Here is a 144,179-nt window from a genome sequence, read left to right on the forward strand (position 1 = left end):
CCTGTCTAATCTAAGGAGAAGTTTGCCAGTTTTATTAATCTTTACAAGACAGAGCCTCTAACTGTACTGACTTGGCAAAGATTATGTGATATCAAAAGCATAATCCATGCATTTTTCAAAGGTTCGGATGGACTTTATAAAAATTAAACGACTTTGACTGAAGAGATGGCTCCATACTTAAGAGCACTGGCTGCTCTTCCAGAGGACCACTGTGAGCATTTAGTCATCTGTGCTGGCCTGCCTTTAGGGTTCTGACAGTATATGTCTTCAGCTCCAGTCACTAAGAGCACCTCCCTGTGTGCATTTGCTACTTTCCCTTATAAAAAGCGGGCCTGTCCCATCTCCAATCTCTTTCTCTTCCTTTCATCTTATCCCCCGAGACCAGACTCTGCTCCCTTCTCTTCCCTTCCCCCAATAAACCTCCGACTTGAGCCCTCTTGTGTGGCGGGACTGCTTCGTGTCGTTTTTTAAATCACAACATTTGGTGCCGTGAAATTCGGCAGGCTCCCCTGGCACTTCCTCCTGCCCCCTGGCAGTCTGAGGTATGGTAGGACCCTGGGACCAGTTTACCTCTCGCAGGCTCACATTCCATCTACCCGACCACTGGGCCGTCCATCCAACGCTGGCACAGTCGGTGAGTCTCCCTTCTCCACTTCTATTTACCACGATCTCTCGACTGTGGTTTCTCGCCTCTTGGCCTCAACGAGCCCTGGCACTAGGCAAACCATGTGTCTCTCGGGCTCAGAGCCCCTCAATCCCCTGTCCCGCATGACAATGTAGGGGACAGCTTGTGCCTACTCAGAGCCCCTTGGTCCCTGTCCTTTGAGTGAGGAAGCACAGAGCAGCCTGAGTCTGCTTAATCTGATCCTCCCTGTATTCCTGGGCTGCCAGGACATTCCCGCCCTTGCATCTTGTTTCTCTACCTCACCCTTGGGGACTGCACCTAGCAGCGTAAGCCCAACTCCTCTGGGATGTCTTTTAGAAAACCTCAAACTTCTAGACTCCAATTTTTTATGGGACCTTTGCAACTTCTGCCAGGGATCGGATAATTGGAAGGAAGTGCCCTATTTTCAAGCTTATTTATTTAATTATTTTTTATTTTATTTTATTTTATCTTCGCTCCAAGCCCTCCCCCTGTTCTTCCTTCCTGTCCCCCCCCCCACTCATCTCCTGCTAGGTATGAAGTCTGCTAAGATGCATTTCCTCTTTCATTAAGTGAACTCTCTCAGATAGACTAAAAAAGAAAAACAGAGGTCTTATACATCTAACTCTGCTTAAAGATTACCAATGCTGGTTTCTGTAGCCGTAGGGGCAGCAGTCTGCCTCTGCCCCAAAGCAGTTACATCATGACCGGTTGCCAGGTCCCTTTCTATGGCAAGTGCACCTTTGAAAGTGCCCACCAGGCAGAGCTTGCTCCCTTGGTCTTTTCTCTTATCGCTTGCTCTTCTCTTTGTCTCTGATTTCCTCTCTCGCCTCTTCTTTTCTCTCTTGCCTCTCTCAAGTCCTCTCCCCTTCTCAATAAACCTCTTGAACTAACTCAGCTGCATGTGGTGTGTTTGCTTAGTGGCATACCTTGGCAGGGTCTGCCAAAGGTACCCATTTCACGCTAGGACCCTACCCGCCTGCCTCATCTGCAACAGATCTGCTTTCTCGTTCACCAACAGCTTTGCCTGCCATTCAATACTAACAATTGGGTCTCTGGTGGGGCCACCCTTCTCTGACTATTCCCCTAGATGTTAGGCTTCATTTGTCCAGCACAGTCCTCTCCTGGCCTTCTGGCTTTTCTCGAAGTCGTGGTACCAGGCGACTGTGTAGCTCCGGGCTCTTAGCCCTCAGCCCCTATTCTTTCCTGATGGTGCACTGAACAGCTTGTGCCCACCTAATCTGATCCTCCCTGGATCCTTGGGGTGCCAGAACATTCAGGCCTTTGGATCTTCTCTCTGCTTCACCCTTAGGAACTGTGTCATACACCTCCTTGCTCCCATTGGGATGCCTCTTGGAGACCCACTGACCATTCTTTGGACTAGGTAGTTGAGGAACAGAGAAAGAATTCTCCACTTTCTTTTTCTTTGCTCCAAGACCTGCTTGTATCTGTCTGTTCTCCCTCTCTAAATGTTCTGTCTGTTTGCTGCAACCTGTGAATTAGAGATGGAGAAGCCAGCTTCATCTTGCTCAGCCCACACCGGTTTTCCCTTTCTATTTACTCAACTCCTGTCTAATTCTGTGTGTATGTGCATGTAACTATCAACAGCAACCACTTGGCTCTCCTCCATCTTGGCTGGTGACCTCATCATGATTTCTTGTGAGCTCCAGGGAGTCGACTTAGATCCACCTCGAACAACATCTTGCCTGGTCCAATTGGTGCTAGACTGTTCCACAGAGCCTGGATACTGAAGTGAAACAGCCAGCTACCCTAGAATGTGGCCAGCACCCCAACTTTCTCAAGTCCCCCAAAGAGGACAGATGCCGCCCAGGTCAGCAGGAAGCAGCCTTGAGAACACAGCGCCCTCGTCCCTGCCTCATCTGCTACTCCTTTCTAACTCCTCACCTTTTTACAATCAACAAAAGGGAGGAATGTTAGCAATCAGGCACTGGCCTGTCCTTAGGGTCCTGACAGGAGATATCCTCAGCTGCAGCCAGTAAGAGCACCCCTGTGCACATTGGCTGTGTTCCCTTATAAAAGACAGGCCTTGACCACTTCCTGTCTCTTTCTCTTCCTTCTCCTCACCAGGGATGGTTTCTGCCCTTCGTCCAATAAATCTCCCATGTGAGCCCCGTTGTTTGGTGGGACTCCTTCCTGCCATTTTTAAAATTACAACACCTGCATTCCATTCTGAACACAAACATGGCAGCTCACAACTGTCTGTAACTCTAGTCCCAGAGAACCTGACTCCCTCTTCTAGTCTTTTTGGACACCAGGCTTGCATGTGGTGTAAGCAGGCAAAACACCCACATACATAAAATAAAAACTGTAAAATTTAAACAACTTCTCTCTGTAAAAGGGCCTCTTTTAAGAGAATGAAAATGCTGGGTGTAATGTGCATCAGTACCTCCAGATGCCTGAATGGCTGAGGCAGGAGAATTGTGACTCTGAGGCCAAGCTGAACAGCACAGGCTACATGGGAAGGATGGGGGCAAGCCATGAACTTGCAGTGGTAGTCGAAACTGCATGCCTAGTAAAGGAATCACACCTAGAATGTCCAAAGACCTCTCAAAGCCCAACAATAAAAATACAAACAAACCCATAAAAATGAACAAAATCTCTCAACTGACATTTTACCAAAGACATTTGTGTCAGATAACATGCATTACAGATGCTTGGCATTTTCAGTCCTTAGGGAAAAGCAGTTAAAGCCACAAGGACAAGCCAGTGTCCACCCAGGGGACCAAAATCAAAATACAGTGTGTGACAAGTGCTGCCAAGGTGGGAACTGTGACCGCCACAAACCCTTGGGAGCATAAATACACAACAGCCATTTTACCAGGCGGTGGTGGCACACACCTTTAATCCCAGCACTGGGGAGGCAGAGGCAGGTGGGTCTCTGTGAGTTCAAGGCCAGCCTGGTCTACAAAGTAAGTTCCAGGACTGTTACACAGAGAAAACCTGTCTGAAAACAAAACATACATACATACATACATACATACATACATACATACATACATACATACATAAATCCAAACAAATAAACAAACTACGGCCATTTGAAAGCATTTCAGTTGTGTGGGTTTTTTGTGTGTTTTATTTTTTTTATTGTTTTGTTTTGTTTTGTTTTGTTTTTACAAAGTTAAGCTTGAATGGATATCTACCTTCTGCTTCAGCAATCCTTCCTGTCCTGAGGCATTTGCTCGAATGAATAGAAAACAAAATTTTTTTTTTAACTGAAAATGTTTTCCAGAAGTTTAATTGATAATGAAACACCTCAGATGCCCCTCATCAAATGAAAGAATGAAGAAATGGACTCTATTTTCACAAAAGAATATTATGGACCAATAAAAAGGAACGAGTATTGACTCCTACAATATTGTCACATGATAATTCACACTGCCAAGCCAATAAATCATAACAGCTATTGCTAGGTGAAGACAGCCACACCCATTTTCCATGGTTCCATTTGTGTGTCTTTCTGGAAAAAGTGAACTACTGAAACTAATTGCCAGCAGCTGATTGCCAGGAATGGGGCATGATAAGGGATGCCTCCCTCCAAGACAGCGCTTTGGTTGCACCCTCTGAGAGACACAGATGCTGCCTTCTCACAGCAGAGAAGCAGGTGGGGAGGGGAGCCCTCCTGTAGGATATAATCAAAAGTTCAAGTGGGTGGAGCCCCAGTTTGGTCACCGCCTAGAAATCCTTCTCTTAATGCTGTTGCACGGAGGATTGTTTCAACATGAAATCTGGGAAGAAACACAAACGTTCAAACCACGGTTGTGACTACAGTGGACAAATTTAGGTCACAGAAGCTTCATCTGGGGACCAAGATTAACACTGAAATCAGTAGGACACTTGCTTATCCTTTGCTTATCACTTATCTGTGGCATTCTTCCCAAATCTATGGCCTCAATTTACCAAGGAGAAATAGCATTTAACTTGAATTAAGGGTCTACTACAAGCTGCCTGCTCAGTGTGTTTTATAAATACTAAGGCTACAAAAGTCCTGGAAGATGCTGCAGACTGGAGACTACAGACTCTGAAGTGCTGTGTGGGAGCTCACTGGTGCAAAGTCCTGTGTGATCCAAAATGGGGTCTGTCTTAGGGTGCCATTAAATCCGGAAGACAGCTTGGAGAGTGCTTGGTATTTACTAATAATGGTGAAGACATGCACGTCTGGTAACTTAGTAATTATACTGGCAGGTATAATTGATACAAATGTATTCACAGGTACAAAAGATACAAACACGGGTTCACAGCAGTGCTATCTGTGATTACCAAAGAGTGAAAATAATCTAAGCATCCATCAGCAGAAACTGACGGTGTACAGTCTTGTGTACTGTGAATTAAAAGAGCCCCCATGCCCCCCCCCACAGATGACAGAGAGAGAGAGAGAGAGAGAGAGAGAGAGAGAGAGAGAGAGAGCAGGAACAATGTACTTTTGAATAAAACACCTCAGACTCAGAAAGATTGCATATTGCTTGATTCCATTCGCACAGTGTTCCCAAACACAGGACAGACCTGTGGGGTTAGAAATCAGGATGATGATGATCTTGGAAAGACCCCAAAGGGATGTTTTCAGATGTTGATAATATTAGATATTTTGCTATTGTGGCAAACATGTAATTTTTATTATAGCTGAATTGTACTCTTATATATACTTTTCTGAATGTTTGCTAGAATCTAATAAATTTTTAAAGAAATAAATATAAAATATATATTATTAAATATAACATAAATATATGACAATATATTCATATATAATGGAGAAGTTAAATGTGTAATACATAAAATATATAGCTGAAATATTTCTAGTTGTCTTTAGTTTTGTTTTGTGTGCACACCTGTGCACACACATGAGAATACACCTGTGCATACACATGAGAGTACACGTGTGTACGTACATGGGAGTACACATGCGCACTTAGAAGTCAAAGGCTGACTTTAAGTGTCTTTCTTCTGCACCCCACTTTCTGAGCATCTCTCACAGAACCTGAAGTTCGTTGATTTCTTGAGGCTGGCCTATCACTGAGCTTCAGTGGTCCTTCTGTCTCCCCCAGCACTGGGTTACAGTTGTGTGGCATTGTGCCCAGCATGTAACATGGGCTCTGGGGGTTAGAATTCGGGCCCTCATCCTTGTGGTTGTCAACCCACTGGCTGAATCCTCTCCTCAGCCCCTCTTTTTTTTTTCACTTTCCCTTTCTTCCTTTTTAGACCCGCTTAACCTGTCGTGGTTGGCAGGGATGAATGTTGGACTGGGAATAGGGTAGCCATTGTGAAGATGGAGGCATTGGGCCCGGAGTCAGATGGATGCATGTTTGGGTAGGTATGGATGAGCAAGGGCAGGCACTGACCATGGCTGAAGATTCTATAGGTCATGTTCTAGCCACAAGGGTCTAATGGCTTTTCCTAGGAAGGAGTGGGGGAAGAGCATGCTGTTTTGAGAAGGGAATGTGTGCCTATCATAACACACACTACCTTCTGTCTTAGTAGTTAGAATTGGTGATAGTCATGTTCCCAGGAGTAAACGACAAGCCTGTTTGACGGCAGTAACGTGAGGTCACATTTCCGTTTGCCTCCACCATTGGCCCTCTACCTCATTACAGTAGGTTATTTATCGCTTAAGAAGACCATGAATACAAGACAATAAATACCAAATGATATGGAAGTAGGTCAGGAGTAAATGAGAAAAATATTCTAGAGAATGTATGAAGAGGATTATACCAACAGCCTGTTATTCATTTTAAAATCTCTTATTAAACCTCCACACAGGGTATTTTATTAGGCTAATGAAAAATATCTATGCCAAAGCAATAGCCAACCTTACAGTCAGTGGTAAAAGATCACACCAATCATGATAAGGGACAAGGGGCAAATGTTGAGTGTCATGAATGTCTACTATGGTTTTTATTAATTTAAGAAGACTTCCTAAAACAGGTACAAGTATTGAGAAGGACCAACGAGCTATTGTTTGTATTGTGGTACAACCATATTTCTTGAGATGCAAGACAACAAAGCAAAATATATCAGAATAAATGATTTAAACAGATTAGTCTTTCCCACCTGTTTATGTCTAAGTTGTCTTTAGAATCCATGGTAGTCCCAGAAGCCAGTGGTGAGGAAGATGTAGTGCAGGCTCAGGAGCCACAGATGTTTGTGTATCTGCCACCATGCCCCTCCCAAGTTCTCCCTCCCAAAGTAACCAGTGTCCAGAGTTTGCTGTTTATGTGTCCACGCCCTTCTCTGCAGCTACAGGAGTGCACTCCAACACTCAGACTCTGGAGCCAAATACTGTGAAGCCAGAAAGCCACAGCCACGCTTGCAATGACGCGCACATCAGGGCTGCTCACCACACCTAGCACCTGTTCCCCTCTCCTTCCATGGTGCCGGGTTTTATCCCTGTACATGGCGACCCACTTAAAAGTTTTATTTCACAATCTTCCTTGCAGTATAGATGTGACCATTCAGCAAAGTTCTAGCATTGGGAATTTAAACCAGCAATCCGCAACTTTTGCTCGTGTTTTTAAAAGAAAAGAACATTAATCCCTCCCCCAGTGTCAGGATTAATCACGCAATGGTAGCCGCAGGCTACTGGATTTTGGTGGTATCGTGGTAGGTTTTGAGATGGAAACTTTACCCTATGGAGTCACCAAAGCAGCATAAATCCCTTGGTTCCTAATACCACTGTACCATCTATTTACTTATAATTTCACGTGAGGGAGAAGTATTTTTTTTAATCCTAATTAAACCACTGTATGTGAACTATACTGTGCTAACTATAAAAACATTGAACAGTTTTGAAACGTTCACAATTCAGCATGGAAGTGAAATCATTACAGCAGTATTTGGCATGAGCCATGAGACCAAGAGCATGAAATTACCGAGGGGCAACAGGGTGAGTGGGCTTCACGGTGAGCGTCACCCGGGGTCTGGAGCAGGCGTGGAGTTTGAAGCACCAGCTCTTAGAGTAACTCCTCTCCGGGCTTCCATGACAATGTCCTCCCAAGTGTCCTCCTACTTCATGGTTGATTGTTTTCGGTTTCTCCTCCTGTGCCAACTGGTGAATGCTGACTTTCCTCAATCTCCCTTAACACACGGTCTCTCTAAATGCTTCTCTTCATAGTTCTGAATGATGCCTCAGCACCCATGACTGCCAAGTCTAGCCCTCTCTTTTGAGCTTTGGACTCATATAGTTCATTCCTATTTCCCTGCTCCACCTGCATCTCAAACAGCTTATGTCAATTGTGAATTCTTTCTTTCTTCTCCCCAACCTGCTCCTCCCACAGTAAAGGTTATCATAATCTACTCAGTTGTTTCAGCCAGAAACCTGAGTCAAACGTAGCACCTCCCACATCCAGTTTGTCACCAAGCCTGTCCATAGACTCCTGAGACACTAGATCTCAGATCCAACCTCTTGTCTCCATCCCTCCGATAGCTCTGTACCAGGAATCTATGAGCCCTCTCCATCCCTCCATTAGCTCTGTATCACCGGTCCATGACCCCCTCTCCTCACCACTGGATATTTGCTAACTGAATCTCAGACAGCAAGCACCCTGCCTGCAGCAACAGCCCTTGTGAGCTCCTCAAAAGCACCATCCTTCTCCTAAGTGTCTTTCACAGTATTGCTCTGAATTTAAAAACTTCCAATGTTTAGCAGGAGGCACTGATGTCTGCCCAACCCACTCTCTGCCTGTACCCCCCCCCCAAACTTATTTCTACAGTCTGTGTCACATGACCCCGGCTCTTTCTCATTTCCAGACTGTTCCTTCTATGAAGAAAGGTCTTTGCAGAGCCCCCCTGATCATCTCCCACTTTGCTTCAGGTCTCATCCTAACATCACTTCCTCATGAAGGCTATCTTTTTCCTCAAATCCAAATTACATTCCTCCCCTTTCTCCTGTGAATCTCCAGTTTGTTCGTTTGTTTTTCCATTGTTGGTGACTGTGGCTGATTCTCAAGGTTCTTCCTCCCTCTCTTCAGTCTCAGTAGCCTTCTCCCAGGCACCCAGCCCCTCTGATAAAGTGGGTTTCCCTCTTTAGCGCCAAGACGTGGCCATGTGTCTTAGTCCCAGCCAATGGGAAATAGATGGACATAATGGATCACATCAGAGGCGTCCCATTAAGGGATGAGAATTACAGTTTTCATTCCCCATATTTTGGGGATGTTATCCCGAAGGGTCAGTCTAGGGCAGAGATGGAAACACCATGTTTGTTATGATGATTAGAGGGTGGGAGTGAGGGCAGCTCCCCTATACGAGAAAACTTCAAATTCGTTTAATGAATAGACGTTTACAGCTCTTTGTTACAGTAAAGAAGGTCACTGATAGGTTTTAAGAGGACCAAAGTCTCATGGTGGCATACGCAATGTAAAGGTGCCCTGCTGGTGTATGCCGCCTCTAGGGACGGCAACCCAGAAGAGAAAATGTTCTTAAGTACCTTTTGGTTGCAAAATAGAATAGTGACTAGCAAGAGAACACAACTAAGACAAGCAAGCCTACAAAATCCAAGGAAATAACACAAATGAAATACGCAAAGGGGTGTGGCCAGAGAGGAAGAGGAAAACCTGAGGCTTATTAGTCATAGGCCTTGGAGGAGGAGAGGGTTAAAGGGAGTGTGTGTGGGCGGGTGGCGGGGAGGAGCTTGCATGTTGCTGATGTAGAGAAAGAAGTGATGCTGTTTTTGCAAGGATAAAATCCTCATCCCCCATGTATACACATGCCTGTGTGTAAGTACCTAAGCAAGACAAAATGATTGATTCAGAGCCAAGGCTGGGAGCCAGTCTATGTAGGCTCAGCGCAGACTCTGTCTTTTACTAATGGTGTGACCTTGGTCAAGTTGCTTCATTTTTATACACACAAGTCTCCTCATTTGTAAAGTGGGATAAATACCACCCTGCCTGAAGATGATTGCTCCAGAGGTTATGTGAAAACTGGAAGCACATTAACCATGGCACATGGTAAGTCCTGAGTGTGAGGGACTTTTTTTTTTTAATTGTTGCTACTTGTTATAATGCATTTATCTTGCTACTTAAGAACAAACAATTCTGCCAAAGGAAATAGCAGATACAAATATTAGGAGACAGACAAATGAAATGAAATAGAAGAAATTAGGTCATGAGATAAAGTAAGTAGTGTGCACATGGGCTGAATATAAAGGAAAAGTCTGAAGAACCAAGTGGGTACAAAACATTTTTGATGACTAAATATTGAGAAGGCAGCCACAGTCAGGAATGACATGTGTGATCACCCACTGGTGATGATCATGACATGGTGACATGCATGGAAGCTGCATCTTTTTTTTTGTCTGAGGAATGTAGATAAAATCCACCGTCACTCATCACACCATCTTGTGAGCTACAATAGTCACCAGGGACTAGCTCCTCTGTGAGCCAGGAGCACGTGCCATATCTGGTTCCCATCTACGTCTGCCGTCTGCCAGTCTCCCTTGTGTGGCCTCTGGTCAGCAGCACTACACTTACCCAGCTAGGGAGAACGGCGCAGCAGAGACTGGGAGACTATGTGTGAAACACTCCACCTGTGTGTGCAATCCTGTTAGCCTCACCCCTTGCTCTGGCTTTTTAAAAAAAAAATGGTTGTTCTGCCAAGTGTTTTTTTTTTTTCCCTTTCTTTCAACATCTTATCTTTTTAAGTCTTTCTGGGGAATGGTCTCTGGGTCAGCCTAACTGGCCATGTATTTGGGAACTAATTTCTCATGCCACACAGACGGGTTACCCCACAGGAGGTAAGAAAGTGTGTGTGTGTGTGTGTGTGTGTGTGTGTGTGTGTGTGTGTGTGTGTGTCAGGGTTTGGAGTAGCAGATCTCTTTTGCTTCATGCATATTTGTGTTCTTTAACTGACTTTTCAAACATTATTTAAAAATTACAAGAAATTTAAATATGACCCAGGAGACACAGTAAAAAACCTGATGAAAGCGCTGTGGCTGCCAGGAAAAACAAAAACAAAACCCTGCTCTTACAGGCTAGGTAACCAGCACTTTCTCCTCTGGTGGCCCTCAAGACTCGTCCTATTGAAACAGAAATGGCAGCTTGGTCTCAGGATGGCTTGGTCTTACCTTTCAGTATGGAGCTGCTTTTGTGGATCAGGCACTAACTAGGTCCTTCTCCCAGGACCTTCCTACTACCTCTCTCTCCTCTCACACAGCCGAAGACCAGACACAGTCAGATCTGTGGCTGGGTTGCTTGCTGGCTTTCTCTGTCTCTTCCTCCTCCTTCCTCTGTCCCTCCCCCTCCCCTTTTCTGTCTCCCAAGTTGCTTCTTTAAAGGTTGGACAGAACAGGATAGGTCTCATGTGACAGACAGCCCAACTGGGTACTGGATGGTATTCACTTCCACATAATGCAGAGGGGCCCAGGCATCAGAGCAGATCTGTCGTACTGAGTCCAGTAATCACCTTATACTTTTTCTCGGAGACCCTAGCAGGCACCATCTTTGTTTAACTTCCGTGTCTCAACATTTCAAGTGGATTTATCATGAGGCCAGTGTACTAACTATAGGAACTGTCCCTGGACACTGGGACCAGGAGTGGGCATCCAGCAACTGTGTATTTACATTCTTTTCCTAAATAGGGGATCCACATTTTGAAGCTCCAGGGCCTATAAAATTCTCTTTAATAATATCTCATGACATGGACAGCAGAGCCTGGATTTTCTTCTACTTGTTAGTAATTTTGAATCTAGTTATGTTAACTTTTAGCCTTATTTTGTTGTTGTGACATCAGACTAACATTGCTTACATCTATAGGATTAGATGGTATGTGAACAATGCTTCACATATAAGAAGCAAATGTTAGCTGCCATCATTAATAAACCCCATCACAGGCAGGCACATACATTTGCCAAATGAAACCTGTACACAATCCAGTCCACTCGCTTTCCGTGTTTAACCAATAAAACAACTTAATTCTTAGCGTGACATCTGAGGTCAGGTCACCTCTTCAGCAAGGTGCCACATTTTCAGCTGCTGGCTAAAGATGCCTAGACTGTGCCCGGGTTCCAGGAGCTCTTCCAGAATCTCCCTTCCCAGCCCTTCTTTGTAGGGTCGTCCAAGGACAGTCCACCAAGTCTGTGCCTAGACCCGGGGACCACGCATCTCATCGGCAGTGTTCGCTTTGAGTTGGGCACCTATTAAGTGCTCACGAACTGACGGTGGTCACCATCCTTAGGTCAGCTGGCCATCTACTTTGGGCCTCCAGTCCCTTCCAACACTCCACGCCTATCCAATGACAGCAATGACTAGGGAGCCGGCACGGCTCAGCAGGAGCGTGTGGGGTGTGGTGGAATGGAGATGGAGAGGGAGGGGACATCGCCCACTTCCCTCTTTCCCCTTTCGAGACCTGCTACTCCTAGCGGGGCTGGATCCTGGGTCCCCCGGGGCGGCCCCAGAGGGCGGGAGGCCGGGAGGAGGCGGCCGACGCATCCGCCGCCGCAGGAGGCGGAGCGCTGCACCTGGCGGCCGGTCCTCCAGCTCAGCCCTGAAACGGGTCCAGCCGGTCGTGAGCGAAGGCAGCCGCGGCGGCAGCGGCGAGGCCCGGCCGGGGACCGGAGCGGGAGGAGGAGCGCACCAGAAGGTCGCGCGGCGGCTGCGCCAGGCCACCGCCGTCGCTCGCCCCACCCGGCTCGCAGCCAGCCGCCGCGCCCGCCGCAGCCCCGGGAGAGGAGCGAGCCACCCGACCGACATGCTGCGCTCTGGCCCGCCCGCCGCCGCCGCCGCCCCGGCGCCCCGAGCCGCCGCCCCGCACCCCGGGGACAGGGTTCCCCGCGCCCCGCGCAGCTGAGCGCCTCCAGGTGAGTGGGCCGGCGCCGTCCGGGCTCCCCAGCCTCCGCCGTGCACCTGCTGCGGGGTGGGAGCCGCCCCAGGTCCCGAGCCTCCGCGCCCGCCCCGCCCGCACGCCGGGGCGCCGCCTGTCATCCTCGGGGTGCAGGGCAGCGGCGTCCCCCGTGCTGGCAGCACTTCCGCAAACGTAATTGGAGTCGGGAAAACAAAAGGCGCTGACCCGGAGCCCTCGCCCGCCGCCCCAGTTGATGCAGAAGGTGGGGGCGCGGGTGGGCCTCTCGGGTCCAGGCTCGTGTCAGCCCGGCCCCACTGTCGCGCTGGAGGTAAACATCCCCGGGAGAGGGGGGAGGCGACAGTGTCCGCACGGCAGGCCGGTGACAGGGACGTGGCCCCGGTGTGGCAGGAGGAAACTGACGTTGTCTGCCTCCCACGGGAGCAAACACGGGGCGCTCACACCTCTTCTTCAGGCTGCTGCCTTCCTAGGAGAAATGCCCCGCGTCGTGCGTGCTGCCTAGCATCGGCTCGGGCATAGATCCCTTCCTAAACCGAGATTACCAGGTACATTTCCGTAGGAGGGTGAAGAATTCAGATGTAGCCCCTCCCCCTCCCCCGTGGGCTTGCCCGTGGGTTATTATCCTTAAGTCCGGCTTGCTGTGCGTTTTGCTTCTCCCACATGCTTTGGAAACCACAAACATTTCCTTTCATCCTAAAACATTTAATAAGCGCCCCTCCATCCACTGAAACATATAATATCTGCCGATCCGTCGTAGAAATAACCTTGCGGAGTTTAAGTTCAACTCCCAACTGGTGTCTAAATAGTTTTGTGTTCCTGGGTTGTTACATCATCCCGGGCTGGCAGTTTTCTCACAGGTAGAAAAAAGATGGATGGATAGTACAGCAGCTAAATTTCCTTCCAGCTTCCTGGAAGTTCATGATATTGTGTGATGTTAGGTGTAGTGGAAAGTAGGCAGCATACAGTGTATGTGTTACTAGCAACACAGTAAAGGGGGTGAATATTTGGTAGGTCCGTGTTCTGCGCAGAGCATCGCTTCCCCGAGATCCGGCACTTGCCAGCTAAAGGTGCCTGCATTATTGATGGTCTTTTGAACAGGGAGGACAGAATCCTCTGTATTGGGAAGCTTGGCTCTGACACTTGTCATTAGGATATATGAAGAAGTTCTTTCAGTTAACTAGTGATGATTAGGGTGGATGGCCTTTTCACAGGTTATAAGTAAAAATTCACATTGCTTAGGAAAAGGTTGAAGCATTGTTAATGGGCTCAGTGCAAGACACAATTGGGGAGTAAAGAGGGTCTTATTTCTATAATGAAGTAAAACTACTAAGTATTTCACAGTAACATTTCCCAGGCTGTCTGTCTATAAGGGTAAATATAAAACAAGAAGGCAGACAAAACAGAGACAGAACAGCACCAAGCAGCCCATGTTTGGTGGTGTGGATATTGGATCACCAATCTTATCAGCCATATAAACACACACACACACACACACACACACACACACACACACACACACATGCCTATATAAAAACACTTCTGCATTATCACTAGTGATATGGCACTTTGGGAATTCTTTTTAAAGGCACCACCCTGAAAGTTAATTTCCAAATCTCTGTACCGATATGCCCTCATCTTATGCACCATGAAAGGGAAGCTCTGAGAAGTTATGCAACCTAGACCAACCACATACTCAATAAGAGGTGGAGTTAGATGTGACCTGTGCCTTTGGCCCCAAAGCATAGGAAATTTCCACATGGTTCCCTCCCCTGCTTGGGATCTAGTAAGTCTCACATCTACATCAATGCTTTTCTTTGCTTCTTGCCTCTGAAAATAAATTTTGTTTCAACACATATGTATTACACATGGTAACATTTACCCATACAGAATAATCTAATTATTGATAATGTATATAAATTAGTAGTTGTATAATATTTGTACCCATTTGTTCTTACCACTTTTGAAATTACAAGGAGTGTCAAACTTACTGCCAAAGATGAATTGAGTATTAGACCAATTGGTTCTTATAGTTTACTTCTGATCTTCAGTAAATCTTTAGAGTTCTCACAGCAGGGAAATAGAGAATGAATGCAACTCTTGTGTCTGGTAGCTGCACTGGTATGTTGACTTAAGAAAAAACTCAAGGTATATTAAGTGAAAAGGCAGGTTCCAGACCAGATTTATATTTATTAACTTAAACATCAGTGTGGGCACCTGTGTAATTCCTTGTCTTCCAGCTGTTCAATGTAGTTACCTTAAAGTGGGAGGGATAGAGATATAGTGGTAATTTTTCTTTTGACCTTAGAACACCAGATATGGGTTAAAAATTGGAAAAGCACATGTTCATTTATTATATAAACAAAAAATAAAAAAGAAGAAAGGAAATAATTCACTTAAGAGAAGACTGGGTGCACTAACCATCACATACAGTGTTTTTAGGAAAGTAAGATGACATCAGAGTCGAGAGTCTCAGGTGGCCACCTGTCCCTTTCCAACAGTAGCTATGGCATAGTCTACAGCTCGCTGGTTTTCCTGCAAGGAGAATGCTTTGGTGCACCACAGGCTGGGATGTCAGAATTCTCTTCTGTCAGGCCTTGCTTGTAACGACAAGCAGGGAGACTTTTTTTTTTTTTTTTTCTCTTGGTAGGGTGAGTAAGTTGATAGGAGGAGTCAGCTCTCCTCCTGCTGTGTCATCTCAGGAAAATATGGCATTCTAGATGCCTTCAGGTTTACTTGATGTCATTTCAGGAGCAGCAAGTTATTGTCAAGTTTAGTCTGGTGCACATATGTATTTGGAAATACTAAACACAGCCCCACACTTCTCCTTACTCCTATGTTAATGTAACCAAAATTAATGTGTAGAATTCTTAAAAGTCAATACAGTTTTCTTGCTTGGAAATCCAAAGCAAAATACATTCAGACTTCAGATACAAGAAAACACGTTACTCATCTTACGTTTTCTGTGTGGAGAAAATCTGAATAATTTTGGTCCACTAGAATGCAATGTTGCTATAATGGAATCCAGGGGAAGAGTAAAGTTACTTTGTAGAGGAGCTACTCTGGCATCGTGTAACATTTCATTTAAGGGTTTTATTAAGTGTCAGGCAGAAAGAAATCTGCCTGATGAGGGTATGACCAAGTGCAAAGAACCACCCTGGTTAAAGCCAGTTTGGGTACAACTTCCTTCCTTAGGTGGAACACCCATGGCATTTCCTGGGGGCACAGTAATTTTGGGTTGCGTTGTGAATTTGGGGCAGTAAACACACTTTAGGGGCTCCACCTGGGACATTCCCTTCGGGTTCACAATGCCTCCATGTTTAGTTACTCATAGTCAGCAGTCTGGGTACTCGCTGCTCTGGCCTTCAGTATGTGAATACGGCTTTTGTACATCTTGCCTATTTTCTTAACTCCTGAATAGCATGTTATCCAGGATTTGGACTCATTGATGCACTACCCTTTCTTTGCAGCTGATTTGGTCTCTGTATTTGAAAGATGTTTATTATTTTGTAAGACAGCATACTTTCAATTCATTGGACAACTTTTGGAAACTACCAGAGTCCTTTGCCAGGACAAATGATGTTTGATTTGTCAGTGCAAAGTCCAAAAAAGAAAACCAAAATATTTAAAATGTAGAACCCAAGCTTTGAGTTTGTGTCTGCTGTAGATGTTATACTCTTATTGCTATACTTTGTATCTCTAAACAGTCTGTCTGTCTGTCTGTCTGTCTGTCTCTCTCTCTCTCTCTTTCTGTCTCTGTGTGTGTGTGCGCGCGCGCGCGCGCGCACATCCCTGTCTTAAAACAACAGGAGCTAATCCTGCAAAGTCTGTTGTGTATTGTCCACATAGCTTTATGCTTTGGTTCAGTACAATGCAGGAGTGGCTGAGCTGTAGGTGTGCTGACGGTGGAGTTGAGGGCATGTCCAAGTTTGGCAGTGTGAATAAGAGTGTGATACTGCTTATGCACACCTGGCGGCTCTGCCTCATTTTAGCATGGGTAGGGGAGAGTGAAATAATGGAGCAAAGATGGAAGATTCAGTCTACTAGGAAAGCCGTATTCAAGAGATGAGAAAAGAAATAAATTAGGTGGCAGGGATATCTTTCTTGCCATTTGTTCTGGATATGTTTGAGAAGGGAGAATAATTCAGGGAGTATCTGTAATTAGAAAACAGCAGAATCCAACTTTGAATGAGTGAAGAAATGCATAGAGGTTTTTTTTTTTTTTTTTTTTTTTGTTTTTTTTGTTTGTTTGTTTTTTGTTTTTTTCTGAGATGCAGAGCAAGACAGGAGAGTGAGAGGGAGGATGGGAATCCCATGAGTCAGCTGTGGCCAGAGGGAGGCCGGCTGTGGCTTTGAGGGAGAGACAAAGGAGAACTAGAAAGAGGAACTGTTGCTGCCTGGATGAGCCTGATTTGCGGGTTAACCATGCCAAGGGAAAGTGAATGACAAGTCTGGGCTGGTGGTTCCCTCCTGTCTGGGGAGCCTCCTCTCTGCAGTTTGGGTTCCTTCAATTCTGCACACGCTCAACTCAGCACCCTCAATTGGGCGCAAGACAGACAAGGTTGATCACACACAGCAAAACACAAATGCCCTACACCGAACACAGAAATCCAGGGAGAGTAATGTGGCAACCCTACCATCCATGACTCTAAAAAAGCTCTCTGCTGCCGGCAAACACGGTTTGATCCGGAGACTCAAGCTCCTTGGACTGCTGTAAGGACCTTCTTAGTTTTTTCTTCACAAAGATGTCTGCCCTGTGTTAGTGGACAGATGTGTCTGAAGGTCACCATCGTTAATGGACTTTAACCACAAGACTTTATTTTCACACTAAAAAATAAAAGACATTTTACTATTTTCCATGTAGTGTTGCTCCCTATTAAAGTTGTAGAATTGTCTCCAAGTGCAAAGCCCTTGGGATGGGCCCTTTGAATATTTTCTTGGGGTGGCATAAGGCATCTCTGAGTAATAGACACCAGTGTGGCAAGTTCCTACGATCATCCGCCATCTCCAGGATCAGGGTGTCCCGGCGTCACGTGATGCCTTGTGTTTAGAGCAGAACAGATGTATTTGAAGAGTGGTAGTCATCGAAGAGAAAAATCTAGCCGCTGTAAGGGGAGACAACCTTTTGAGTCCTAATTTCATTACTCACAGATAGCCCTTATAGCAATTGGGGTTTCTTCTTCAAGTCTTATTCTAAATACATTTCATGTGAAGATCACAAATTTACAGATAAAAACCGACATGATACATAGAGGTTTGTCCTGTTTTTGTTTGTTTGTGTATGTTATACTTTGTTTTCCCATGATATGGGTACATGATTCTAATTTTTCTTTTATAAAGATATAATTTATTCAGCTGCCCAGATTATTCCTCTGATTGGAAGAACTCATTTAGCTAGTTTTCAAAAGCAACCCCTCAGCCACTCAAGTTGGACAGTACTTTGTCTTCTTTTAAAAACTAATTTTCATTTTATATACATTATCTCAGTGGTATAAGATACACTTATTTATTAAAGGACAATCTTCTATAAAACCTTAAATAAATAATTGCTTTCAATGCCAGCTCCTAGAAGTCCTTTGCTTTATTTCTATAAAAAGATTTTAACAATCATTTTTATTGCCAGTTTACTGACAGCCAAATGTATAGTAATAGTGGGAGAGCTGTCAAGTGGCCAGGGACCCTTCCTCTCCCCTCCCCTTCCCCCTTCTCCTCCCCTCCCCTCCTACCAGTTCTGTTGCCTGTGAGGAAATGGGAGGGAGACCAAAGCCATCAAATTCCCAGCCCCCTGCTCCGTGACCACCAGGGTGTAACACGTTTGTTTAAGGCTTTCAGAGACCTGTGGTCATAACAATGTTGCTTGGAGGAGGCAAGTGGTGGAGTTCCCAATTCCCTGCTGAGGGGCTGAGTAGAATCCTGAGTCTTGAGGATGCCTTGTTGAGATGTGTTGCTGGCATCCTGGGTTATAAAGTAGAAAGGATTTTCCTTTAAACATTGAGTGCTCTGTAATCTTGGTCCTTAGTACTGTTGTTAGCCAAGTCACCTGGGCATTCCTATTTGTGATGTTATTTCCTTGAGGAAATGGTTTCTGCGCTTCAGCAATTGCAGTAGGGTGGATATTGCCACCCCTCCCTGTTCACTTAGGTTGTCCTTCACAAACAATGCCATTGCTACCTGGCTAGTGATTGTGGATGAGGGAGAGAGCAAATAATAATATTTGCTTCTACTTTACAAAAGCTCTGGAACCCCCTTAAGTCCTCACATTGTATCTCTTCTTAACAATGAACACAGGCTCAGCGGCAAATGATTTCTCTTGAGCATCTAGTGAATGTTTTCATTGGAGAAATGGAAAATTATAAACGTTTCCTTGTGAAGTCTTTTCATCTCTAGTATGATCATCACTTGTCCTTCCTGCCTGGCTCAGTTTAAGAAGGGACATTTCTTTGAAAGAAGGTGATGAGATTTCAGCTTCAAACTCATATTCTAAATTATTCTAAGATACCTACACGTAGATCCAGCCAGATGCCTAAAACACACAGCCAGGGGTCTGTTTGATGATGGTTGGTACAGTCTAAAAAACCTGAACTGTAATTTCTTTTTAATTGATATTTGTCTCTCTCCATAAAGCAAAGATACTAAACTGCTTGGCTTTTTGTTCAGGCTAGAGCTATTTCTCCATTTTAAAGAAATGAAAATAATCTGATCCTGTTGCTGTCTTAACAGATTAGAGAGACCTGTCTTTCAGATCTGTGCTGTTACAAATAATATGACAGTCACTTTTTAAAAAAATGGGTAGCTATGTTTGACTTGGAGACACATTGTTTCAGTGTGTAATTCAAGGGTGTTCTCTGGGAGCCAGAGACCCATTCCCACCTCCTCCAGGCAGTGGGCTAGGAAGCTGGCACAGCTGTGTAGCATATCATGGGTAAAGTACCAGCCTAGCTCAGGGGAGATGCCAAATAGTTCTGGAACATACACTTGAGAAGAATACTTTTAGAATAATTGCAAAAATTACAATATCTTGGAATAAAGCTGTAGCTGCTACTCTACCACCACTTAATGTTCATATGTTGCTTTTGAATGAAAAAAAAAAAAAAGCGCTGTTTTTCATGCATTGTTTCTGTTCAGTCCTAAAACTCTCTGGGAGTGGTTGGCTTGGGTTGGTATTTTTATCCTCATTTTACCAAGAGGAAAAGGAAGGAGGCATCACTTTGTCAAAGCCAGGAGAATAGCTAGGATTTTCCTGTGCCATTTTCTAAAATTAATCTCTAGTTACAAACCTTCAAGAACATTTAAAACATAGATTGCTATTGGGAATAGCCAAGTGACCGAAGTAAAGGACAGTGTGTGACATGTGAGACCGCTTTCTCACCGGATCTGTAGTCTGTGGAAGGGAGGAGAGGTCTATAGGATTACCTATATGTCATGTGATAGCTCAGGTGTGAGAGCAATGTGTGAAAGTGAAGTGGAGGGAGGTGTCAGACAGTGTCACCAGATGAGTCAGTTTGAGGTGGTAACAACAGGCTGCTGCATCAGATACAGTTTACAGACTGCCCTTTGTCTGGAAACATGGTAGCAAACCTTTATATCACACTCAGTGTAAGACCCACCCGGAAATAAAAGCTCAGATAGTCGGCAAACACGAGGTGGGCATTCCACTGCCTGCCTCGCTCTTCTCTGCTCTCAGCAGCAATAGTGCCCACGTGTTCTTGCACACACCCGGCTCTGTGCTAAGGTCCTGTGCACACTATTTCACTCTGCCAGCTCCCCTTGCTCCCTTGTAGCAGAGAGACGAAGACTTTGAGAAGTTAAAACTCCCAGAGCATTGATAGCTGTGATTCTAGCCCCTGGCAGTCTCAGGCCCCGGATCAGAATCCCTGCCCCTCTCCTGAAGCGCCCCACACCGCTTCCAGCGCCCTCACGGGGCTCCCTCATGGGCTTCCTGTCCAGGCTTGCTCCTGCTTTAATACTGGAAGCAGTGTTGGGACAGGGAGCTCTGTGTCTCTCACCGCTGGACTGGAAATCAGGGGCTGTCGTTCCACAGAGTGCCTGTCTACCTGTCCGTCTGTGGGTTGGTGCTGAGTTTATACCTGATAGATTTAAAAAAAAAAAAAAAAAAAAAAAAAAGAATGTTAGTCTGTTTAGTCTTTAGTGTTGTGTTTTGTGTTGAATTGTCTTCAGTCTGGTGTTCAAGCATTCTGTAATCTGTTCTGGTTCACAAGCAGGTGTATATATGTGTGTGTATATGATGTGTATGTATATGTATGTGTGTGTGTACATGAGTGCGTGAGTGCATATGTATGTATGTGTGGATGTGCATGTGTATGTGTGTGTAGCCATTGAGCACGATACTGTATCACATGGGATATTTTGTATATTGTTCATAATTTATTTTGACCATGTCCCCTCCTACACCCCTATACCTTCCCTTCTCACCCCGTTCCCCTCCCACATGTTACACTGTTCCCCTTGACAGTTTTGTTAATGCTTGTATGTCATATGTGCACATACAATTTTATGTATCTCTATAAAATGTAGGAGCTGCAAACAGAAGACATGGTATTTGTTTCTCAGAGACTGACTTAATTTACTTAATATGACGGTCTCTGCTGAGCCCATTTCCTGTCAATGACGTAATGCCATCCTTCTTTATGGCTGAAAACCTTTTCCTCGTGTATTTATCCCACATGTTCTTCATCCCTTCCTCTGTGATGGACACCTCCGTTGGTTGGTTCCACAGCTTAGCTATTACAGATGACGCCGCAGTAAACATTGACATGCAGGGGTCGCTGTGTCAGTTGACTTGGAGTCCTTTGGGTGGTATAGTTAGATCTATCTTTAGTTTTTGACGAACCTCCACACTGATTTCCACTGTAGCTGGACTACAGTATATACGGGTTCCTCTTTGCCCATATCTTTTCCAGCATTTGCTGTTTGCTTCTTTTTGAGGCACGGAGTCTCTGTGTAGTCATGGCTGTCCTGCAACTTGCTGTGCAGAGCAGGCTGGCCTTGAACTCACAGAAGCCCACCTGCACCTGCCATCTGTGTGTGCTGGGATTAAAGGTGTGTGCCACCACCCCTTGCCTCTCTTCTTTGTTTTCTTAATGACTTCCATGCTGACTAGAGTAAGATGGACTCATGATGTGGTTTTAATTTGCATACTGTATGATCATTAAATATGTTTCATTATTTATTGGTCATTTGTACTTCATCTTTTAACTGTCCACTCTTCATTTGCCTGTTTATCGACTGATGGCTGGATTTCTTGTTGAGGATTTGAGTTGTTTCTATACCCAGGTGTCAGCCTGTCAGGTGTATAATAGAGAGGACTGTCCCACTCTTTGGGCAGCCTTTTTACACCCGTTATTTGTATTGTGCTTCCTAATTGCACAAGACCCCACTGGCTAACTGGTGGGAGCAGCTACAATCCCATCTAGAAAGTTCTCTTCTGAACCTGTGTCTTGGGGTGTGCTCCCTCAACAGTTCAGGGGTTCAGGTTCTGCATGAAGGTCTCTGTTCGACTTGTAGTTGACTTTTGTTTATGGTGAGGGGAGGTTCCAGTCTGATTTTTCTGAGTGTAGACGTTCAGTTTTCTCAGTACTAGGCTAGTGTCCTTATCAACAGTCAGATGGCTGTAGTTGTATGGTTGTGAGTGAGTCCCGCATTCCATTCCATTGGTCTCTTTCTCTCTGTGTGTCTCTCTGTCTATCTGTCTCTTTCTCTGTCTCTCTGTGTTTCTGTCTGTCTCTCCTCTCCTCTCCTCCTCCTCCTTCTTCTCTCTGTCTCTCTATCTCTGTCTCTGTCTCTCTCTCTCTGTGTGTGTGTGTGTGCCAGTACAGTGCTGTTTTTAATATTATAGTTCTACAGCACAACAAAATGAGTTAAGGTGATGTCTCTAGTGTTGTTCTCTTGGTCCAGGATTATTTTGGTTTCTGGGCTCTTTTGTGCTTCCGTATTAGTTTTTAAGAATTTTCCCTATTTCTGTGAAGAACGGCTCTGGGATTTTCATAGGGATTGCACTGAGTGTCTACATTGCTTTTGGTAGCATTGGCGCCTTCACAATGTTCATTCATCCACTCCAGAATCCTGAGAGGTCTTTATCTTACAGAAACTTCAGTTTCTTTCTCCAGTGATTTAAATTTTCATTGTAGAATTCTTGCATTTCTCTGGTTGGGCTTATTCTAAGATTTTAAAAAAGCAGTTGTAAATGGGATTGTTTTCCTGATTTCTTTCTTTTAATTCTTAAAACATTTATTTGTGGGGCTGGAGAGATGGTACAGCAGTTAAGAGCACTGGGTGATCTTCCAGAAGACCCAGGTTCAATTCCCAGCACCCATATAGCTGCCCACAACCATCTGCAACTCCAATCCCAGGGCATCTGGTGCCCTTTCTGGCTTTGATTGCGCAGGTGCATACATCCAGACAGACACTCATATCCATAAAATAAACATAAATGAACCTTAAAAAAAATTGTATGTGTGCTTGATGCAGGATGTGGGGGATGGGTCATGCATGCCACTGGGTACAAATGGAGGTCAGAGGACAACTCTTTGGAGTGGGTTCTTCTATTCTTTTTTGACATGAGTTCAAGGGTCAAACTTAAGCCATCAGGCTTGTAAAGCAAGCACGCCACCCACTGAGCCACCTCACCACTTCCTGATACCTTTCTCCACATACTTGTTATTGGAATGTAGGAAATCTGGTGGTATTTGAATATTGATTTTCATCTCCTGCCACTATTTGTCAGACCTCTGAGTTTTCTGGTGGTGTCTCTAGGGTCCCTGGTACATAGAATCATACAATCTGCAAGTAAGGGTACCTTGCAAATCCTTCATCTTCTTACAAACTCCTGTCTAAAGCATGAACTCTTTACTCAGAACTCCTATTGCCTGTAATTTGTTATTGCTCATTTATTATGCAGGGTGATGTGGCTTCTATTTTATTACTGTTCTCTATTGCCTGTAGCATGAATTCTAGTTGGTCTTAATAATAAAAACCCAGAGTCAGATATCGGGGTGAAAGCTGAAAGACCAGAGAAGCAGAGCAGCCAGCCACTAGAAAGATTTGTTACCTCTAGGAATCCTCAGACTGAAGAGGGCCAACCTCCTGTCTCCACCCCGCCTTATCACTTCCTGTTTCCTCCTCCCAAGTGCTAGGATTAAAGGTGTGTGCCACCACTGCCTGACCTCTAGTGGCTAGGTTCCCCACTCTGATCTCCAGGCAAGCTGTATTTGTTGGAGCACAAACAAAATATGACCACATTTTCCCCTTTTCGTCTAAAATAAAAAAAAGGTTATAACTAATATAAGAAAAACTATATACAATAAGTACAATAATTATATATAATATACACAGGCAATAAATACATCAACAATGTCTAGCTCACTAACAATTGGCAAATTCAGAGAAAATATCTAGTCTATCTTGATGAGTCCAAAATGTTGTACTTAATTCACTTTCTATTCTAACCTGCATTACCAAAATTATCTTTGTGTGTCTCTCAACCTTATACACTTCACGCCTTTTTAGTGAATTTCTTTTTCAGAAGTTTTTAACAAGGAAACCTATAACTATAGTCTTCAACTCCATTAGAGACACAAGAAGGACATAGTATTACCTGAGTAAGCAGGAAGTGCAAGCAAGGGACTTCCAAAAAAATGTAAGAAATGACAGAAATAGCTGGCTCCCTGGACAGTCACCCAGGTTCCTCTGTGACATTGAGGCATCCATCTTTGGCCTATAGGCCTAGAATATTTGACAGACTTTTGTGTGAAGCAGGATATTCTGAAGGGCTGTTCCACCTTGTCTTGGCAAGGTTTGGCAGTCACTTTCTTTTGTGTCCTGCTTTTCCAATTTGACAGCCTACTGTCAGAAGTCCAGGCAAGAGTGTGTTCTTGCCCAGTGGATAACTTTTACCACAAAGAAAGTAAACTTCATATGGAGTTTCTTTGATGTCCATCATCTTCTCTGAAGTAGATTGGTGCTGCCAGGAGCAGGCATGTCTCATTGTCATTAAAAAAAGAGAACCAATGTTATTAAAACATCTTAAATATCATATTCTATAGATCTCTAAAGCATCTATCTGATATATATCTCTGTTTGGCCTTAAAAACGTACCTAACAAGTTTGATTGTAATGACTAACTACTCACTTGCATTTCTTTATATTCTAATTAGTTAGTAATAATAACTTTCAAGGACTAGAAATTTACATTACATTGTTAGATGAGCTGAATAGGTACAATACCTTGAACAATATTAGAAATTTATGTACACACAATACACACAGAGACATACACACAAAAGAAATGTATGTGCAGTATATTCTAAAAAATGATCTCAACTTTGAATCAATATACAAAGATCCATATGAATGTAAAATATTTAAATCAAGTAGTTGCTTTTTAAAAGTCAATTCAATAATCTCCCCTTTTATCCCATTTCTATACCCCTTTCTTCTTTTCAGAGTAGATTCAATAATTTCTATATCCCATTTTTCCTTTTTTTTCTTTAAAACAAGAACCCTGAATCTAATATTCTTTGTTCAGCTTTTTTTTTAACCATTATCAATTATAACTCATAACCAACCACTGTAAATGATGACAAATATCCATAACCCACTGAACGACCTAAAACCACCTACTCAACCTCTTGGGAATGTGGGCATCAGGTTTTTTGAGGCCGTAAAGGTTTCCTAGTGAGATCTGAGCTTGCTTTACCCAGCAGGGCTGCATTAGAGGATGGCTTGACCATGTGTATGGTTGCATTCATTACCAGGTGATTATAAATGGTCTGCACTTGGCTGTGCTGGGGGGAGGTCTTTTGCACCGCCCCTTGGCATTCCTATAAAAGGCCCTTTAGAAGAGACAGAAGGGGCTGGTGGGTAATGATTCAGGCTCTCCTGAGGCTGTCCTGTGTTTCTCTTTACCTCTATCCTTCTATCTAAATATTTCTCACTTCACCCTACTCAAGAGTACCCTGGGGAAAAGGTGAAAAGCGGCCCCCCCACAGGGTTTTTCAATTTACTTCTTGCTGTCTGGGGGCATCAGAAAACTTTAGGGGATCCTGGAAAGAAAAATGTGTGTTAATTGTCAAGTCCTGGGAAAGGTGGCTGTATCATTTGCTGTCCAGTCTCTGCACAATGGGAAAGTGCAGAGCTTGTCTCAAGTCCTGGCTAGAGTAGTCTGTGAGGCTGGCTTATCTCAGCTAGCCCTGTCAAAATTGTCCTGAGCAGTTTGTAGTCTAAAGTCGATCTTTAGGTGGTGTTTGTCAGCTTAGTGGCATTATCATAGTCCATGTGGAGTCATTGTGAGGCCCCATCATCCTTTTGGAGACTTCAAAGGTTGCTGTTAGGTGTAGTCATGGTTCATTGCAGAAAAACATAAACATTTTAAATGTCATATGCAGCAGATCTCAATGAGATTAAAGGATCAGTATTTGTTATGTACATCCAGAGTACAAAAACTTAATTCCAAGTTACCTGATAGAAATCATGTACAGGAAGCTAGATGAAGCCTTTTCTTAGAATTAATTAGTATTCTATATGACCATTAAAATCATGACAAAAAATTTAAATTGAATATTAATCTTATAAATTTTGAGGTATATTTATACTTTAAGAACAACTTGAAAGAGTTAAAACTAAAGGATCATGATATTAGTAGCAATAGAATAGTTCCTTAATTTTTGTTTATCTTCTGTCCCATATAAGGTGGCTCTTCGGACATGAGACAGAGATTTTGGATTCTACTTTAACAAGCATTCTTGGGTTTAGAGAAAGAGAGAGCCACATTCCAACTCTAAAGCCAGCTTTGATTTTTAATTGAACTGGGACTACAAAAAGACCATTTGCATTATATGTCTGTAGAGAAAAAGCAGAAACAAACATTTGGGAAGATTCATGAAATTTTATATGTGGTATATCAATAGGCCAATTTACTCTTTATTAGAACATTTTTTTTTTTTCTGGATGATTTGTCCTTTTACTTCAGATGTCTCATTTGTCCAGTGTTCTTCAGATTCCTGCCTTCATTCTCCTGAAAAGACAAAACCAAAACCATGCCCCAACACTAATTTTGTGGAGGTTTCCTTATAACAAGTTCTATTTGATCAAATGAAAAGCATTTGTTAGTCTTATAAGTTAGTTTAAATTGGATGGTCATGCTGTTTGATGAACTATCACCTCTCCTAATCAAGAGGTCTCTCTTGTTCAAATTGAACCTTTATTAATTTTGATGGTAACCACAGCCTTTCTCCTCCTGTGGAAACAAAAGCAAAACCTCTTCTGCAATGTAACACATATCCTGGTTTCCATTGTGAGGTCAGCACATCTTTAAAGTACACAGGCTGATTTTATTCTGTAGGTTTTTCTATTGTTCAGTGTCTCTCTGCAGCTGTTGTTCCTTTCTCATTAGCATTTAGAAAATTCAAAGTTAAAAAAGCATTATGCAATCTATCTCTGTGGGGCTTGGTTACTCCCTTCTGTTTATTAATCATTTCTTTTAAAGTTGGACTAGACCTTTTTATAACTGCTTGTCCTGTAAGGTTGTGTGGTATACCTGTAATATGCCTTATGTTATAATATGCAAAAAAACCTGTTTCTTTTCATTAGAGACATATGCTGGAGCATTGTCAGTCTTATTTTGTACAGGTATCCCCATATTCAGCCTTTTCAGAACTCAAAGCAGTTGCCCATTGAAATCCTGAATAGGTAACAATGGTGTGTTGTACATATCTTAATTTTCCAAATTCTACAAAATGAAACACATCCATCTGCCAAATTTCAGTCCTTTGAGCACCCTTTGGGTTACTTCCTGCAGGTAGTGGAGTTTGGTTATAGAGGAACAAGTAGGACATTGTCCTATTATTTCCTTGGCCAAGTGATGGAAAAATCCTTTTTCAAACCCTTGCTATTGACATGCTGTTTTTTTTTAAATGAAACTCTGAGGCCTCCAGCACATTTCCTATCAATAGTTGACCAATTTCATCATTACCTTGTGCTTGAGGGCCTGACAAACCCATATGGGATCAGATGTGTGTTATATATAAAGGATGATTCCTATTCCTGATTATTTCTTGTAACTGAATGAATAATGAAGTTAATTCTGACTCATAAGGAATAAATTTAGCAGTTTCAGTGTGTAAAATGACACTTTCTCTATACTGAGAATCAGTAACTATGTTAAGAGGTTTTGTCAAATCCGTTAATACTATCAGAATAGCATATAATTCTGACTTTTGGACAGAATCATAAGGGCTTTGAGACACTTTACTTAAATTTCCTGATTTATAACCTGCTTTTCCTGATTTGTTTGCATCAGTATAAAATGTCAGATTGATGTCCTCAGTACATTGTGAGGAAGAATCCAGTTAATTCTCTTTATAAATTTAATTCTCTCACTTTTGTGAAATTAGTTGTTAATCTCTCCAAAAAAATTACTACAAGCTCTTTGCTAAGGTTTGCTCTCTGCCCATAATTTGTCAATTTCATCATTAGTAAAAGGTACTACAATTTCTGCTGGGTCTATTCCTGCTAATTGATAAAGTCTCAATTTTCCTTTTGGAATCGACTCAGAGAACTTTTCCACATAAGTTTTTAATTTTTTTTTTTACTCTATTTAGTGGTAAAAGGATCCATTCTAAGATAATATCTTCCCTCTGCATTAAAATTCCTGAAGGAGAATGAGCAGAGACTAAAATAACCAGAATTCAGTCAAGCTCTGGATCCAAACAATTCATATGTGCATTCTGTAATTTCTTTCCCATCAAAGCCAATTTTCTCTCAGCTTCAGCTGATAATTCTCTTGAACTATTTAAGTCCTTGTCACCATTTAAGGTTTTAAACAAATTACTCAGTTCATCATCTTTTACCCAAGTAGTGGACCATAGATTGAAAATGTCTCCTAATAATCTTAGAAAGTCATTAAGAGTCAGCAATTGAGATCTCCTAATTTGTTCTTTTTGGGGTCTAATTTTTTGTAGACCCATTTTATATCCTAAATAATTAATAGAATCTCCTTTTTGTATTTTTTAGGAGCAATTTGTAATCCCCAATAAGGCATTATTTTTTAACTTCAAACATTCTTTCTATAGTATTTACATTTGAAACAGCTAATAAAATGTCATTCACATAATAGTAAACTACAGACTGAGGAAATTGCTTATGTATCATTTTCAATGGCTGTTGTACAAAATATTGGCATAGGGTATGGCTATTTAACATTCCCTGTGGGAGAATGTTCTATTGATGTCTCTTAACAGGCTGAGAATTATTATAAGTAGGCACCATGAAGACAAATTTTTCTTGGTCTTTTTCTTGTAAAGGTATAGTGAAGAAACAGTCTTTTAAATCAGTAACTATAAAAGGCCATCCTTTAGGTAACAGAGAAGACAAAGGAATTCCAGACTGTAGAGAGCCCATTGGCTGAATCACCTTATTAACAGCTCTTAGATCTGTTACCATTCTCCATTTTCCAGATTTCTTTTCAATAACAAATACAGGAGAATTCCAAAGGCTGGTCGCTTCTTCAATATGGTTAGCATTTAGCTGCTCCTGTACCAGCTGTTCTAAGGTCTACAGTTTCTCTGTTGTTAAAGGCCATTGCTGAACCCATACAGGCTTGTCTGTTAACCATTTTTAAATGTAGGGCTTTTGTTGCCATTGAAAGATCATCAGTTGTTGTGCCTTGTTCTTATGCAACCTGAATGGTCAGTGACTGTTCTTTATAATACCTTCTAATATTTTGCCCAGAAACATATGTTAATTTATGGTTTGTTTCTGAGATTGGAGGAATGTTAATCTGAATATTCCATTGCTGTAATAAATCACGTCCCCACAAACTCATTGTTATGTTAACCACATATGGCTTTAATTTTCTTCTCTGTCCTTCTGGCCCTATATACTTGACCCATCTCATGCTCTGTTTTACCTGAGATAATGTTCCAATCCCTAAAAGCTGAACATTTACCTCCTGAAGAGGCCAATTTGGATGCCAAGATTCTGGTGCAATTATTGTTACATCCATACGTATGTCTACAAGACCTTCAATGACAAAGTCATTTATTCATATTTTTAATTTTGATCTTTGTTCATTTATAGAAGTTTGCCGAAATATTCACTTTATTGTTTCTCCTGAATTTTTTATTCTCTCTTCTATAGCTGTTTTATTATCAAGCAGTATGGTTTCATACAATAGGCATTAGATTCTTTAATTGATCTAGGAAGGAGTTTCGTCCATGATGACAGGAAAAGACTAAACAGAATTTGACATGGGGGCCTGTGAGAGGCACCTCAAGGCATTTCCTGATGACAAAGGGCTACCTTGACTGTCCCTTGTTGATCTACATTCATTAGTCCAATGCCTGCCTTTGTTACACCTTCTGCATAATCCAGAAGGGAGGGGCATTCTCTTGGGATTATTCTTAGAAAAACATTGTTTCTAGGAATGACCTGTTTACAACCTCTTTTTAGGTGACCTTGTTTACTGAAGTTGAAATACCTGATATTTTGACTTTTCTTCAGACCTCTGGAAATCATCTCTCCTACCCAAGCATCATCATGGTTATAAGATTCAATACTCATTATATCTTGGATCCATTCCTCCAAAGGCGCTGATCTTGCCTTTACCCTTTTGCATTGTGCATTAGCATTTTCAAAAGCCAGAGATTCAATTATTATTTCTCCAGCTTCTGAATTTGGTATCATTCTATTTACTGCTGAAGTCAATCTTTGTAAGAAATTAGTGAAGGGCTTTTTTTAAATATAACTTTATTAAATGACTCAGTTTTCTTTCTACTTCTTCAGTTCTGTCCCAAGCACTCAAGGCTGCTGTGTGGCATAAAGCCAGGGTGTGGTCATCATATTGAGATTACCTTTCTACATTAGCATCATCTCCCTCTCCAAGAAGTTGGTCTTGGGACATTTCCGTACCTCTAGCCATACTTCACTGTTCAATGGTCTTAGCATCATCTTTTCACCAGGTCCTCCATTGTAACTGAGGACCAGATTCTAAGACTGCTGTAACCAATCTCTCCAGTCTTGAATGATAATTCTATTACAAGTTGATCATGAGTTTAACATCTGCTTCACAAAAGCTGAATGCATGCCATATGAGACTATTGCTTCCTTGAATCTCCTCAAATCTAACATTTGCACAGGAGTCCTTTCAGTTCTTGGACAGCCTTAGGGATATCTATCATTTGTCAGTTCCTGTAAGGTTACTGGATAAATTAAGGTTGGCTGTTTGAAAACCTTAGGCTGTTCCTGTCTAACCCTATAATGCAATGCTGAGATTGGGTCTTCTTTAAATTCCTCCATTTGGGTCTGAATATCTCTATATTCTGTTTTAATAAGTTTTTCTAAGGCTTGTATCTTGTCACTCATATCAACCAACTTTTTAAATGATAAACCAAGAATTATTAAGCTGACAATAAAGATTATCAAAATGATAATAACATTATGTCAATCCCAGGTAATTTGATCGTCCCTTCATTTAATTGTTCCATTTTAAACCATTTATCATGTAATCATACAGAGACCTAACTCTAAGTCATAATAGTGTTTCCCATTTTTTAACATGGGGAACAACTCTCTTTTTCAAATAATTCCTCCCTTTAAGATTTCCCAATTGTCTCACCAAATCTGCAGACGATGACAATAAAGAGGCTGACTGCTTCTACATAGAACAGTAGAAGCCCGAGCAGGTCTTCAAGGCAGTTATCTAATGTGGCAGCAGCCCAGAGAGGGGTTCAGGGAAAGCCTACAACCCACCATGAAAAAAAGAAGACAAAGAGCCATCCACCTGCACAGGGAATGTGGGAAAGCAGCTAACTCCTTCAGTGTTTGGGGCCCAAAAGCCTATGGAGTTTGCTGCAGATAGGCTGCCAACAGAAAAAAATCCCAACTTGCTCAGAGACTTGAGGAAAAGAATGAAAAATCTTAGCCAGCGGGGTAGTGACATGCAGCTCCCGGCTTGTGCCAGTGTTTTCAAAGCCACAGAAAAGCGGCTTTTTCATGAAATCATGCCCCAAAAGTTGGATGCCAGATGTAGGGAGAATTCTAATTGGTCTCAATAATAACAACCCGGAGTCAGGTATCAGGGTGGAAGCTGAAAGATCAGAGAAGGGCATCCAGCCACCAGAAAGATTTTTTACCTCTCGGAATCCTCAGTCTGAAAGGGGGCTGAGCTCCTGTCTCCACCCCACCTTATCACTTCCTCTTTCTGCTCAGCCATACCACTTCCTGTTTCCACTTCCCAAGTGCCAGGATTAAAGGTGTGTGCCACCACTGCCTGGCCTCTACAGTTAACTAGTGGCTTAGCTCCACACTCTGATCTCCAGGCAAGCTTTGTTAGAGCACAAAGAAAATATCACCACAATTGCCACTTAACTCTTATACACTATTTAATATTTCCTGAGTTTAAGGCTTATCTTATCTGCTCTAAAACATGAGTGTGAGGCCAGAACATGCATTTGGCATCTTATTTAACAGCCGCACACTATATCTAGAAGTAGTACCTGCTAGGAGCACAGGCTATCTGCAATTGAATGCCATGTCTTCAGTTTACTCTGGGTGTAGGCTGGGGCTAGCTGACTTCTGTGCCTCGGTTTCCCCATCCACAGTAGGGAACTGTTGTGGAGACTGAGTTAATCCTTACGAAGCCATGGCAGGTGTTGTGTTGTAGTTAGTGATGATGGCAGCATAGCCCTGGGCTGCTGATTAATGTATAAATTCGTCACCATGATAAAGCAACCACAGGTCATGGATCTGTTTGTCTTTCCATAGATTTTGTCAGGGGTCTGGGAAGGACTGTCCAGGAATGATGGGGTGGCAGGTTCTGGGAGGAGGCTCAATCCCTGTGTGATGCTATGGGTGTAGTGCTGAGACCTGGAGGGCCCAGCTGGAAACTGGACTAACAGGGTGAGGATGAGCATTGCTTTTTAGCTTGTCTCAGCCCTCAATGTCACAATGCCTCAGAAAGAAGAGGAAGACCCCCAGACAGTTGTTCTCTGTGGTGTGCTTCAATGCCTTTGTACTGTGGGCTGCTTTTTCTTTTGTATTTGTTTTTCATAACATTGTCTGAATGGGTAGCAGATGCTAAAGCAATCTGATCTTAAAAGATCTGTTGGATAGCCATTGCCTACATGCTTGTGAACACAGCTCCTCTGGAAAATGCTAGAGGTTGAAGTGACTGACCAAGGGTGGCATGTATAAACACCAGGACTCCAAGGCTGGTTTACGGTGGTTCCCCTTGCCTTGTGTGGTAGCAGTCAGTGGCCGAGTTCTGCTTTAGGGCTCACGTGGCTTAGGGGTATTTTGCATGGCCAGTGACACTAGGTAGAGCTGGCTCCCAGGGTTAGGAAATAGATGCCCCTGTTTCACAGCTTCAGCTAGGTTCTGGGCGACAGACATTGAGTTATAGTAGTAACCGCACAAAGAACAGCTCTCTCCTGTGTTAACCAGGGACTGTTGACTCTCCTCATTGACAACTATGCTACTGCCACACAAAATACACTTTGTCATTACCTTCATGTGCCTGACCTTGTGATTGTTAGGGCAAATAATGCCTCACATATGAAGCTGATCCCATTCTTCCACCTCCCACCACCAAGTTTCCATTGTTTTCCATTTATTTATGGGCAATATAAGTTTAAGCCGTTTTAATGTAAATACCAAATGAGAAGGGCTATTTTATCAAGAATGATTTCACTGCCTCCCATCAATAATTCAGAAATCCCTGCTGTAGGAATGACTCGGCGTAGGTTCTGGTACGAAGCCTTTTAGGGCTGTGTTAGATTTTTTCAGTGTGTGGTTGATTACTGACATTAGAGTTTACTGGGTGAGAAAACTTTCGGCTTTCTAAAAATAAACAAAAGTCAATCTTACACAGTTTGAATTAGCTGCAGCGCTGTCCTTGGGAAGGTCATACCTTTCTGTGCGTAGTTTCTAGTGAAGCAGAAAGGACAAAAGCCGTCGGACTCACGGATGAGCTGGATGGATCTGTGTTGATGAGCACTGTCTCAGTATTCACAAGCTATTGTAGCAAAACTCCAAACATGGACCGGCAGCAGGTTAATTTCTCATGGTTCTGGGGGCTGGGAACCTGCCAAAGTGCCCAGTGAGAACCACTTAGAGGCTTCAATCTGCCACCTTCTCACTGTATCCTTATGTGGCCTTTTCTCAGCAGGTTGAGTTGGGGAAAAAGAAACCTGTTTTGTTGTTCGTTGTTCGCTAGAGCTGGGATCCCGTCACAAGGGTCCTTCACAGTGGAGGGAAGGACTTCCGCCTGGGGATTTGGGAGGGAGATGCACACAGCTGCCCTCTCAGGCTCTGAGTACACAGTTGCCCCTCACTCTGAAGTGCTCACCCCAGGGTTTCTAGCAGTCTGCATGTTTGTCTCATCCGCACTGCAGCAGCCAGATAGGATCCACTTCAGCAAAGGGACATTGCCTCCAGCAAACCTTAATTTTATTAAAGTGCAGGCCTTGTTTCTGGCTTGTTTCTTTGCCCTTGATCCGAGGTCACAGAGATGAGTTCATTTCCACTGTGTTTGTTGTGTTCACAGCACTGGCTTCTGCTTCCTCAAAACCCAAGTCGGACATGAAAATGTCATCTAAAAACACATGTCCTGGGCTGGGCCGGGCCTAGTCTGCATGGCTTCAACCCCAGCACTTGGAAGAAAGAGTCAGGCGGATCCCTGAGAGTTTGAGGCTGCCGGCTCTACATAGTGAATTCCAGGATTCCCAGGGCTGCACTGTGAGACCCTGTTTCAAAACATAAAACAAAATAAAAACTAATGTCCGGAATTTAAACTAAAATAGTTTATCACCTCTATTTTTAGATTGAAATTCATATATTTCTGAGTGTGCCTTTCATGTAGAAGGTGAATGTTCTGTAACAGGGCATTTCTTAGTTATTTGCATTTGTTGATACTGTCTCTGTTTGCTAGTGCTTAGGAACTAGTTAACACATGGACTTTTCTAGTGGGAGAAACCTTACAGAGCTTATGATAAAAAGTCATTGGCATCGAGGGGAAGAGTGGATGGGAGCAACTCGCCGGGGCTGAGGTGGGCATCCTGACATAAGGATTTGCGTCTGAGCTTTGGCTCCTCATAGCCTCTCTCAGGAGGACGTGGGGCTCTTCTCAGACCTACTCCTAAGGTCACAGCAGTCCCTGTGGAGGGCAGTGAACTAAGGACCACTAACATCTCGCGAGAAGTCAAGCAGTCAAATATTTTATACAAGTTTGGAGAGATATATTTAGGTGGTGACAGAGGCTGTTAGGTGACTTAACGTCTCTTGAAAGTCTAAAGTTACATGATTCCACATTTTTTTAAATTAGTGTTATTTTTAACTTATCCATAGTAGTATAAACATTGTGCCCACCAATGGGGTCATATTTTGACAGATGTGTGTATATTTTTTAATTTCTTTAATAAAAGAAAGCATTTAATTGGGTTTATGGCTCCAGAGGGTCAGAGCCCATGAGAGTGGAGCAAAGGTATGTAGGCAGGAACAGCTGAGCGCTCATGTCTCCAGCCACAAGCAGGAGGTAGAGAGCACAGTGAGAATGATACAAAAGCCTCAAGCCTGCCCCCAGGGACACACCCCCTCCAACAAGGCCACGCCTCCTAATCCTCCCCAAACAGGTCCACCAGCTGGGGACCAGGTATTCAAATACATGAGCCTGTGGGGCCCTTCTCTTTCCAATCCACATTCATTCATTCTGTAGATGACAGAGTGAAGAATAGTGCTCGGCTGGGCAGAACTTCTGGGTAATTCCAGGCATCACTTCCTGCTTTCTCTGCTTCCAAAGTTATAGCTGGTAAGCCTACCTATGCTGATACCCTGAAGTGGTTTCCTACGTCTTAGCTATTTTGTAACGCTTTTTATCTTTTCAAATATTTATCATTTCTTCATGGTGAAAACACTGGATATACTGTCTTTGGATTTTCTGAATGGAAAATCCACTGTTTTTTATTCTTTAAAAGAAAGCTGTGCGTGTACAAAGTTTTAGAGGTGAACATTTGCAAGACGGCTTGTTTTGTGTTTTTAAAGTGGACAGCAACAAAAACCAAAACTGCTCAGACTTTTGTTTCCTTTCTGGTTTCTCCTCTGAGACACAACACTTATTTTTTAGGTGATTCTTTGGATACTCTGATGGCAGGACCTTTAACTATAGGTGTGTCTCCACTGTGGACAGTGTGGAGCTGACTCCTCCCCCGACCCTTGATGTCTGTGGAGCTGACTCCCCCCCCCCCCCGCTCCCCCCCCTTGCTGTCGTCCATGCCTTCCTGCTCTCCAGAGGAGCTAGTCTAGTCATCATGGAGACATGCAGCGACCTATGATTATTCCCCTGTCCTGTGCATCCTTTGTTTCTCTGTACTTATCACCAGCTTAGCCCTGGACTCTTCCCCACTTCTCCACATTTCCTCTTAAGACCTGTTGAGTTGTATTGGTGTTTGACTAATATCCTTTTGGCCGACAAGTTTGCCCACGGAACCTCCCATCCATCCTGCTTGGCCAGCGGTCCAGGGGCGTCTTGTCACCTTCATCCCTGTGTTCTCTTTGCCTGCCTCGCATATGAGATCACTTCTTTCCTGTATCCCATGCCCTACTCTCTCTTGATTAATCTCCTTGGCATGGCAGACCACAGCCCAAGAAGGGGGATGATATGAGATGAATTTTTTGAGATATTACATGTGTCGGTTCACTTTATCATTACCATAATGTGCCCTTTAACTCTCCCTAGCTTAGATTGTGACTGAGTCTACCTGTGCATATTTCTCTGTGTGTGTTTCCTGTCGTTTGAAGGAGGGTTAGGGAAGGAACCAACTACCTATGTTTAATCTGGCCTGTTCACCAGGGTCATATAACTTTATCCATTTTAAGCACAACACACACACTTCTTTCTAATTTGAGCTGAGAAAGAAAAACAGTTCAGGAAAAAAGGGTTACTTGTCTTTTCAAGTGAGAAAGTGTAATTGAAGCTGCTGAGTTGAACAGGAGACGATTTCAATAACCAAGGAAAAATAAAAACAGTGCATCGAAGACAATCTATCATAACTGGCAGTAAGAGGTCTTTGGGAATAAACAAAGCTTTTTCTTTTGCTACTAAGATGAATAAGGTTGAGGGCTGGGAATGTAGCCCAGTGGAAGAGTGCTTGCCAAGCACGCACAAGGCCCCAGATTCTATTCCCAGCACCACAAAAGAGCTCTTGTGAAGCCGGCAGGATTGGCAAGTGTACGGTCTTCATAAGGCCGGGAAGGGCATAGTCACTGATGGGACCAGGCATGTCTTGATAATACCAGAAAGCCCATGGGCACAGCCCTTGAAGGCCAACTATCTTGGAGGTGTTTCTCCTGCAAAGGGAGCTGTGATGGAAAAAGCAGGAAAAAGTTAAATTCTGCTATCAGGAAGTGAGTGTGTCAGGGTCCAGCTGATCAAGAACAGCAAGAAAACCAGAGCTTGGTGCTCAGTGGTAGTCGCTTAGGTTTCATTGAGAAAACAATGGAGTTATAGTTGCTTGGTTTGGTAAAAAAAAAAAAAAAAAAAAAAAAAAGTCATATAGTTGGTGATACTCCTGGAGTCCAATGTGAGGTTATTAAAGTGGCCAGTGCATCTCATTTGGCTCTGAAGAAAAGATCATACATTTTGGTGAGGGAAACACAGTGGAAATACATTTTTGTATTTACAAAAATTGGAAATGAGGCGAGGGGGGAAGCTATCCAATACTGTGAATATTCTAAGTGCCAGTGGGTTATTTATTTTAAAAGGACTCATGTGAATTTTACTTCAATTTGTACACCATTTTAACCTAAATATTCTGAACTTAGAAGTTAGTGGCTGAAAGCTACTTCATTTTGGGGCTAGAAGATAAATCAGCTTACCACAGAGGTCCCAGTACATCCTGATTCTAGCTGCACGTGATAGTGCTGTATATGATGGTGTGTGCCTTTAATCCAGAGTTCCAGCCTGGTCTACAGAGAAAGTTCTACATAGTGAGATGCTGTCTTGGAAAAAAAAATGTTTCTATTGTTTGTCTAGGACAGAGATTACAATGTTTACATTCATGATTCTCGAATTTTTCTGCATATCAATTCATAATGGGGAAAAAAGGAGGTGAGATCATTGCTTGGGGTGTATAGTGGAGCTGATGTTTCTCTCTTCTAGAGATAGAGGATTTGGCATGGATGTAATAAGCATCCCTTCAAGCATCAGACTATGTTCACTGCAACTGGAGGGACAGAGCTGATGTCAGCACAACCTTTTGACTCCTTAATCATGTCTGTAATAAAAGTAAGAGAAAATCATGGAATGTGGCATGGTTCCTATAAATTTATACCATTGTTGTATTGCTAATCTTTCATATGAAAACTACCTTTCTCTAAATTTATTACATAACACACGGTAGTTGACATTTTGGTGGTGGAAGTGTCCAAGCTTTTGCCACTGCAGCATGGCCTTGTTATTTACGAAGGTGCCGGGCCACGTTCACAGGAATGCATGCATAGGCTACAGTTTGTATCAGGTTATGCACACTGACACTATAAAGCAGGCTTCAAATCCAGGCTCTGCCACCTATTAGTCAAGCTTGCCAGGCCTCATTTTTCTTATCTGTAACAAGGACAAAGCAGTGAGCATGTTGTGATGAATGTGAATTAATACATGTGAAAGTCTTTAACCTGGTGTAGTAAGAGCTCAATAAATGTTTTTTTTTTTTCTTTTGTAAACTACTAGAAGATTGAATCCACATCTATTTCTATATGTATGTCTTGCTGGAGACCAAACCCAAGGTCTCACACACAGTAGTCAGATTCTCTACCACAGAGCTGTATGGAAGCCCTCAATAGATATTACCTGTTTTTGGTTCTAACCTCTCTTTTTTTTCTTTTTAAGATTTAATTTATTATGAATACAATGTTCTGCCTGCATGCCAGAAGAGGGTGCCAGATCTCATTACAGATGGTTGTGAGCCACCATGTGGTTGCTGGGAATTGAACTCAGGACCTCTGGAAGAACAGCCAGTGCTCTTAACTGCTGAGTCATCTCCCCAGCCGGGTTCTAATCTCTTAAACTCAATCCTTAAATCGAAAGCACTGTGTGTAATGTAGATGATGGCAAGGCTGCTTCCACACCTGATGCCTTGCCAGCAACCAGCTCCAATCAGTGGCCATAAGACTACTTAATTTTCAAAAGAGACTTATTTTATTTATATGTATGGGTCTCTCCAGTGTTCATACATCTGGGTGTAGATGTAGATATATGTATGTGCCTGTATCTGTGGAGGCCAGAAGAGGGTGTCTGAGTCCTGGAGCTGGAGTTACAGACAGTTGGAAAAGTTGTGAGCCACATGACCTGGATGTGAAAACTGAGCTGTCCCTCTGTAAGAACAGAAAGTGAGCTATTTCTCCATCCTTGTATTTGATTTTTTTAAAAGCTGTTATCCTTGGCCAGGATCCCCAGCTGTGATTTTAGATGCAGCTTGAGATTCCTCATCTCTATGTACCGGGATGCTCTAAGGATTTTCTTCACCAAGTGTCTTACATTTCAACCTCCAGGTCACCAGTCAGGATTCCGAAGGTCTCAGCCCCTGATGGGAGTGGTAAGCCATGGCTGCAGATGATAAAGTCGCAATCCTAACTGATGATGAAGAGGAACAGAAGAGAAAGTACGTGCTTGCCGACCCCTTCAACGGCATCTGCAGGGAACCGGAGCCACCGTCCAACGAAACCCCCTCCTCCACGGAGACCTCCGCCATCCCCGAGGAGGAAATAGACTGGATAGAGAAACATTGCGTGAAAATAAACAATGACCTTCTCATTTCCAAGGTGTTTTATTTTTTCTTTTATTCTGCCTATGGCTCTCTTTACCCACTCCTGCCTGTGTATTACAAACAGCTGGGGATGTCGCCCAGCCAGAGCGGATTGTTGGTAGGCATTCGCTACTTCATTGAATTCTGCAGCGCCCCCTTTTGGGGTGTCGTAGCAGATCGTTTCAAAAAGGGCAAAATTGTCCTCCTCTTCTCACTTTTGTGTTGGGTCTTGTTCAACCTGGGCATTGGATTTGTCAAGCCTGCCACCTTGAGATGTATACCAAAGAGTCCCCCCACAGCGCACCCCACCAACGTCAGTCACCCCGTCACCCCCCTGCCAATGAATGCCTCCACCATGGCTTTCTTTACCATGCCACCAAAGTCCCGTGAGAAAAGGAACGCGCTGTCCTCGCTGTCTGACACAGGGCCCAATAGCTCAGACGCGGCTCTCTTCTCCACAACAGCCTTGACCTTGACCGGTGAACCCACGCTGCAGCCCCAGCCCGAGGAAGCAACCCACCCCCCGGGGATGGACTTGGTGCTGAACACAAGCACGGCGACTCCCACCCACGCCGGGAACGCCACGGAGACAACCACCGCCGCGGGCGCCGCCACCACCACCAAATCTTTACCCTCGGACCAAGTCACCCTCCTCTACGACCAGCAAGAGGTGGAGGCGATATTCCTGGTGATCTTGGTGGTTGTCATCATCGGGGAATTTTTCAGTGCCTCTTCGGTCACGATTGTAGACACAGTGACGCTGCAGTACCTGGGGAAACACCGGGACCGCTACGGGCTGCAGCGCATGTGGGGCTCCCTGGGCTGGGGCCTGGCCATGCTGTCGGTGGGCATCGGCATTGACTACACCCACATAGACGTGCTCATCGACGGGAAGGGGTGTAAGCCCCCCGAGTACCGGAACTACCAGATCGTCTTCATCGTCTTCGGAGTTCTCATGACCCTGGCCCTGGTCGTCGCCACTCAGTTCCGGTTCCGCTACAACCACTTCAAGCACGGCGACGGGAAAGGCAAAGAGGTGGAGATCCCCCAGGTGGAAAGGGACAACTCCACCGAGTCCTCGGAGGAGACGCCGACGGCCGCGGCTCACTCGCAGGCCTTCAACTTCTGGGACCTGATCAAGCTGCTGTGCAGTGTGCAGTACGGCTCGGTGCTGTTCGTGGCCTGGTTCATGGGTTTTGGATACGGCTTTGTGTTCACCTTTCTCTACTGGCACCTGGAAGATCTGAACGGAACTACGACCCTCTTTGGGGTCTGTTCGGTCCTGAGCCACGTGTCCGAGCTCACGGCTTACTTCTTCAGCCACAAGCTTATTGAGCTGATTGGCCACATCAGGTAAGAGAATGCTTCCTATTGGCTGCTCCTCAGCGATCGGCTTTGCCATTGTTTAGCGCCTTAATACTTCCAGGTTTTATATTCTGGGCAGGGCTCTGGTAGGGGTGGAGCTTTCTGCTGCTGCTCCTACTTCAAACAGAAATAAAAGGAAGCAAGGCATGGCTTTAGCTGGGTTATCTAAGAGAAACAAGAAGGGGGCTACACCCGTCCCCCACCCCCATAGACCACTGAGCATCAACTTAGTGAACTCTATTATTCTGTGGACCTCGAGGGCCTATTGTCTGTGGTACTTGCGGATGGTTTTGGTGGGTAAAGTGATTGACTTTCTGCAGTCTTTATATATTCTCAGATACTTACTGGCAAACAGAGGAAGAATATGACGCATAAGACCAGGGGCTGGACATGTAGCTCAGTGATGGAACCTTTGTGAGCGCGAGTTTTGATCCTAAGAACTGCCAGGATAATAAACAGAAAAGAAAGAAAAGGAGAAAAAACAACTGTTATTTTTAATAAAATTGTGATATAACATATCACAGTCCTCTAATACATAATATTGCATGAAAGAAATTTTTTTTATATAACATTTCCCTCTAATTACCTTAAGTTTTGAAGTTTTATGTGCCTCGATGACATGGGTTATTTAAAAATCTCCCTCTTACCTGAAATTTCTTATACTACCCTTTTAGTTAAAATAAAATAGACGACTGCATACTTTTTCTGTAGTGCAGTGTTTCTTACCAGTAACATTTGGGTAAAGCAGATTGAATAGTCCTTCACTCTATAGACTTCCCTATTCGAAAATATAGTGGGAGCTACACGTAACACTTAGCCTGTAGAAAGGTGTGACATGCCTGTCTGTAACCGACTACACGGACCTCACTAACATCACCTGTGGGTTGTGTGTCTGAGATAATTTTCAAATCTGCTGTTGCAATGTGAAATTACAAAATATGAAAATGTTGCAAAATACAATATCAAATATGCTGTTAAAATACGAAATCACGAAGGAGCAGACAGCGGGAAGACTTAGACAGCCATGATGTGTATTCATTTCAAACTGAAGGAAGTGTTTTCTAATTTAAAGTTTCGGGGAGAATCATGCTTTCCCCCAAGTCGGTGTGAATGTTTCCCCTTGCTTGGTTTTCTCTGTGAGGTTGTGTTCTCTCCCCTTTTCTTCTCACGTCTTCCACTGGAAGCCGGGCACTGCGGAGATGGCTTCCAGACCCAGAGTCCCGGGGCTCAAGGAGCAGAACCGTTCAGAAACGGACTTAAACATTGGGGATGAGACCGCCTCTCTACCTGTGCAAGCCGTGCCAAATGCATGGCCCTTGATGAATCTGCTCTCTGCAGCCTTGATGTGGGAGTGGGCATCACTGCTCCAAGCATCTCTTGAATCAGCATTTTATTCCTGAGGCATGTCCAGTTAGGTGTCAACAATGAGTGGAATTCCCAGACGGAAAAATCTAATCCACCAATAACATAGTTGAAAACAGTATAAAGTATATATAGATTTTCAAATAGTAATACTAGACCCTTCTTACCTCTAGAAAAAGACATTTCCTTTCTGCCTATATGAAATATATTTTTTCTTTTTAGATTTGTTTGTTTATTTTCTAGTACTGATGATTGAACCCAGGGCCCCATGCATGCTGGGTAAGCACTCTACCACTGAGCTATGTCCCCAGGCCTTAGATACATACCATCTTTAACAAAATCCTAGTCAGTTCACTATGATTTTTGGTAATTAAGTGAGCTTACACTTGTATTATTCCTTTCTTAGAAATCTAGAGTTCACTTAACCTTAATTTTATGGTTTTATGTACAAAGAACATCTTCCTTTCCTTGATTAATGATGTAATGAAGAAGGTGGCTTCTGTGGTCTCAGTCACTCTCAAGAGCTTTGAGGATTCCATCAATATGAGGTCATTCCCCCATTTTGCTTTTAAATTCTGCCCATTAAGATATTAGTAATTAGACTCTTGAGGGATAGCTCAGTGGGTAAATGATGCATTTATCTAATTATTCTTTATCAATGAAAACTCCGGAGTTAGATATCAGGGTAGGAACCTAAATGATCAGAGAAGCAACCAATGACCTCCTATCTCTGCCCTTCCAAAAGGGCCGAGACCCTCTCCAAGCGCTCTGCCTTATTACTTCCTCTTTATCTGTCCTTAGTCCTCTAAAACCTTTATGGTTAATTTTGGTCAACTAGTAGCTAGCTCCACCCTCTGATTCAAAGCAAACTTTATTGTCAGAATGCAATCAAAAATATCACACGACAGGTAAAAATGCTTTCCTTGCGAGCACCAGGACCTGAGTTTGAATTCCTAGAGTCCACAGATAATCTGGATGTTGTAGTGTGTCTGTAACCTCAGCACTCTACAAAGAGAGGGAGGAGGGGAAGAGAGAAGAATCCTTGGATGCTCACAGGCCAGCTAGCCTGGAGTCCACAGCACAGAAACAACAGAGACCCTGTCCCAGACAAGGTGGATGGTGAGGATGGGTACCTAAGGTTGTCCTTTGACCTTCCCACGTGTGCATAGCATGTGTTCATCTGCACCCCCAAACATAAACACACACGCACACACACACACACACACACACACACACACACACACACTTACACACACCAAGCCCAGGCACCCAAAACATTACTGATTAAAAAATGCACACTGGTCCCCAGAGACGGGGCTGTTTCTGTTGGTAGTGACATTGAGAGTCCAGTCGGGTGGTGGTTGTCAAGATGCAGGAGTTGAAATGTGGAGGATGACCACTTCAACTTCTCATTGAAAGCATCATACATGAAACGGCCTAGGAAATGATCTTTCAAAGAATTTCAGACTTTGTACAGAATCATAAATCTATGTTCCTGGTGTATTTCTGTGCATTTTGTTCTTGTTTGACTCCTAGTGAGAGTTTTTGGAGTTAACACTACTGTAAAAATTTAAAAAATGTCCTAACATAGTTACAACTATGTTTTCATAATTTTATTGTGTATGTGTGGTGTATAATTAGGTGTGTATACACACATGTGGAGACTATATTAGCTGTCATCCACATTGTTTTTCTTATCTCCTCTCTCTCTCTCTCTCTTTGGGGAATGGAGCAAGATCTCACTGTGTAGCTCTGGCTGGCCTGGAACTCTTCATATAGACCAGGCTGGCCTCAAACTCACATAAATCCACCCGCCTCTCCCTCCTGAGTGCTAGGAAATAGGTGTACACCACTATGCCTGGCTCACTTTGTTCTTCTTAAAACAGGATCTGTGGTCTGGCCTGGAATTCACGAATAGGCTGGCAGGCCCCTGGGGTCTAGCTGTCTGTCAACCCATTGCTGGAATTACAATCATGTACTGTTGTGACTGGTTGTTTACAGGGGTTCTGGGGATGGGACACAGGTCCTCATGCTTGCAAGACAAGTATTTCACCATGGCGTCTCACTAGTCCCTGTTTTCACAAATTATTTCTATAGTTTCATAATGAAGGAGACTTCACACAAGAAAATGGTTTTCTAAAAATTATTTGCTTTTGAACCACTTAATAATTAAACAGTTCCACAACTGTGCACAGTGTTTCAAGGAAAAATGGAACAGTCTCACACACACACACACACACACACACACACACACACACACACACGCGCGCACACACACACGAAGGCACAGATTAAATAATTTCTGACTGTGACCTTGAATTTTGTCGTCTTTGGAAGGAAACTTTGTCAGGCAAATAGGATGATGCTTAATATTTGCACTAAAACGTCCATTTGTTTTGTTTTGTTTTTTATTTAAAATCAAGACTTTGGAATTTACTGTGAATATGTTTCTAATCCCACTTATGTAAGGATGGTTTACTGGAGCTAAAAATCCATCTTAAGAGAATGTTTACCTTGATGAATATTTAAAAAGGGATAACCAAAAATAAATCACAGTAAGTCATTGTAAATTTATAAGCCACTGTTACTCAATATCTGGACATCATCTATGTTCTTCTATTTAAATTTATTTCCACTTTAAGAGATATATGAAAATCTACTTTGTCACTTTGTCCCAAAATTCTTACATTTAAGGTCGGTTCTGCCATGCAATATGATCTAGAGGGAAGAAAATACTGCCTGTTTCTTTCTGTGTATTACTACCTAATAACAGCTACAAATCCCAAAGGCTAGCCAGGCAGTGTGGGAAGGATGATGTAGCTAGCAAGAGGAGCCCCAGGCTTCCCAAAGGGAACAGTGCACAAAGACCCAGGACAGGTAGGAAGGTGCGAGGCTGCACCTGGCTGGGGACACTAAAGGACTCACCGTGCTCACTGTAGGAACAATAGTCTAGAAGAGGACGACCTGACCTCTCCGTGAGTGAGTCTAGCTTTGTTTTTTGGCTTCTTATCTCTTTCCTTGTTTTGACCCATCTTTCTGTGCCGTCTCCTGCTCCTGGACCTGCTGCCGATGAAGAATACTGATTCCCAGGTGATGCTTCCTGGGATCCAGCACCCTGTCTTTTGTGGAGTTCAGCTAATGTATTGGTTCTCCACCAGCAGCACCGATATGAGTGACATCAGACTCCAGTGTGTGTACTTTCCAAAGTCCCGAGAGGATTCCCCTGTGTAGCCAAGGTTGAGAAATACTGGGCTAACAGGATGCATGGACGACAGGGGGACATTTTCCTGCCTTCCCAGCCTATGCAGCAGGGCAGTATAACCTTTGGAGACTCTTAATCCTTCCAAGCGGTCTTCTAGAAGGCAGTACTTTTCACACATGCTGTGCTAATTGGTAGTCAGAGAAACTGGCCCCTAGTGAGTCATTCTCCTGTTGTCGCTGAGCTCTAGGGGTCTTTTCGACTCCAGAGATCTCTGTGCTTCTGTGTCTCACCTGGTCATCTACTGCGTGGACCATTTCCTCCTTTACTTCACCTGGCCATATAGAGGCTGCTCACAGCAACCAGGTTTTCAGGCTTCTCCATTTTCTTCCTTTACCTCTCTACCTAAGTACTCAGATTAAGGCAGATTAGACGCTGACTCCTAGGCCAGCCTCACGGCCCAGGAGGAACTGGTGACCAAATAGAATGAAAGTCAACCAGCTTCCTTCTTTTTTGCCCACCCAGACAAGGCCTCACTGTGTAGCTCTGGCTGGCCTGGAACTCTGTCTGTAGACCAGGCTGGCCGCAGACCCACAAAGATCTGCTGCCTCTGCCTCCTAAGTGCTGCTGGGATTAAAGATATGCGCTACCACACCTAACTAACTCCCTTCTTGATTAAAAAGCAAGACAATGGTGGACCTTAAACAACTCCCACTTCCCTTCTCATTTAAAGGAGGAGTTCTTTTTTTAAAAATGTGTGGGTTCTCAAGATGGCTCAGCAGGTAAGTGTCTGCCACCAGGTCAGATAACCCAAGTTCAGGCACCAGAACTCACATTTAAGGAGAGAACCAATTCCTGCAAATTGTCCTCTGCCCTCCACACACACAGATGCATGTGCATGTCATACCCCCCAACACACACACACACACAACTTAATAAATGTAATATATTTATTAAAATTTTTGGTCACAGTAAAATGTTTTAAAAGACATAATTAAGTTTGAAATGATATAGTTTTGCTCTAGAGGATCGAGCATTACTCTGTAGTGTTTAAAATGATCAGTGTAATTGTGCAATTTAGTTGAATAATTAACCTGGCTTTGAGAATCTCAGATTAATTGAATGCCAGGAATGTGTGCTAAATGGCCTAGAAAAGATGGAGGCTATTGAAGGTCAAAACGATGTTGGCATGAGCAATGTGAACTTCTCTGGAGGCAGATGGGAATCACAGGAGGTTCTAGGCGAGCAAGGTCTCAGGTTTCACATGGAATGGCCACTGTTGTGTGGCCTGCAGCTAACTCACGCTGGGAGTCTGCTGAGAACACCCGTAGAGTCCACGCGAGAGGCAGTAACCGAACTGCAGAAGTAGCAGCAGAAATTGCGAGGCGCACTTTGTGACAGTGAAACTGATGGACTGAATCAGTAAGTAGAAGGTTACAGACCTCGATGTGTCCGGTGGGGTGTGGTAGCTCTGTAATGGGAAATTCAGAAAAGAGATAGCTTTGAGGAAAAGGGGATATATAATGGCATGACTTCAGTGTTGGGTTTAATTCGAAATTGGAATATTCTACAGGGGGGTGTCTAGCACAAAGCTGGCTACCGTAATCTTGGGCAAACCATAAGTGTAGATAAGATCACTAAGGAAATCTGGGCTAAAGAAAGCAGTGGGCTATGGAAAATCAATTACAGGTCTTAACATGGCAGCATTGCAAGTTTCTGATGGCATTGACATGTTGGTCTGTCTGTGACTTCAGGCATCGAGTGAGTACCTGTATGCCGCCAGTGTGTAGTCTTTTGGGAATGTGCTGTGTACTTCATGTAGCTTGTTTCCACATCTGGCTTCAGAAGGAGTTGATCTTCAAGCATCCTCCAATACTACTCTGAGAGCCAGTGGCCTGGTTTGTGAAAGGTCACTTCATAGCAGATGCTAGCACAAGCTTATCAGGTGGCCCAGCTCAGCCCAGAGCTGCCACTGGACCCAGAGAGTACTGGCAAGTTAGAGAGCTTTTGTATCTGTTGAGGCTTCTGTTGATGGGCATGGAGTTAGTGCCCATCTAATGAGACTGTTTTATGAAGGCTAGATGAAACATGACAGTTTATTACAATGACTGGTACATTAAAGGAGTTCAGCTAATTTTTCATTTGCCCATCTTTTGTTACATTTCTCATAACTACATGGCCTGTTGACTCTAATAAAAATTCAGATAATAATACAATATCAGTAGTGTGCAGATCAAGGAATTGACCAGGTCAGGGTGTACAGGGTTTCTCGAATGCTTACATCCTCCTCAGATATCTTGGTCAAATCAAGATTTTCTTTTCCTACCTATTTATGGTGACTGTAGATTGCCAGAGGAAATGGAATTATATTGAACTGGTAGAGCAGTGACTGATATAGCCTTTATAGTGTGTGTGTGTGTGTGTGTGTGTGTGTGTGTGTGTGTGTGTGTGTGTGTACATGTGCATGCCTGTGTTTGTTTGATGGTATGTACGCACAGGCATGTTGAGGACAGCTTCAGATCTCCTTCCTCAGATACCACTCACCTTGTGGGGAAGACAGGTTCTCTCACTGACCTGGACCTTGCCAGTAGGCTACCCTTGCTGGCCATGAGCCACAGGAGATGCCTGTCTGTCCCTCTCCAGCACTGGAGTTACAAGTATACGCATTACACCTTACATGGGTTTTGGAGATCAAACTAAGCAAGCACATTACTAACTGAACTACCTCCCCAGCCCAGAATTTATAATTTTTATAAATCATGAGATGGTCTTAGAGATCAGTCTAGACTAGTTAAAGTTAATTACTCTCAAGCGACAAAGTACTTTTGCCTTTGGTGACTTGATGTGTTCTAGTTAGTGAAATAAAGTATACTGACTTGGCAACGGTAAAGTGATGTCCCGCTTCCTCTGCCAGAGCAGGCTGCGTAGTTGACTGTTATCATCACACAGGAGATAAGTTTAGCCTGAGCCTTAGTATCCCTGTGGTGTCAGCATGAGCACTGAGACTGTGAAGTGAATGAGTGTTCTGTTGCAGGGGGTTAGGGGTTTACTCCCATATCTGAGGAAGGTGGACTGTAGTCAAAATGGCCCATTCTTTGCCCTCTGTGTAAAGGAGATTATGGCCTTTTTCCCACAACTTGCTTTTTTTTTTTTTTTTATTGCTTGTCACATTTTTCTCATGTATGCCATGAAAAAGTGCCTGGAGGGAAAAAAAAATATAAAGTCATAATCTAACTCTTTTTTTTTTTCTCTGTGTAGCTTTCCGCCTTTCCTGGATCTCACTCTGTAGACCAGGCTGGCCTCGAACTCACAGAGATCCACCTGCCTCTGCCTCCTGAGTGCTGGAATTAAAGGCGTGCGCCACCACCGCCCGGCTTATAATTTAACTCTTAAAACTGATCCACCAGTCAAAATTTTCTATTAAATGTTTACATCGGTATGCATTTTTAATGGTTATAGTTTTGGAGAATTTGGTTTCATAAGGACTGTGATTTTGTGCTGTTTTAAATTCCTTTTTCAATTATTAAAGTCTAAGCTTTTCTTTTTACTTTCTTTTTTTTTTCTTTTACTTTCACTGCTTCTCATGTCTGTCTGTCTGTCTGTCTGTCTGGCGGCTGCCTGGCTTCTTGCCCCAGGCAGTCCCCCTCTTTCTCCTCTTTCTTCTTCTCCTAGATTTCTCCTCCTACTTATTCTCACTGCCCACCAGCCCTGCCTAGCCTTTCTCTGCCTGGCTATTGGCTGTTCAGCTCTTTTTTTTTTTAGTGCAATCAGTTGTCTTAGGCAGGCAAGGTTAGACAAATGTAACATATCTTTACATAGTTGAAGTAATATTCCACAGCATAACTGGACAGTGCTGAGTGTGCTGTGTGGGCTGAACTGGAGTTTTAGTCAACCATAAGTCTGGATGGTAGCAATTACAGAGGGAGTGGAGGGGATTTCAGGAGCATTTATGTACAGCATTTAGTGTGGAGTCAGGTGGACAGCAGAGACAGGGGTGGTGGAAGGGGTGGTCATTACTAGCTATAATATCTGAGTGTGAAGTCGGGTGGATCACAGGGATGAGGGAGGTGGACGGGCAGCTGTGTGTGTATTCACTTGATGTTTGTGTAGGAACGTGTACTACTGCATGCATGTGTGGAGCACAGACAACTTCCAGGATCGGTTGTCTCCGTCCCCTTTTACTTGGGACTCAGGAATAGAACTCAGGACACTCAGCTCATGCAGCAAGTCCTGCTGGTCCATCTGCCAACCCGAGTGAGTTATTTCCAGTTCATCACAGCACTAAGGAAAATACGGGAATTACACAATTCTCATACTAAAAAGTAGACTAAAATACTGTTAGTTCTAGGCTCCCTGCGTTACTTATATGGTGAGGGGTTGTGCATGACTACCACAGCACATGTGTGATGGGCAGAGCATAACCGCTTAAGGGAGTCAGTTCTTGCCTTCCACCACGTGAACGTTAAGAATCAAACTCGGGCCCATCGGGCTTGGTGGGATGAGCTCTTGCCCACAGAACCATCTGGTTGCCCCTAAGTGCCTTTTTAAAAAGATATTTCTCTTTTCCAGAAGCAATAATACATTGTGCTGAATTTAAAGAGAACTGGGGTGGGAGGCTCTGCTGGCCTTTGTTAGCTGGTGCTCCTGAGAACTGTGGAGACAGTGGCTACAGTGTTTGCTGTGCAAGCCTGCAGGCTTGAGTTCAGATCCCCGGGACTCGTACAAGGCTAGAAATGGTGGCCCACACTTGTAACCCCGGCCCTTGTACAGTTAGATGAAAGGCAGAATAAGAACCCCTGGAAGCCACCCAGCCTGGTGTATGCAGGGGAGGGGAGCACCCAGCCTGGTGTATGCAGGGGAGGGGAGCACCCAGCCTGGTGTATGCAGGGGAGGGGAACACCCAGCCTGATGTATGCACTGGGTAGGCCACTCATCACCAGTGGACCTTATTTCTTAGTTGTGCAAACTGGAGAGTTTGAAAATGGAAATAAGAACAACTCTTGGCTGTTTTTGTCTCTGTAAGCTCAATTAGTACATGGAAGACACATAAATCACATTTTGTAAGTATAGTTCGTATGATAGGCTTCAAAAGGAAAGAAAAGAAAATACAAAGCAATTGTTTACATTCTCTTTAGTGCTCTCTCTCTCTCTCTCTCTGTGTGTGTGTGTGTGTGTGTGTGTGTGCACGCACGCGTGCGCGCACACGCATGTGTATGTGTGTGTGTAAGTCAGAGGAGGACACCCTCTTCTGCTGGGGCTTAGTTGCTGTCCAGTTTTTTTTGAGAAAAACTCTCATGGGACTGGAACATACCAAGTAGGCCAGGCTTGCTGACCAGTGACACATAGAATCTGCCTGCCCCTTCCTCCCTAGTGCTTGGATTACAAGTGGAAGGGTGTTACCACTCCTAATGTTTTGTTTTGAACTCAGGAACTGAACTCCGGCCATGCTTTCAAAGCAAGCTTTTTACCAATGGAGCCATCAACCCAGCTCCCTCAGTACTGTTTCTTAAGGCCTTGTGAATACAAGCATTCATCTCTGCAATGGCTTTCATAAGGCATAGTTGTAACAATAGCTATTATTATTTCTGTGGGGGTTGATTTCTGTTTTTCAATTCCTTTCCAATTATGCCTTCAAAGAAATCAATACCCACACACATGTGGGAAAAGCTTCTTAAGAGTCACTTCAAGTTTAGAATATTATTACTAAACTATAGAGTCTCAAAAATAGAAGAATTTGTGATTAGGACTGAAAGGCAATAACCTGGTTCTTATGTCCTTTGAAAGAGCAAAGAAATATATTGGTATTTATATCCTAGCCACCAGGCTGACTTATTAACAAGCGTGCACGTGAAACTGAGCTATTCATAGCTCAGAACAAAAGGCCACTGTTTCAAGACGGAAAATGAGCCCGAGGTTTGATAGCTTTGCCTTCTCTTCTGTCTTCAGTAGCCGGAGGCTTAAAGAGAGCAGAACTGACTTGTCACACTTCCGCAGTGTTGTGACTGTAGCTCCAGACCCTGTCCACTGCACTGGACAAGAGTGAAGACCGTCCTTACACATTCACTGTTTAGGCAATCATCGTGGAGACCCATCTAGCAGTCTGTGGTAATCTTAAGTGACATTCCCCATGACCTAGAAATTACATTTTAAGGTAAAGGAACATTTATACATATGCAAAAGAAACATGTATGTGGCCCTATACATTTGTTCACTGTCCTTTCCCTACAGTGAAAAACAGAACGGTGACATTCGGTTCAGTGTAGTCACAAGAAGGACGTGTGTGCGGGAGTTAAATAGTCTAACCATGTGAGCAGAGAAGGCTCTCAAAATACAAAATAAAGTGGGTAAATGTCTGGATGACATATGCTTTGATACATTTATGAAGGTTTTAACAACAAATATGAAAAGTAAAACATCTTCTTGAGTATATCAATGTATTTAAAAAATATTGAATTAAGAGAGACAAATGCATTCTTATGAGATTTAGATTTTTTTTTTTTTGACTAGACATAAAGAAAAAGGAGCAGAGAAAACCCATGTTGTATGACGGTGTCCTCTCTAGGGAAAGGGAAACAGATCCTAAGTTTCCATTTCTTGGTCCTTTGTGTTCTCTCCATTTTCTTTTGTTTGTATTTCCTATTTATTTTGAATCCTTTGCCTCCTTATAGTGGATTGATATAACCATCCTACTACTGAAGACCCAATTATATGTATGTGACTAAGTCATAGCTGTGTGTTAAAGAGACATAGCTATCCAAATGTATCGGGTAACCCCTGAGAAGTTTTGATGCTTGCTATTCACTGATGTCCATTGCTCTGTGTTTTCCCTGAATAGCATAAACATACATGGTTTCAAATGTGATTTATATAATTATCATAACCTCTGCCTCTATTTTCTTTTTATTTAACAATAATAACTAGTCATATTTATAATATCTAATTAATAATTCATGTTCTACTGTGTCCAGCAACCCTGATTTGAGTAGTAATTATAGTACTTATTTGTACAAGGGGGCCAGAGCTGTAATGGGGCTGTTTAGAATGTGCAAGGACATGGGTTTGATCTCTAGCACAGGGGTGAGCTAGAGCAGGAAGTGGGGTGTCAAGCTCACAATGAGGATATGAAAAAGCCAACTGATGTCCCTGTACCATACATTATTGCTTCACTAATCCCTGTACAGTGTCTGAACGGCTGCTGGATTATCTTGGTTCATTCAGTGTCAATCTACTGCCTTCTTATTAGGCAAACCAAAAGCCTAAGTCATTTAGCTAATTAAATTCCCACATATCTATGGAAATATTTAGTGAGTTGCAATTATATAATTTAGATGAAAAGAAATTCCCTAGAAGCATATTTTGTAACATCTCTCTCCAAAGCCTTTCTAATCTAAAGAGGAAAAAAAAAATCCACTTTTATTTCTGAGGTATTAAGAGCTATTCTTTGATGTCTTTCTACTGAAAACATGCTTAAAAGAGTCTGTAAAATGTAACAGTGGGTAGATCTTCGTTTTCCTTTGAAAGCAATGTACAGAGTGAAGCTCTGGCATTATCAATGGAAGAGGAACATCTGATTATATCCCCCTGGGTTTCCTGTCTTTGGACGGTACCACTGTGTGTTGTGGTTGCCTGTGGAGGTTGGGAGTGCTCAGTGATAGAGTGTCAGGCCACAGTCCTGAGCTGCCACCATTTCATCCCATTTAGGAGACTGAGAAAGAGTAAAATAGATCAGCTTAGGCTTGGCTCCAGCTGCCAACTTAAGCCCTAGATCGTCGGGCAGCATGGCAGGTATTCCCCTTGCTTTTAGTTTTCTTGGTTTTGTGAAGTTTCAAGTTCTTTGTCAGTGAAACTGAGGCTACAGCTGTACCTAACTGTATTGCATTTTTAAGAGCCAGTGAGATAATGCGTAGCATTTGCTAAGGCTCAGCTAGGAAGTGAAACGGTATCATTACTCTTATAAGTTCACTTCTTGAGCAAATATTTTTTAAACACACAGTCTCAGCAGGCACTTCCTTAGATGTGGGCATATGTGCAGTATACAGTAAGATAAACAAACAGACTTCGTGGGACTAATGTTCTATTGGGGTGGGCAATAAAGAATAAACATATTATTTTAGTCTGATGATGTGTGACATAAAGCAAAGTAAAGCAGCATGAAGCATCCCAAATCAGCGAAGGCAAGGCAATGTTTTTAGAGTGTGTGTGTGTTGGGTGGCTGGGGTGGGGGTGGGGGTGTGGGGGTGTGGGGGTGGGGGGAGGCTTTCTCCAAAGAAATGACAGTTGAGCAGAGTTCTGCACACAAAGATTTGGGGGACAGAAGAAAATCCAGGAGTGTGAATGTCTTAGGAGTGGTAAAGAAACAGGAAGTCAGCAAAGTGGGCAAGAGTCCTGCAAGGCCAGAGTGTCTCAGTAACAATGACAATGCTCTCCTGAGGGGAGTTGACTTTGAGCAGGGGATTACATAAACGGACTGTTCTTTCTTTTAAAAAATGTCTATGCAGGGACAGTGTGTATGTGTACATGTTGGTGTTTATGTCTGTATGTCTGGATATGTGTGTGTGTGTGTGTGTGTGCATTTGGAGACCAGAGGTTGACATCTGGAGCCTTCTACTGTCACTCTCCACTTTATCTTTTGAGTCAGGGTCTCTCACTGAAGATTGGCAAGTGACTGGCCAGTGAGCATCAAGGATTCTTCTGTCTCTGCCCAGGCCAAGCGCTAGGGTCACAGATGCACAAGACATTCTTGGCTTTTCATGGGTGCTAGGGATCTGAACTCATGCTGTGTGGCAGGTACTTCTCTACTGGGCCATCTCTCTAGCCCCTGTTCTTGTTTTTTACAAAACAATTACTCGGTAGTTTTAAATATTTATGTTGTCCTACTTCTAGAAAGGTCCATTTTACTACATTCTTTGGATTTCAGAGAAATTATGAATTCTTTTTTTTTTAAGTGAACTACAAGTTGATACTTCATGTGCTCTTAATTCAGTTGAAAGCTTTTGTTTTGTTTCTAACAGCATCAAGATTTCTGAATTGCCCTATAATCCAGACCATAAGTAAAATATAAACATGTAGTAAGAATCTCCCATCGCAATAAACTGTAACTATAAGGTAGGACTAAAGGCAGAGTGGTGCCTATACTACCATTTGAGTGCTTCCTACGTACAAAGTTCCTGTAGAAACATGTGCTAAATGCTTTACCAGCTCTTACTTAATCCCCAAATCCCTTGAGCTAGGTGTCGCTGTGTCCATTTTAAGATTTGTGGCTGTTAAATGCCCACGGTGGCACAGTTTGTAACCAATGGATAGATGTAGAATATGTGTGTGTGTTCGGCCTTTGACATTGTGATACCTATCACCTTTTCATCTATGTTAAGGAACTTCACAATTAAATTATTTTTAAAAATGTTGTAAAGAAACCTCATAACACTCTCAGTAAGTCTGTGGTTTTATGGCTTCGTGTTGGGGCAGTCTAGTGACCCTGAGTGTGTGTGGCCGGTGGACTGTCGGTTGTACATGCCTGAAAACCGTCAGACTTCAAAGTCCCATTTTCAGCTTTCAATTTATAAGTTAGCATGTAGCAGCAATGTTGTTCCTTTATGCGACCCATCCTTACCTCTTAGTCACCTTCTTTTCTTCTCGGACTGGACAATGTCTGGAACAACTTCAATTCTCAGGTACCTTCCCAATAGAAGGTTGTGTTGCTGTGGGCTAGATTGTGTCCTCCCCTGAACTTACCTGTTGACACTCGATCTGTCAGTGGGGTGGCGTCTGGAGAGGAAGCCTCTGCCAGGCTGCTAGGCTTAGATGAGGTCATGAGCATATGGGGTTAGTGCTGATCCGATGTGGGAGGAGGGAGTTTATGCTCATCTTTCACATTTGCTGTTTCCCTCCCTCCCTCCTTCTTCCCTCCTCCCTCCCTCCCTTGCTCCCTCCACTCTCTCTCTACCTCCCCCATCCTCTTACATGTCCCTCCCTTCCCTTCCCCTCCCTATCTCTTCCTCTTGTCCCCTCCTTGCTCTGTCCCGTTCCCTAGAATGTAAGGAGACTATAATAAGAGAGTTGTCACCAAACACAGCCATGGGGCTTCAGGCCCCAGGACTGAGAAATGAATGCCTGCTCCTTAAGCCACCCAGCTACCTTCTTCTGGCAGCCTGAGCAAACTTATCTATGCCTCTAAATAGAGTCAGGAAGGAAAGCCTGGACTGGGTGTAGAGAGCTGGATTTCCAGATGCTCTCACGGTTAAGGGACACAGTAAAGGAATTCATGGCTCAGCATGGTGAGGTCGCTATGGAACGAGTCTAGCAGTGACAGACCTTTACTCTTCTGCATGTGTGTGCATTTTTGGTGAGAGACAGGTACACTGGTTTGGCAAACCTACTTTGTAAACCTGAAAAAGAAAAAAAACAATCAAAAATCAAACCATATTTGTCCCACATCTCCTTCTTTTGGGAGGAAAGTGAGACCTCAGTCTGGGTCCTCTGGTCATTTATGCACATCAGACATTATTGGCAGTGTAGCCATAATGAATGGCATCATGATTTCATGGTGATTGCTCGAATCACTAATAACTACTTATGGTTATTCTCTTACTGAGTTATTACTATTAATTGTATTATTCTTGAGTTGTGTGAGCTTTTGTTAGAAATCTGTTTCAAATGTAGGTAGAACATGGTAACACATATTTGTAAAATGAGATTTTAGGGTGGAGGGTTGTGTGTGTGTGTGAGAGAGAGAGAGAGAGAGAGAGAGAGAGAGAGAGAGGGAGAGGGAGGGAGGGAGAGGGAGAGAGAGGGAGAGAGAGAGGGAGAGAGAGAGGGAGAGAGAAGAGAGCTTCCCTAAAGGGTTAATGAGGTGGGGATTAGACCTAAGAGCAGTGCTCTGCCTGGCTCTCTGTGGCCTGTCTCTACCTCCCATCTTCTCCACCATGCTGACTGCACTGTGTGGAGCCTCTCCCTGGTTTCTGTTCCTTACACAATTGAACAGTGAACTTCTAAGCACTGTCTCTCAAAGCCAGCTGGAGGCAACCTCCACTTGGCCCTTAGGTAGCAGGGAACCCTTCCTCACCTACTCACCCCCCCATTGTGCCTCAGTTGGATGCCTGTGGTATCTGCAACTTCCTCCTTGGAGATGGACTCTGGGCTCATTTCCTCCCATAACACCATTTGCTTCTGGGTAGGCTTGCATTTGTGATCCAGAGTATTGGACCACCACCGCCGGGTGGCATTTGCTTTTCTGCTTCCCTCCTCCCTGGTCTTCCCAATGATTTGTGAAAGTTTAAAATGTCAACCATTTTCCAAAGCCAAGACAAATACACACCCAGCTTCCTTAATCGAAGTGCACAGCTGTGTCCTATGAAAATACATTAAGATGCTAGTCTAATGTCCCACCTTGCAATAGGAAAACAGCACCTGGCTGTTAAGTCCAGTTGTGACTTTGTGGTAGGGCTCCCCTCAGCCCTCTCTTTGCTCATCTGTGAAATGGGCTGCTGGAATAGACACTGTGCTTCTCTTAGTTCACACTGGGTCTAACTTGATGCTTTGACTTTGGAAGATCACACAAGACCCCCTCCCTAATGGCCCCTATTCTTTATTTTCCATGGTGCTCAGATGTAATTAGTTTTTGCTGGTACATAAGAACTGTGCAGAGAGCCATTTAGACAAATTTATCTGTCAGTCTAGTCAGTGATGGAGATGTGGATATGTGACTTATGGTAGCTGTGCTGGAACCTATTGACTTTCTCCAGAGCCAGATGACTTCAGTGGAATTTGAGACCCAAAGTCATGCGTGTGGCGTGAGGCAGAATTGTCGTGGTGTGGATGTTCTTGCTGAAAGCTGTACATTTTGCTTACTACTAGCTTATACTCTCTCTTTTTCTCTTTTCCACATGTATGTGTGGTGAGGGGTAAGGAGGGTACCTCAGCATATTTGTAGAGGCCAGAGGATACTTTAATAAAGTCAGTTCTCTCTTCCCACCATGTAGGTTCTAGGTGGTCAGGCTTGGTGGCAGGCACCTGTACCCACTGAACCATTCTTCTAGCCCTACACTTATTCTTTACAGACTTATTTGACTTATTAAAGGTGGCCTCGTAGAAAAGACCTCTTCAAATATGCCTGTACCACAAACATATACATGTGCCCCACTGTGCTCCACACTAGCAAAGTGTGTTAATTAGTACTGTTGGTAGAAGCCTTTCATTTCATATCAACCAGTGGAAAAATAAACACCAGTCCCCCTGATAAAGTAAATGAGTAAACATATCTGGATTAAGCTGTACAAAGTGCTAACAGTCCTTCTCACAGACACAGACAGCTTCAGCCCAGCTGCAGAGTCCGGGACACCAGCACTGTCCCATCATCTATGGCTAGTCTGCTTTGATGGATTCTTGAGGAAGACAGGCATTCTCCAAGAACATTCTGAAAGGGCCATTGTCTTTTGTACATGATCACAGCACCACGTGATTCTGCACAACACTTACCTTAGTGACCATATTCTCCAGGGAAGGTGAGGCCTCTGATATGATCACTCAATTTTAACTTTACTGCCTGATCTAATGGGTACTCAATAAATATTTATAAACTGGTGGGAGTTATGAATACTTTAAATCAAGTATCAATTAATAAATATTTAATAAACACATTTTGTGCTACATACTAGGGGCACAATGGCAAATGTGATAGAAATATTCATTATGTGTGTATTGTGTTTATAAGTGTGTGTGCATATTTTCAGATAGCTGGTTATGGTATAGGAATCAGTGAAGTTTGTGAAGAAATAAATTAACTTCATAGAAATAGGAAGGGTAAAAAAGATGTCCATATTTGGCAACATTTTTGACAATGTTCATGACTAAGCTTGAAGATAAACACTGTAATTTTTGTAAACATATAAACAGTTCAATGCATAGTGGCTTGGGGGACATCCTGGAGCACCGTGCAATGAAAGCCAGTACATTTGCTCAACACATGAAGACAGGATTGTTAACATGTAAGCCACAGATTTCAGAAAGCCCAAGGCATTCCCATAACACAGCTGAAGGGATAAGCCAGAATGCCTGGAGGCCATTCTGGGCTACTGACCCACTCTTGGAGGATGGGACATAAGAACCACACTGCAACCAAAGGGAAGATAAAGAGGAGACAATGGTTCGTTAGTTTAGTCGTGTGTGTGTGTGTGTGTGTGTGTGTGTGTGTGTGTGTGTGTGTGTTGTGCAGCTACTGCTAAAGGTGACTGGAAGTCTGATCCTTCTCTTAGACAACAAAGAAGCTAAGAGGACAGTAACAGCCACCAGCAGCAAAGCCACTGTAGTGCCAGTCCCTTGCCATATTTACATCTCCTTACTGTCCTTTTATTTGTTTATATATCTCCAGGAAGAAAATCAAGACTATTCAAAACTAAATAGGGCTGTCTTTAATGGAGTCCATCACTTCTGCTTTGTTGTTATAATTCCAAGTAGGTAAAAGTCAAGTGAATGCACATGCATGAGCACACACACACACACATACACACACACACACACACACACACACACACTGAGCTGAGTGAGATCCGAAGGAGCAACATCAGGACACAGGGACAGGTAAGATGGTGGACCAGTTGTCCCTTTGACGTGCATACGGGCGGGAGGATGTAGTATTGTGCCAGGTGGGCTGTGTGGGAAATGTTTTCTAATAGAACATTGTTTTGATGGGAATGTCCCTACTACATTCCATATGCTTTCTGATGATGTCACTCTTGAAGGAAATAAGCAGTTTCTTTAAGTCTGTCTCTACAAACCATCATTTTTTTTTCCCATGCAGAAAATGATTGTGAACTTTTCAACTGTTTAGCAACTATATGCTTTATTTACTCTCAACATATAGACTCTCAACAGATTAAAAATATAGGAGTAATATCCAATAGTATCTCAGTTAGGACCATGTTATTTTTTAACTTTATTTTTATTATTTTGTTTAGATGTTTAGGTGTACATGTGTGTTTCTGCCATGGGTCTGTGGGTGTTTATGGCATCCAGAAAGGGTGTCAGTTTGGCCATAGCTGGAGTTTCAGGCAGTTTGTGTTGCCTGACGTAGGTGCTATGAGTTGAACTTGAGTCTTCTAGGAGAGCAGCCAATGCTCTTACCCACTGAGCCATCTCTCCATTATTTTAAGCTGAAACAGAAACCCAGATCACATCCTATGAGGTTGGAGAAGTCCAGTACCTTATGTTACTTCTCTAAACATAGGACCTTGAGGTGCAGATTTGCTGTGCAGCCAACCAGATGAGCATCTCAGGACAAGCCCACTTAGACTTCCTGACCACATCCCTGCTCTCTGTAAAATAATTTCTAGAATAGGTCTGGAGTAGAAAATTGTACTTTTCCCCCTCTGCCCTTATTATTTACCCCCCCCCCCCCTTTTGTATCCTTCCAACATGGTCTCTGTGAATCTTTCTGCTTCCTGGTTAATTTCTGTTCAGTCTGCTCCTGCTATATATATAATGCTTTTTCCCACTTTGTCCTTCTGACACAGGTATGTCCGACCCTTTGTGGGTAGCTGGAGTCCCATGGCTCCTTGTGCATATGTCCTTGATGTATTTTATTTAATGTGTGTATTTATGCTGCTTTCTCCCCACTGGGTTGTCAGGTTTTTGAAGGCAAAGAGCATTTTCTGTTCCTTTTTGTTCTTCTTGAACCCAGCACAGTGTGCAGGATACACAGAGGCATCTCACGAGAGTCTCATAATACTTTCTCTGACTTTCATATTTTGCTCCAGTTCAGGCTAGATAATCTGACAAGTTATTTGGCTCCTCATCACGTTTATGCCTCTTAGTGGATAACTTCACATACATCAAACAGCTGCTCTAAAATGGCCTAGTTCTTGTCCGCTTTTATTACTGACTCCTGCTGTGAAATAGGAAAGTGAGGAAAGCTGCTGTGATCATCACACCAATGGTCAAAGGTTTCCACATAAGCTCCCTGAGAAGTGTTTTAGGACACTGGTACCCAGGAGCCTGAGGCCCCGAACACAGCTCTAAGTTCAGTGTTAAACTGGCCTGTTCAGAGAGGGACACCCAATAACCTCCTCTCCATCAACCAACCTGTAATCTCATCTGAGTAAATGCACCGGTGAGAGACACCCTGACGAATACTTCAGACAGGGCAGCTTCGAAAACAATTATTTCTTCAGTTCTCGCAGTTCTTAGTCCAAGACGAAAGTGCCAACAGGGTTAGCTTTTCTGAGGGCCTCCCCTTGGCTTGCCCACCTCCACTGTCTGTCCCTTCATCCTCTCCTCTTCCGAAGATGCCAGACGAGTCACATTGGGTTAGGACCCAGCCATGTGATCTCATTTACGTCGCCAAATAGAGTCTCACTCAAGGAGTACTGGGGCTTAGCACTTAGGCCTTCAATTTTGGGCACAATTCAGTCTATAAAAGGGAACATATCATAGTTTACATCTCCCATTCAGACACTTACGGGACCCTTACGTTGCTGGAATACTTTTCAGTGCCAGGTCAGGTCAGCATGTCTATGCTCATGCCTTTTCACAGACCCAAAACCCACTTGTCTTTCTGCTCCTAATTCAACCTTTGTGAATTTCTTAAAACTATTGTTCCACAGAATGGTTGGTGAGGGAAAAAGTGCTCAGCCTCTGTCGTTTATATCTGAGGCACAGCTGCTGCACCTGATCTTATCACTGCCTCAGCTGCTGACTGAGCCTCGGCAAGCTGCCACAGCCTCCCTGCTGAAGCTACAGCCCAGGGAAGCCTTCGCATCCCACCTGCACCTCAGCAGCCTCCACACAGGGAGGCAAATGTTGCTTTAACTAAGTCTCTACTTTTTTATTTTACCAATAAAGACTCTGGAGCCAGATGCTGGGGTGAAAACCTGCTAGCTCAGTGAGGCAAGGAAAGCCGCCAGCTGACCTTCCTCTGCCACCTTCTCAGAAAGAGGGTTTTCTCCTATGCCATCTGAAATAAAACTCTTCCAACTGATGTCCCTCCATTCTACTTCCTGTGCCCCCCTTTCCAACCTCCCAATTTCCCCTCACTCTCTATGGTTACTTCCAGTCAACTGGTGGCTTGCTCTGCCTGTTGACCATGGTGGATTTTATTTAAATAATGCAATCTCAGGGTTCACAATGTGACCAAATATCCCACAATAAAGTTTGTTATTAGTCAGCTTTCTGTCACTGTTACACTAGAGGCAAAATTTGAAAGGAGGTAAGATGTGTTTGGGTTTTGATCTCACTCCATGTTCACTTGACCTTGTTGCTTTGGGCTTGTGACGAGGGAGGGCATCGTAGTGGAGAATGCAAGGTGGAGGAAACTTCATGGTGGCTGAGAAGCAGAGAAGCAGCAAAGGGTGGGGCCCTAACATCCCCTTCAAGTACATGTCCCCTGTATCATAGCTGTTGCTATGATAAAATAATCACAGTAGCATCTTAAGGGAAGGAGGGGTTTGGTTCTCACAGTTTTGTGGATTTAGTCCATCATGACGGGAAGGGTGGTGGCTGGAGCTTTGTGCTGTGGCTTGTTTGTATCTTGGTGAATTGAGAATCAGAGAATGGGATGGGAAGCAGGGTCAGGTGCAACCTTCAAGGACCTCCACCAGCCAAGCCCCACAACCCCCCCCCTCCAAGGCAGTTCCACCAGCTGTGACCTACACTGACTTTTTAAAGTTCCCACTGCTTCCCAACAGCACCACCCTACAGGAACCAGAACTGCCACAGGTAGACTGTGGGGGACATTTGAAATCTTAAACCTAACAGGCCCCCTTGGGAATTCTGGGATAGTGGGTTTGTTTTGTTTTGTTTTGTTTTGTTTTGTTTTTTTGTCAGAGAATAAAAATTTCTTGGAAACTTAAAAACAAAATGTCAATGCCACCATACATCAAGTGCTTATGTGTTGTGACTTCTTTACAAACTTGTGGAATATAATGCTATTATCACTATTAGACACATGAAAATCCTGCTTTAGAGAGACAGAGTAGCTTGTTCTGGCTAGTCTTAGTTTCTTCTTTTTATGGGGCTCCTTTTTGATCTAACAGACAATCTGTCAAGACTTAAAACCATGGGGATGAAGAAAAGGCTAACTTAAATCCATAGCAACTCAGCTTGTCGGACCGAGGAACTCCACAGCAGCTGCTCTTGACTGAGCCCCACATGTGGAGACCCTGGAGGCCACAGCATCACGTACCCCCTTTAATCTGGGCCGCTTGGCATCGGCAAGAGTTTTGGACTGTGTCTTGGATCAAATGAAAGTTCCATGACTCAAAAACATGGTTGAAGATAGGCAGTATGGGTGTTAGAAAGGTGGATTACCAGTTTGTTTGTGATAGATTTATGGGAGCTATTACTGGAGACAGCTTGTGATGAGCATGCCTGCGGTTCCCCACCCTGACCCAGGATCAGAACAGCCATGGAGGTTTCCAAAACACCGCACCCGGCTTTTAGCCAGAGTGCTCTTTATTGAGATGGATCTTGACATCTGTGTTTTGAAGTTATCAGAGTAAATTTGATATAGCTAAGGTTAGCAATTACTCAGCTAGGCCCGCAGTCAAGGTTGTGGTTTAAGGGCAAACTGGCCTACGTCCCTTTTTTTTTTTTAATAGCCCATGAACTAAGGATAATTTTCTATGTTTTGAAAACGGTTGGAAGAATGTGTAAGAAGAACAACATTATGTGAAATTCAAATTACAGTGCATCTCACTGAAATGTTGCGTATCATTTGTGGCTGCTGCCACACCACCACAGTGGAGAAGAATGGCAGCCGACTGGCTCAGAAAGCCTCAGATAGATACGTCATGGCCCCTATTGCTGATCCTTAGGCCAGTTGGAGGCCATGTGTGAGGCTGCTTTCAGTGAAGTTAAAAGGCCTGTGTAATGTGTTTTGCGTTCTGTTAGTGGGGTTTGCATCTTAACTTTTGTGTCATTTTGTAACAGCGAGAACCTGATAGATTAGTAGCAAGTTCAGTAAAAATAACTTTTATCAAACAAATTTGAAATACATGCTTTTATTCACCAAGCCACGTAAGTATGAAGAATATACTGTCCATAGAACCAGTGACTCAGGCCTCTATATCAAGAGGGCTTCTTTGAGGACCTTCCAAGTTCCTTCCAATGGTGTGTCCCACCCTTCCTACCCCTTCACCTTTTCTTTGGTTTTTCTCTGTCCTTTTGTTCCATATTTAGGGTAATTTCTACCCAGGGACCCAAGAGCAAAGTCGGGGGGAAAAAGAGAGCAGTGTGTAGAAAAATGTGAAAACACAGCTGAGCAAGATGAGGACCGCCGCTCTGGTTGTCGGGTGGGATTTCTTTCACTTTTTGGTTTTCATCCACTTAGATTTAGAAAACATGAAAGGTGAGGCTGGAGAGATGCTCAGTGGTTAAGAGCACTTCCTGTATTTCTAGAGGACCCGAGTTGGGTTTCCAGCATCATATTGGACAGCTTACAACAGCCTGTAGCTCCAGGTCTAGGACGCTCTTCTGGCTTCTAAGGGTAACATGCCCTCTCTCTTTCCCACCCTCCCTCCCTCCCTTTCTCACTTACACACACAGATAAAGGAAAGAAAATAAAAGCCCCGAAGTTAAGAAAATTAGTAGAAAATGGGAGAAGGAGGAGGGAGGTGCTCCTTGTCGTGGTGTGTGCTGAGAAGCAGCCACGTTAGGTCCAGGCTTGCTGCACCGCTTTGGTCTGTGTTTGTTTTGGTTTGTCCTTACATTTTTGGTGGTTGTGGTATTAGAGGGTGCTGTATGTTTATCTGTTTTGGGAGAATGTGATATCACGTGTACTTTTTAAAATAATGAACATGAGTCAGTTGAACTGCGGCGAAAACATTTGGTTTGTTGTTCATCATTGGTGGTTGGCTTTCAGTGATGTGAATCTCGTGAGAAACTCTTTGGTGAGCTGTGTACATAATCAAGGCTGAGGTTCCCATTTTTATACTGCCCGCCCCCATCCACCTTAGCCTCCCCGCCCATCATTGTGGGGAGCTACAGTCCCAGGCACATTTAGGCTACAGCCACCTGGGAGGAAGCCAGCAGCATCATTATAGCTGGCCGTGTGCCCAGACTATCTGAAAAAGCACCAGTTCTGCCACGAATAAAGTTTCAGGAAAGGCGATGTTGGCTTTTACATTAAGCATTTGGGGAAGGCCGTGGGCAGATACAGTAGGGGCGGTCTCCTTCCTACACTGGTGGTTAAGTTTGTCCATGAGTTTTCCTGTTCCTAAGTTTAGAAAATATCTGTTTAATCATGAATGGTTTGGAGAGTGGAAACATAAATAATATTCATGATCTGTATTTCATCCTGGGGCCCAACTTACTTTCCTTCATGTTGTGTTTTTTTTTTTCTTTTCCAGGGTTTTGTACATTGGACTGGCCTGCAATACAGCTCGCTATATTTACATTTCCTACCTGGAAAATGCCTGGACTGTCCTCCCCATGGAGGTCCTGCAAGGTGAGCTGATGGCTGGCTGGCATGAGAACTACCCATGCTGCACCAGCAGTGACTGCCCGGGCCCTGACCTCTTTCCCATCAGGCTCTACCCCGGAAGGGAGGGTCCACAGCTCAGATGGATGGCGGGTGCTGGTTCTTCAGCTGCTCTGGGTGTTGTCTTGTGTTGAGCCAAACCAAGTCGTTCCTCCCCCCGCCCCAACACACACACACACACACACACACACACACACACACACACACACACACACCCTTGTGTTTAAACAAAGAAAGGGGAACTCTAGAATAAACTGTTCTGCTAGACTGCTAGGCACAGGCCACCAAAGGTGGTTTTAAAATATAAAAGGATGTATCTTTCAAAGGCTCAGGTTCTTCTGATTTTTTTTAGATTAACTGTACATATGAGAAAATACGGCTCTATTATTTTCTCTCTTCAGTTATTGTATTGCATCTGGTGGCTTACAGCAAAAGCTTGAGAGTCATGCTACTGTTTTCCACGAACCCTCTAAATCTTTACTCAGATGTGCTGGTCTGGCTGCTGCTGCTGTTTCCTGCCACGACATAAATTTAAGAGATTTCCTGGGAGGCTTTCAGCATGTGGACTAAGGATGCTGAAGGTGGATCTGTGTTCAAAGCTCCTTTCTGGGTTAGTGTACATGATCCCTTCAGACTCTAAAACCTCTGCTAGCCTATTTAGTGACTGGCACTGAGATTACATTCATCAGGACCAGATCACTGGAGTTGAGTGGACTGTGGCAGCCTCGGCTCCTAAACCACTGTGCCAAACGTTGTATAATTTCATTAGCTGTATTAGATGTTACTGTAATTAATTCCTAACCCGAAGGATGCAAGTGTACTTAAGCCAGGATAGTGTCCTGTCTTGATTCAGATTCACGGTTACTCACCTAAGCAGACCGTATAAAACTCATGCTCATTTACCATAGTCCCTCGTCACAATGGAAAAATACATCCTAAACTGAAGGACGTGTATCACTTAAAGCCACGTAATTACATAATTCAAAGGTATACACACTTTAAAAGTGCCCTTCTCAAATCTGATATAATGTGTGATTGTAAGAGAAAATGTGTTTACAAGTATATATACAAAATTGGGTATATAATGGCAAGTCATTGTCAGTCACAAAGTCAGCTATTGTCTGTAATAATTAGAACCCTGGAAGGTTTTGTAAGTGAAGTACATGTCTCAGCATTGTGTCACTTGAGAATCGTAAAGTACTAAACGTGAGTAGAGAGGGAGTTTCACAATGATAAGGATTTCTCACTTCAATGGACTGCTCTCTCCTTGTCTTGTTCAATAAATAGCATTGTCTGTTGATATAGGAGGGTTTTAAGACTCCATAAAAAGATCTGTGTTCCTACTAAAAGTGAATGTTGCTATAAAAATGTAAAAATGTATATTGTATATACACTAATATACTACTATTTTCCTTTAATTGGAGATAGAAAATGACAGTTTGCATAAGAGACTCAAGAAAAACGAGCATTGTGAATTTGGGCATGCTGGCTCATACCTGTAATCCTATAGTACTTGAGAGGTTTGCTTTGAGTTTGAAGCCAACTCAAATACAGTGTGAGATCCTGTCTCTAAAAGCCAAACCAACCAAACAACCACAGCAAAGACATTCCTTCATGAGGTGTTGAAGGGACAGCAGGAGTTTCATCAGGGAGGAAAACAAACATCTTTGTTGTGAATTTAGAAATCCTCCCCTGATATTTTTCAAAGATGTAGAAGGTGAACTGAGAACTAGAGACACCATTTAAAAGTGAACTCAGGTGTGAGGTCTCGCAGCTGTCCTAGAGCATGTAGGACAAGTGTGTAGCATGTCACTACTACAACGTGTGCGATGGACAGAGAAGTGTGCACTTGCAGTGAGCAGCTCAGTGGAAAGACCAGCTCTGTGGAAGCTGGGGATAGAGGCCTGAACATTTTATTGAAAAATGCTTTAAGTTCCGGTCTGAGCTGGAGTCTGAAGGGACGCCATGTGGCCTCTAGGAAGCAGACATTTGCTGCCGAGAAGCACTGTGGACCACAGAGTAGATGGCAAAAGCCACATGGCACCTTCAGGATGGAGTCACCGTCACAAACTGCTGACCTGGGTCATACTTTCACATGGCATTCACCTCCAGGTGTGCCATATGGGGGCCAGGCATGTTCTGAATCTAACAGGGGCTTCTTCTTCCTGTGGCCAGCTATGGCTCACACTTCTGTGTTTCACTCTAGTCTCCTCTGGGCCTGGGGAAGCTTGACCCTGATCTGACATGAGTGAGAAAGGTCTGTAAATGCATGCCTCCTGGCCCAGCAGAGGGTTCTGCAGCTAGCTTCCCCCACGCTCACTGTTTCTGGGCTGGAGAACGTGACTTCAGTCCAGGCAGAGTAACGGCAGCACAGATTCCCTGCCTTTGATATATGCCATCCCCAGAAGGCAGTGGCTTAGCTGGATGAAACCAGTCCACATCACTGAACAGGTTGGTTTGGGCATTCTTGATTCTGCTGCCTGTACAGACTTGTCCAAGTGACCTTATAGTCTCTGACCTTAAAGGAGACTGTGCTTAGGATATAGTCAGGACAGGAAATAGTTGTAAGAAAATACCGATCACAGGACAAAGCCCCGGGCTTGAGTCCCAGCACTGCAGGGAAAAGAAAGATACCCTCACTGGGGCTGGTAGGTACCAAAGTCTTGGGGACTGGGGAGGAGGCTGAGGCTGGCCGATGAGATGGCCGACTCACCACTGACCGTCTGGACACTGCCCAGTCATCACTTCACTTTTTAATTCTTAACTAGCGTCACATGAGAGCCAGAGGGGCTTCTTTAAGAAATAATTACCTTATTTGGGTGTGAGTGTATGTGTGAGAGAGAATGTGTGTCTGAGAGTATGTGAGAGAGAGGGATAGAATGTGTGTGTGTGTGTGTGTGTGTGTGTGTGTGTGTGTGTGTGTGTGACAGAGACAGAGACAGAGAGACAGAGAGAGACAGAGAGAGCAAAGAGAGAGACAGAGAAGAGAGAGGGAGAGAGAGAGGAGAGACAGAGAGACAGAGAGAGGAGAGAGAGACAGAGACAGAGACAGAGAGAGGAGAGAGAGACAGAGACAGAGAGACAGAGACAGAGAGAGAGACAGAGAGGGAGGAGAGAGAGAGAAAGAGAGAAGAGAGAGAGGAGAGAGCAAAGAGAGAGACGGACAAGAGAGAGGGGAGAGAGAGAGAGAGAGAGAGAGAGAGAGAGAGAGAGAGAGAGAGAACACATCTAGGTGCACTAACAGTACATGTTAAGAAGTTGGGAGTGTAACTTCCAGGGGTTGACGCTCTCCTTCCACGGTGGGTTGCGGGAATCACACCCCCCACCCCCACCCCCACCCCCCCCCACCCCCCCACCCCTCCCCACCCCCACCCCCCGCCGCCTCTGTGGCAAGCACTCTTACCTGCTGAGCCACCACTGGCCCAAGAGCTTCTTAAGAAACTTAGTGGAGTCTGTCTCTTCATCATGTTGCCACTCTCCTCATCCCCTAACCACCATGAATGCTAATTCAGCAGGAGGAGGGGACAGAGGTGCTGGGCTGTGTTCTGTGTTTCAGCTCACCATTGCTTCCCCTTTGCAGTCACACATAATGACCGTGAACAGTTCCGCTCCCCCTCTTCCTTCTCAGGCTGGTGTGATAACAGCCTTCCGGCAGATTTCCTCCTTGCTAGGTCTTAACAAGGGACTATTCAGGCATCTATTGGGGGTTAAGATATGGCCAGTGGAGCTGACTGGAACTGTAAGAACTCAGTTCTTTCCCCATGTGGCCGTCAGTGTTCTCTGCAGCCCATCCTTCCAGAAGGTCAGCTACCATTTTCATCAGGCAACTTGCAACAGCACCTAAAGAATCAGGCTCTCCACCTGTGGCGAGTCTGCAGCTAGTTTTAGAAGGGTGGGTCTGAGTGCTGGCAGCTCTGTTGGGTGGTGGGAATCCTGCTGAGATTATATTTCTGTTCTTCACCTTTACTTTTACTCAAGAAGCATTTAGACACTCAGAACTGTGATCCTGAGTATAAACATTTGATGAAAGTCAGGATCAAATTTAATGTGTTCCTTTCCTGTGTTAGCTGTAGTAAATCACAGAAAAACTCAGCAGTGACTGTGATCAAAATTACTCTTGGTATTAACGTGTATTGAGGATGCGAGTTCAATCCCCGGCCACAAGGTGAAAGGAGAGAATTCTTGGGAGTTGTCCTCTGACTTCCAGACTGCCACAACCATGCACCCTGTCTGACACACAAAGTAAACAAATAAATGTGTTTGTTTGTGTGTTTGTTTGTTTTAGTGGAGGCTCAGCAGTTAGGAACACTGTCTGCTTTTCCAGAGCACTCAGATTTGATTTCCAGAACTGAGGAAGGGCACGACCATCTGTAACTCTAATCCTAGGGGACTCAGTGCCTTCTTCTGGCTTCCACGGGCACCAGGCATGGACATGGTGCACAGGTATACATCCAGGAAGAACACCCACATACATAAATAAAGAAAAAGAGAGAATCAGACAGGCTGCTTTGTCTGAAGAGCTTCTTTTGAAGGTTTATTTTTATTTACGTATGTGTATGTGTCTACATGAGTTTGTGTGCACCATGTGGATGTGGGTGCCCACATAGGCTGGAAGAGGGCACCAGATCCCTGGAAGTGTATTTACAGGTGGCTGTCAGCCACCCAGTGGGTGTTGGAAGCCAATCACAGGTCCTATAGAAGAGCAGCCGGGTGTTCCTCACTGCTGAGCCACCTCCCGAGGATGTCCTTTTTAGTTCCATGAGGTTCTGGTTTCAGATTTGGTCAGCTCATCGCTGGATTGCTGTACAAGTAGAGCTCAATTGAGACTGATGAAAAGTGACTTTTCTGTCCCCAGTCACAGGTGACCCTATGGCCTCACCGTCTCATGCAGCATGCTAGTCAAGTGAGTTGGAGCTCTGTTTCCTCTTGTTATGTCCTGGAAGAGCACAGAGGAGCTCTATAAAATGATTAGTATCCAGGCCTTATCTGACAGCAGAAATTCTAGACATGGTTCCATCTGTTATCATCTATATTGGAAATTTTCTGCCTGGCTTAATCCTTGAAGCGCCTGTAGTTTAAACGCCTGCATGTAAAAAACGTATGGATAAAGGGGCTTACCGTGTGACTCACTGTGTCACACTGCGACTTCCGTGATGAGATTTCCCCCTCCTTTTTTTTTTTTTTTTTAATCTCTTAAATTTTATTTTGTTTTATTTTTAGGGGGAACGAGATGGGTGGGGTTGGGAGGCAGGATGTGAAAGACACAAAGAATAAATAAAAAGCAAGTTAAAAAAGAACGTGATAGACAAATTGAGTAATTAAACTACATACTTTACAGTTACTAAAAGTTCTTTTACAGTGTTTCCTTCAGAGTAGAAACTCTTGTCCCTTTGTAGTCACCTGAAATGCCTTCTGGTCTGAGGACCCTCTTCTGGCAGCTGTGCCCCACATTTCGATTGTTCCAAAGTATTTTCAACCACCTGGACTGTTGCATAATACTTTAGGACTTAATTGCTTTCTAATTGGTTTCCAAATACTAGTTTTGTTTCCTTAGTGTAACTCCTTGAACACAAGAATGCATGCCTCTACCAAATTCTCCAAAGACGTGAATATATAGAAAAGTTCTGCATCGGTACTGTAGTCGGTATTTCCTAACTTCAGATATCCTGGTCAATAGCTAAAATAGTTCTAGCTTGAAAATGTGTGACTATCAAAGAAATTCTGAGGCTTCGCTGAATGCGGATGTCACTTCACTTCCTTGGACAGTGCCTTGTTGTCCCTGTCTCCCGTGAGGCACCAGAGTGTTTTACTCATGAACCTTCGTGCTAGGAGTGTTTTACTCATGAACCTTCGTGCTAGCTGAGGAAGTCAGAGTGCTGTTTACTTTGCATTCCAATCCGCTGCCAAGAAGCTCTGTGTCCCTGGGCAAGAGCCTCGCAATCTTGAGCTATAGGAAGATGCCGAGAGTGTAAATAAGCATTAATCAAGCAATCAGTGAAAAATATTACCACGGCGCATGGCCATAGTGATCATCCAGTAGGTGTTAGGGGACACGCTCATACAAAGATAAAGCAATTAATAGATAAAGATCAGTGTCAAGGAGAATATACTTTAAAAGATTTCCCTGCTAGGGGCTGTAGAAATGTCTCAGTGGTGAAGAGTAAGTACCGCTCTTCCAGAGGACCCAGGTGCGATTTTCAGTGCCCTTGTCTAGTGGCACACAATTACCTGTGATTCCAGCTTCAGGGCATCTCATGTCTCTGGCTTCTGGTGGCCTAGCACAACCACACAGAGACCCACATGCATACACATTATTAAAAATAATAAAATAAAATGTTTTTTAAAAAGACGCTCTTCTAAGAGCTTGTGCATGACAATCTGGCCATGAACTGGCTGAGACCTAGTGACCAAAAAGAATGTGGGAATCATGACCGGCCAGTGCATACTGGTCTTTAAATTGCCTTTGAGGATGTGGCATTTTTATGTACATTGATACAAAATTCATTTTAAGGCTGCACGGAAAAACACAGTGTGTGTAGAATATAGTGTTGCCAAGTCTTCACATTAAACACATTCAGTTTAAATTGACACTCCTAAAACCTGCTTTAATGTAGGCAGAAGGCAAAATGTAAGATTCATGAGGCTCTCAATTGTTGCATGAGGTTTTGTGAAACTCACTCTGTTTCCATTTGTGATCCAAAGTATATAAATGAGATGTATCTAGTGGTTGTTGTTTTTTTTTTCCTGTCCACTTTTGTTTATATATGAAATCGGGAAGTTTTCTCCAGCTTTACCCACAAACACTTCCTCCCTCACCCTTCAGTACGAGGCCTACTGCCTGCCTGGTTTCATTTCATTGCCCTTTTGCTAGGTATGAAGCCCCGTGCTGGGTGCTGAGTTCTCAAGGGCGTTAGTGGGCTCTTCTTTCAGATAAACACTGTCCCCTTTCACGTCTTGCTGCTGCATGGGTTACCACAAGCTCTGTGGTGGCTGGGGCCATTTCTTGTCTTTTGTCAGGTGAGACAGACCCTGAGGCGCATAGTAAAGATAACGCCGAATGGATGCACAAAAGAGGTTCTGGAGTGCTACAATTGGCAAATTCAGAGACATGGCCCTTAGCAATAATTGCTGCTTTTTTTTCTATTTAAAAGTTGTTTTTTTTTTTCATTTTACATACCAACCACAGTTCCCCCCCCCCCCCCATTCTTGCTCCTCCCCATCTCCCCCCCCCCCATCCACTCAGGAGACAGAGTGAGGCCTCCCATGGGGTGTCAACAAAGTCTGACATATCAAGTTGAGGCAGGACCAAGCCCCTCCCCTGTGGTGATATATTGTATCCCCCAATATATTGTGCATCCTAATAAAGCCCTCTGAGGATCAGAGGGAAAAGCCAGCCACTATATTAAACAGAGAAGTCAGGCAGTGGTAGCAGATGCCTTTTATCCTAGCATTGGGGAGGCAGAGCTCCATCTGGATCTCTGTGAGTTCAAGGCCACACTGGGAGCAGAGCCAGGCATGGTGGCACAGGCCTTTAATCCCAGCACTAACCACAGAGGTCTGGAGGTCTGTACAGACAGAAAGGAAGTGATGTAGCTGGGTGGAGAGAGGAAGTGAGATGCAGAACAAAAAGGCATGGGCACACAGGAAGTAGGTCTCTTTGGAAGCTGAGGAGCTGGTGAGGTGAGGTTGGCTGTGGCTTGTCCTATTCCTTGATCTCTTGGCTTTCACCCCAATATCTGGCTCCGAATTTTTATTAATAAGACAGTTTAGCAATTCATCTTACACTCCCCCCTGCATCAAGGCTAAGCAAGGTATACCCCCATAAGGAATGGGTTCCAAAAAGCCATTTCATTCACTAGGGATAAATCCTGTTCCCACTGCCAGTGGTCCCATGTAGGTTCCCTAACTGTCAGTCCATAGTCTGTGAGCTCCTGCTAGCTCAGATCAGCTGTCTCTGTAGGTTTCCTCATCATGATCTTGACCCGCCTTGCTCATAGAATGCCTCTTCCCTCTCTTTGACTGGACTCCAGGAGCTCAGCCCAGTGCTCAGCTGTGGATCTCTGCATCTGCTTTTATCAGTAACTGGATGAAGGTTCTATGATGACAGTTAGGGTAGTCACCAGTCTGATTACCAGGATAGGCCAGTTCAGGCACCCTCTCCACTATTGCTTGGAGTCTTAGCTGAGGTCATCCTTGTGGATTCCTGGGAATCTCCTTAGCACCAGGTTATGGGGTTCACAACGGCTCCCTCTATCAAGGTATCTCTTTCCTTGCTCTCTCTCTCTCTGTCTCTCCTCCAACTTGACCATCCAATTCCCTCATGTTCTCTTCCCTGATCCCTTTCCCCCTCCTCACACTCCCAGTTCACCCAGATCTTATCTATTTACCCTTCCTAGGGCAATCCATGCATGTCCTTCAAAGGGTCCTCCTTGTTGCCTAGCTTCTCTGGGGCTGTGGATTGTAGCCTGGTTATCCTTTGCTTTACATTTAATATCCACTTATGAGTGAGTACACACCATGGTTGTCTTTCTAGGTCTGAGTTACCTCACTCAGGATGTTTCTTCTTTTTTTTTTTTTTCTAGTTCCATCCATTTGCCTACAAATTTCATGATGTCATTATTTTTCACCACTGAGTAATACTCCATTGTGTAAATGTACCACATTTTCTTAAGCTGCTACTTGGAAAGCAACATCTTTTTATTTTTGTGTAATCTAACAACATAGCTATATAATCTTTAGGGATTTAAAATTTTGTAACCCTTGTAGAGAGAATGCTTAGTTATTAGGAACTTTTGTTAGTTAATACCACACAGCAAATTATAAAAGTAATTTAAGTATCTGTCTGAAGTTATACTGCTGGAAAATGCTTTAATTCTCTTATAAAACAAAATTTTAGGGGTTGGGGATTAGGCTCAGTGGTAGAGCGCTTGCCTAACAAGTGCAAGGCCCTGGGTTCAGTCCTCAGCTCTGGAAAAAAAACAAACACCAAAAATAATTTTTAGAAAACACAATTTTGAGGGAGGAAGGGGTGGGGGGAGGGGGCAAGAGGAGGAAGAGGGAGAGATGTGAGCAGGAGACCCGAGAGAGAAGTGTATAGGTTATTGTTCAAATATTTTTGTGTGTGACCAAGCCCTTATACATAGAATAGTTCAAGACTTACATTTGATCTAAAATCACAACCAAAAATTGAATGTTGTGTTCCCATACATAGCCAAGCATATCGTCTACCTCTACTTACAAGTCCTGCAGCTGATGGCTTAGACATAGCCATCAATAAAGTTGACCTACAACCATTTGATATAGTTTTGGATCTTTGAAAACGTCTCTTAAAGATGAATCAATTTACATTCTACTATTGAGTTTTGTTTTCAGTACACTCCTGGATTTTATTCCGGTGTTACTCATAAAAATGATACAGGCATCGAGAAAGAAGTCAACACCATCTTTAACAACATAAATGAAAATATTCCCACTGTATACTACTACTGTGTCAACATTTATAGCTGAGACTCTGTCTAGGCATTATTTAATTCTAAAAAGACTGACAGTATCTACAGCAGTTGTTTAATCAGACCAAGCAAATAAGTTTTTAAACATCTGTGGAAATTAAGTGTGCATACTATCAATAACTATTCAGTCCATATTTCCAGTTAAAAAATAACCTAACTGAGTTCAGGATGTAGCTCAGTGATAATGCTTGCCTAGTGTGTGAGAAGGCTGGATTTAACCTCTGCACCACCAAAAACAAAGTAAAACAAACAAACAAACAAAAAACAAAGGCCCCACAAATCTACTTTGAAATGATGACTGAAGTATATGTGAGAAACAGGGAAAGGATTTTAATGTTTCTAAGTTAATGATGAGGCAGGCATATAATCTAATGTGAACAATAAAAAGTTTATTCCCTTCTGGCCCTCCTTTGAGCATGGTTAGCCCACACGACTTTTTTTTTTTTTTTTTTTTTTTTTTTTTTTTTTTTTTTTTACTGCATGCCACACATTGCAAATTAAGATTCATGATTTCAAGTGCTGGACGTAGTTGTATTCCTGTAAATACAGATTTGCTTCTGAGATATGGCTTAAGTTACTTGGAAACAGTACAGTCCTGCTGGATTTTACTTTTAAGGTGCTGAGGTGAGGCCAGATCACGACCCCACAAAACCCTCCAGTGTTCTTTCTTCGAATCCCAGGGATGGTGTGTTTTCCAGTAGGGCCGAGCTGAAGACTCAACATTTCTCCAAATATACATAAATGGCCAATAAACACCTGAAGGTGCTCCGTACTCTGGCCAGGGATGTCAGTCAGCACACAGTGGGACACTGATTAGAAGTAGGACACTGCTACTATCAGAAGAAATATATTTAAAAAGTTCTGGCTAGGAGGCAGAGAACCTGGTGAACTTGTGGATGTCTGGGGGGGTGTCAGGTGGTATAGCTGCCATGGGAAACCACTGTTCTAAATGTTAAATACAATGAAAGCTGCCTGAGCTGGGAAGTACACTTGTAGCTATATAAACACAACTATCTACTTGAAGATACTTAATTATCAAGATTTAAACAATATTCTTCCTAATAATCAAAATGGAGGAAACAACTCAGATGCCATCAATAGAGGAACAAAATGTGGTATGTTGCAATGGACTATTATTAAGCATTTAAAGAAATAGGAATTCTTTTTTTCCATTTTATTTATTTATTTATTAACTTGATACAGTATAAATTCTTATCCTAATAGTGAAATGTTTCATTGAGGCTTGCCCAGTAATTGAGTAAAACCAAAACTTATTATAAGCCACAGTCATCCTAGGGTCCCCCCTGCTATGTAGCCTCCCTGGATCTGTAGGTTCAACAAATGGTGCTGGCATAACTGGATGTCAATATGCAAAAGATTACAAATAGATCCATATCTATCACTATGAACAAAACTCAAGTCCAAGTAGATCAAAGACCTCAACATAAATCCAGTTACACTGAACTTGATGGAAGGGAAAGTAGGAAGTAGTCTTGAATGCATTGGCACAGGAGATCACTTCCTAAATATAACACCAGCAGCACAGACACTGAGAGCAACAATTAAGAAATGGGACCTCTTGGAACTGAGAAGCTTTTGTAGGGCAAAAGACACTGTTGATAAGACAAAAAGACAGCCTACAGAATGGGAAGAGATCATCACCAACCCCACATCTGACAGAGGGCTGATCTCCACAGTATATAAAGAACTCAAGAAACTAGACATCAAAATACTGAACAATCCAATTAAAAAATGGGCTAAAGAGCTAAACAGAGATTTCTCAAAAGAAGAATCACAAATGACTGAAAGACATTTAGGGAATTCTTTTTTGTATATTAATTTTTGTTGTTGACAATTTTCTACAGGAATATAATGTGTTGTGATTATGCTCTACACCTTGTGTCCTCTCATCTCCCATCTATCAATCCCCAAAACCTCATCTCTACCAGTCCCCCTTTTCCAGGGTCATGGCTTTTAGTTTGAATTTGTGACACATTGAATTTACTCAGGACTACCTGTGTGCCATTGGAGCTGGGAGGAGTCATCAGTGGGTCCATAGCTGCAGGCAAGGATTCCCCTCTGCCGACAGCACTCCTGACTGTTAGGGGCTCACTCCTGCGCAGAACACTGTATTCAGAGCAGCTGTGAGATCAGGATCCCCATGGCGGCGCCTGTCCAGGAGATAGCATTTGGCATCCCTGCTCCCTATCATCTGGATCTACAGTTTTCTCTCCCTCTTCTGCAGCATTGCCTGAGCCTTAGCAGGGGTGGTATAAATGTCTTATTTAGGGCATGTTATCTATCACTTATTCTCAGCACTTTGTACTGCCATAGTCTGCATTCACTACCATTCACAGGAAAAATGTTTCTCTGATGAAGGATGACAGTAGCATTTCTCTTTGGGTATGAACACAAATAATATTTATTGAGGCAGCTTGACACTGTCAGTTTAGCTAAACAATAGTGTTCAGTTGCCCCCTAGGATCTAGGATCTTCCCAACCATGTGTTTTGTGGGGTTTTTTGGAACCATGTGCATCGCACCAGGTTCCCCTTGTGGATCAGGCCCCAAATCCAAACCAAGAGTGGTTGGTTACCCTCATCATGGTAGTACCACTGTTGCACAAGTGGACACATCTTGCTTGAAAGACAGGACTCGTAGATCATGGGGCTCACAGCTGGGTTCAACTATTGACATTTTCTCCCCAGCAGCTTGTGTAGCATCTCCTGGAACCTGGAAAGATGGGAAGGAGGTTTTCAGCTCCATCCCAGCTTGATTTTTATCTACACATGCATCCCAGGTGTGTGGTGAAGGATGGGAGGTGCTGAACACATGCCACGGTGTGGACAAGCCTTAAAGACATTATGCTGAGTGAAACAAGCCAGACACGAAAAGGACAAATACTGTTATGACTCTACTCAGGAGACCCAGAATATTCACATCCGCGGGGTTGGGAAGAATGGTGCTTGCTAGGGAATGGCCTGAGGGGTAAAGAGTGTGGTGTTTTTAAGATGATAAAAAGGTTAAAGAGATAGAGAACAGTGATGTATATACAACAATGAGTGTACCTAATGCTACTGAACTGTATGTTTAAAAATAGTTAAAATGATTATCAAAAATGTATTGTATGCTTGTATGAAATTCTCAAAGCATAAAAATAGTATATTGAAATGACTTAACTGATACAGCTATAATGTAAGTTTTGTTATAAAATATGCACATGTGTTTATGCATGCTGTATCTGTACATTATAATAATAGGTCCCTGGTTTGGTAAATCATTCACACTGCAGAAAAGTGTGATGAGGGGGCCGAGCAGACACTCACTCCCATGCCTCTTCTTCTGCAGGAGTCACACATGCAGCCATCTGGGCAGCATGCATCTCCTACCTCAGTGCAGCTGTCCCCCCTGAGCTGAGGACTTCTGCCCAGGGCATCCTGCAAGGTCTTCATCTGGGTTTGGGGAGAGGATGTGGTGCCATGATCGGAGGCGTGTTAGTCAATTACTTTGGTAAGAATAACTTTTCTTTTGTGAAAAAATAGTTGTTGTTGTTGTTGTTGTTGTTTCGGCTATACCAGAATTCAATTTCAGTATTCCTGTCATTTTTTTTTTTTTTAACATTGCATGGTCATCATGATTGTAAAGCACATACTTAGGTTGGGAAGATGTTTAAAGCCGGCTCCTAAAACAGTCTTCTGGCAGACGTTAATGAAACACCGTAGAAACCTCAGGGGAGCCAACAAATGACTGAGCACATGTGCTTCAGTTGAGTCAGGTGTCCTGTGCCTGCTGTTAACAATAACAACGAAACAGAATCCATGAGCCAGGTGGTGGTGGTGGATGCCTTTAATCCCAGCACTCAGGAGGCAGAGCCAGGTGGATCTCTGTGAGTTTGAGGCTTGCCTGGGCTATAGAGTGAGATCCAGGACAGGCTCCGATGTAGCATGAATCTTAAATGGTCTTATTAATAAAAGCAAACTCAGGGCCTGGTATTGGGGTGAACACTGGAAGATCAGAGAAGCAGAAGAAGCCACAGCCACCTCACCCCACCAGTTCCTCAGCTGATCCTGTTTCCTCAGAGTGGAAGCCTCTGAGTCCTCATCCAAATGGATCTCAGCTGAACTGATGCTCGAAAAGCCTAAAAGCTTAACCAGCTCTAGTTCCTCGTCCTCACACCTTATACACTTTTCTGCTTTCTGCCATCACTCCCTGGGATTAAAGGCTCACTTCTTGGGATTAAAGGCATGTGTCACCATGCCTGGTTGTTTCCAGTGTGGCCTTGAACTCAGAGATATCCGATGGATTTCTGCCTCTAGAATGCTAGGATTAAAGGTATGAGTGCCACCATTTTCTAGCCTCTGTATCTAGTGGCTGTTCTGTTCTCTGACCCCAGATAAGTTTATTAGGGTGCACAATATTTTGGGGAACACAATACCATCACTCCAAAGCTACTCCAAAGAGAAACCCTGTCTGGGGAAAAAAAAGGAAGGAAGGAAGGAAGGAAGGAAGGAAGGAAGGAAGGAAGGAAGGAAGGAAAGAAAAAGAAAGAAAGAAAGAAAGAAAGAAAGAAAGAAAGAAAGAAAGAAAGAAAGAAAGAAAAAGAACCCATTCATCACAGTCAAAAAACCTTAACTATTCACTGATGTACACAATCTGTACATCCCAATCATCAGACCTCTTGTTGGAAACATGAGGACTGAGGCAGATTACTTTATTCCTGGGGGGCTGACCGCTCCATCTTCTGTGAAAGGCGCCCAAGCGCCCAAGGCTGTGGGATTTACAGCACTGTTTAAGCTCCGCTGTTCCAACTGCACGTGAGAGTAGTTGTCACGAAGACAGCGCCACTGACATCATGTGGGGATGGAAGTCACTCAGACAGCCCTTCACTGAGCAGAACCAGCACGGGGACTCTTGGCCACCCTGTGCTCTCCCATCCCAGGGAGCTCACAGGAGGGCACTGACTGCTCAGTGAAGCCACACTTCCTTTGCCCCGATGTTAGACTGTTGCATTTCCTGGAATTACCAGACCTGCTCTGCTTGTTTTCTAGGGGCTGCTGCGACCTTCCGAGGAATTGGCATGGCCTGCCTGGTGATCCTCCTGCTGTTTGCCCTGATCCAGTGGCTTGCAGTGCCAGACGAGGAAGAAGGTGAACATGTCCTCTTTCCTTTCTTTTTTGGGGGCCAGGGCAGAGGGCTAAGGGTTTGAAACCAGGCTTCTATATGTAACCCACACTGAGTCTGCATTGTGACCCAGCCTCGGCTCCATTCTTTCTTGGTGGTTCTCTGAGATCCCGCTGAACTGTGGACAGCTGGCCTGCAGGAGACATGGTCTCAGTGGTGTCCTAGTGAACTCAGGGTAGAGATGACGCCTGCTGTGATGAGGAGACGGGCCTCCGGGCTGACTGGGGCTTTCTTGGTTTTCTTTTGTGCAATGGTGCAAGGTGCTGTGAAAGCTTGAGTTTTGACCCTCCCCAGAATTCTTAGATTTCAGACAGAAGGCAAATGCATTTAAGGCCATATGATAATTTACTACTAGGGATAGGGGGAGCTCCTATTAATCCCTATGCCTTTACCTTCATTAAAATATGTCTGTTGATGCTTTTCCTGAAAGGCAAGGCCTTTCTTAATCATCATACAGAAAGGAAGGAGGGGCTGGTGAGGTGGCTCAGCAGGTAAAGGGAGCTGCTGCCAAGCCTGAAAACCTGAGTTCCATCTCAGGGACCCACACGGCGGAAAGAGGGAACTGACTCCTTCAAGTGTCCCCTCTGGCCTTCACATGTGTTCTGTGGCACTCCTGTGCCTACAAGTACCACATACACAAAATAAATAAAAATAAATACCTTTTTTGACATCTTAGTTGTGAGCCTAGCTTTTAACATCTGAACCCCGATTTAAGAAATTAAATGGAGGAAGGCTGTATCAAATGTAGATGGCGTGAACAAGTACCGCAAAGCTTTTGGTGACAAAGTTCAGCAGCAGAATGCACATGTAACTGTTGCTCACCCTGGGGCCTCCACCCTTCCCACAGCACTGGCCTTGGGCCTGCGCTACTTCTACTGAGAGAAAGCATTGCTTGTCACAGCCCCTCGGAGGAGTGTTTGATCTCACTGAGCTTCTCAGGAGAAAGGCCGGTCTCCGGGAGCACCGAGTCCTAGGTGTGCACCACAGTGTCAGGACTATTTTCTTTTCTCTTGTGTTTTAAACATGTAGAAAACTCTGAAAATAACTTCAACATCATTTGTCTCTCTAGACAAGACAATGTTGGCAGAAAGGATTCCTGTTCCCTCTAGTCCCGTTCCCATAGCAACCATCGACCTGGTACAGCAACAGACAGAAGATGTCATGCCACGCCTGGAGCCCAGACTTCCACCCAAGAAAACCAAGCACCAGGAAGAACAGGAGGATGTGAACAAACCAGCCTGGGGGGTCAGCTCTTCTCCCTGGGTGACCTTTGTGTATGCCCTCTACCAGGTTAAAGAGATGATTCAACTGACGAGAGACAGCCGTGCGTCTGAGATACAGCCTTTGCAGGTACCCTCTGTGGGCCTTGTACGCTGTTACTCCTTCTTGTTCATCAAAACACAGAGAAAGCTTGGTGGGAAACAGACATGCAAATAGAGGAGTGTTTTAGTCATCTGAGATAACTGTCACATAAGTGTTCACCAGGTCCCACAGGAAGAGAATTTGTTTTATGGAGCTCAGAAAGGCTTCACAGAGGAGTTGATGATTCTAAAGAAAAAAAAAAAGTAAACTCCAGCTTTGCACACTTAATTGCAATGGTAGAAAATACAATTTGCAACCATAATATACAGCTCTTACATTTAGAAGAGCTTATAGCTCTATAATTTCAGAATTCCAGGGGGATCATTACACATACCAGCTGCTAAATTAACCCACTAATGTCTAACATCCCTAAAGGAGCAGTCTTTCCTGAGATAAGTCCAGTGGTATTCATAAAATCAGCAATTATGTAACCAAGGCCGCACCCTGACTCTGGAGAAGGAATATGGCCTCTTTGAACAGTTTCATCAAAGCAGCAGATCTGCTGTGTCCTTGTTACATAAATCTTTCCCTTTTCTCGATAAGTAATGTCAGCTTTACAGGTGCTGTGGCCTAGAGGACCCAGAGAAAGGCCAGCCAGATGACTCAGAGGGTAAACGCACCTCTCTCGCTCGGCCTGATGATCCCTGGGATCCGCCTAGAAGGGAGAGAGCTGACTCCCACAAGTTGTCCTCAGACTTCCAAACCCATTCCGTGGCACCCTTACACATACTATAAAACAAACAAACAAACAAACAAATAAATTTGATCTTTAAAAAATGACCCATCTAGGCTGAAGTTTTCCTGCCGGCAGTTGGGACAAATGTCTCCCACTTGTGTCCCCCAAATAAACACACACAGACTTACATTACTTATAAACTGTATGGCCGTGGCAGGCTTCTTGCTATCTAGTTCTTATATCTTAAATCAACCCATTTCTTATTAATCTATACGTTGCCACGTGGCTTGTGGCTTACCGGTGTCTTACATCATGCTTCTCCTCGGGGCCGCTGACAGCATCTCCTGACTCCGCCTTCTCCTACCCAGCATTCTCCTCTTCCTTGTCCCGCCTCCACTACCCTTCCTGCCTGGCTACTGGCCAATCCGCGTTTGATTTACCAATCAGTCATAACAACATATATTCACAGCATCCAGGACATCCCATAGGACATCCCACAGCAGACCCAGAGAGGAAAAAAAATAAGAGGTTTCCCTTAGCAGTAAAAAGGAAACAATAATTTCTTTTTAAACAATATGACAAACTACTGGTGGCCAAAGAGGTAGCTTGGCAGTTAGGACTTTCTGCTGCGCTCATAAAGGACCCAAGTTTGGTTCCCAGCATCCATGACGGGTGTCTCACAGCTGGTGTAACTCAGGCTCCAAGGAACTAATGACCTCCATGGACACCTGCACTCATGTGCAGGAACCCGTACACCAACACACACGCATACACATAATTCAAAATAAAAACAAGTGTTCACAAGAAAAGAGGCAAATTTCTCAGTGACTGTAACTAACCTTGGCTTTATAAACTCACTGTGAAGTCGCTGCATATAGTTTTACCAAAACTGACGCTTTGCTGACAGCCATGTGCACGCCCTCTGCAAAATCCTCCTAACTTGTTTATGGAGCCAGGACTGGACCTGAGGGATGGAGGGACATCTGGAAGCTTCTATGCCTCAGAGCAGGAGGGTGATCCCGAGAAAGGATGCCTTACTGCTGAGACAATGCTTTTACCATTGTGTGAACTCATTGTCATTTTCACAAGATGCCCAGTACCTACGCAGCATTAAAGTTTGCTTTTTGTCCCCACCGAATTAAATTAATATTAATTAAAATAAGAGTCAAAATCAATAAGAACTAACAGGTACAGTACAGTATTGTTATGAAATAGTTACATTTCAGAACCACAGGAATGAGAAAAATTTTAATTCAACTATAGGATATGGAAGTGGTGAGCATCAGTTGCTAACAATCACTGTGGCATTTTACAAAGTTGTCCTCAGTTCACTCACCATTGGCCTCACAAAGCATCTTCATGTTCCCTGCTTCATCTTACTCAACTTTCAGTGCTTATTTTGAAATCCTGCATGTCCATTAGGCCTCTATATCACGGGCATTCTTTGCCTGGCCCTTGTTGATTCGCTGCTGGACAGAGTCTCCTGGCTCTTGGCTACTGGAAGTGGTCTTCCCAGTGGCTGGCGTTCAGGTATCCTATGGCCATGGCCCCATGACTTCCCACAAAGTGGAGCACTCAGTGACTGTGAATGTTAAGTTGTTTGCCGGTAGCGACAAGAACACTGATAACTGTTCCCTTAGCCATAAGACGTGTCTCTCACAGTGTTTGTGTTTTTCATGCGGCTCTGGCAGTTGCACATAGGAAAGGAAAGGAAAGGTAAGACTCTATCCTATTCCTTCATGCATTGGCCTCTGAAGTGGGCTTTTCAAGAGATTGCTGCACATTTGCTGTTTCTTACTTGAAAGTATCTGTAATGGGTTGGATTTATTCTTCCTCACACTATGGAACATCTGTTGTTGTTCTTTTTTCCTTCCAGGGGACCAGTGAGAATCGGGAAATTTCTGCAGTTGGTGGAGCCCAGCGTGTCCCCTGTGAGACTCACTCTGACCCACCTAGAAACCAGCCATTCCCTGACACAGCAGCATCTCAAACGCAGTCCAGCCCCGCTCATTCCAGTGCTGCCCCACATGTAGAGGAGAGTGGGGAGCAGCAGGCTCAGCCCACTGCAGGAGAACACTGAAGGGCTCCTGATCATCTCACACCCCGCATGGCACCAGGCACCTCAGCCAGGACACAGAGGGCAAGGCCCTCACCCTGGACATGCCTTCCCAAGGGGAGCACCGCACTGCATATGCTTCTATCTAAATCACTACTATGGAACCATACACACACACACACACACACACACACACACACACACACACACACACACACACACGAGCTATAGTACTTGTTGGCAGGAAAAGGGAAACCTCCACAGTCCTGTAGATGCAGAAGGACAGGGTTGGGTAAGGACCTCCCCTCTTGGTTGGTTAGGTCCGAGCTAACTCCTCTGCTAGGGTCTATGAGTGGGGAGCAAAACTCACACCAAATGAACAGGTCTCAAGGTGAACTGTGACATCATCTTCCTTTCCTGATTATTTATTCTAAATATTGGGTTCTCAGTGCAAAGCGAGATAAAAAGAGTGCATCTATAGATTTATTTGTCTTAGAGAAAGGCATTTTAGAAATTATAAGACATATTTAAAAGGGAACCAGATGGAAGTTAGTGGAACATACACACTTTTTTTGTTGTTTAAAAAGGTTCAAGGTTTCTCTGAACCTTGCACATCTCTAGCAAATCTATTTTTATATGCACATGTCTATAGTGAAAACCGACTACTGCATACTGAGTTGAGCTTTAAGAGGCCCTTGTCTCAATGGGCTGTAAGAAGGAGCAGAAGTGAGAGACTGTTTCAAAGAATCCCCCCCAAGTCATTCTCCTAAAACTTGACAGACGAGGGTTGACAATGCAGATCCCACAGCAACAGCCGTCGCTGTACTATTTACAAAGAGCAGGATAAGATTTAAGTGCCTGGGGAGGGGCACTGTGTTTAAAAATTACATATTAGGTCTGTTCTATGAGGTAGTAAGTTGGAAGCCAGGAATAGGAATTGTGGGAACAAGAAGAGCTGTCTAAGACTTAAGCAAATCTTAGTATGTTCTTCTCCCCTAACTGTAGTCATACACTGGAACCTTTAGGTTTGGGCTAGCTCCACCTTTTACCACCACAGACAGGAGGTGTCCTGAGCGGAAAGGAGAGGCTTCTGGGAGGCCTGTGGATGTGGAATGCGCTGTGGCCTAACAAAGGGCAGTCATAGTGTGGATAGACATTGAGTATGAACTTGAGAGAATGGGTGGAAATGGGAGCTCACCTTAGCCTCTGACCCCGAGCAGGTGGGATCAGCCGTATGTAACGTGAAGGCTTCCCTGTGATATCTCCGCCTGTCCCTGCATCTGGGAGGAGACATTCTACACCTGGGTGTCTAGCTTCACCACAAAACACAGCTTAAAATGACGGGAACAGTCAAGCAGATGGTTATTTTTGCACTTGAACGATACTGTACTGTCAGTCACCATGACTCATTTTAAGTGACCTTTAAAATCAGATGTTATTTATTATGCTCGTGTAGTTACTGAAGTGAAGTGGGAGCCAGGCCGAGCCCCACCTCTGAATGTACAGCATGTGGATTTGTAACTGAATGTAGGGAGCCAGAACCTTGTATCTTGTGTTTACAGTTCTGATCGATTGCTTTGGAGATGCTCAATGGATGTTGTTGAAATAAAAAGTAAATACCATTTTTAAATACTTCCTAAATGAAAAACATGTGACCAAACAAGTGGAACCCTCTGTTTTGTGATGAATGACACCAAACTCAACATGCCTTTGTCACAAAATGTTTACTGTGAGTGTTGGTCCAACAATGCAGTGATTTCCAGCCTTTAGAGCTGACACCTTCATGAGTTTGTGGACTTTGTGACTTTTTCTTCCTGTCCTTAAAGTGCCATATACCACTTAAAAAACATTAAAGTGAATTCGAATTAAACTTGATTTGAGAATTTTATAACCCCTCTGGAGCTCCCTGGAAATACTCAGGGGTGTCCAAGCCCAGGCTGGTAATCATTGCTAGTGATCTGTCCTGTTCCCCTAGCCTGCAGGAACAGTGTTCCCCTACAGTTCCATGGGAACCCAGATTGGTCCACAGTTATTTACTAGACTAATCCCTAAAGTCTTGAGAAGAATAACAGTACCTTCCACAGGGCAGCACTCCTGAAAAGCCAGCATCATAGGACGGTGTTACTTTGCTATCCTAGTAGCCTGCTGTGGGGGCAAGAACAGGGCGTTTGCAGCTGTTACTGGGACCACTGTAGAAGCCATAGGCCTCTCAGCATATTAGTGGAGCGCCTGCAGAAATGGAAGCTCATCCATGGTTAGTGACTGCTGTGTGCTGAGACAACCATTTGTCTTTAGAGCCCTACGTGGTACACATCACCATCCTCATTCAAAATAGAGATTCTGAAGCTAACAGAGCCTGTTAGGAGATCACAGTCACAGAGCCAGGACTGGGACTCAAATCTTGCTAACAGCAGCCCTGCTCTGCCGACCACCTTCCCATCCTTGTGGGAGGGGAGGTCACTTGTTACTTCCATTGTGGTACAGGCCATAGACAGCCCAGCCCTGAGTCGTGTGTGCCTGAAACCCATTCATGTTTGTTTCTATTCTGGATTTCTAGACACTCCCTACAGCCTTCAAACTCAGCATCCCAAGTAATAGCCTTGCCTAGTAGAACTTCCCAAAAAGACTGTAGATGCTTTACTTTTGCTGTCCCAGGATGAGTGTTACAAGCTACCTGTGACTCTTACACTTGACATGTGGCTAGAGTCTGAATAACTGAATTTCTAATTTTAAACCTCTTCCTGCCTTGCAAACTGCCGTACTAGACAGCACACAGCATATGGGAAGACATCACCTGTGGGAAGTTTCAGGGCCTCCACTTCCCCGGCTTCTGCAAGAGCACTTGGACCCAAGTTATGCTACCCTGTGAAGATGAGGATGTGACTATGAGAGACGATTACAAGAAAGGGAAACAGCGACTTCCCATCCAGAAATTCTTTGGCCTTCGGTGCGCTGAGACAAAACACAGGCTCCACCTGAAGCTCAATTCACTCATGTCCTGTTTCCCCAAAGCTTTAAAAATCCCTGACGCAAGACTCCTAAACAGCTGGGCAGCTGGGAAAGAAGCCACTCTACGAGGACAACAGAAGTCCCAGTTTTGAGACCCCAGTGCTAGGGTTAAGAATGTGGGCTCTGGGGCCAGAAGTCATCTGGATTGAAGTGTCACCTCTGTCAGGAACAAATAAATGTAATATGGGCCTCAGGGCCTCCTCTGTAAAACTGAGCTTCCAGGGAGAGACTTGTCAATGGGAAATGTACCTTCTGAGACAATCTCTATCCTGTCAGTCTCGGTGTCTCGTGCCAGCTGCTAAACACTGAGTGGACTACAGATTGGCTAAGGGGAGGCGAGAATGAAGGTCGGGTGTGAAAGACTGAAACGGTACCCACCCACCCATCCATGCAGTGCTGTCCCGTGGGGAGTCTGGGAAGGCAGCTTGCTCATGGGGTCGTCTACAGATACGACTCACCGCAGGCTCATCACACCCCACATCCTGTGTTATCGATGCAGAGAATCCTACTTTCAGTCAGTCAGGAAGGCTAATCCAAAAGGCTACATCACCTAATTCTGGGGACTCACCAAATGGACGATAATGTAGCACCCTATTTGGGTTATTTCTCAACATCATCTCTGTATCTTAGACTATGTACACGTTCAGATATATTAATGTAATAATCAGCTATCCCAAAAATTTTAATGACTTGTTTCCTCAATAATGACTAAAAACAATCATAAATGCAAGTATGTCCTGTCACGTGGACACCCCCTATAATTCAGCCCTAAGTATTATTGACAAACTATATAACTAATTCACAAAGCATTTTTTTTGTGCTTGTAAAATGTGTTTTTAAATTAACATTTGAATGTTATGATTTTAAGAGTGGCCACCTACGTTGTTTCTCACCCACACATTTGGTGTCAAACAGTCCGACTTGCCCATAACAGAAAGCCTTTGTGAGGCATCTGCTCTTAGCAAGGGCATAATACAGGTCCTGTGTGTGTGTAAGCACACACCCCTGAGGGTGTGCAACACAGAACAAGCTGCCTCCTTCCTCTGAAGGGCACAGACATTGGTTGAGTGGTCGTCACACTGTCTGAGACCTTCAGAAAGAGGAGGAGGAAGGGAAAAGGGGACAGGGATGGAGGACGGTCAGAAGGGAAGAAGTGAACATTGCTTGGTGGGGATTAGAGTTGAGACTGGTGTTGTAATAGCCGCTGAATCAGAGGCCAACGACACAAGCCCACCAGAGGTTTCAACAGAAAGGCTTTAATTGTTTAGCTTCTCACAGTTCACGTCACAGCCCAACAGATCCATGATTCTTCCAAAAATAAGCACGGAAAACAGCATTCCCAAAGACAGCCCATGTTTTGCTGTGGCCACGCTGGCTTGCTGCCATTTCCTCACAGTGCAGGGTCCAGTCAATGGCTCAGGAAAGTAGGCCGGTTGGGTGGGTCATTGGGCACTCCCGTGTCAGCCACACAAACAGTCTATCCTAGACAAACTGCTCAGCGAGGGGTGACTGTGGCTAGGCGTGAGCGCTGGCACATCTGACATGTTACCATATGCCACCAATAAGTAAAGTTACAGAAAATGAAAACCGGATTAAGCTGCGGCCGAATCATGTTAGAACTCTTGTCTATACCTGCGAAATAGTCGGTTGCCAAGAGGATGGAAGCATATCATTTGACAGTTTCGTATATATTTATAGATATATTTTTTAGATTTAAAATTTTTATTTTATGCATGAGTGTCTTGCCTGCCTGCGTGTATGTGCAACACATGTGTGCCTGGTGCCTGCAGAGTCACAGGGTATCAGATCCCCTGGAACTGGAATTATGGATGGTTGTAAGCTGTCATGCCATGTGGGTGCTGGGGGCTGAACCCAGGTCTCTGCAAGGCAGCAAGTGCTCTTACCACTGAGCCACCTCTCCAGACCACATTCTTTGACTTTTTAAAATCAAGGTCTGTGTAAAGACACAGACTGAACTGAGTGAAATTTTAAGGAAAGAAAAAGTGTTGTAGGGTAGAACACTTGTCTAATGATGCAAAGATGTGTTTGATTAAATAAAATTCACCTGCAGTCAGGAGGCTGCATCAGCAGCTAGCTGGCAGGAAGTGGTGGGGAGGAGCCAGGTGAGAAAGGGTTTATAAGGAGGGGCAAGGAGAGGCACAGGGGCTTTTTGGAGGACGAGAGCAAGGAGAGGAGGTGAGCTACTTGCTATTCAGCCTCTGAAGAGCAGGATTCCATCTTAACCTTTGAATCTTGACTTCTTTAGAGGGGGAGAGGTTTAGTTATTCGAGAGTTGGAGCCGGAGGGAACAGATTTCCCTCCAGCTACGTACGGCCCATGCGGCCTTGCAGTTGCCAATCAGACAGCTGTAGCAACCATTCAAAAATATAAAAAGACAACAAAAAAGACTCCTAATATTAAATATGTCTGTCAAAAAGCAGACCTAGAAACACTGACAGGCTGCTTCAGGAAGATCATTTGAGAAATCTAGAAAGTTCCAGAAGGTAAGCACTGCTCTCAAGAAATGACGGCAACGACCTGGGTGTCCCCTCGCTGTGCCTCTCTATAAAGGAGGGTTGTCGTGTTGTTGTCATTACAAAACAAAGACAGAACAACTCTGCATCTGATTCTCAGATCACAGAGGCAGCAACTTCTTCACAGAACATTCACCATACTCAACCCTCGGACCGCGCTTCGGCTCCTGCCCTTGGGGTCAGGCACAGTTAGTGGTTCGTTTCGTGCTGGAGTTGATCATGGACCAAGAAACAAATATTTGCTCTTTATAAAAAAAGTATCACAAATCTATTTTGTGAGAAATCATGGCAAACATATAAAAGCTGTTTAAAAAAATAAATCTCACAATGTCACAGATGGCTACCTGCTTTCAATTTCAATATATAAAAGTACAAAAAGTAATGATCAGTCTGCATATAAAACCTTGTGAAAACATTAAGTATAATCCTAAGAAATGTTTCTTCTTCAGTGATTAAATCACTAATGGGCTGTTATTAAACAACAAACAAAAACAGAGGCACCAACACAGTGAGACCACGGCTGTGGGGAGACAGCCTGGACCCCAAATCTGAAGATGTGTCTTCTACCCGAGTCTCAGGATGCACCAGGGCTGGAACGCTGCCAGGGCTGCTGAGGACACGTCTCTCACACCCAAATTACACCATCAGCGGCATTTTGCAAATGTGTTCTAAAGATTATTAATCACACAATAAATGGTTAAAGTCCTTGTACTTTAAAGTCCGGTCTGACGATGGCTGCCTCTCAGAAAACCCACATGCCTTCAGGCCACCGAAGATGGAGAAATCTGCAGGGCGTTGACTCCCTTCACCAGCCCTGACTAGCATCACGTGGACTGCACTTTAGAAAACACAGAAATTAAGAAGTGAAGGGAGAACAATGGAGCCTTTGGACCAGCCTCAGGGCATCAAGGGAGAAGTTAGTGCTGGGTGCTGGGACAGTATCTGACCCTGCTTCCTGGTCCTAAAGAACAGTTCCCAGGGTTCTAAGGAAGGTCATCTTCACTCAGGGCAGGTGGCAGCGATTCCTAGAGCCCTGGTGCCACTTCCAGCACAGTAAGTGAGCTGCCAGCATCAGTTCTCAACGTGTGCTTTTCCTAACTCGGATGGCTCTGCTCTGCAGCGCACGCTTTCCCACTGTCCGTACATGGCTCTGCCCACGGTGACAGGCTCTTTGCCTTTTACCCGCTCTCCTGTTCAGAATGAAGTCAACTTGCAGGAAGACTGTCAGTATGAAGGCTAAAGAGCTGCTCTTCCAAGAAGGCACCCCCAAGGCCGTACTGCTTTTCGTGTGTGCTGACTTCTTCCGGTGACAAGTGGCTGGCTCCGAGAACAAAGGCTGCGAACCTAAGCGATTTTAAACAGTTAATGTTGTCACAGAGGTTTATCTGAAGTCGATGTGTGCCTCGCTGCTTATCCCTTTTAATTAAATCGGAGCGTGTCAGCCGAGGAAGGCATTTACAGCTTATGTGAGTCTTCTGCAGACAGCTGTGCATGGGAAAGTGCAAGTGTGTGCAGGTTTACAAAGCCCCACCGCAGCCAGGTGCACCCAAGTCATTCACTCATCTCCTCCCTGCTCCTTGTGAGCGAGTGCATTGGCCACACCTCAGTGCAGTGCCTCACATCAGGTCCATGTTTTCTCAGACCTAGCAGCCCTCCAACAACTTTGGTATAAGGCATAACCAAGAGAAATGGTCGCTTCTAAGCAGAAATGCATGCTCAAAAACACCATGTAATTTTCCAGTCACCAGAACCTGAGGTGTGGCCAGAGTAGGACTTACTTTTTAGGAGCCTGGAGTCTGGAGACTGCCAGCCAGGAAGGGAAGTCAGGCCTGCAGCAGGCACGGCGCAGTTCCTCGAGGGCGCTGGTTGTTTCAGCCTCAGCTTGCTCCCTGTACTCATCGTCAGTGAGGTACCTCACCACCAGCGGTTCCGCTGTGAACCACTGCCTCGTTTTCCTAAAACACACGACATCTGGTTGCCAGATTCCTGCCCAATCCAATCCTTATGACATACAAAAATATGCATCTTAGACATCAACAGTAATACACCTGAACTCCTTGTACAGCACCCTGTGCTTTCCACAGTCCTGTGACTGAGGGGTGAGGAATGGGCAGCATGGGCCTACTGTGCTTTCCACAGTCCTGTGACTGAGGGGTGAGGAACGGGCAGTGTGGGCCTACTGTGCTTCCCTGCTTCTCTGACCACCATAGCAATGTCCTAAGGCCTTTGAGAACCAATTTCTGATTGAGACGTTGATTAAATTTTTAGTGATTTCTAATCACACAACTAGACAAAAGGTCTGGCTTCCTTGCTCTTTGCCTGCCGATTTTCTTTGGCACAAACAGAAACAGGCTTTCAGTATGTCATTTGATGAAGACCAGCGGGGACATATGCTGCTTTCTACAGAAGCTGGATCTGTGGGCTATCACCTCCACCTAGTGGTGGAGCCTCTGCCTAACCTGACACACAGAGGAAGTGCCGCCACACAAAGATCTGTGTGGAAAAAAACCTGCATTCGTTCTTCTCTGGCTACATACACACTAGGAAACCAGAAACTAGATTTTCTTTTCCAGTCAGAAAAGTAATAAATGTCATAACAATAAAGCAACCTGTACTTTAGAGATTCAGGATGCTAATAAGGACATACATATTTGTGATAAGGTTTTAAATAACATTTGTGCTACATTCATCTGTGAGTCTTAAAAATGTTTACAGGTGACATCCACTCTATCTTAAGTAGATATTTCCAAGGGTTTAAAAACATACATTTTCCTTGAGGGCTGAGATGTAAAGACCAAAGACCATTTCCTTTCTTAAGGTTTGTCTAACGTTGATGAACTGGACTGAGGAACCAGTGACACTGTTTCTTTCTCTTCTGAACACCCAGCCAGGTTCCCAGTGACACTGTTTCTGTCCCCTCTTCAGAACACTCAGCCAGGTTTCCTACAGGAAAACATAGGCTCTTGCCCAGAAAACCAGGGCACAACCCAGATGGAGGGCGCACTCATGGCCTGGACTTGGCCAATCGCTTCCCAGCTCCAGCCCACTTGTGTCACATGAAAAGAAGGAATGCAGTATCACTGTCTCAAAAGTCACTGTACAGGTGAAACTGGACGTTTATTACAAGTCGTCAGCAGCTAATCAAAAGATTAGCTATTATATATTAACATGTGCAAACAGCTTTTTGCAAGCTAGCAAGTCTGATGCAAATGTTGTTTAACATATAAGTTTCTGCTTTAGTCCCTGTGTTTTCATATAACCATTCTTTAGCAAAATTTAAAGTAGACAGCATAACAGTGTTGCACGAATATTAAAAGGTCTTATTAATAGAAACAAACCCAGGGCCTAGTATTGGAAGATCAGAGAAGCAGAACACCTCACCTTGCCAATTCCTCAGCTGATCCTGTTTCCTCAGACTAGAAGCCTCTGTGTCCTCATCCAGAATGAACTCAGCTGAACTGCTGCTCAAAAGCCTAAAAGCTTAACCAGGCTCTAGGTCCTCGTCCTCACGCCTTAAATACCTTTCTGCCATCACTTCCTGGGATTAAAGGTTCTTGTTACCATGTCTGGCTGTTTCCAGTGTGGCCTTGAACTCAGAGATCCAGGCAGATCTCTGCCTCTGGAATGCTAGGATTAAAGGTGTATGTGCCACCATTTTCTGGCCTCTATATCTAGTGGCTGTTCTGTTCTCTGACCCCAGATAAGTTTATTAGGGTGCACAGTATTTTGGGGAACACAATACCACCACATAACAGTACATATGGATTGTTACAGAATGCCCCATTGATGCATAATGGAGTCATCATGCCAATGACAAGACACACTTGCTACCAGCAAGACAGTCGGGTGGCTAAGGGAAGGAGAAGGAGCTCTACCTCTCCTACTCAGGGTCTGTCAGTGTCTGTCTGGACACAGCAATGTCTAAGAATGTCTTCCACGGTAGGGGCCTCCTCGTCTACCAACCCTCTAAGCCAGAATGCACATGGCTCTATGCCACCAGCCAACAGTTACCCATTGTCTCAAGTTTAATTATCATCTGTCAGGTGTATTATTTTTCATTAGATTAACTGCCAACATTTGCACTGTAAGGATGACATCTGAATTCCAGTCTACATTTGCAGTTTTCCTAGAATATCAGATTGAAAGAGGGACCTACATTTGCATATGGCCACAATCAGCTCCTGCTGGTTTTAACTGCTGCCTTTGCAATGGGAGTGCTGAGATAATTTTCCCACAGTCCTCTTGGCCACCCACTGCCTCACCCCTGCCTGGGCCCAGGTGTTTGGTTTTCTACATTCTGTGTAGGCAGACATCAGAGAGAACGAATGGAAACACACTGGTTGGCCCTTCCCAGCCCCCGTGCACACCTCACTCACTGCACTGATGGCGCTGTTGCCTGAGCCAACTCAATGACATCTCTTCCAGGAAGCCATTCTCGGATTAACACTTTAGTCCCTGGGCAAGCTTTGTTTTCATACTTATAGGATACTTAAGTGTGGGGCTGGAGAGACAGTTCAGTGGCTAAGAACGCCAACGCTCTTCCAGAGGACTGGAGCTAGGTTGTCAGCACTCAGATCAGGTGGCTCACAACTGCCTGTTACTCCAGGGCCACAGGATCTAATGCCCTCTTCGGGCCATTCTGGGTACCCACAAACATATGGCAGACAGTTCCCCAAAACACACACACACACACACACACACACACACACACACACACACACACACACGTCTTTTTTTTTTTTTAAAGGCAGAAGATATATAAATGCATGCCGTGATCTCCACAAGCACACCTCCAGGACCATCTCCACCTGTGCACCTGACACAGATGTACAGACTAAGGAAACACATAACAGCATTGTGTCAGCAGAAGCTACCTTATCTTTCTTTCTGTATTTTCACAAAGCTCAAGCCTTCAATTAAAGCCCCAAACAAAGCCAACCTTTAATAAAATGAATTGAATAACTGCTTCCAATCATTTACGATGCATTTTCTCCCCATGCTGATCTCATGAGCTCAATTAGTATGACTATAGCAATCTTGGTTCTAAGGAGGAGAAATGTATGATGAAGGTAGACATCTGAGACAACCCAAGCAGTTTTGCTGCTGATTTTCGTGAGCTCTAACTCCCGAGTAGTTGGTGTTACAGCTCAGTGGAGATGGGAGCAGATGCTTAGCACTCTTTTTCCTCTGTTCTCTCAGAGTGAATCTTCCAGATTAAATATAATTACCTGTGAGATGTAACCAAAGTATCTCTCCAAACAATAAATAAAGCTAAAACTCAAAACGTCAGAGTTGGCAGCAATAAAAAGATACTCACCACCTCAGATAGCTGATTGCTCTCAGTGGATAGCGCAGACTCCAGGAGAACAGGAGGAGCACCATAACGGCATAGGCAAACTGAGGCACGGCCACACCAGTGTAGACCAGGACCAGGGAGAAGAACCGCAGAGTCCACATCAGAAGGCCTCTGCTCCACTCATCAGTGAGAGGCCCACGCCTGTAGCAGGCAGCAAAGCTAGAAAGCCCGACAACCAAGACATAGCCTGGAAATGCAGAAGGACAATAATTAAAACCTGAACTTGAGAACTGAGGTGGAAAGTCTGGCAGAGCCTTGACTGAAAAATAACATCTACCAGAAAACCTTAATTTAAAAAATTCAGAAAACGAAAAGTATTTCCTTTTCCTAATGAAGGTTGAAAAAAAGCACCTACAGCTCATTAATCCTTGTACTTGAGCTCACAGGCTGACTTTTAAAGATGTATTATAATTATCCATCTGTATGTACACATGTGCATGTGGTTCCCACAAAGCCAGAAGAAGATGTCAATACCCTGGAACTGGACTACGGGCAGCTGTAAGGAACCAATCTGAGTCCTGGGAGCAAACTCCAGGTCTGTGGAAGAGTACTCTAAACCCCGAGCGGTTTTAAAATCATAATAATTTAAGATATAGACTGATAATTATGGTAATATATAGTCCTGGCTTTCTAAGTTCAATGTCCTGGGTGGACAAACGATTCTTGATTGCTTGGGCAAAAGTAAACCAGATTGCTATAAACCTATTTTTAATGTTTATCTTCTAGTCACTAAAGGAGAATGTCGTTTTACAAAGGAGCGATCGGGTAGCCATCCTTGCTAGCCACACTCAGTCCATGGTTACCAATGGTGTCAATGGCATGACACACGAGGTTCCAGTGCCACCAGATGGGAAATGCACATCACTTCCAATGATTCCCACCACAAGTGCTTATTTGTTTCAAAGCAAACCTTGAGATTCAATTTCTTATTTGCAGTTGATTCGCAGGAGAAATGACCGTGTTAAATGATGCCACAAAGTGGGCACCACAAAAACCCAGAGAGTGGGCCTTTCACAGGATGCCTCTGTGATGAAATAAGCCATGATGGATGGAGAGAGTTACCCAGCCTAGGAGGTGCTTTGGAGGTTCAGCCCGATGTCTAGGTTATACAGTCAGGCAGCAAGGGTAATTCAAAATCTTAATATGACCCAGGCAATCGGCGATTCTATGCAATTATTAATCTTTAACACTTACTAGTGAGGTTAAGGATATAACTCAGTGGTACAACAGATGGCGAGTATACATGTCATCCTGGGACAATTGCTAGCATTAACAACAGTAATGAATAGTTATTTGGTTATATAGGAAAATGTTCTTGTTGTTTGGAGACAAAGGGTAAAGAACTTATAGGAATATTCCAGGTTATGAGTAAATAATAACTACTTTAATATAATAGGAAAGTAGGCGGGCGGTGATGGTGCACACCTTTAATCCCAGCACTCGGGAGGCAGAGGCAGGTGGATCTCTGTGAGTTCGAGACCAGCCTGGTCTACATGAGTGAGTTCCAGGAAAGGCACAAAGCTACACAGAGAAACCCTGTCTCGAAAAACCAAAAAAAAAAAAAGAAAAGAAAAAAAAAACAAAACAAACAAACAAACAACAATAGGAAAGTAGGTTAAAAATAGTGTTTAAGAATGAGTTGCTTTTATTTTAGCAACATTGACCTTATACGTGGAATCTGATGTTGATGAGGCTCCAATTCCCATTATTTCCTAACAAAATCAAATAATTTCTGTAACATACAACAAGGGGTTTAAATAGTAATTCTATCCTCTGTTTCTGAAAAGTCAAGTTCTCATCAGTCACACCCCCACCTTTCTACAGCATACACAAAGAAGAGACCTGGGAGATGAAGAGGAAGCCACCTCTTAGAGCACTGACATGGCGGCTTAGATGTGGCTAGAGTTCGGCCACAATTCTGAAGCATTTTACTCTTGATGATATGTACAGAAAACTGAGGAAGGCTAAAAAGGAGAACGGTTTAAAGTGGGATCCAAGTGAACTAAAAGGCCAACCATGGGAGTAAAATAAAATGCTATTTTTCATTGCACCTCTCCTTAAATCAAACGAGAATGTATATGAGAGAAACATGTCAACATCCCCTGCTTGTACTTTTCAGCCTAACCAACGGAGGTTCTTCTGTGTTTACCTACCTAACACATACACTCTGTTTCCACACCACAGCCACTTCAGATCTTCCATCAACCGGCACACAGCATAAACTGAAGCAAACCAGCAACCAACCATTAGCGCCCCAAACGTGCTGTGCTGTGTGCGGAAGAAAATAAACGACACAAAATATATATAATATATTTTGGTTATATATTTTGTTTCATTCACTCCCATAAAAATAGAAGCAAACAAACAAATTCTTTGTTCTGGAAACATCTAGATCAAGTAAAAGTACTTATCTAATACTCTCTGAGTCTCATGTTCAAGGTATGGTATGGTCCTCAGAGGAGAGTCGTTTTCACACGGGAGCTTAATGACATGTAGACTTGGGTCCCACTGCTAGATCGGAATCTACATTTTAACATGCATCCCAGTTAACTAACATGTACATTAAAGTTGGAAAGCACTACTAAAAAGTATAAAATTATCTAAAAATCACCAGTAGTATTTAGAGCTTTAATCAGAGTAACCACAAAGTTACAATCATGAATTAATATTCATTTATTCTTTGGGACATTATTTTTTTTGGAATATTTTTTGTTATTAACTCTTTTATTTCTTTTAGATAACAACCACGGTTTCCCCTCCCTCCTCTCCCCCGTCCCCTCCTCCACCTCCTTTCTACATTATTTTATTGAAGGAGTAGAGAAGAAACAACAAAATAAAAAAACCAGATGTGGCACTATTATGTAATGCTTCAAAGACTCAGGATCATTCTCCCAAGGCACATTTCATAAAAGGGTACTAAAAATATCACCAAACAATATAGTCCTATATATCACTAATAAACACAAACTGACTTTTCAGAAACAGGCACATTTTAAGGTCAATTTATACAGCAAAGGAGCACAGCTGAATCAGGAAGTATCACAATATGAATTAATTTTGATTAACTTTTTAAGTTTGGTTCCCAGTTTTACTCATTTGCACATAAGATACCTACCTTTGGAATGTGTCTCCTAGACATCAGAAGGACAAAGACTAGTGTCATCAGAACACCTAACACGGTACCCGAAGCGTAATAGAAAACAGGGCTTCTGTCGAGACAGAGGAAAAGCCATGTCAGCAAAGCATTTTCGGTAATAAAAACTGAAAAAAAAAAAAAATCAAAACACTCAATGTGGCGATAGTGACTAGTAAGGAATATTAAGAAAGGAAAACTCTAACCACATCCCCTATATTTAAAATTGAAAGTGGTACTTGAAAGTTTCAGTAATAGACTACTGCTGAACGTCTGAATTATCTTCTTTATTCAGACTGTGATCCGCCAACACATGCACCTGTCACATGGTAAGCACTAGCCTGAGAGCTCTCCGGGAATTCCCAGACACCCAGGGACAAATCTTTCAGAGGAGCAAACCAAGACAGCAAGAAGAGAACTGGGACAGACTCTGCCAGCTCCGAATGGGCCAAGAGGCGAGTCTTTGTTCTCCTAGTGATCACCCCAGCCTCTAGGCTTTAGGCTCAGGGGCACAAATGCAGCCCCAGCAGGCAGGCCTGACTATGCACCCCCACCCCCTGCCACCAGACCCTGTAACCTACAAGCCCCAATCCACCCCCGAAACCCACCTATCCTCCTAGACCACAGCTGCTCTCTGAGACACAGACTCTGCCAGCTCCAACTGGACCAAGAATGGCTCCCTGAGGCACAGACACCATTTGCACAAATTGGAGGAAGAGATGGTAGACGCCAGTGTAAGAATACATTAAACAACATAAAGAGCAATATGGCACCACCAGAACCTAGTGGTTCTACAACAGCAAGACCTGAACATCCCACTGCAGAAAAAGCAGAAGAAACGGACCTTAAAATTGACTTTAAGAAGATGATAGAGGCCTTTGAAGAGGAAATGAAAAATTTCCTTAAAGAGATTGAGGAAAAGACAAACAAAAAATTGGAAGAAATCAATAAATCCCTTCAAGAAAGCCAAGAAAACCAAGAAAAAGCAATCAAACATGTGAAGGAAACAGTTCAAGGCCTGAAAATTGAAGTAGAAACAATGAAGAAGATACAAACCAAGGGAAGGCTGGAAATAAAAAATTTGAGTAAATGAACAGGAACTACAGGTGCAAGCAAAACCAACAGAATACAAGAGATGGAAGAGAGACTCTTTGGCATGGAGGATACAATAGAGGAACTATATTTGTCAGTCAAAGAAAATACTAAAGACAAAAAAGTCATAACACAAAATGTCCAGGAAATCTGGGACACCATGAAAAAGCCAAACCTAAGAATAATAAGGATAGAAGAAGGAGAAGAATACCAACTCAAAGATACAGAAAATATATTCAACAAAATCATAGAAGGACACCTCCCCAACCTAAAGAATGAAATGCCTATGAAGATACAAGAAGATTATAGACTGGACCCAAAAAATAAGTCCCCTCACCACATAATAATCAAACCACTAAATATACAGAATAAAGAAAGAATATCAAGAGCTGCAAAGGAAAAAGGCCAAGTAACATATAAAGGTAGACCCATCAGCATAACACCTGACTTCTCAATGTAGACTCTGAAAGCCTGAAGATCCTGGACAGATGTTATGCAGACACTAAGAGACCATGGATGCCAGCCCAGACTATTATACCCAGCAAAATTCTCAATCGCCATATACAGAGTAAACAAAGTATTCCATGATAAAAACAGATTTAAACAATACCTATCCACAAATACAGTCCTATAGAACATACTAGAAAAAAAATCTAACCCAAGGAAATAAGATGCGCCCATGAAAACACAGGCAATAGATAATCCCACACCAACAAATCCTAAAGAAGGGAAACTCACAACACTACCACCAAAAAATAACAGGAATTAACAATCACTGGTCACTAATATTCCTTAATATCAATGGACTCAATTTGCCTATAAAAAGATATAGGCTAACAGAATGGATACGAAAACAAGATCCATCCTTCTGCTGCATACAAGAAACACACCTCAACCTCAAAGACAGACACTACCTCAGAGTAAAGGGCGGGGAAAAGTCTTTCCAGTCAGATGGACTTAGGAAGCAAGCTGTTGCAGCTATCCTAATGTCTAACAAAATAGACTTCAAACTAAAATCAATCAAAAGAGAACAGGAAGGAATTACATATTCATCACAAAAAAAATCCATCAAGATGAAGTCTCAATTCTGAATATTTATGTTCCAAATACAAGGGCACTCAAATTTGTAAAAGAAACATTACTAAAGCTTAAATCACACATCAAACCCCACACATTAGTAGTGGGAAACTTCAACACACCTCTCTCACCAATGGCCAAGTCTGCCATACAGAAAATTAACAGAGAAATAAGGGAACTGACAGATGGTTTATGACTCAAATGGACTTAACAGACATCTATATAACATTTCACCCAAACACAAAAGAATATACCTCTTTCTCATCACCTTATGGAACCTTCTCTAAAATTGACCCCATACTTGGTCACAAAAGCAAATCTCTCAACAGATACAAAAAAAGGGGGGGGGGATAACCTCCTTTATTTTATCAGACCACCATGCCTTAAAGATAGAATTCAACAACAACACAAGTTTCAGAAAGCTTACAAACTCATGGAAACTGAACAATGCTCATTATTGTTCTCTAAATGCCTATATAAAGAATTTGGAGAAATCTCACACCAGTGACTTAACAGCATACCTGAAAGCTCTAGAACAAAAAGAAGCAAATTCATCCAGGAGGAATAAATACCAGGAAATAATCAAATTAAGAGCTGAAATCAATAAAATAAAAACGAGAACAATACAAAGAATCAATGAAACCAAAGAGTTGGCTCTTTGAGAAAATCAACAAGATAGACAAACCCTTATCCAAACTAACTAAAAGGCAGAGAAAGAATATCTAAATTAACAAAATCAGAAACAAAAAGGGAGATATAACAACTGACAATGAGGAAATCCAGAGAATCATCAGGTCATACTTCAAAAACCTGTACTCCACAAAATTGGAAAATCTAAAAGAAATGGACAATTTTCTGGATAGGTACCATATACCCCAATTAAATCAAGACCAGATAAACTATTTAAATAGACCTATAACTCTTATGGAAATAGAAGCAGTCATTAAAAATCTCCCAACCAAACAAAGCTCAGGGCCAGATGGTTTCAGCACAGAATTCCACCAGAATTTCTTTTTTTTTTTTTCAGCGCTGAGGACTGAACCCCATGGCCTTGTGCTTGCTAGGCAAGCTCTCTACCACTAAGCTAAATCCCCAACCCCACCAGAATTTCAAAGAGCTAATAACAATACTCCTCAAATTGTTCCACACAATAGAAACAGAAGGAACACTGCCAAACTCTTTCTATAAGGCTACAGTTACCCTGATATCCAAACCACACAAAGATGCAACAAAGAAAGAGAATTACAGACCAATCTCCCTCATGAACATTGATGCAAAAATACTCAATAAAATACTGGCAAACTGAATCCAAGAACACATTAAACACACACACACACACACACACACACACACACACACACACACACACAACCCATCCATCATGATCAAATAGGCTTCATCCCAGAGATGTAGGGATGGTTCAAAGAAAATCTGTCAATGTAATCCACCATATAAACGAACTGAAAGAAAAAAAAAAATCACATGATCATCTCATTAGATGATGAAAATTGACAAAATCCAACACCCTTTCATGATAAAGGTCCTAGAGAGATCAGGGATACAAGGAACATATCTAAACATAATAAAGGCAATTTACAGCAAGCTGACAGCCAATATCAAATTAAATGGAAAGAAACTTAAAGTGATTCCATTAAAAGAAGGAAGAAGATAAGGCTGTCACTCTCTCCATATATACTCAATATAGTTCTAGCTAGAGCCATAAGACAACAAAAGAATATCAAGGGGGTACAAATTGGAACATAAGAAGTCGAACTTTTGCTATTTGCTGGTGATATGATAGTATATATAAGTGACTCCAAAAATTCTATCAGGAAACTCTGACAGCTGATAAACACCTTCAGCAATGCTGCAGGATACAAGATTAACTAAAACAATCAATAGTCCCCCTATACACAAATGATAAATGGGCCGAGAAAGAAATCAGAGAAATATCACCCTTTCCAATAACCACAAATAATATAAAATATCTTGGAGTAACTCTAACCAAACCAGTGAAAGACCTTTATTACAAGAACTTTAAGTCCTTGAAGAAAGAAATTAAAGAAGACATCACAAAATGGAAAGATCTCCCATGCTCATGGATAGGTAGAACCAACCTAAAAAATTGGCAATCTTACCAAAAGCCATCTAAAGATTCAATGCAATCCCTATCAAAATCCCAACACAATTCTTCACAAACCTTCAAAGAACAATACTTAACTTCAATAAAACTCAACAATATGAAAAAACAGAAAACCCAGAATATCTAAAACAATCCCTTACAATAAAGCAACTTCTGGAGGCATCACCATCCCTGACTTCAAGCTCTACTATAGAGCTATAGTAATAAAAACAGCTTGGTATTGGCATAAAAACCAACATGTGGACGAATGGCATTGAAGACATGAGTCCACACACCTATGAACACCTGATTTTTGACAAAGAAGCCAAAAAAGTGTACAATGGAAAAAAGAAAGCATCTTCAACAAGTAGTGCTGGCACAACTGGATATCAACATGTAGAAGATTGCATATAAATCCATATCTATCACCATTCACATAACTCAAATCCAAGTGGATCGAAGACCTCAACATAAATCCAGTTACACTGAACCTGATAGAAGAGAAAGTAAGAAATAACCTTGAACATATTGGCACAGGAGATCACTTCCTAAATACAACACCAGTAGCACAGACACTAAGAGCAACAATTAATAAATGGGATCTCCTGAAACTGAGAAGCTTCTGTAAGGCAAAGGACATGGTCAATAAGACAAAAAGGCATCCCACAGAATGGGAAAAGATCTTCACCTACATCTGACAAGAAGGCTGATCTCCAAAATATATAAAGAACTCAAGAAACAATCCCATTAAGAAGTGGGGTACAGATCTAAACAGAGAATATGAGCAAAGTGGGGGGGGGGGTCAAGACCATGATGGGGAAATCTACAGAGACAACTGAACCAAGCTCAAAATAACTCATGAACTTTAGATCAACAGCTGTGGAACCTGCATGGGACTGGACTAGACCCTCTGCATACAGAAAACAGTTGTGTAGCTGGGTCTGTTTGAGGGGCCTGTATGATCAGGATCCGTCCCTGGTGCATTACCTATGGTTGGACACCTAGCTCACCCCTGATAAAGTGGGGAGGGGCTTGGTCCTGCCTTAACTGAATGTGTCAGGCTTAGCTATCCCCCCCATGGGAGAACTTATCCTGTTGGACAAGGGGTTAAGAGGTGGGAGGGAAGGTAGGGGGAAGGTGTGGGGGGAGCAGGATGAGGGATGAGAGGGGGAATCTGTGGTTGATATGCAAAATGAATAAAGAAGCAAATGAGCAAACAAACAAACAAATAAATAAAAAGAAGTGAGTCGGCTGCTGGGGGATTTAGGACAGCAGCCTGGCTTGTCAGCATCTAGGCTTTCCTCTTCTTGCCACAGATATATTACCTAGTCAGAAAAGCTGGCAGACAACCTATACACACCTGACCACACCCTAAGGAAAAGCTCAAAAGTGAACAGTGGTAGGAATAATGGAGAAATATTAGTACAAAGCAGGCTTGGCAGGTTAAGAAGTAAATATTGTCAAGAGAGTGGTTTTTATAAGTTACAAGAAACAAAACATCAGGGCAACGTGTGCATCCAAGAAGCAAGTTTTTGTCACATCCAATATCCGAATAAAGACAGCAAGCCCCTGGCATCAGAAAACCTGAGCACAAACCTTGGCACTCACGAGAGTGAGTCAAATGATGAGGGATATGGGTTCTGTAATCAACAAAATAAGAAGAGTAGTACCAAGTTCATATATGTGCATATATGTAAACTAACGTAAGCAAACATACTCTGCACCATGTATGTATCTGCTCTACAAACAATTACCGCTCTCTTTAAAGATGATTCTACACTGCCTTCAGCCCTATCACTTGTAAATCCCAGAAGAACCACAAATGTGCAGTGGTGGGCAAATATTCAGCACAGAGTCAGAAACAATGCACACAGCTTTGCATCGGAACACTACAAATGTAAAAATGGGTACTTACCGGCTCAAGGTCTTTGCATAAAAGAAGAGGAAAATGCCTGCTACAAACACAAGGAAGAGTTTGAAATCCACAACTGGAAAATAAAAAGACACCAACACCATGAATGTTTGTGTCAGAGTATAAAGTTGTAGAAAGAACAAGCAAGTCAACTTACTGAAAGTCCAGTCAACTACAATGACAAGGGACTTACTGTTTCGGTCCACGCTCACTGAGTAGGTGAACACCCTCCCGATGGGCTTCACAGAGAAGCATACAGTTTTTCCATATGGACTGAAGACCATGGTCATTTCCTTAGACTCCTCTGGTACCCAAAAGTTATGAATCACACATTTGATAAATGATAGGATGGTTTCTGGATGCTGGCAATTATGACTTCCTGTGACATATACAAATCTGAGCAGGCCTGGACTGCTCACTGTCACCTACAAAACAAGACCGGATCAATCCAGGCAGAATCAAAACTTTCACCTCAGCTCAAGCCAAGGAGTAAGAACCCAGGAATGGCTGAGGGAAGAATGCGCCGATGCACAGGACAGGGCTCTGGTCCCGAGTGCCTGGAACGTCACACTTGCATTTAGTCTACAGATGCCTTGGGGAGTGGATGTTTTGCTAGGTGAGGCAGTGCATATGGCGCTAGTCCCACATTGGGACTTGGAGACAATGCGTCACTTACTGAGGTCAGACTGAAGTTACAGTGTGGAGGTGCTAGGGACCTCGGTGTGAAAGTCTGACTGGCCAAGCTGACAGAAAATGGGAGAAGCGCAGGCTGCAGACGTCAACTTTAAAAGGAAATTTCACTATAGTGGGAAGTAGAGAAATGAAGAAGAGCAAAAAAATGGAGTCCGCAGAATTGTGACGTCTTACAAACGGAAAAGTGCTGTTGTCACTTTGTAGGAATCATCCCATGGATAGGAAGTGCTATTGGGGTAGACCTGAGCAGGCAAGGGTGGGTCTGACCCAGTGCACCAGTCAAGGGCTCAGACACACACACACACCTCCTCCGAGGCAGACATTTTGTCTCCACAGGCAGGGGCAGAGCGGTGCCTACAGGTGCTGACAGGTGGGTGGATGCCCAGAAAAAAGACAGTACACAAGCATTTCTGATGTTTCCCACTTCTTCTTTTTCTTTCCCATACATGACCTCAATCTTTTTACATATTTTTAAACTGAAAATAATTTTTTCTCATTCAATATATTTTGATCATGGTTTCCCCTCCCCCAACTTCTCCCAGACCTTCTCCACCCACCCAAATCCACACCCTTTTTCCTCTGATTAGAAAATAAACAGGCATCTACAATAAATCAACAACAATAATAATAAGACAAACTCAAAACCAACAGAAAAAAGTACCCAAAGAAAAATCACAAGAAACACGTATAGAGACACAAATCCACACACATAAATCCCATAAAAACACAGAATTGGAAAACAGGACATATAAGCAAAAGACCTGTAAGAAGAACAGTTTTTAAAAAACTATAAAACTATCATTGAGTTCATTTGGTGTTGCCCATCTACTGCTGCACAAGGGGCCTGCCTTCCCCAGTGAGACTCCACTAGAGAAATTAACTTTTCCTCGAACAGTTGTCAACTGGAGATAGCTTCCAGGTGGAGACGGGGACATGTGTCCACTTCCCCTCTCGGCACTGGGACCCCATCTGGCTTAGACCTGTGCAGGTCCTGTGCATGCTGCCACAGTCTCTGTGAGTTCTTGTGTCCATCAGTCCTGTTGTGTCTAGAAGGCCTGCTTCCTTGGCGTTTTTCACCCCCTCTGGCTCTTACAATCTTTCTACCTCTTGTTCCTCAGACAGTTTTCCCCATTTTTAATGATGTAGAAGGGTCATTAGCCAAGCATGAAGATGGGGAGGAGGTGCTGGAGTTGTAAGGTCTTGGTAAAAAGAGTACAAGGAATGAACAGGGATGTGCCGTATGGATTACTGCAGCTTTCATGTCCCAAAACTCCCTGGAAAAACATGTACAAGATGCCCCGGGCATGATGGCACAAGAAACCACAGGAGCCTTGAACATCTTATTCTCTAGGAAGGGTATAAGTCGACATCATGTCCTGGGACAAACTCAGACTGTCCCTCAGCCTACAGCATTTCTTCCCCCAGTCAACTGTTTTGGTAATTCTCTTTACCAGAGTCTTTCTGAAACGCCACATTCTCAGTGGGTACTCTCACTTTTTATTACTGCTTCTTTGTGTCCTTAGAGAAGTAGTCCTCAGCCTTCCTAATGCTGTGACCCCTTAATATAGTTGGTTCCTCATGTTGTGGTGACCCCCAACGATGAAATTCTTTTCATTGCTACTTCATAACTATAATTTTGCTACTTTTATGAAACATACTGTAAGGATCTGTGCTTTCTGAAGGCCTTAGGTGACCCCTGTGAAAGGGTTGTTTGACTTCTCCAATGGGGTCATGAACCACAGGTCGAGAACCACTGACTTAGACAGTGTATTCATTAGGAATGGTCAGAGGAAGGCCTGAGCAGATATAAAGAAGAATTAATGTCCTCTCCCACATAACACCTCCTTAAACCACCATATGCCCCTCACAATAGCTTTCTTCCTGATACATCAGCCATATGTCATACAAAATAGATTTTTAAATCCCAAAGTGGTGCATTTTAATCCCACATTCTTCAGACAGGATATAAAAGTAGGTCTAACCTGCACAGTAGACCACACATGCGTCCACTCTATTTGTGAATTTTGATTGTAGCAGTAACAGTCTGACACAGAAGTTTTCATTAGGTCCATTTCCTTCAAGGATTTACATCTTGGAACTAAAAGATAAATAAATAAATAAATAAACAAACAAACAAACAAACAAATAAATAGGTTTCCTAAGTATTTAATTACTTAAAAAGTGTGTTCAAAGGGAGATTGTCATAGTTTTTAGAATTACCAAAATTCTATTACCAAAAATTCTTCTACATGGTGATTAGAGTTCTTCACTCTTCCTAATTTAGCAAGTGTCTGTCTGAAAACGTCACATCCAACATCAATACTCTTGGGTCACATATGAGCATCATACATGCACAGAGAACAGCAGTACCACACCCAGAGTCAACACTCCTGGGTCACATATGAACATCATACATGCACAGAGAACAGCAGTACCACACCCAGAGTCAACACTCCTGGGTCACATATGAACATCATACATGCACAGAGAACAGTGCATGTCCTACAGTAGATGGCAAGAGTTAAGGGAAGCTTCATAGAAAAGAAATACGAGCAGATGACTCAAGAATAAGCTGCAAGCAAAGACAGTTTCAGGCCTGAGAGATGACAGGCGTGAGCATTACTACATGAGTGATGTCATGGCGGATCAACTCAGGGACAAGGAAGCAAGGACAGACACAAGGAACCGTTTGGACACCTCAGGAATCTGAACTTCATTCTGAAAACAGAGCACTAATTGACTTCAATTAAGTATCAAAGATGCAGCAGGAAACAGATGACATTAAAAAGGACACAACTCAACTGTAGTCAGGTATGGGCAGGACAGTCACTACTGTCCTGAGACACCCACAACAGGATGAGGCATCATATGGACCTCCAGGCCCCATAGCAAGGAGAGGACCCAATTGCTTAGGGTATGAAGAGGAAGGAGAAAGAACAGATTTAAGAGCTCTTGGGAAGAGAAATCAACACATTTTGGAAAGTCAGTGGATGAAGGAGATGAAGATGTGAAGGTTTCTAGTGGATGGAGAGATGGTGAGCATTTACCCAGACCGGAAGTGCTGATGTTGAGGTAGGTTTGCGAGAAGAATGGGAGATGAGTTCAATCTGGACAGATGGACAGTCAGTCAGTTTTCATTGGTTCTAAAGAAGAGAGACAGTTCTGTAGCCAAGAAGATCTTTAGCTGGAGTTGAATATCGACATGTAAGTATTATGTGTGCACAAATAACATTAATGTAGCATTTAGCAATGCGGTCTGAGGGAGATAGGTCCTCTAGTGCAGATTCATGTGATGATACTACAAACGAGGTAACAGGGTTCATTTCCTTCTGAGACTGCTGCTGTGTTTGAATTTGAACTAAGTAAGTTTTCTGGAGTCCAAGACAGTGTGTCAAACAGGAAATCCTCTCAGGAATAGGAAACAGGAGCAGGGAGTTCTTGTGGGTACCCAGGGAAATGGGTCCTTCACTCTGTTCCAAGTACAGCTGAGGAAAACTGTAGATAAACCTGAGATGAGGTTAGAACAAACTGTTATACCCAAGTTGGGCACGGACTAGGTAACCAGTAGCTACTAGCTGATCATTATACCATATATATATGAAGAATAATGTTGAATAAGCTCAACAGGTACCTGCTTTGGCTGAAATAACCTTTGTGATAGGCTGAAGTGAGGACAGGAATAGCCCCACTTCCTGAAACAGTTGACAGCTTGGCTATCTAATGCCCCAAGATGACTGATGTGACTGATGAATCCCTTCACCTTTCCTCTTAGCTTAGTGATGAAATGCATGTGCTTTGAAACTCATCAATGGTGCCTGAGCTGAAAATACAAGGATCTAGGTCAAGAGCCAGGTTCTCAAACAGTAAGAGGACACTTGCGAGACCCTACTAAGCACAGGACACCAAAAATTAAAAACGTCTTCTACATAAGACCCTAAAGAAGACAGCAGAACCAGTGCCGCAAACACGTAAGGCAGCCAAGGTGGGGGTTACTTGTGGGTACAACTGAGATGCACACAGCTCAAGGCCAAGGGCAGCAGCCGAAGGAGCAGTCTTAGGATGTCTAACACTGGCAATTAGCTATAGAAAAGAAGGAGGTCAAAGAATGTGATGTAAAACTAGGAAGTCCTTGAGCGACAACAGCACACCTTGGAAGCCAGAGGACGGAATGGAAGGTCTCAGGCCTGGCCTTCCCACGTCACATGCTCTCTGCCTCCTGCAAGGTCTCTGAATAGGAACCAGAGCTAAATTGGGTAGCTGGAACTGAAAACCTTGTACAGTGAATCCTTAGTAAGGGATTCATTTATCACTGGAAAAGAGACCGTCCCAGCAAGGAAGGTGAAGGGCATGGGGTCGCGTGTTCACAGCCCTGGTGTCCTGAAACTTTACACAAATGCTCATTCATGGTCAGGCATTTTGTCACCAGGGGTGCTTCATGCTGCGGGGGGGGGGGGAGTGGGGTTCTTAGAGACACCTACAAGGGTTCTTCCTGTAATGCCTCTCTTAGTGAGCCCCATTATTTAAGGGCTGAATTAACTCCCACAGAAAGCTTTGTGTCCATGGTCTACAGAAGTAACTCCTGTGAGGACTGACTTGTAAACAAAGGCTACTACCATCATGAAGGCTTTCCACTGGGTCCCAAGGCTGTCTTCTACATCACTGGATACCTGTAGCTCTTAAGAGTAAGACCATGTATGCAAGTACAGTGCCATAGCATGGATGTGGGAGCACATGCTTTATTATGCAAGCAATATTCACTTTGTACTTAAGATTACTTCAACAGCCTTCTGGTTGGTCTCCTACTTCCAGAACTAACCCCATGATTTCTCTACAACCTTTCTTCCAATAAAGCATTTAGGGTTTTTATAAATAAAGCATCACTCAGGGCCCATTACTTCCTCTAATCACTTCTGCTAACACCATGAAAACATCTACCCTCCTTCAGAAAGGCTCATGTACCTCTATGGCTTCCTTTTCCTCTACTCTCTCTTGCTTGAGGGCTCCACCCATAACAGTCTACCAACCCTTCTTAAAGCACCGGCTTCCTCCTGCCTCAGGTCTCCCTGGACTGCAACTCACACAGATCCTAGCAGGGCTTACACCTGTCAATAGCTGGTATGTTGGCCCTGATGCCACCTTCTCTGGAAGGCCTTCTCTGAGCTATGTCTGAACATGCACACCCAACTATGCTCACCTACTTTCTGCTGGTTACAGTTTTCATCTCACACATGCATCTTATCTCACTCTATGGAGTTACTGAATCCTGCAGATCTCACACATGCATCTTATCTTATTCTATGGAGTTACTGAATCCTGCAGATCTCACACATGCATCTTATCTTACTCTATGGAGTTACTGAATCCTGCAGATCTCACACATGCATCTTATCTTACTCTATGGAGTTACTGAATCCTGCAGATCTCACACATGCATCTTATCTTACTCTATGGAGTTACTGAATCCTGCAGATCTCACACATGCATCTTATCTTACTCTATGGAGTTACTGAATCCTGCAGCTCTCACACATGCATCTTATCTTACTCTATGGAGTTACTGAATCCTGCAGATCTCACACATGCACTTCTTATCTTACTCTATGGAGTTACTGAATCCTGCAGATCTCACACATGCATCTTATCTTACTCTATGGAGTTACCAAATCCTGCAGATCTCACACATGCATCTTATCTTACTCTATGGAGTTACTGAATCCTGCAGATCTCACACATGCATCTTATCTTACTCTATGGAGTTACTGAATCCTGCAGATCTCACACATGCATCTTATCTTACTCTATGGAGTTACTGAATCCTGCAGCTCTCACACATGCATCTTATCTTACTCTATGGAGTTACTGAATCCTGCAGATCTCACACATGCATCTTATCTTACTCTATGGAGTTACTGAATCCTGCAGATCTCACACATGCATCTTATCTTACTCTATGGAGTTACTGAATCCTGCAGATCTCACACATGCATCTTATCTTACTCTATGGAGTTACCGAATCCTGCAGATCTCACACATGCATCTTATCTTACTCTATGGAGTTACCAAATCCTGCAGATCTCACACATGCATCTTATCTTACTCTATGGAGTTACCAAATCCTGCAGATCTCACACATGCATCTTATCTTACTCTATGGAGTTACTGAATCCTGCAGCTCTCACACATGCATCTTATCTTACTCTATGGAGTTACTGAATCCTGCAGATCTCACACATGCATCTTATCTTACTCTATGGAGTTACCGAATCCTGCAACATTCAAGTACCTGTCATTTGCATGTGTGTTGCAATCTGAGAGGATTAGAAGATTACCTGAGCAAAACGTAACCCAGTGAAAACACAACCGGTTTCCGTGAAGAATTGCTGGCACAAGAGGTGCACTCAGTCCTCCCCTTAAAACCTCCCACACAGTGCCCCTCTGTGTCCAGCCTGTACCACGCCATCCACGCCAGAGCGCATGCAGCAAGGAAGCCAAGTGTGCAGTCACCAGTGTACCCTGAACTAGAAGGTAAGGCTGGCCACACTGAACAGCTGCCAAGGACCATCTTCCTTACTCCTCAAAAACAGGAAGCCAAGAAGTAGCATGAACCTTGGGTTTGACCTCAGCGTATGCTGTATAAGGGACTTCCTGGTTTGAACATGTTCTGGATTTCCCCAGTCTTCAACAGACTAAGGAACAGGCAGGTGAAATTAATCACATTACCAAAGGCCTCAAATAGGGTTTATGTGAACCAATGAGGCAGATGTCTCATTTGACTTCAAATATCATGAAGCTTGTAATATTCAGCTAATGTAGTGTGGGACTACAGTGGTCCCCGCTTCTGCGGCTTCACTTTCTACTGTCTCGGCTACCTGGGGTCAACCACAATCCAAAAGAATTAAATCAGAATTTCCAGAAATAAACAATTCATAAGCTTCAAGGAACTGCCGAGTGTATTGTCAGTATTGTTGTATTACTCGTCATTGTGAACCTCTAACTGTCCTAATTCATACTCTGCTTCAGTGAGGAAGGAATGAGACCCACGGTGCTCAGAGCGCTGTAGTTCATTCTCCTACTGGGTTGTCAGAACAAGTCCCTGGGGGCAAGGGAGCATCACTGCACACATCTAAGAAGAGCCTCACATCACCTGCTTTGTTACTAAGCCAAAAGCAAACGACCCCTTTAATGCTTTTCTTGTTTATTAGCTTCCTTAATGTCTAAGTATATTTAACTTCAAGACTTTAGTCAGACATACGGCAGAAATATTCAGTCAAAACGTTAGGAGCAGGTAGTACTTAAATCTACTTATAGGTTCTTCTGAAAATGAAACATGCAAACACTTCTCAAGCCCTAGCAGATGTTAAACCACTTCCCATGTGAAAAAGATAATTCATCAGCACTCCTCCTGGAACCTAGCCTTCCAGTTTGCATACGGGAAAAGCGAGCCTCTAATGAAACCAGCACAGAAACCCTGCAGACACTTGAGCACCCTGCCATTCTCTTCATTAAGCCCAGACTTGGTCCTTCTGGGATGGGGATAAGCAGGAAACATGAAAAGGCAAAAAGCCAACAAACTGTCCTGATAGGAGCTCAAATGGAGGTTCCAGATGGAGTGAGGATCTTCTCGGTATTTTTGGTAAACTCACATTTTTCAAAGGTGTAAGCTACATAAGTAACGTCTCTCTGTTCTAACTCATTTGTTGCTTTGCACCTGAATATAAATCTTGGTTTTTATTCCTCCAATGGCATGGGAACGGAACTGAAATTAGCACATCCTACCCCCATACACAGTCTGATTCTAACTTCAGTAGACATTTTCCCTTGCCACAGAAGAATTTCAAGCTGTAAATTTGAAATGACCCCTTGTTGGAGGTAGGAGCCTGGGAAGCCATTTCTGGAACCCCAGCTGAGGGGCAGCAGTTACTATGGACCTGACCTATTGGTTTCAAATTAAGAGTCATGCTTGACTTGACATTTCTCTTCCTCAGACAACTACCTCTGTCTCTCATGACAGCTGTCTGCCTTTTCTACAAACAGGGTGACAGAGGGTGGGCCTCAGAGTGGATGCCATGCCATGGCAGTGGGTATGTGCTCAAGGCAGGACCTCAGAGCTGGAAAGGGCCTTGGTCATAATCAAAAGCAACCTCGATGCTGTGGACAGCTCCTACTTTATCGTGGGAAGGACCAACCGTCTTCCACTATTCTCAGTTTCACTTGCTAAAGCTCTAGTTTTCGGTGTTGAACCAAGATCTGAAAATATTAAATGAAAACTTCTCAAAGTAATAATATGTAAGTTCAAATAGCTTTTTCCAGAACATTTGATTATAACTGCATTTTTAATCATTATTTTTCTCCTGCTCTACCTGATTTATAATTAAACTTGCTGACAGGTATGTATATACAGGAGAAGAAGTCTATGTGAGGTTCAGTACCATCTGAGGTTTCAGGCAGCCATTTGGGATGTTTTTTAAAAAACACACTTCCTGTGGGTGAGGGCATTTACTGCCTCGCTGTCTCTTCCTAGGGTTCCTGTAAAACCACAGCTTTTACAGTAGCAGCTCTTATGCCTAGCCACTCAGGGGGTTCTCACAGTGTCGCTGAACACTCCAGGACAATGGTCACCTCCTACGTGCATTTAAAGAATATCTAGAATGGCAAGACAGAAGTCGCCATTTTTCTCAGCTGTGGACTTGAGTTTTATCACCTCGTGGGTGTCTGACACCTCCCACGCAGGAAAATCCTGGTGTGTCTTTAACACCACCGGGGACCTTTACCACTGGGTGATACCAAATCTGTGAGCCAAGCGTGACAGCCCTATAACCCTTCACTTGGGAGGTGGAGGCAGGACTGTTACACACCGGAGGCCAGCCTGATCTATACAAAAGCTCAAGGACAACTGGGACGCAAGGCAGTGTTGTCAGAAGCTCGTAAATGCTGACTGAACCTCCGTTCTCTCTTTCAGTGTTAGACACCCTACTGACTGACTTTGTTGGTGTGGGGAGAGTATCCAATTAAAAGTCCACACTTGACAGTCTCCCTTGCCTCGATGGTGACCAAGGTTGCAATGGACAATGCGAACAAGCGACCTTTTAAAGGACGCCACGGAATGGTAAAAAATAAACGTTAAACTCGTGGAGAATTGCTGAGTTTTGCAGCTACAGCTTTCTCAGCCGGGATCTTAAGCACCCCAAACAGTCCGAGCAGCTCCCAACTGCTCCCTATGCACCAGGTTCAAGGCTGGGGCATCAGCAGTGTTTTGCATAGGACCAGCCACCCAGGTCACAGCTGCCAATCGGGGACAGAACTACGGTTTCATTCTGAAGCTTTTATCCTCCTCTAGTTTTGAGTTTCATGAGATTGGTGCAGACGGATAAAATAAGGACAGCTGTGCCGGAGCCCGGCGGTGTGACTGATCCTGCACAAATCAAAATCCTGAAGCATCCGGATGCTCACAGACAGGGGCGGGGCCTGGACGCACCCACGTGTGACCCTGACGCCCCGCAGGGAGGCCCCCCGCCCGGAGCCGGGGTTACCTGACATCGCCGCCTCCTCCTCGCTCACCGCGCCCGCGGGCAGCGTGGCCAGGGGCGGCAGCCAGAGCACCAGCCACCAGGGTCCGCGCGACATCGCGGCCGGAGCGGCGGAAATGGCGCAGCCGCCCGCGGGCGGGAAAGCGGAGGCTGGGGGAGCGGGGGCGGGGCCTGGCGGGGGCGGGGCCTGGCGGGGGCGGGGCCTGGCGGGGCCCCGCCCTCCCTCGGTCGGCCGAGCGGCCGCCCCGTGGCCTCCAGGGGGCGCTCAGTCCAGGGATGGCGGGGGCGGGGGCGGGAGGGGCGGGGCCGGCCGTGGTCCCGCCCTCCCGCAGTCAGCTTGCAGCGGCCCGCTGGCCTCCAGGGGGCGCTCACCAGCCTTCTGGCTTCCTGGCTCCCCGTGGACCAGGGCGGGCAGCTAAGGAAGGGCAGGCCCTTCCCAAGCCGCCTCTCGGAAATAAAACCAGCAAGCCCCAGTTAAATAAAAGCCAGTTTCTTTTCGTTTCTCCCTTCCTCTCTCTTCCTTTTATGAAAAAAAAAAAAAAAAGCAACAACAAATTGGAAATGTCGAGGCTTAAACAACTGCTGTGTCTAAGCTCAGGAACAATTTACCTTTCAAAAAAAAAGAAAAAAACCCAAAGAGTTATAAAAGCTTTCTACTAAGACAGTGTCTCTTTAGGAGGTTTGGAGCCGGAGAGGTGGTTAAAAGCACTCACTGTGTGGACGGGCCGCAAAACAGCCTGACCACAGCAGCCATGACAGGCTTAGGGGCCTAGACACAGCTTCTGTGACAAGCTTACTGGCAGGCAACAACCAGATCCATGAAAGCCTTAAGCTGATACCACCCAGGGATCCACCCAGGGATGAGGAAATACCTAACATCCCAAACATTCCAACCATTAGATAAGGTGGCAGATGTCCCTGGGTCTAGCCCACACCTATTTCTGTTTTACAGATACCCCTAGACAATTGTCAGCCAATCAGGATCCTGGACCCTGAAAATCCCCTCACCCCACCCCATCTGAGCACAGGGCTCTCTGCTCTCACTGCTGGGACGGACAGGCAGAAGGACCAAACTCCAGAGCTTGAAATAAAGGCTCTTTGCTTTTACATGTGGGTTCCGTCTCCATGGTGTTCTTTTGGGGAGTCCCCGTGACCTGGGCATAACAACTGCTCTTGCAGAGGACCCCCATTCAGTTCCTAGCACCCACGCGGGCAGGAGTCCACAACCATCAGCAACTCCAGTTTCAGGGGATCCAGTGCCCTTTTCCGGCTTCTGCAGGCATACGGTAGGTAAAGCGACACACAAGTAAAACACCCCACACACTTAAAATAAGTAAACCTTCTTGAAAAAATGAGATTGTGTTTAAAAAAAATTCAAAGATACAGTGAGTGTTCTAAACATAACTGGGCTGGCAGAGAGGCAGCCTACTGAAACAGTGGACCCCAAGAAACTGGAACCCCCAGGAATACCACACTGGGAGAGGGAAAGCCCAAAGCCAGCGCCAGATGCAGGGGAATGTTCCCTCCTGGAAAGATTTTCAGCTTCTTAGCCTTACAGAATATGGATAATTAGCATGGTTCTGGGTTAAGAACAAGCTGCCTTTGGCTTCTGGAAACTTTTTGGTGTATTCCATACATGAAAAGGCGTGATGGTGGTGGACTGTAATCCCATCATAAGAGAGACAGTCAGAAAGTTATGGGAAGCTTCAGTGAATTAGGAGGGAATCCTAAGCTAGCATCGAGACGTGAGACCTTGTTTCCACCTCCCCCACCCCTTCCCTGCCTCACCACACATTCAAAACTAGAACAAAAAGTTACGTCGTCTTTTCTCTATTCCAGTCTTCCACTGACAGTGCTAAACTCAATGTAATATAAATCATTAAAAAATAGATCAACTTCATTTCTCTTAAAGGTCCAAATAGGACAGACTGTCATTGATTTATCTAAAGGAGATTTTAGCCAAATGTCCCCTATATGTGTCTACTATATGTGACTTTAAAAGTTCGGAATTTTCTTAAGGGACTTACTAGGAGGTGATTTTTTAGAATAACCCGTCATTACTTGAATTCCAGCACATCTGTCCTTGATCAAATTGTTTCCGAATACCTTTGGTATGCCTCCTGCAAGATAGTTTTGTGCTCCAACTCCACTCGGTGATTTTCTCTGAAGGAAATACTAGGCAAGACAATACTGATGTCCCTTAGGACTCACCAACCGTTGACGCCTCTAGACCTATATAACCAGACTTAAGGCTAAGCAGGTTTCTAGAGTGAAGATAGTAAGTGTAGTTCATGAGGATGTGCACTACCCTACTCAACAACTTAATGAGTTTGCTAATTCATCCAAGCGGAAGTCTGGGGAATATGAGTGGGGTGGATTTTAAGGGTGTGGGACAATGATGGGAGGAATATAAGACTGGATCGGGATGTTTATTGATGTGGGACCTCTGACAGGAGATTCTAGGTTTAATGTGGAAGCTCACACTGCTTTAAAAAAGAGATGCCAAAAGTTTGTGTGAATGGTTGGCTGAAGCATTTGTCAAAGATGGCCTCCTGAAAAGAATAGAGATGCCTGATATCCCTTGGCTGTGTTGATGAAGGGATCTTAAGGCCTGGGGAAATTGTGATGCTAGAGTGGGTACTCTGGGTAAAACCTAGCCTAATGGGAAGTCCCAGAAGACATGCCTTCACTACTTATATAAGATGCAAAATGGTGAGGGACACCAGCACATCTGAAGAGTTTTGTCCTCACCCTTTTCCTGGAGCCAGACCTTGTGCCAGTGCTGGAGACACTGTTGCTCAGCTGGATTAATTAGACACAATGGACCCCAAGGTAAGCAGGGCCAGGAGGCAGCACAGAGCCACCAAAGGCAAAGTGACCACAGTTACTGTGATGGGCAGTGCAGACGAGACATCCAGAATGGCCAGCACCGGCAATGTGAATTTTATAATGTTATGTATGGACCTTTGGTACTGGCTAATCAATCATGGTGTTTCCTGGCATTCTTGTTTAATCTGTATAGGTGGAAAGATTCACAAAGAAACCCGACATTGGACTGTGGTAATAGGGACTTTTGGTCTGTGGACCAATTTTCAGACTTGAGCCAGTTTTAGATCCAGAACCCCAGAACAAAGGTCCGACTAGGTTCCCCTGAGGAAAGACTTTGATAAAATATCTGAGGTTTTTCCTGTTAACCTTTCTCCAGTTCTTCCCCAGAGGGACCTATGGCCTTGTACAAGGGTAACTGTACACTGGGGGAAAGGAAACAATCAGACTTTCCGGGGTCTGTTGGATGCTGGTTCCAAATTGACACTGATTCCAGGAGACTCCAAGATATACTGTAGCCCTCCAGTTAAAGCAGGAGCTTATGGAGGTCAGGTGACTGACAGAGTTTTGGCTCAAGTCCTACACACAGTAGGTCCAGAAGGTCCCTGAACTCATCCTGTGGTTATTTTCTCAGCCCCAGAACACATAGTTGGGCTAAATATACTTAGAAATTGGTAGAACTCTCTCATTGGTTCCCTGACCTGTGGTGTGAGGGCTACTATGGTTGGAAAGGCTAAATGGAAGACTTTAGAATCGCCTCTGCAGGGAAAATAGTGAATTAAAAACAGTATCACAGCCCTGGAGGAAATGAGTAGTAGAGGAAAGTAGTTATAAACACCAGCTAAGGCCACATGACCAGTTGCAGTAATAAGGATTATAATTGACATGAGTGTTTCTGTCATATTTTGTTAAGAATGTTTGTACAAATATTTGTGCTTTCTTCCCTCTATTTCTTTATCATGTGAAGTAGTATCAATTAAGAGAATATCAGTTTATCATATTTAAGTTTGGGATATTAAAAGACTGTCCCTGAAGGGACATTGCCACCTGCTCTAAATTTATCATGTATTTGTGTTTGTACAAGGCATGGTTATATCATGTTAGATGTAATTATGACCAGGTTAAAAATGAAATGTATTTGCAAGTGTATGTAGGATAGTTATATCATGTTAGGTGTAATTATGACCAGGTTATTTTTTAATTTGGAAATCAAGCATGACAGAGGAGCTATGGTAGTGTGTTAGGTTGACAAGGGGTAGATTCTGATGGCTTTTCTTGGTTGTCAACTTGAATACATCTAGAATGAACTGAAATCCAAGGGGCTGGGTTCACCTGTGAAGGATCTTTTCTTAATTTGCTATTTGAAGTGGGAAGACCCACTTCCAATCCAGATCTGTTGAGGTGAGAATATAAACTATTAATCCAGACTTTTTGAGGTGGGAAGGTCCACCTTTTATCTGGAACACACCTTCTGCAGCCTAAATAAAGGACATGGAAGATAAAGTTTGCTCTCTTTGGATGCTTTTTTTTACCCTCACTGGTCAGTTCATTCCTTCACTGGCATGAGAACCTAACTTCTTCAAGATTCCAGTATATACTGAAGACCAGCTGGGAAATCCAGTTTTATGGACTGAACGACTACTGCATTCTTGGACCTCTTGTTGGTAGAGAGCCAATGCTGGACTAGCTGGACCACAGTCTGAAAGCCATTCTAATAAATACCCCCTCAGTTTTATCTTGTTTATCAGTCCTGTTCCTCTAGAGAGCCCCAACTGGAACACCAGCCATTGGAGATTTACAAACAAAAAGGGCTTCCGTATTCTCTCTCAGCCCATCAAGAATGGCTGTCTTCAAGAAAATAAACAGCAACAAGTGCTGGTGAAGACACAGGGAAAGGACCTTTATCCACTGCCGACTGGAGTGTAAACTGATGCAGCCATCGTGAGCATCAGCATGGAAGCTCTTCCAAATAAATTTTAAAATAGAACTACCGTATGATCCAGCTATACTGAGTCTAAGCCAGCAAGCCACACCTCTGTTTATTGTTGCACTATTCACATAATAACCAAGATGTGAAACTCACCTAAATGTCCCTCGGCAGAGGAATGACCGAAGGAATGTTCACCAGGGATAAAGAAGAATGAAATGAGGATATTCACAGGAAAAAGGATGAAACTGGAGATTAGTATGCTGAGTAAGCCAGACTCGGAAAGACAACACATTTTTTTCCTCACGAGCAGAATCTAGATTAAAATTTCTATAAACATATGTATGACATGAAGTAGAAAGTTGAACTGTGAAATGGGAGGAGGTATAGAGGGTGAAGAGTGGAAGGAAAGAGAGGTGTAGGTGTGAGATAAAAGCATAGGGAAGTACTGGGGGAGAGAGGGACGGGGAGGTGAAGGTGCATGGGGGAATAAGAACAAAGTACAATTATATATGTAAGAATATATATGTATATATATATATATATATATATATATATATATATATATATATATATATATATGAAAGTGTCCCACTGAAACTCATTTTTGTGTGCTAACCAAAAAATGTATTTAAAAATTACAACTAAAAGGAAAGTTAAAGATGTATAGTATAAACCCGAGAGAAACACTAAAGTCTTTTTACAGAAATGTAAATAGGGCTGGGGGGATCCCGTGTGTGCAGTACTTATGAGAGATGGCTCAGTGTGTGCAGTACTTATGGGAGATGGCTCAGTGTGTGCAGTACTTATGGGAGATGGCTTGGTGGATGCAGGATTCATATCATTCTACCCAGATGTTCACAATAGTGAATTTCACACAGAATACAGTTGTGTATCCTGGGCAGCATAGCAATGCTTTTGTGATGGAGTCCAGAGCTTAGTAGGTCCCCAGGCCTCAGCACAACTGATTCTATGGTAGAAGTACCATTCAGGCTGTAAAGCTCAGCACACAGACAGCACCACCTGCCAAAAAGGAAAGAGTCCTAATCCATCGAGTCCACAGTTCTGGGAAAGTCTCTGAATGGACTAACCTTGCTTTTTGGCTTCTGTAGTTCTGCTTCCAGCTAACTGTTCTTGCTAACTGAAGAATGTCAACCCAGAACATGGTTTTTCACTTAAAATCTCACCCTGAGAAAGACTCGGTGCTATACTGGGATCCTGTACACACGGTGTAGTCACTGGCCAGCTAACAAGTTTCTATTGGCTTAAACCCATGTCAAGAGCAGTCTACTCTGGTGAATACCCTACAACACTTTAGCCAATGATGATCACACACACACACACACACACACACACACACACACACACACACTATAGCCTGATCCCCCTCCGTTACTCATGGCCTTGTATCATTTCCTCACCTTGAACATGAGCTAGAAATATGGATTCATTCAATGATGAAATCTTTCCAATATTTGATTATAAAAACATAAATACTGGAGGTCGGCAGTGGTGGTACATGCCTTTAATCCCAGCACTTGGGAGGCAGAGGCAGGTGGATCTCAACGAGTTTGAGGCCAGTCTGGTCTACAAAGTGAGTTGCAGGACAGCCAAAGATACAGAGAAACCCTATTTCAAAAAACAAAACAAAACCCATAAATACTGGAGGAGCCAGCTATCCCAGTATGATGAGAAATTTCTCCATGGGGAGACATTCAGACGGGTAAGCAGACACTTTCACCAGAGCCTTTTGATGAGCACATCCCTGCCTGAAACCTTGATTGCAGCTTCTGAAAGACGATGGATCCTAAACTCAAACCCAGTTAAGTTTCTCCTGAGAGACCACAGCATTTGCTATTTCTACATGCCAAGATTTAGACTTACTTCTTATACAATACTAAGTAGCTAATACAAAACTAATTTAGCTCTACCTATTTTGGTACTCAAGGATTGGCTAGTCTTCTCCTATAAATGCTACCTTGTTTCCAAAATAATCTTCCCTGGGGCTGATAATGGCAAAGAACAAGAGAGAGAGAGAGAGAGAGAGAGAGAGAGAGAGAGAGAGAGAGAGAGATTCAAGGAGCTACTCTCCAGTGTCATTAGACTTGGGGGACACTGAGGTCCTCTGGCACCATCACATGTAATTGCTTTCTTCTCAAAAGAACTAAATGGGATTAACAAACTAACTATTCAAAAATACCACAAGTGTAATTAATATCATAAGTGTAATTAATGAATATCATGAGTGTAAGTAATATCTTGAATTCATGCCACTGTATTGTGAACTTAAAAATGGTTACAATTACAAATATTATGTTCATGTAAAAAAAATACGGTGGAATGTAATCATCATACATTATATGTGTATGAAATTGAAGACAGCGATGCTCTAAAATAGAAAGTGGTGAAGGTGTCATGGGCCTACGAGGATGCTGGACTAAAGTCTATCAAATTGTGCAAACAGGCAAATTATATACTATGTGAATTATTTGTTAATAAAGAATTTATAAAACATAAAAAAACTGTTCCTGTCTCTTGTTTAAAGTTAAAACCATTTCTAGGTGTTGAGCTATATTGTTTAAACAAAAATAAAATTAAATTAAATTAAAAAAAAAAAACCCTGGTCCCTGCAGAATCTTCTGCTCGAAGTCTTGTGGGTGTAGAACAGGCTTTCGTTAGAAAACAGAAAAGGTCTGCCTGTCAGAGAAAGTGAGAAATCTGAAGTTGTAGACATCATTAAACTTGTCCAGAACATGAAAGACTATTGTCACTAGATGTTATCACCAGGCTGGCAATGTCTACACAAAGGAGATGTCCTTTAAAGGATGCAGTGTATCCTCTTAGAAGCAGTTGATTGGGTGTATGGATTCTACCTGTGACTTTCTGCCCCTCTGTAAGCCGCGATGAGAGATGGCATCTTAGAGGACCTGAATCCCGAAGATGAAGTTGGCATCTTTCTCAGAATGTTACTGATAATAATAATGCTGGTGTGATAGTAAGCTCAAGCAGATTCCATGGTCAGCGATTATGATTGCATCTGCAAGTAAATCAAAACCATAAACACCTTTAAGCCATGCAAACATCATGCATGACAATAGGTATCTGTGTTAGACATTTTGTCACTGTGACAAGTACCTGAGAAGAACAATTGAAAAGGAAGCAGGGAAGTTGTTTTGGATCATAGTTTAAAGGCTAGCTCCACTGCTTTGAGGCAGAGCACGAAACAGGTAGGAGTGTGTGGCAGAGGAGGGTGACCATCTCACAGCAGCCCTGAAGTCCAAAGAGGCCGAAAGGAAAGGACTGGAGACAAGGTAGACATGGGTCCCTCTTGTCTAGTGATCCACTTCCTCCAACTAGCCTCTACCTTCCACAGTATCTGCTATCCAACAGTGATTTCCATTATGAATTCATCCAATGAATGCAGTTAAAGGCCCAATGACTGAACCGCGTCCCTACAGTCCCACCTCAGGACACTGGTACATCAGGAGTAAAGTCTTCATCCCAACACACAACTCATCAGGGAACATTTCCTCATCAAGCCACATTGGGAGCATTTTGGACAAGTTAGCAACCACAACTCAACCATTAGATATATACGTGTTATGTGATGTGCATTGTTTTAACAGGGCACAGCCTAAGTATTGACAAGAGCAACATATAATAGAGACCTAAGTTCTTTAATTCTATCAGACTTTTCTCACAGGTATAAAAAAGATGATAATTCCATTTTCAGCCTCTGCATTTTTATTTCTAGAGTTCTTGTTCTTTATAACTAATTAATTTTTTATAACTGTCTTAGGGGTATAATCAGTCACCATGAATCAGAAGACAATTTCAGCTCATGTGAGAAATTGTTTAGGAGCCTTCACTTGGCTTCTGTTTAGCTGAGTTAACTAGAGGAAATCAGGAAAAGTCTCACTGTATTCCTCCATAAAGGAAGGCTCATTCGCTGTGGTGGTCCTGGATACTGTGGTGAGGTTGCCAAGGTCACATGCTGTCATTTATTGACAAAACGCCAATGTTTAAAGACTTACACATCAAATGTGGGTCAAAGACTACCCAAGGCTCCTAAAGAAAAAGGAAGAATAAGAAGCATTGACTCAGTGGATGCTTTCCTTAGCATATTTCGTTTAGGAAATATTTTGAAATTGAGAGTTTGATAGTTTTAGTAACAACTAAGTTATATCAAAACTAAAAAGCAGACATTTTCAGTGTGAGTAAATGACAGTGGGAAGGATTAGAATAAAAATGATTTATTAAGATGTAGCTAATACATCTTCTACACTAACTTGCTAAAGCCCTTCATAAAAAATAATGACTGATCAAAATTCCCATATATAGATAAATGTGGACTTACCTTGTGTGTTCAAAGCAAATGCTTTACCAGCCATGTGCAGGTGTGTAGCCCCAGGAGATGAGGGGAGGGGTTCAAAGTGTTGCCTCTCAATTTGGGGCTCAGGGGAGTGCTAATGCTTACTCAGTTGCATTGCCTAGCAGTTTATTTAAGGTTCTGAGGCAACTAGTCCTCAAAAGTGATTGACAACAGTGATTGATGGCCAGAAACTGGTATCTATGGGGAAAGTATAGTTTGTTAATCTGCAACAAACAAAATGGTTGAGTGGTTACTACTGTATCAGTACAATTAAGGAATTGGGAAACAGAAAACAGTTCCCCAGTCGTTTGCCAGGAAAAGACATGGGTAAATGGCCGTAAATTTAGGATCACATTACAAGTAATACATTCTTCTTGGACTTGAGGTCTGAGATGGTGTTTTACATAGGCACCACGAAATCCTCTTCCATTTTGCTTAATTCCTAAGGAGACTTGACCAGTTTTCATTGCACCCAGCATCTTCTTAGGAACTGCCCCCCACTTCCTGTCAGTCATTCTCTACAAGCTAGCGTATTCCCGCTAGGTAACTTCCATTCAAATGAGTTATGTAGAATCATATTTCAACAGTGTTTTCCTTCAGAGGCAGCCAGAAACAGCCATTATTCTTTAACTTCCCTTCTTGACTGCCTTTCTTAGACATTTCACTGTAATTAAAATCATTTGCGCATGATTCGAGAACCTTTTAAATTATTTGAAACACTGGAATTTTCTGTCCGAACTTCCAGTTACTGAATCTTCCATTTAGGAAATTCCTGGTGCTCACAATCTATGCAGGAATTTCTGTTTCCTTTCGTGTGTGTTTGGAACTATTTTTGAAGAGGGGTGGACCGAGGCTAGGAGAGGAGACTGTAGTTAGAGTTTTCCTGCCTGGCCCAGTCAGGACAAATCTCTCTTACCCGCCAGTCCCACAGTCGCTCAGACCCAACCAAGAAAGCACACAGAAACTTACATTGTTTAGAAACTGTATGGCTGTGGCAGGCTGCTTGTTATCTACCTTTTCTATCTTAAATTAACCCATTTCTGTTAATCTATACTTTGCCACATGGCATGTGGCTTACCAGTGTCTTTACATGTTGCTTCTCATGGTGGCAGCTGGCGGTGTCTCTCCAGCCTTCTACTTCCCAGAATTCTCTTCTCTCTTGTCCCGCCTATACTTCCTGCCTGACCACTGGCCAATCAGAACTTTATTTACACAGAGCGATATCCACAGCACTTCCCCTTTTCTTTTTTTTTAAAGGAAGGTTTTAACTTTTATATAGTACAATTATATATAACAAAACAATTATCAAGCAAGAATTACAGTTACAATATTAAAGAAGATATCCTATCTATCTTATATTTGTGAGTTTAAGGTTTTATATCTAACTTATCTTTTATCATAATTGAGGAAATTATAACCATCTAGTCTTCAACCACATCAAAGACCTCAGAAGGATATATTATTACCTGAGAACCGGGAGAAGGATGAAAGCATTTTTCGGGAGTCTTGCAAGAGTAGACAGAGACAGCTGACATCCTGGACAGTCACCTAATATTCCTTTGTAAAGTTGTGGCATTTGTCTTCAGCCCACAGGGCTAGAGTCTCTCGGTCACTTCTCTCAGTGTCCTGTAGAATGTCTGGCAGTTTCCTCTGCAAAGCAGGAACCTGAAGGACCATTTTGTCAAGCAAAGTTTTGTGGTCACCTTTCTATGGGTCCTGCATGTCCAGTCGATCAAGCAGTCCAGGCAAGAACAGTTTCTTGCCCAAATGGCTATTTTTGCCAAGGTGAAGATAAACTCCATATGAAGTGTCCTCAATGCCCATCCTCCTCTCCGAAGTAAATCGGTGCTGCCAGGAGCAGACACGTCTCACTGTCCAGAAAGTCTAAATTTTAAAAGTATTTTAAATGCCATATTCTGCGGGTCTTTGAAGTATTTGAAGATTGCCTATCTATCTGAGATACCTCTATTTATATTTAGAAGACTTAACTAACATGGCTATGAGTATGATTATCATAGATGACTAATTATTAATCTATTTTTAATTATCCATTACAATTTAAAATGAGCTATATAAACATAATACCTTAAACACGATTAGAAATATACACACAGTATAACAAAATTAACTTTAAGTTTGTATCAATAGACTAAAATCTATACCAATGTAAAACATTTTAAATGAGTTGTTGCTCTTTAGAAGTAAGTTCATTAATCTACCCTTTCATCCTATCATATCTATATCATATCTCCTTTTTATCTTTAGAAAGAGATTGCATTTATAATCAACCTGTTTTAAATAAAATAGTGGTTTTTCTCTGTCCCATACCAGAGGGCTCTTCTGATTTGGGACACAAGAAGCTCTTAACCTTTTCTTATAACAATGTGCTTGGGTTTAGAGAAGGAGTGAGCCAATTCCATCTCCAAAGCCAGCTGGGAATTTGGGCGTAGTTTCTCTTACTACTTCCTGCTGGAGGGGGACGCTGTATCTTATGGGGACATAAAGAAAATTTTAGGATTATGGAGTAGTCCATGAGGGTGAACCTCTGAGCCAGTTGCCTTGAAACCATTGTGGATGTTGGATCATCTGGGCCATGGTGTCATCAGAGACCTTTCAGGTGGTCTTGGCTGATCAAACCTGATGTATCTTAATCTGGAACAAATCCACAGCCTCTGGCTTTCTGTGGAAACAAAAGCAGAGATTCTTTTCCAAAGCAACATATCCTTATATCCAAATTTTGAAGTCAAGGTACCTTTAAAATTTACATATTTGTTTAACTCAACAGCTTTTACGATCAAATCTTTTTCTGTAGTTAAAAATCCCAAAGACAAGACAAACCAGATTCTCTGTGTAATATCCATCTTTGTAAGACTGAAACGCCACTATGGCTGCTGGCTCCGCCCACTTCAGCTTCCCAACATGGCGGTGGTACAGTTTACCACCAGCTCTGGGTCTGGAGCCATGTGTACCATCAACTATCAGAAGCAGTTCTATCAAAGCAGTGCATAGCCCAGAAACTTTTTTTTTTTTTAAACTAGCAAAGGCTAAATCTACCACGCAGCAGAGTAAAGTGTCGCTTATAGATTCCTCATTCCCGACACACTGTAGGTCAGACGCATACGCCAGGAACCTACCATAGTAGCTCAAACCGGCAGGCTGCTGCTAACTTGAGAGAGACAACTAAGAAGGTCTTTTTAGCTCTGTTTTAGAATCTTTTTTCTCAGGTTTTAGGTGGAAATTCATGCCAACACGTTGGGCGCCATTTGTAGTTAGAGTTTTCCTGCCTGGCCCAGTCAGGACAAATCTCTCTTACCCGCCAGTCCCACAGTCGCTCAGACCCAACCAAGAAAGCACACAGAAACTTATATTGCTTATAAACTGTATGGCTGTGGCAGGCTGCTTGTTATCTACCTTTTCTATCTTAAATTAACCCATTTCTGTTAATCTATACTTTGCCACATGGCGTGTGGCTTACCAGTGTCTTTACATGTTGCTTCTCATGGCGGCGGCTGGCGGTGTCTCTCCAGCCTTCTACTTCCCAGAATTCTCTTCTCTCTTGTCCCGCCTATACTTCCTGCCTGACCACTGGCCAATCAGAACTTTATTTACACAGAGTGATATCCACAGCAGGAGACCAATGCTCAAGTTCAAGTCCTGTTTCTTTGATGCCTTATGCTCCCTCCCCCACACCCCACCCTTCTCTCAAGCTCTGGCACCAAGCTCTACTTCCAATGTTCCTGTCGCTCTTTATGCTGCATGGAACTAGCTCCTGGAGTTGTTACAAAGGTATTTTACTCTCTCGTTTCTCTAGTTATAGTACTGTTGATCATAGAAGTGGAATGTCAAAGAAAATATTAGTAGCTACTGGAAAAAATTTATAATTGAGATATCCTACTCTTCAATAAGGAAAGCTGAAATCAGCCCATCTATTCTAGCTGTTCTAGTTGCAAAGTAATAATTTCTAGATTAATCGTGTTTCAAAAGAGCTCATGGGAAGTAGAAAGTGTAAATAATTTTCCTAATACGCTTATTTTTTAAAATTAATTTATCTTACATCCTGGCTGAAGTTTCCCCTCCCTCCTCTCAGTCCCTCCTCCCCACCCTCCCAATCCTTTTCTCCTCTGTTTCTGCTCAGGAAAGGGGCAGGCCTCCCAGGGATATCAACAAAACATGTCCTATCAATTTGTAGTAAGACTGAACACCTCAGCTTGTATTAAGGCTGGGCAATGTGATCCAGTATAAGGAGTAGGATCCCAAAAGCCAGTACATGAGTTGGAGACAGACCCTGTTCCCACTCTTTGGAGCCCCACAAGAGGACCAAGCTACATAACTATAACATATATGCAGAGTGCCTAGGTCAGTCCCATGCAGGCTCCCTGGTTGTCAGTTTAGTCTCTGGGAGCCCCTGGGAGCCCAGGTTAGTTGATGGAAGAAAACAATCCCTCCTGGATGAAATGAGAAATGAGAAAGCCTCTGCAAAGTGATGGGTTTTCTTGTGGTGTCCTTGACTCCCCTGGCTCCTAAAATCCTTTCTCCCATCTTCTGCAGGATTTCCCAAACTCTGCGTAATGTTTGGCTGTGGCTCTGTGTCTGTTAACATCAGTTGCTGGGTGAAGCCTCTCTGATGACAATTAGACTAGACACCTATCTATGAATATAGCAGAATATTGTTTGGCATCATTACATTTCCCTACTCCAGTTGTGTTTGGTTCTATCCCAGGTCTCTCGATCATCCAGCCTCTGGGTCCTGGTGCTCCAGGTAGTGTCAGGGGTGGGCTTACTTTCCTGGCATGGGTTTATTGGTTGGCCACTCACTCAATCTCTAGGCCACCCTTACTCCAGTTCATCCTGGGCAGAGCAGACTGTAGGTTGAAGGTTATGTGGCTGGGTTGGTTTCCCACTCCCTCGACTTGAAGTCTTGCCTGGTCACAAGAGATAGCCAGTTAGGCTACCTATCTGCTATTGCTAAGAGTCTTAGCTGGGGTCATCCTTGTAGATTCCTGAGAGATTCCCTTGCTAACTCTGAAATGCCCCCTTTCTAGTGGTCTCTTTCAATACTATCTCCCTCCATATGCCCCCCAACCTAATTTCTCATGATCCCATCATCCTCCCACAGTTCACTGGGGAAATATCTTCTATTTCCCCTTCCCAGGGAGTTCTGTGGGTCCCCCTTGAACCTTCCTTGTTATCTAGTCTCTCTGGGTCTGTGGACTGTAGTATAGTTATCCTTTACTTTAAAGCTAATATTCACTTAAGAATGAGTACATACCATGTTTCTTTCTGGTTCTCTCACTCAGGATGATTTTTTTTTCTAGTTCTCTCCATTTGCCTTCAAATTTCATGACATCATTGTTTTTAACAGCTGAGTTAACACTCCATTGTGTAGATGTACCACATTTTCTTTATCCATTCCTCGACCGGGGGACATCCTGGTTGTTTCCAGGTTCTGGCCATTACGAATAAAGTTGCTATGAACATAGTTGAGCAAGTGTCCTTGTGGTATTTACTATGTATACAGTGTTCTGCCTGCATGCATGCCTACATGCAAGAAGGCATCAGATCTCATTACAGATGGTTGGGAGCCACCATGTGGTTGCTGGGAATTGAACGCAGGACCTCTGGAAGAGCAGCCAGAGTTCTTAACCTCTGAGCCTTCTCTCCAGCTTCCTAATACACTTCTAATGTTATTAATTACATTGCCCTGTGATGCTTACCTACTAGAAATTAAGTGAACTTTTGTTGCATTCAGCAAAGTCTGTGGAATTAGATAAGAAATAATAGTAATTATCATTTAATACATTTCCATTGTTTCCAATCCTCTGGTTTACAGGCTCTGACCTATCAGCCAAGTCTACCGAATCTTGAGGGTACATATTACTGGGGATGTTTCTAACAGAATTTGCAACAAAGTATCTTAAACAAGCAAAATTACTCTGCCCCATGCCTCAGTCCAAGGCAAACTGACTTTTTCAGCTTTAAGTACAGTGTTTACAACAGGCTGTTTCCAGCTTTGTCCTCCACCACTTAAGACTTTTCTCTTCCTAATTGCAAAAGGCTTTCTTGGGGGATGATACTGGATTATCATACAGCTGTGGCCAGATGTGGGAGAACTGGAACATCCCCTGGCCTATCTCTTGAATAATAATCTTCCATCTTGATCTAAGCAGGCTCCCTTTGCTACTCCTATTGGCAAGTTACTAGCCTTTATCCTTGCAAACAGTTATGGAGGTAGTCATTAGGCACATGATGGCAAGTAATTTCACAGAAGGTGAAAGCTGGAACAGTAGGAGACAGGGGAAGTCACTGTGCCAGTTTTGTTTTGTTTTGTTTTGTTTTTTGTTTTTTTGAGCACTCCCAAAACCTTGCATAAATGTGAGAAAAACAGTAATCTGAAAATTTCTGGTGCTCACAGATAAGTAGTACTCATCTTTAACAAATGCATTTTCTATTTTTGAATTTACAAATTGAATCAAAATTAGAGTTGCCTCCACATCATTTATTTTCTTTCAATTGATCTGCTTTTGTACATCGCCATAACCCCTTTATTTTTCATGATTCCACTTCGAAGGTAGCAGATATTTTATATTACAATGAAGAAAAGAAAAAACAGACCAAGGAGGGGAGGTTATAAAGAGGCGTAAGTGAAAAAGCAGGACTTGTGGAGGTGAAAAGGAGAAGAAAGAGAAGGCAGGAAGAACGAGGGAGAGTCAGGAAGATGGAGTAGTGACTGACTCGGATTGTCTGATGTGAGTGGATTCAGAGAACTGGGTCACTCGCCACTTGAAATGACATTGACAATAAGCCCTCGAGACTCCAGAGAGACAGGGAAAAGCAAGGAAACGTGCATTCTGCATGTTAGAATTTGTCCCTCCTAACCACAAAGCAGGTGTGTCCTAGAAACATGCTCACGCAGCTTGAAGGTGGGACTCTGGTGGCACTCCCTTTTTTTTTTTTTTTTTTTTTTTTAACCCCACACTCAAAGACAGTTTGCCTAACAAGCTATCTAAACACTTGGAACTTTTTTTTTTCTCAGCAACAATTACAGCAAGGTTATAAGAGGTTAAAAATGGTCTGTTTCGTTTTGAGGCAGGGTTGCTTAACCAGTACCCAGGTTAATGAGAAACTCAAACCCATCCTGCATGAGCCTTCCCAGTACTGATGTCTGTCTGTCTGGTTGCTGGTTGGTTGGTTCTTGTGTGTTCGTAAGTGGCTCAGCAGAGGGACCGAGGCTTTTGTGGAGGGGAGGCAAGTGCTCTCTGCAACTGAGCTACAACCCTAAAAAGGAAATTTTATGTCCCGAGTTTCAAAAGAACTAGAACTTGCAAGTCTTGGGATCTTTATAAAGATCTGTTCCTCTGTATAAAAGTTAAGGTCACGAGGGAGCAAAGAGGTCGTTTGTGTTGATGTCGAGATTGCTTTAGGATTTAGAGATTATGCTTTCTGCCTTCAATTTCATTGTTCCCTGTGGGCCTTTATTGGCTTAAGTTTTCTCTCTTTCTGCCTTTTGCAGAGCTGGGATTGAAATTAGGACCTTGTACAGGACGCCAGGCAAGCACTCCGCCACTGAGCCACGGCCCCAACCCTCACTACTTTGTATCTTGAGTAACACACATGAGAGAATCCTGTTGAACTTTCTGCTGTTGTTGTGACAACAATCATTTATGCTAAACAAATTTTCATTCCTTTTAATCTTTATATCTACGGTGAAATGAGTAGGTTTCGAAAGCCATACAAAACATATGTGTACTCCAATAAGCAGAATATGGCAGTCATTCTTGCTGTGAACAATGGGATCAAGAAACAGGGTTTTCCAGCTCCTCTAGAAGCCCCACAAACGCCTTGAGCTGAGTGGCAAGTCTTTCCTTACTCCACAAGCATGCCTGGTAGGCTCCCGATGAAATTAGGCATCACCTCTATACATTTCTTTAGAGTTGGTTGACCCCAGTCCGTCCATGAACACTACATTCAGGGCATTAAACATTTGTATGGCTTTAAGCATCCCACATTCTATATTCACCATTCCATCATTCCCTTTTCTTTATAGTTTGAAGATCTGTAGCCACCGGATGTGTAGTTTCCTGGCAATTGAATCTCATCTTCTTGGAGCAGGCTACCGGTTCAGTTGCCCTCCAGCTAACTGGAGGTGGGATTCAACATAGGACTAGGGTTTACCTCTTTGAAAACTGCAGGTGAAGCAGTCCATAGGCTCCTTGTCTGGTTGCTCTGATGGAATGCCTAACAAAGCAACTGAAAGAGAAAAAGAGCTTGTTTGGCTCACAGTTCGCGGGATACAGTCCAACATGGCGGGGAGATGCTGCGGCAGGAGGCTGCTGGTTACGTGGCGTCCACAGTCAGGAAGCAGAGAGAGTTGCATGCCGGTGCTCAGCTCATTTCTCCACGTTATTCAGTCTGGGGCTTCAGATCAGGCAATGGCATTACCTAGATTTGGGGTGGCTGTGTCTTCCCACTTTAGTTAATTCATTGATATTCTAAGTCCCATCAAGTGGACAATCAAGATGAACCCTCGAAGGTGTGTCTTTGATCAGGAGACAACTGTGCCAGGCGAACTTCCTTTCTGTGATCCATTAATGTACGGGGCCCGCAAAAACCGTGATGCTAAAATTCCAGTCTCTTTTCACTCGTGGTCTGAGAACATTTCCTAAAGAGACACATCTCTTCTTCTGCCATTTGGCTACTTAGTGATACAATTCAAAGGCAGAATATTGCTTTTCCTACATATGCAAATTTTCAGGTAATAACATTTCTCCACAGAACAATTATTTGTTTCTTAAAAATCATAACAATGGCTTATTTTGTAAGGTTTCAGTCAATAACAGCTCTTTCTTAAAGCTCAAATGCCCTATCTTTGGGCCATAGGGCTATTTTTGGGTTGGTTTCTGGTCTCTTTTAGCATGGCTTAGTAATTTTTGCTAGATTCTTTGATACCAGATGTTTCAAGCTTATTGTATACTTCTTGCCTTAGACATGTAACAAGTCTTTTTTTTTTTCCAAAAAGTCCCGCTTTCTGTAGTAAGAAATATTAATACAGTTCTAAGCCCACTGTCCAGATGCTAATTCTTAGGACTGTTAGAGTGGTTATTGTACCTGAGACTCTACCTGTCGCCTGTAGGATGTAGATAAAAATTTATAGGTGAAAATGACCAGACTCACATTTCTAATTAAAATTCAGGACTATGTATGGTTTTTGTTTTTATTTTATTTTTAATTTTCATTTATTTTATTTTATTGGTTTTTTTTAAGACAGGGTTTGTCTGTGTAGCTTTGGAGCCTATCCTGGAACTCACTCTGTAGACCAGGCTGGCTTTGAACTCACAGAGATCCACATGCCTCTGCCTCCCAAGTGCTGGGATTTATTTTTGTTTTACTGTTCTTTTAAAATCTGAATTTCTTTGCCTCCATATGAAGATTCCAACCTAAACAGGATATCATAGATTAGTATTTTAATCAGTTTGGATTATGATAACAAAATACTCTAAAAGGATTAAATTGTGATCAATTAAAATTTATTTTTCACAGTTCTGGAGACAAGTCCAAGAAGGGTGTGCCAATAGATTCGGCCTATGGCAAGGGTCCATCTGTTTGTTCGCAGAGGCTCCGTCTGTGTCCTCATGTGATAGAAGGATGAACAAGCTCCCCTGGACTTCTCTGATGGGGGCACTAGTCCTATTCTGGAATACTCTGCCCTGAAGCTGTAATCACCCACACAAAGGCACTGCCTGCTGACATTTTGTTTAGGTTACTATGTCAACATACACATTTGGTGGGAACAACTCTCAAATCACAGTAGATGGAATATCTCATAATGGTTTGTTTACTGCATGGCACATTGTTCATACAAAAGGATCAGATTAATGATTCACAAATGCCCTTCCCCGACCCACGGGCACTGCTGTCTTCTCGGGGATGCCCCACAACATGTTCTCTTTTGACTTTGATTGGGTAAACTTCATCTTTACTGTGTGTATCAGCTATTATATTGAGGTCTTTCTGATCATCTTAAATACCTGAAACTCCTCCTGTAACCAATTCTTCATGAAGAACTAATAAGAACAATATTCTCTGCTCTTTTGAATATTGATAACCATTGTTCTGTGATGTTGGCTTGCATTGTAGTCATTGTGTCTCCTACCTCTGTGCTTCCATTCTCTTCTAAAATCTTGTCAAATCTGACGACACTCTAGCTTTCTTACGCTTCCAAATCAGTTGCTGAATTTTCATTGATCCCCAACAGAATCTTTTCTTTTTCGGTAAAGCTCACTCATTTTACCGTCCATCTCTTCTGCTTTAACCTTGCCATCCTCCTGCCTCAGAATCCCACGCGCTAGGATTTAGAGGTGCGTCATCAAGTCTGGCTCTGGAACAAAGCTTTGGTGTTTGCTGTTCGGGGTCAATGTCTCAGCCACATGCTGTGTGTTTTCAACATGTGGATTCACATTTACTTTTTTTTAAGGAAAGGTTCTTATATGAATTATATTTCTGGCGTCTGTGCTGTCCCTTTACCTGTCTTCACTGGTGGCATTAGTTATCCATGGATGATTCTTACTTACTTCATTTCTTCCCATTAAATTTTTTAAAATTTAAAACTGACCTCTTCATACCCCAAATTTCTCTTAAGCCAGAATCAATTCTTTGTTTATTGTCTTCTTTATTATAGTTCAGACTCATCCTGAACGATTTTTCTTTCATTTCCAATTATCTCTTGTTCTGCTACTTTATTACCGAGTGTTTACATTTTATATTAATTTATACTCACATCATGTGAATCCTCTTTATTAATGCATTTGAGCTTATTTCGAATTAGAAAATTATGTTTTTGATTTGTTCTGTAATGTATTATTTGGCACTTTTTTTCCTTAGCAATATCTTTGTTAGATGGTTGTGTTGGGTCATGCCTGAGAAGCCAGTGCTCGGGAGGTGGAGAAATGCAGGTTCAGAGCCTGCCTAGGCTACACAGAACAACCCTGTCTCAAAACACCAAAAAACAAACAAACAAACACCCCAGAACTGGACATATAGTTTAGAGACAGAGCGGTTGCCCAGCATGAATGCCCTAAAGCCATGGGTTCCATTTCCAATTCAGAAAAACAACAGACCCATCCCCCAGCAGAAACCTTTGTAAAGATCTGCGCTCAGTTCTAGGTTTCCTCATTGTTATGTGGTTCTTTGGAGCTTCTACTTGGAAATGTGCTAGGGGTTTGGGGCTCTTCTAACAACGAATTCTCTCTTCTATTCACTGTTTCCTTTGTGAGATGTCCTGGTTCTGTGATCTGCCCCTGAGTTATATCTCCAGCTATCTCTCTCACTGAAACCTGGGCTTCATTGAGTGGTGTTTTCTAATCTTGGTGTGGTTCACTTACTGTATTGTTGACCTTTTCTCTTCCCATGACATCTTTCCAGAAGGGAACTCTGGAGAGCCAGTTTCTAACATGGTCTCATCATGTCTCAACTGCTTAAATCCCTTAAGTCTTCACAGCAAACCCACTGCACCCACAAACTATGGGTTAGGCACAGCCCACTCGCTTTGATTTTTAGAAAGATTGATATTTGGGGCTTGTTTTGTACTCATGTGTCACAGTCAAGGTTCCTTGCGTCTCCACCCTTTTCTGCTTAGGGGCTGATAGGATTCAAGTTTTATGACTGCATGGTGGCTTTCACTCACTGACATGTACTTTATAGCTTGTATGGGTGCCTTGAAACCAAGCATCATCATAAATATTGAGCACATCACAGGACCAGCACGTTGGAGGACATGTATCCTTTCGTTTGTGATGGGCTGGAGAACATACGGCCGGAGTTTTTCCAGTGAGGTTCTGTTTCTCACAGTGTAGTCCAGAAGGCTCCGAGAAACAGACATATAGACCTTGACTTTCATCTCCACAGAAACTTCTAATATTTTGCCACAAACTAGGCTATGAAGGGTTTAACATACAAGAGTGAGGACCTGAGTTTGCTCACCAGCACCCATGCAAGGCCCAGTGTGGTGGTGTGTGTCTATAACTCAGAGTTAAGGTAACTGTGGAGACAGGCAGATCCTGGGAGGTTGCTGGCTCCCCAGTCTAGGTTTGGTAAGGGAATTCACCTCAAAAAATAAGGTGGAGAATAGATGAGGAAAAACATGCTCATGTCAATCTCTGGCCTCTGCATATGCCCACTCGTACAGGTGAGTGCATTCCTGAAGAGACACACACACACACATGCACACATGCACGCACGCACGTGCGCGCACACACACATTTAACATAAACACACATAAAATGAATACGATGCTCTCAATCTCTGGCCTCCACACATGACTCAAAAAAGTACAAGAGAGAAGATGCAGGACTGTTGAGTGTCTGAGTGCTAACTGAAATCCAGAGCGTAGGGACAGAGTGCAAAGAGGGAAAGCAGAGGCCCAGGAGAGAATGCAGAAAGAGATCTGCATCTGAGAGGAGGCAGAGAAAGAGAAGCCCACAGCAGAAAGGGAGAAGCAAAGCAGGAGAGGAGAGAGAGCCGCAGAAGCCACAGGAGGACCTTCCCAAGGAGGGACCGCTGAAGAAAGGCTCGTAAAAGAGGGTTCAGTGAGCAGGAAGCTATGACAAACCAGGAGTCAGTTAAAAAGGAAGAAGCAGGGTTTAGAGAGCAATTGTCAGGGAAAGGGGGCATAAACCATCAGGTGTGTCCCAGGAGGTGGGTGGAGAGGAGGATGGCAGGTCCAAGAAGACAAGGTCTGCCATCTCCACGGAGGGAGCTGGCACACAGGATACCTGCAGTGTTCTATAGGACTCAGAACTTTGCTCTGTGGTTCTGCAAAAAAGTGTGATGACTCCGGACACCAAGCAGAAAGCCACCTGTTCTTCCAGACACACATGTACAGGGCACGACGAGGAGGCAGCTCCCCCCATTGCTGACTAACAGAGTCTTTACTAAGAGTAGTTCCTATTACTGCACCAGCAGAAATGACCTTAGGGTCTGAAGGCAGCAAGCGGAGGCCATCACCAGCTCAGGTGTCTGCAGCCAACACAGCTCACCCTTCTCAGTTCCTTATGAAGCTGTTTGTGCTCTCAACTTCTCAAAGGCTCCCCAAAGTGCTCCGAACATCTTACCACCATCCTGTTTTCACTGTGTTGAGCATAATTTTAATGCATTCTTTTATTAGTCACTGAGGTATTGCCGAGATGATAAAGCGCCATGACCAAGGCAACATAGGAAAGAATGCGTTTATTTGAGCTTACGATTTCAGAAGGTCATAGTCTATGCTGGCGGACCAAGGCATGGCAGCAGACAGCTGGAGCGGCAGCGAAGAGCTCAGGCTTCACACGCAGGAGGCAGAGAGCACGGGATGGGGGGGGGCGTGGGGGGAATATGACAGGAGTCTTTTGAAACTTTAAAGTCCATCCCCAGAGACACACCTCCTCCAGGCCACACCTCTTACAGTATTCAAACATACAAACCTATGGGGGTCCTGCTCATTCAAACCATCACAAGTTTTATCTCTACTTGTGAATGATTTTATTTCTTTGAAAATATATTCTAATAGTACAATAATAGTAATTCAAAGAAAATATATTTTCTCTAACTGGTGATGCCTCCTTCTTAAAAACTGAACATCTGATTAAATATTGTCTTAGGGTTTTTATTGCTATGATCAAACACCATAACCAAAAGGGAAAGGAGGAAAGGGATTATGTCATCTTACACGTTTAGTCCACCACTAAGAGAAGCCAGGACAGGAACTCAGCGCAGGAACCTGGAGGCAGGAGCTGAAGCAGAGGCTATGGCATAGTGCTGCTCACTGGCTTGCTCTCTGAGGCTTGCTCAGCCTGCTTTCTTACAGAAGCCAGGACACATCTTCTGTGCAAGTCTGTGCACTAACCTATTCTTACAAGGAGCTGCCATGTTGGATGAGGCTACCATAAGCCCCACTTGGCTCGCCTCTGGGAAGGCTGTCTCTGTTTACAGCCATGTCAGGGGTGCTGGAGATCAGGATTTCAACATATGAATGGAGAGATTACAGTCAGTTCTGACACCAAATAGGTCTATATTTTTAAAATCAAACACAAAATAAATGACAAAACACAAGTGTCTTAGTTAATGTTCTATTGTTGTGAAGAGACATGACCACAGCAACTCTGATAGAGGAAAGCGTTTCATTGGGGCTGGCTTACAGTTCAGAGGCGTGGTCCACTGTCATCACGGTAGGACATGTTGGCACGCAGGCACACATGTTGCTGGAGAGGTAGCTGAAAGTTCTCACCCGGATCCGCAAGCAGCAGAAAGAGAGAGATACTGGACCTGGCTTGAGCTTTTGTAACTTCAAAGCCCACCCTCAGTGGCACACTTCCTCCAAAGCCATACCTCCTAATGTACCATACCTCTCAGGTAGCACTACTCCTTAATGACCAAGCATTCAAATCTATGAGCCTCTGGGGCCGTTCCTATTCAAACCACCAAAACAAGTATTACAATTAATAGTACACTATCTTTACAACATAATAAATTCAGCTCCTTTATCATCCCACAGGCAGGCAAATTTTGTATTTTAGTGATTCCTAAAGCATCTTAAAAGCTAACAAGGTTTTTTTTTTAATTTAATTTAATTTAATTTTTATTTTTTATTTCTTGGTATGTGTACTGTGTTATGTGTGTGCTGTACGTACTTGTCAGTATTGGTGCGTGTACTCCACTCTTCCTCTATAGAAAAGATTTCTTGCTGAGCCTGAATCTTGCTCACCCAGTCAAGGAGCTTCCAGGATGTGCCGCTCTCTACCTCTCCAATGCTGGGGTTACAGGCATTCAGCACAACCCCTATATTTTACAAGGATTCTAAGAGTCTGAACTCAGGATCCTTTACCAGTTGAACATCTCCCCAGCCCACTTTGCTCTGTTTTGTTTTAAATAAGAGGACCATCGTTTTGATTTTTCTGTGTTTGCACCACTGGTCTACTTCATCATTAACTTGATGTCCTCAATACACAGAAAACATTTGCCGTAAAAGACAGATTTTCAAGGTAAAGGACACAAAATCTATGACAGGATTGGCTGCTAAAAAAAGAGACAATCCAAAGTTTCTTTTCTCTGTCTGGACACTTGCTGGTAGCAAGCTCATCTGGAATAGCTCAAGGGACAGCGGACAGGCCAGCAGAAATGGGAGGGGAGTCCCTAAGCCAGGCTCTGCCTTGATGAGGCTTCCTGCCAACTAGGAGGAAACTCACAGCCGTTCCATGGGGTGTCCCCCATACCTTCCCTGCTGTCCACAGATCAGAACAGTAGTGCCAGAGCAGGGCTCTCTGTTCTGCATCCAGACCATCAGCAGCTCGCTTCTCAGTCTCTCAGTTACTTAACTTCTGCCCCGAGGTTCCCACACCCCTCCTACCTCAACAGGGTGCTGTGGATAAAGACCAACACCCTTGCATTTATCCATGTTTGGACTTGTGTTGTTGGTAAGACAGAGTCCTCTGTAGTTCAGCCCAGTCTCAAACTCCCCATGAGCTGAGGCTGGCATTAACCTGCTGATCCTCCTGCCCCTGCTTCCCCAGTGCTGGGATTACAGTGGTGTACCGGCCCATATTTGCTTTTGATTAATTGCTTGACCCATCAGACTGTATGGACCCCTGCTCCGTGGCCAAGCCCTTCTCAGTTCTCCATGCCTAAATCATAGCATGTGGGGGTTCATCGACGTGAACTGTGGTCCCATCTGCTCCATGTTAACCATGCTCTTTCAGATGCGGTAGGTTTTAAAATCCCATGGACAGTCAGAACTCCCATCCTAGGGTATTAAAGCTCATTTTGGATGGAAACCCTAAGCTCATCTTCCACTCATTCCCAGCTCTGCCTGGGTCCTACTTGTCCACAGAGGCAACTCTGAGGTCACATTTACAAGAGGGGACTGGCAGAAAAAGCGCCCTGCCAAAGGCATCGGAATGTTCACCACCAATTATCAGGCTGAAAAACAAAACAAAATAAAACCCCCACAGGTCAGAAATAAACATTTTAAACCTTTAGACCAACCCTCGGGAAGAGGGCCCCAACAGCCAGGCTCTGCTTCAGTTTGACACCCAGCCTTCTAAGGTTTTTTTTTTAAATGCTTGGACTATTTCCTTAAGACATTCGCATGCAAAGTTGCAGCGCTGCTTTCTCCAGCCGCCCACACATACCTGCCCTCCGCCTCCCGCTGACTCAGCGCCCAGCCCTCCTCCCACGCCAGCTGACTTAGTGACCCGCACCCACTTCCCACAAACCCACACGCTCCTCTTCTTCACACAGGTACAAATGTTCACACTCCCACTGCTCAGCAGACAAAGCGTTTGTTTTTTTTAATCCTAATGACCATTATGTTTCTTTTAATTCACAAGCTTTACACAGCAAAATGATGAAATTATTTATTCTTAAACTGGTTTTTCCCAACTCCCTCATGTTCAAAATTGGATTTTTTTTTTCTATTTTTGAAAACACCAAAATGTATGCACTGAGTGTTGGACCTTTTTTCAGGAAGAACAGATGCCCTAAGGTTTGTCCAAATTAAAATGTTTTACTCACATTTTGCAAGCGAATGGCTGCACCTACGAGACACAGGCTCAGTGGGGTGGGTGGGTGGGTGGGTATTCGCCGCGAGGGTGTTTGAGCTACAGCTGGCATCTGCAGGCTGCCTAACAAGATTAATTGGCAGCGAATTAGATGAGTGCCGTCCAGAGCCAACACCCCAAAGGAGGACCAGCCCCCTCGCCAAGTCCTGCCAAAGCCTCCAGATCTGTGGAGCGTGGGCTGGGGGAAGGCAGGGAGGCTAGTCTCTGCTGCCTTTGTGTTTTTAAGGCTAGTGGAAGCCCCCCCACCCCCACCCCTTGTGGCCACGGTTTTTTTCTTTTTTGTGCGTATGTATGGTATCTGTGTGCCTTGGGGTGGGTACGTGCCAAGGTCTAAGGACCACCTCCAGCGTGTATCCTCCTCCCCTTCCACCTTGTTTGAGGTAGGGTCTCCTGTTCACAGATGCTTGGGGCCAGCCAGGTAGCTGGCTACAGTTTCTGGTGTTCCCCATGAGCTGTTGCATCAGCTCCGTGTGGGTCCAGCGATCTGAACTTGGGCCCTCGCGGTTGTATGGCCAGAGCTTCATCCTCTGAGCCATCTCTCCAGCCCCCGCGACAACTCTTCCTCTTGGGGGGTTGATATTATTCTATGCCACACGGTGTGAGCAGAAACAATACTGAACTATAACTCACCTGCTCTTTAAGAGGAGCTGTTAGCGGAAATAGTGGATTTTAAGGAATGCTGGACTGACTGATTGGTGGTTATGTATCTTGGTTTACTGTTTTTGCTCTGTCATTCAAAATGATGTGAATTCTTCAGGAGGGAGTGAAGGCCATTTCTCTACCTCTTTTATCGCTAACAATCAAGCATGTTTTTATATAGTATCCTGGTTGGGGAACTGGGAAATGGTTTTCTAGCCTGCTGTTTCTCTCAGCCCTCATCTCTAGGCCAGTTTTAATCTCCCTTCCGTTGGCCTATCTTGTACTATTTACTTGAAGTTTTCACAAATTCAATCTGCTGCCATGCATTTTAGCACTTTTCTCTCTTGTATCATCTTTTAACTTAAAAGTCTTCTTGGCTCCTTGGGACTTTCCAAGCACATCTCTGCATGGTTAACTTTGTACCTTTATAAAAAGCAAAGCTCCTCACATTAAAAAAAAAAAAAAAATCCGCATATAAAAAGATTCGGAAGCAAAAAGCAAGTATCTCCTGTCACACTTCATAGCCACTGTGGTGATGTGACTGCCACCAAGTTCCAAGGTGCTAACTTCCAGCAAAATACGGCAGAAAGATGGCTCATGAGGCCAGCAGAGGACTGTGAGCAGATGAGATCATTCATTTAACTTAACGCGCTGTGGTCTGTGTGTATCTCCTGAGAGTTCAAACTCTGAAGGTTGGGGCATCAGGCTAGCGATGACAGGAAGCAGCAGAGATGCTTGGTGGAGATTAGTGGAAGGTGATCCAGTCCTTGTTTGAATTGAGGTCTTGGAAAGAATTAGCACAGTTCTCATGGGGGAGGTTGAAGGAAGACCTGGCACCTACCTTTCTATCGGCACTTGGGAAGCAGAGGCAGGCAGATCCCTGTGAGTTCAAGGCCAGCCTAGTCTACTTAGTGAGAGGGAGAGAGAGAGAGAGGGGAAACAAACTAGCTTGAGCCTTTTCGGCTGTCTAGCTTCCTAACCATGGAGCTCTCACAAGAGCTTCTGCCATGATGCAACTGCAACCTAGCAAGTGGGCCATACCAGAGCCAGCACGGTGTCCCAGAACAGTGGTACTCAACCTGTGGGTTACGACCCTTTGGGGGTCAAACAACCCTTTCAGGGGGTCCCATATCAGATAGCCTAATTTATAACAGTAGCAAAATTACAGTTATGAAGTAGCAATGAAAATAATTTTATGGTTGGGGGTCACTACAACATGAGGAACTATATTAAAGGATCGAAGTGTTAGGAAGGTTGAGAACCAATGCCCTAGAACTTGCAGAAGTAAAAGGTAAATAGACCTCTTTTCTTCGTGTGATACTCAGGTACTTTGTTACGGCAACAGAAAATGGACCAACATATTTGTTGGAAGAGAGTAGAGGAGGGTTAACATTCCTACTGGGAATGAGAGACAGCTGAAGCCTAGGTGTGAGGAAGATGTTTCACTGTAAAGAAACTGAGGTCAGTTAGTGTTTTGACACAGAGCAGAGTGAGGTACAGACGAAGTTTGAGAAAAGGTGATAGCCTATGTATGGCTCAAACAACTATTTTTATGCCGCATACACAGAAGACCCATTGCTCCCACCTGTCCTGGGATATGGAGGTTTATTCATAGGAAACCATAGCAACACTAAGCATAAGGATAAGGTGTGTATGTGTGTGTGTGGGGGGGGGATAAATGAGCCAACCAGGAAGCTGTGCCAAGGATGGCCCCCCATCTTTGCTTTCTCCCCTGACACACAATCAAAGCTCTGTTCCTCAGACAGCAGACCCTCAGGCCAGTGTTTTCTAGCTGTGGATTATGAAATCAGTTATGATTAATGGATTGTGAAATCAGTTTAGTGGATCGTAATCAGCATTTTTATGGATTGAATTCCCCAGGAAGCAGACTTTGAGGAGAGCTGAATGTTTGTTAAGGGGTACCCTTAGGACCAACAGCTGTGGAAAGATAAAGAATTGGGTAAAGGAGATACAGAGCTGCAATGCAGGGTGTGACTGTGCTCTGAAGGTGTGATGGCTCTTTGGATATTGTCCCAGTTGAGGCTAAGAGAGCCAGGTCTTCATCCTCTGTTGTGGACTGAATGGTGCCCCCCAAAATCCCTAAGCTGAAGCCCCAGTACCTCAGAACATACTACAACTATTTAAGTAGGTGATAAAATCTTAGGGTGGGACCCTAGTCTCTAGAGATGGTGATCTTGTAAGAGAGACACACCACCACCACCACAACCAAGCACACACGGTAAAGGTCATGAGAGGACACAGTGGGCAGGCAGAGGACTGCAAGCCAAGGAGGGGTGGAGAAACCACCAACAACTTAACCTTACACTCAGCCGCAGACTCGTGAGAAAATAAAATTATATTGTTTAAGGAAGCCCTTGAAAAGTAATACTTCCTTGATGGGTGAAACCACAGAGAAGTGGGCAAGGGAGCTGGGCACTGAGATAACCCTGGAAGTGTCTGACACTGAATAAAGCACACCTCCACAGAGCAGCCAGCAACTGTGCACTGTAGGGTCCTCTCAGACAGGAATAATACAGCTCTGCAGACTGCTGAGAAAGCCCAAGTACACAACACGCAGAAAAATCTAACACTGTCTCGTGTGTGTGTGTGAGCTAATATTTAGAAATATATTTCACTGTAAAAAAAAATATTCTTTCATCTAAAAAATAAACAGATCCTGGGAAGAGACAAATGAAATGTTTTCTCCACCCCAGAGTGACACCCAGTACTCTATAATGCCATCTGGCCACACAGGACCCCTTGTCAACCGTTAACTCCCATTCATAAATATAAGTGTTAATTAAGCACATCTCTAAAAGGGAAGACTCACATGTTAAACACAATACTAACTGCAAGGGGGAAGCTATAGAAAATTTAAAAAAAAAATTCTGTTTGGTCTCAAAAGGATCAAATTTCTGGATCTGGAGAGATGGCTCAGTTGGTTAAGAGCACTAGATGCTGTTCCAGAGAACCCAGGTTCAATTCCCAGCACACACAGGGTGGCTTACAACTGTCTGTAACTCCAGTCCCAGAAGATCCAAAGCCCTCATCTGGCTTATGAGGCATTGCATGCACATGGTGCACAGACACACGTGCAGGCAAAATACCATGCATAGGTATACATAAATGTTCTAAAGATTAGATTTCTGAAAGGAAAAGCATCAGCTCAGGACCCCAAGACCAAATTCTGAGCATGAAGGCAATAATTTGTTCCAGAGGGACAGAGGGCATGGTGGTGGTTTAAAAGAAAATGGCCCCCCAAAGGGAGTGACACTATTGGGAGGTGTGGCCTTGTTGGAGGAAGTGTGTCACTGTGGAGTTGAGCTTTGAGGTCTCATATATGCTCAAGCCATGCCCAGTATCTCAGACCACTTCCTGTTGCCTGCCTATCAAAATGTAGGACTCTCAGCTCCAGTACCATGTCTGCCTGAATGCCACATCGCACCATGATAATGGACTACACCTCTGGAAGTGTGAGCCACCCTCACGAAATGTTTTTCCTTTATAAGAGTTGCTGTGGTCATGGTGCTTCTTCACAGCCATAGAAACCCCAACTAAGACAGCAGAGAATGAGAGGCAAAGACAGGAGACAGAGGACGAGGGAGAAGGGGAAGGGGACAAGGGAGAGAGCCAAGGACTGACTCTGCATAGAGAGGAGACAGATGTGGCACCTAGGAAAACCGTGGTTTATGAAGGTAAAAGGGGAAACTCTGTGTTAGGATGAGGTGTTTAATTGGGAATATAAATTAGACGAGCCGAAGGAGGCTTTTGATTGCTGGACTTCAATACTTAGATAGCTGGACCTTGGTGGTCAGCCTTAGGAGGAAGGAGTGGTCGAATAAGGGAATGGACCTTGGTGGCTAGCTTCAGGAATGTAATCTAATGGGTCAGCAAGGGCAAGAGAATTGGGGAGAAGGGCAAGGCCTGCCGGAACCATGCTCAC

General features: G+C 43.6%; 2 protein-coding genes across 6 annotated transcripts; one reads left to right on the plus strand and one right to left on the minus strand.

Moving 5' to 3' along the window:
• Window positions 1-12,010: 12,010 nt before the first annotated feature.
• Mfsd6 (major facilitator superfamily domain containing 6) lies at window positions 12,011-85,302 on the plus strand. Of its 5 annotated transcripts, none has more exons than XM_036173095.1 (8): window positions 12,011-12,446; window positions 39,002-40,608; window positions 64,519-64,616; window positions 77,506-77,667; window positions 79,206-79,304; window positions 80,408-80,688; window positions 83,039-83,092; window positions 83,253-83,301. In XM_036173095.1, exons 2-7 carry the CDS (start codon window positions 39,053-39,055, stop codon window positions 83,075-83,077), a joined length of 2,235 nt encoding a protein of 744 aa, XP_036028988.1. In that variant the 5' UTR covers window positions 12,011-12,446; window positions 39,002-39,052; the 3' UTR covers window positions 83,078-83,092; window positions 83,253-83,301. The 5 variants fall into 5 exon arrangements, with proteins under 5 accessions (XP_036028988.1, XP_036028990.1, XP_036028985.1 ...); XM_036173097.1 differs by having other exon boundaries at window positions 12,012-12,446; window positions 83,068-83,092; window positions 83,253-83,320; XM_036173092.1 differs by lacking the exon at window positions 83,039-83,092 and having other exon boundaries at window positions 12,013-12,446; window positions 83,253-85,302.
• Window positions 85,303-88,474: 3,172 nt separating this feature from the next.
• Window positions 88,475-114,030, minus strand: Nemp2 (nuclear envelope integral membrane protein 2). Its single transcript, XM_036172709.1, has 9 exons — window positions 113,890-114,030; window positions 106,343-106,458; window positions 103,861-104,092; window positions 103,671-103,743; window positions 97,447-97,540; window positions 96,485-96,599; window positions 94,293-94,518; window positions 90,754-90,930; window positions 88,475-90,319 (listed from the first exon to the last, which is right to left on the minus strand). Exons 1-9 carry the CDS (start codon window positions 113,981-113,983, stop codon window positions 90,181-90,183), a joined length of 1,266 nt encoding a protein of 421 aa, XP_036028602.1. The 5' UTR covers window positions 113,984-114,030; the 3' UTR covers window positions 88,475-90,180.
• Window positions 114,031-144,179: the final 30,149 nt, after the last annotated feature.

The sequence above is a fragment of the Onychomys torridus genome, chromosome 23, assembly GCF_903995425.1.
Source record: "Onychomys torridus chromosome 23, mOncTor1.1, whole genome shotgun sequence".
Taxonomy (NCBI): Eukaryota; Metazoa; Chordata; class Mammalia; order Rodentia; family Cricetidae; genus Onychomys; species Onychomys torridus.

Excerpts from the sequence above, each read along its gene's own strand:
- Mfsd6 (XM_036173092.1), top strand. The coding sequence starts at position 39,053 with ATGGCTGCAGATGATAAAGTCGCAATCCTAACTGATGATGAAGAGGAA. Across the intron at positions 40,609-64,518 it reads GAGCTGATTGGCCACATCAG|GGTTTTGTACATTGGACTGG; the intron begins GTAAGAGAATGC and ends TTTCTTTTCCAG. Across the intron at positions 77,668-79,205 it reads CGTGTTAGTCAATTACTTTG|GGGCTGCTGCGACCTTCCGA; the intron begins GTAAGAATAACT and ends CTTGTTTTCTAG.
- Nemp2 (XM_036172709.1), bottom strand. The coding sequence starts at position 113,983 with ATGTCGCGCGGACCCTGGTGGCTGGTGCTCTGGCTGCCGCCCCTGGCC. Across the intron at positions 106,459-113,889 it reads GGAGGAGGCGGCGATGTCAG|TTCCAAGATGTAAATCCTTG; the intron begins GTAACCCCGGCT and ends TTTATCTTTTAG. Across the intron at positions 96,600-97,446 it reads CTAGGAGACACATTCCAAAG|CACAGCACGTTTGGGGCGCT; the intron begins GTAGGTATCTTA and ends TTCCGCACACAG.